General features: G+C 30.7%; 8 protein-coding genes across 12 annotated transcripts; 5 read left to right on the top strand and 3 right to left on the bottom strand.

The window, feature by feature from the left end:
- The first annotated feature begins 29104 nt into the window (after positions 1–29104).
- On the top strand, positions 29105–30170 carry LOC109811956 (transcription factor-like protein). Its single transcript, XM_020375814.3, has 2 exons — positions 29105–29650; positions 29731–30170. The coding sequence occupies exons 1-2, from the start codon at positions 29231–29233 to the stop codon at positions 29998–30000; spliced, it is 690 nt and encodes a 229-aa protein (XP_020231403.1). The 5' UTR covers positions 29105–29230; the 3' UTR covers positions 30001–30170.
- Positions 30171–60929: 30759 nt separating this feature from the next.
- Positions 60930–66053, top strand: TLP7 (tubby like protein 7). The gene is made up of 4 exons (XM_020375768.3): positions 60930–61731; positions 62445–62532; positions 64142–64271; positions 65270–66053. The coding sequence occupies exons 1-4, from the start codon at positions 61411–61413 to the stop codon at positions 65853–65855; spliced, it is 1125 nt and encodes a 374-aa protein (XP_020231357.1). The 5' UTR covers positions 60930–61410; the 3' UTR covers positions 65856–66053.
- A 3886-nt stretch (positions 66054–69939) lies between these two features.
- LOC109811949 (cytochrome C oxidase assembly factor) lies at positions 69940–71795 on the top strand. 3 transcript variants are annotated; one of them, XM_020375802.3, is made up of 4 exons: positions 69940–70085; positions 70458–70553; positions 70663–70767; positions 71465–71795. In XM_020375802.3, the coding sequence occupies exons 2-4, from the start codon at positions 70485–70487 to the stop codon at positions 71504–71506; spliced, it is 216 nt and encodes a 71-aa protein (XP_020231391.1). In that variant the 5' UTR covers positions 69940–70085; positions 70458–70484; the 3' UTR covers positions 71507–71795. The 3 variants fall into 3 exon arrangements, with proteins under 3 accessions (XP_020231391.1, XP_020231392.1, XP_082921376.1); XM_020375803.3 differs by lacking the exon at positions 69940–70085 and adding an exon at positions 70087–70214; XM_083065250.1 differs by lacking the exon at positions 69940–70085 and adding an exon at positions 70092–70353.
- A 5101-nt stretch (positions 71796–76896) lies between these two features.
- LOC109811915 (uncharacterized) lies at positions 76897–81285 on the bottom strand. 2 transcript variants are annotated; one of them, XM_020375761.3, is made up of 7 exons: positions 81073–81285; positions 80577–80654; positions 79336–79935; positions 78834–78911; positions 77407–78036; positions 77277–77321; positions 76897–77168 (listed from the first exon to the last, which is right to left on the bottom strand). In XM_020375761.3, exons 1-7 carry the CDS (start codon positions 81280–81282, stop codon positions 77139–77141), a joined length of 1671 nt encoding a protein of 556 aa, XP_020231350.2. In that variant the 5' UTR covers positions 81283–81285; the 3' UTR covers positions 76897–77138. The 2 variants fall into 2 exon arrangements, with proteins under 2 accessions (XP_020231350.2, XP_082921375.1); XM_083065249.1 differs by lacking the exon at positions 77277–77321.
- Positions 81286–84632: 3347 nt separating this feature from the next.
- HEME1 (Uroporphyrinogen decarboxylase) lies at positions 84633–87957 on the top strand. Its single transcript, XM_020375779.3, has 6 exons — positions 84633–84790; positions 84865–84998; positions 85830–86212; positions 86285–86569; positions 86863–87098; positions 87589–87957. The coding sequence occupies exons 1-6, from the start codon at positions 84771–84773 to the stop codon at positions 87755–87757; spliced, it is 1227 nt and encodes a 408-aa protein (XP_020231368.1). The 5' UTR covers positions 84633–84770; the 3' UTR covers positions 87758–87957.
- A 656-nt stretch (positions 87958–88613) lies between these two features.
- On the bottom strand, positions 88614–92063 carry LOC109811955 (GEM-like protein 2). Its single transcript, XM_020375813.3, has 4 exons — positions 91750–92063; positions 91302–91409; positions 90219–90496; positions 88614–88984 (listed from the first exon to the last, which is right to left on the bottom strand). The coding sequence occupies exons 1-4, from the start codon at positions 91856–91858 to the stop codon at positions 88814–88816; spliced, it is 666 nt and encodes a 221-aa protein (XP_020231402.1). The 5' UTR covers positions 91859–92063; the 3' UTR covers positions 88614–88813.
- Positions 92064–98917: 6854 nt separating this feature from the next.
- LOC109811907 (EP1-like glycoprotein 3) lies at positions 98918–100500 on the bottom strand. The gene has a single exon (XM_020375752.3). The coding sequence runs from the start codon at positions 100386–100388 to the stop codon at positions 99090–99092; it is 1299 nt and encodes a 432-aa protein (XP_020231341.1). The 5' UTR covers positions 100389–100500; the 3' UTR covers positions 98918–99089.
- A 35827-nt stretch (positions 100501–136327) lies between these two features.
- LOC109811936 (protein LIGHT-DEPENDENT SHORT HYPOCOTYLS 10) lies at positions 136328–138861 on the top strand. Of its 2 annotated transcripts, none has more exons than XM_020375783.3 (2): positions 136328–137114; positions 138580–138861. In XM_020375783.3, the coding sequence occupies exon 1, from the start codon at positions 136539–136541 to the stop codon at positions 137067–137069; it is 531 nt and encodes a 176-aa protein (XP_020231372.1). In that variant the 5' UTR covers positions 136328–136538; the 3' UTR covers positions 137070–137114; positions 138580–138861. The 2 variants fall into 2 exon arrangements, with proteins under 2 accessions (XP_020231372.1, XP_020231371.1); XM_020375782.3 differs by having other exon boundaries at positions 136330–137107.
- The last annotated feature ends 4607 nt before the right edge of the window (positions 138862–143468 follow it).

Here is a 143468-nt window from a genome sequence, read left to right on the forward strand (position 1 = left end):
GCTGTATTAAAATAGCATATAATGTATCATTCAATAACTTATATGAATATTTGTAATTCATAAGAAAAATGAAAATATAGAAATTGATATTTTCTTTAGTTTTGGAAGTTGACCAAAGAATTCTCGTTCTATATTATTGTGTATTTTATATGGTTTATATTCCTTTCATCTTCATGTGGTCCTTATTATATACTTCATTATAATTGAATTTGCAAAGTATCATTTTCAGTCAGTATTTTAGTTATAGATTAACAATTGTCGTTTTTTTTTTTATTGATGCTGGACCCTTTATGTTATAATTGGTGTACATTGTTGATGCCCTTTTTGTTACAGTACGATGACTACTAATTTTGAGTAACAAGCCAACAAAGTAGCTAAAACTTGCTGAATCTCCGCTTCATATTTAGTTGATTGCATCAACCATCGTCAAATAGTTTATTTTTTAACAACCCTTAATCTAAATTAAATCAATTAATATAACAAAATATATAATAATTTTCAAATTTTATAAAAAAAATTGTGAGTTTATATCTTTATTAAAAAAATTTAATTTAACAATTAAATCATTTAAATTTAATGTACATAATAAATTATTAAGTTTTGAAGTAAGTAGATTTCTCCTTTTGCAACACCCTTATGATATAATGTCTCAGTGGTTCTGCTCTACAATATTTCACATGGTGAGATATTGCATAACTCGTTGTTGATCAAATGATTTGTGATTGAAATATTTGGTCGCCTTTAAGATCAATGACAGTTCCTACAAACCAATACAAAAAAAAAATTTGGCATGCTCTATCTTTACTTGAACTTTCTGAGAAACTTTTTTGGATATCAGTGTCTCTAAATTACTCTAAGTTAATAAAAAAGTAGATACATCTTATTAATATAGATAATACTAATTAATCACTTCAAATCATTCTTAATTGTATAGTTTTACACTTATAAATCTCTGGATATTTTTTATTTTGGTGTGTCTGACCACTAGTTCTATATATCTAACTTGATAAGTTTGGCATTTATAATGTTAGAAACTTGCTAGAAAATCGCATATTTTGCTAAACGGAGAGTGTTGACCCCTTGAGCATTTTCACATGGAAGTTTTTGTTCCTACCTTGACAGAATGTGGTTGTTATATAAAGAACTTGATTCCATTGAGGGTAACATGACTCTGACTGAAAATAGGAAGACTAGTTAAGATACCATGGCACCAACAAGGAAGCAAGTTTGATGAATGAAGCCTAGAGAGGCAAAAGATCCTGCTATATCTAACCCATATTTACCAAAAGACTCTTATGCTTCAACACATTTCCATACATGTGTCCCATTTTCTTAGGTTGTGTGGCCGAAATTGCAGGGTATACCCTAAGTGCAAGGAGGTGCCGTCTCTGCCACTCATTCTTAATTAAATTTCTAGAGACCATAAAGCATGGTACATTTGTTGTTGGGTCATGAGCACTACCCTAGCTACATCAGTAGCTATATATTATATATATTGTAGCAGGATCTGTCTCAAGTTTCAATAATATTAATAATAATGAATAGTGGTTACCATATTTATGTTTGACAAAAAAGACGAACAATAAAGAGTCCAGGTTGAATGTGTGTATATAACAAGACTATGAGTTGCTACTTGCTAACATAAAAAGTTGATGTGTGCATGCATGCATGCATGCAGTCTTATCATCAGTGCTTTGACTTGGTGTGTTCGTCATAGGGTTGAACTAAATTTGAATGGACAGAGGAAATGAAGCTGGTTCAGTTATAATTAAGTCTGCACTGAGTGAATTCAAAAGCTCTTTTGTAAATAGTGATATGACTCAGACTCACCAAACCTTTCGTTGCTTCATATGTTAACACCCTTTTTTAGCAACATCATTGGATAACCAGTAACGAGTAAGGGATAACGTATATAGGATGTGTTCCAATGCAATCAACTTTTTAAGATTATATAACTGCATTTTTTTCATTCATGTTGTATGATTTTGTGAATTTTATTATCTTATTTTTTAAATGCATATATTGTTATTAATTTTAAAAATTTTACACATTTTATTATTTTGTTAGTTGATTATTTGATATTGTTATTTGATCATTGTCGAAATATATTAACTATGAACATGAAATATTAATTGTTGATATACCATATTGATTATTGACAATATTGACTTGACCTAATTATATGATGATGTGATATAATGTATCACATTAACAGCATGTTATATTAACAATAAATATGTCATGTAATAATGATCAATTAATAACGTCATTAGACAATCGATTAATGAAGTAACAAAATAAGCATAAATTTTAAAATATTGTGGGACTAAATGCATAATTTCAAAAATTAGATGATAAAATTTAGATGACAAAAAATATAATTAATCTTATATTTTAAAATATCAATTAAAATATTGTGCTTACTATTCCAACCATATATATGGACCATACAAGTTATTTGATTTTATTTTATTCTAGTCCATTAAAATTGTAAAAATTTATAATATTTCACACATCATATCCAACTAACTAAACTACACTTGATTAGTAGTTATTTTGGTGTTCCATATTGAAGTAGTAATTAAATTAAAAATTGATGATAATAGGAAATTAGTTATTATGTGTAAATTTTTATTTTTTTTATAAACCAAATTCAATAAATTAAAAGAGTATAGAAATTAGAAACTATAAATCTATATAACTAGAGCAGAAGTTTAAGGAACACCTAATTACACGGTTTAAGACATTCAAGAGGATGAATAAAAAATTGAGTGTACTTTATTTCTATTTTCAAAAGTTGTTTTTAAATTAAAAAAAAATAAACACTCACACTAACCCTACGTCTCATCAAATGCAACATCACTTCAGATAATAGAACATATATAATAAACATATTCTTGAACTAGAACATATAAAATAAGAAGAGAATATTATTTCTTTTTTTAACACTTATTTTAATTAGAAACAATTGTCAAAGCTTAAAAAATTTTAAACGGGTAATTGATTGGTGAGTAATATAAAATTATTTTTTTACACCATTATAAAATTCTTTTAGAACAAAGTTCTAAAATTAATTAAAAAAAGTAAACCAAACATCCCTTAATAGTACTTCTGATCAATTTTGTAACAGCCCATTTTTCGTGGGCCAAAGGCCCAATTCGTGGCCCAGAACGGGCCGTTTCAATTTTGAAACGGGCCGTTCTGGAATAGTGAGTATGGCCAAAATTGTAGAAGCAGAACGGGCCGTTCTGATGGGAGAACGGGCCGTTCTGGTTTGGAGAACGGGTCGTTCTGGTTTGGAGAACGGGCCGATCTGGAATTAGAACGGGCCGTTCTGCTGGGTTTGAGAACGGGCCGTTCTGGTTTGGGAACGGGCCGTTCCAGTTGAAAAATTTACGTAGGTTTGAAGGGCTCAGAACGGGACGTTCCGATTTTGGAACGGGCCGTAGTGGTAGGTAGGCGAAAAATCCTATAAATAGGCCTCAAATCCTCTCATTTCTACACACCTCTCATTCTCACTCTCTCTTCTCTTCTGTTCTCTCTTTCGTTCCTCTTCTTCTCTCTGAAGACCAAGGGGAACTCAAAGGATGAGGTTCTGCTCCAGTTTTAGTTCCGATCCTTATTTAAGGAAAAAGAGGAGGAGGTTCTGTCCGAGTTCCTATTTATCCAGGTACGGGGGAAAATGAGATTATTTATATGTAGAGTTACATGAGGAAATTGGGTAGAGGAAGAGCCCTTAGGGTTATGAATAATTTTATAATTATTTATGTTTGGAGAATTAATTATCTTATGTGATTCTATATATATTTAGGATTACGAATATATGTTTAACTTGTAAAAATGATGCTCTGGGAGAGAGAACGAAATTATAGAAAAGTGCCTGTAAGTTAGGTTGTGAAAAATTGGATGATTTCTGTTTGAGAAATTGAGGATCCCATTAGATTCTGTATGTGTTGAAGATTATAGATATGCTAATAATTTGTAAGAATGATGATCTGAGAGGGAGAACGAAATTGTAGAAAAGTGCCTGTGAGTTAGGTTTTGGAACAATTAGGGATTTTACTATTTACATTAAAATTATATTAAATTGATAATTCTGTTGTTTGTTATATTAGTTTATGAATGTTATTGTTATATTATTTGATGATCTAGATGATGAATTACTTGAGGGGTATGTGAATCACCATTTTGTGTGGATTGTGTATGTATTGTGGAATTAAGATGTGGATGTGGATGTGGATGTGGATGTGGATGTGGATGTGAATGTGAATGTGGATGTGAATGAGATGTGATTGTGGTTCTTCACACCTATGACCAGGGGTGAGCACGGCCCGAGATTGTTACATGAGTATCGTGACCTTGGTTAACATGTCAGGGGTGAGCACGGCCCTAGGTTAGGGATAACGTGACCTTGGCACAATATTATATCAGGGGTGAGCACGACTCTGGATTGTTACATGAGTATCGTGACCTTGGTTAACATGTCAGGGGTGAGCACGGCCCTGGAATAGGGATAATGTGACCTTGGCACAATGTTATATCAGGGGTGAGCATGACTCTGGATTGTTACGTGGGTATCGTGACCTTGGTTAACATGTCAAGGGTGAGCACGGCCCTGGGATAGGGATAACGTGACCTTGGCACAGTGTTATATCAGGGGTGAGTACGGCCTGAGATTGTTAAATGGGTAGCGTGACCTTGGCATAGTGTGAAGTGCAAGATTTGTGATGATTGGTGTGATTGAGAATTATGACGTGATGACGATGTATGATTGATTGAAATACGATATGTTGAAATATTTATGAATATTAAGTTATAATGAGATAATATGTTATGTTTTCTTATGTGCTATATATATAGATGTTTTCTTTTCTCACCGTGCGATTTGTGGATATTTTAGGTGAGGAAGATCCGACTACGAGTGACATCTAGAATGCTAACGGTTGAGTTGTGATTATGCTCTGATATTGTGACATCAGGGCAGAGGATTTTCTTTAGGACATAGATTGTTATATGGAATTAGAATTGTAAATATTATTTTTGAAAATCATTTGTAAACTCTCACGTTTCATTTTTATCGTTGTGGTTATTGAAGAATAATTTTGAAGATTCTCATGTGAACCCTTTTATCGAAATAGAGAAATTGTTTTTGTTAAGTTTTCATTATTACAATATATGTGTTGGGGTAGTAAGGGTGTCACATTTAGTGGTATCAGAGCAGGTCGATCCAATCGGCCGTGAGTTATGAGTCTACTATGCTTGTTTGGTAGATGAGTAATGTGATGATTTGATTGTAACTTATTGATGAGCTAATGTGATGATTGATTTTGTTTGTTTATTTGTGTGCATTGTGTTCTTAGGATTTATTTGGAAGACATGATATAGCTTAGTTGATGATTACTCATTGGTTTTGATACTTCTTACTTATGTAAGAAGTAGTGGTTAAATAGTATCGCTCGTGTTGCGAACACATGTGCCATTAATAGTGAACGAAGCCTTGTGCTAGCCAACTAGAACTTTAGATGTAAGTGATACATTGATTTGTCGAGTGTACTAAGAATTTGCGATTGGTGGAGTTTCTGACATCTATAATTGTAGCGGTTGAATCTAAGGTGATTGTCTCCTTGGTGAGAGATTGAAATGACGGTAATTCCCTTGAGTGTTAGTACTGGCATGTTAACTATTTATGGTTTAGGTAGCATGTGAGTTGTTTTCATTGAGGATAGTAGTGAGAGACTTGAATGAGAAATTGAGGTGTGAGTTTGGTAAGAGTCGAGGTAGTTTGTGGCATACACTATTGTTGTTTGGTGTAGAAGATATTTTCACTACAGTTTTGTTGTGCCAGTATGAGTATCGTATTGACAGATCTAGATGTTGTGGTCTTCATGAAAGTTGTGGCTTTGGATATTATCTTTCCAATGAAACTGGAATAACATAAAACATAGGTCTAGAACTTTAGTTATAATTGCTTTGGTGATCAGAAGTTTAGTTGTAAGAGCGGAATACATTTGTGGTGATTTTTTTTGAACTTTTAGCTAAGAAAATGATCTTTTGGGAATCTTATGTTTTCATAAAAGTTGTAGCTTATTTTTTTTAGCTTTCTTTTGAGATAGGTTTGAAATCATTTGGATGAATATAACTCTATGTGTCAGGTAGATATATGCTGTTATGAATGTTTTTGAGATTTTAGGCATAACAAGGTTAAAAATGGATTTGGTGATGTTTTGAGGTTTGGTCATTGAAAGGTTGATTAAAATGATATGATTGGTTCATGGTGTAAAAGATGATCAATTTATACATGCTTAGGGAGGTATATGTTATCATGATGTTTTTGAGTTACTAGGCAATGCAAGGATAAAAATGATTTTGTTATGATGTTCTTAGGTGTTGTCATGTGGATTGTAAGGTTGTTAAAGTTTGTATGATGCTATGTGGTAAAGTTAAGTTCATGCACATGTTATATGATGTAAAATAGTGATAGATTCATATATATGATTGGGAATGATATATATAAAGGTTTAAATAGGTATTCTAATATGATTTGATATGCATGTATGTTGATATGAGGATAGATGACCTTATGGATCAATTAGCGGGTGTTCAGTAAGGTTGACCTTAAGGTGTGCTATCATCAAATTGGAATTAAGAGTGAGGATTTATCCAAGATAGCTTTAGGCTAAGTTATCTAAGTATGAATTTTGGTTGTATAAGAAGAGTTTTCTAAGCCATGTAATTTCTTGTGGAGGTAAAACGTAGATCTATCTAAGATAGAAGTTGTGCTTAAGTAAGAGATACTTGAGTCTATTAGCGAGGTTATGAGTGTCTTGGATTAGCTCATTATTGTTGGATATTGATTGAGTAACTTTCTAAGATAGCACTACCTTTGAGCAGATTGAGTAAGAAGAGTGTTATTTTTGTGTGAGATAGTAAGTGTGAGAGTAGTTTCCAAATTCTTAAGGAAAGATTGACTAGTGCACTAGTGTGAGCATTGGCCAATCTTAGTAAGCCTTTTGTGGTATGGGTTGATGTTTCTAAGATAGGTTTGGGTGGAGTGTTGATGCAAGAAGGAAAGGTAGTAGCTTGTGATTCTAGGCAATTGAAAACTCATTAGAGGAATTACCTTACCTATGATTTTTTAAGTTAGCAGTTGTAATATTTAGAGATACTGCCTATATGAATCTAAGCTTGAGGTATTTATTGATAATTAGAGCCTTAATTATTGGTTGACTGAAGGAGTTAATTATTAGACAAAAGAGATAGTTTAACTTTCTAGAGGACTAATATTTCAAACTTAGTTGTTATTTGAGTAAAGTCATTGTGGTGACCGATGTTTTGTGTAGGAAACCTTTATATTTATCTTTCCTTATGATTAGAGAGATGAATCCTTTTGGCTCAAATTAGAGATTTAAGTTTGGCTTATAAGGTTACCCTTAGTAGTGTGAGACTAGGTATGACTTGAGTAATGAATGGATTGTTGAAGGAAATTGGAGAGGCATAACTTTGTGGACAAGATATGACGCTATAGGATAAGGTGATGGATAAGAATTTGACTTGGGTGTAGATGGAGTGGTGAAATTAGAGATCTGATATGTATACCTAGTGAACTTACGCTTAGGTGCTTGATCTTTAGAAATGATCATAGAAGTAAAACTAATATTGTGGCAGATGCCTTGATTATGATAACCTCTTATATATAATTCTTGATGATTTAAGGATTAGATTTGATTGAAGAATTTAAAGACTTATGCTTGGTGTGTGAGATTATCCTTAGGAGCATTGAATTGATTATGTTGAAAGTGACTAGTGAATTAATGGATGATCTTAGAAAAAGAACGTAAGAGTACTCTTAGCATTCATTTAAGAGCTACTACGATGTATCAGAGTAGCGCAGCGGAAGTGTAGTGACCTAAGATGAAGAGAGGAGTAAAGCAATTGTATACTTGTGGTTAGCATACTAGAAATATTTAAGAATTTTGTAGCACTTAGACGCTCCATTTTGGAAGTGAGATGGTGAGTGGATAGACCTTAGTGGTAGGTTTGTCTAAGACGCTTAAGAGATTGATTTTATTTGTGTTTCAGTGGATAGACTCGCCAAGTTTATATGTCTTACCCTTAGAAATCCTTTGATAAAATTGATAGAGTTGTATATCAGTAACGTAGTGAGGTTGCATAAGGAATAGAAAGTAAGAAGAGAGAAGTCTACCATTACAAAAATTTCGGGGACGAAATTTCTTAAAGGAGGGGAGTATTGTAACAGCCCATTTTTCGTGGGCCAAAGGCCCAATTCGTGGCCCAGAACGGGCCGTTTCAATTTTGAAACGGGCCGTTCTGGAATAGTGAGTATGGCCAAAATTGTAGAAGCAGAACGGGCCGTTCTGATGGGAGAACGGGCCGTTCTGGTTTGGAGAACGGGCCGTTCTGGAATTAGAATGGGCCGTTCTGCTGGGTTTGAGAACGGGCCGTTCTGGTTTGGGAACGGGCCGTTCCAGTTGAAAAATTTACGTAGGTTTGAAGGGCTCAGAACGGGCCGTTCCGATTTTGGAACGGGTCGTAGTGGTAGGTGGGCGAAAAATCCTATAAATAGGCCTCAAATCCTCTCATTTCTACACACCTCTCATTCTCACTCTCTCTTCTCTTCTGTTCTCTCTTTCGTTCCTCTTCTTCTCTCTAAAGACCAAGGGGAACTCAGAGGATGAGGTTCTGCTCCAGTTTTAGTTCCGATCCTTATTTAAGGAAAAAGAGGAGGAGGTTCTGCCCGAGTTCCTATTTATCCAGGTACGGGGAAAAAGGAGATTATTTATATGTAGAGTTACATGAGGAAATTGGGTAGAGGAAGAGCCCTTAGGGTTATGAATAATTTTATAATTATTTATGTTTGGAGAATTAATTATCTTATGTGATTCTATATATATTTAGGATTACGAATATATGTTTAACTTGTAAAAATGATGCTCTGGGAGAGAGAACGAAATTATAGAAAAGTGCCTGTAAGTTAGGTTGTGAAAAATTGGATGATTTTTGTTTGAGAAATTGAGGATCCCATTAGATTCTGTATGTGTTGAGGATTATAGATATGCTAATAATTTGTAAGAATGATGATCTGAGAGGGAGAACGAAATTGTAGAAAAGTGCCTGTGAGTTAGGTTTTGGAACAATTGGGGATTTTACTATTTACGTTAAAATTATATTAAATTGATAATTATGTTGTTTGTTATATTAGTTTATGAATGTTATTGTTATATTATTTGATGATCTAGATGATGAATTACTTGAGGGGTATGTGAATCACCATTTTGTGTGGATTGTGTATGTATTGTGGAATTAAGATGTGGATGTGGATGTGGATGTGGATGTGGATGTGGATGTGAATGTGAATGTGGATGTGAATGAGATGTGATTGTGGTTCTTCACACCTATGACCAGGGGTGAGCACGACCCGAGATTGTTACATGAGTATCGTGACCTTGGTTAACATGTCAGGGGTGAGCACGGCCCTAGGTTAGGGATAACGTGACCTTGGCACAATGTTATATCAGGGGTGAGCACGGCTCTGGATTGTTACATGAGTATCGTGACCTTGGTTAACATGTCAGGGGTGAGCACGGCCCTGGAATAGGGATAATGTGACCTTGGCACAGTGTTATATCAGGGGTGAGCACGGCTCTGGATTGTTACGTGGGTATCGTGACCTTGGTTAACATGTCAAGGGTGAGTACGACCCTGAGATAGGGATAACGTGACCTTGGCACAGTGTTATATCAGGGGTGAGCACGGCCTGAGATTGTTAAATGGGTAGCGTGACCTTGGCATAGTGTGAAGTGCAAGATTTGTGATGATTGGTGTGATTGAGAATTATGACGTGATGACGATGTATGATTGATTGAAATACGATATGTTGAAATATTTATGAATATTAAGTTATAATGAGATAATATGTTGTGTTTTCTTATGTGCTATATATATAGATGTTTTTTTTCTCACCGTGCGATTTGTGGATATTTTAGGTGAGGAAGATCTGACTACGAGTGACATCTAGAATGCTAATGGTTGAGTTGTGGTTATGCTCTGATATTGTGACATCGGGGCAGAGAATTTTCTTTAGGACATAGATTGTTATATGAAATTAGAATTGTAAATATTATTTTTAAAAATCATTTGTAAACTCTCACGTTTCATTTTTATCGTTGTGGTTATTGAAGAATAATTTTGAAGATTCTCATGTGAACCCTTTTACCGAAATAGAGAAATTATTTTTGTTAAGTTTTCATTATTACAATATATGTGTTGGGGTAGTAAGGGTGTCACAAATTTAGTTTGAATTATGTATGATTTTAAATGGTTTTGGCAAGTTTTTTTTTTCTTCCTTAAATCTCTCTATTTTTTAAAAATCAAGAAAATTTAATTTGCTTATATATCAAATTCTCATTTTCATTCAAAAATTTCACAAACCGAACCAATCAAATTACTTTTAAACTTTCTTCAGCTCGAAGCCCACTAAAATACATAAATTTCATCCAAAAATAAATAAATCAAATGTCAACTCATCAAATTTCAAATTTTGATATAAAAAAATTACTAAATTTCTGGATTTTAAATTTTTTACATCATTTCATTTCCTGAAAAAAAAAATTCATTAAAATCCAAATACTTGAATGTAAAATAATGATTGGAGGGTTTAAGTTAATTATAAAACAAAATAATGATAAAGCATATTTACTTAATTTTAAAAATAGAATCACTCAATTGACTGAAAAAGAAAATGAGAAACTACAAAAACAACTACAAGTACAATTAAATGTAAAAAGAAAAAAAGTTGTCCGCAAATAACATTATTGTTTAATACATATTTTTATTTTGACAGCATCCAGTAACAATGTGTTAACTAACTTGATATTAAAATTTAGAATTTGGGTTTTAGTTTATTTTTAAGATAGTTAATATAATAGTTACTTTTTTATTATATTATTAATACGAAGTATTTATTTATCAGATAATTAATTTTTCTCATAAAACATGATTGACTGCTTTTTTTAGAAGGAGTCTCCACTCTCAACTATGATATAGTTAAACTTGATACCTTATTTAAGAACACTAAACTTAGTATTACTTAGAACATGACTTGTCTGCATAATTAACTTTATTTAATGATTTGACAATGAATAATTTTGGATGATAATATAAACAAATTTACATCAACAACTTGAGAAACTTGGGTCATCCGAAAGCCCATCATGTGTTTGCCCATACTTATTTCATTTGGGTCAACATCATAATAGCCCTAGCAAAGTGAAACTCTTCAAATGTAGTAAGTTTGGTATGTGTTATAACCTTTCCAAAGGAAAACGACACATGACCTATTCACTATGCTTTTGCACATAAAAATAGGCACAATTCTAATCATTTTCCATAATCATCACTGCATTTGGTAATCTCCAACACATTATGGGATCAACAATAAACACACTAAGTGACCTTCTCTCTCCATTAAATTCAATATAACTCCATTACCCTAATAATTTCAATTTTAATCTCATATCATTAGATTCATTATTTTTAAGGAACATTAACAAATTAACAAATATTTCACAAATTAGAACAAAGTGAGACAGATTCATTATTAAAGAAATTGAACCTAAAAATACGAGTAAAAAATGTTATTTTTATTTTTATTATATGAATGGTTAAGTAAAATTATGTTGATCTTAAAAAAAAGTAAAAAAAACAATGAAAGCAACTTTTCTTCCCTGATTAACTATGATAAATAATCTTTAACTTGAATGGTTATTAAACGATCAAGATTAAACGTCGAAAAGTTACACTTCAAATAAATGGTAAAAAAAAAATTATATTAAGTATATATTAAAAAGAAATTGCAAAAAGGAACTATAATACTAGCCCACATATAAAGCAAACTCTATTTTTTGGTCCAACGACAGATATATTATAGCGAACAAAATTAATCTTATTGTTGTAGTAGGTTGAGAGATACTTATGACAACTAGTAAAAAAAAAAAACATTGTTTTGCAATCAAAAAAGAGAAGATTCACATGAAGTTAAATCAGCGCTGATATAGTTAACAAAATTAAATGCATCCATTCCATTGAAATTAGGTTTTATAAAATAACTAATAAGGTTTTATATAATATAAATAAATAAATAAAAACCTTTTATTTAAAGTGAGTCGAGTAGCTGTGTATATCATAAATAATCACAATAAGTAGCCATAATTATAGTTTTTTCACATCTATTTATCTAATATCTATCAAATTCTTTTATTTATGTGTTGATTAATTTTTTTTTCGGCCTAAAATATCAACACCTCTAAGACTTCATCAAGATCATCAGTCTTCTTTCACTTTTCGGTTCTTGCCCTTTTATCATTTCAGATAAATTTCTCTTGTGTTGAATATTAGGATTTCAAATTAATTGTGTTTGGATGAAAAATTTTAGAAATTTAAAATTTTTAAATTTCACATTATTTTAATTGTAACTTTTATCATTTTTTAAAAGTACTTTTAACTAATTTAATTGAAAATTAGTTAAAATTATTTAGTACCATTTTTTCCATATGGAAATGTGGTCTTATTTTTTGTTTTATTTCATGTTTCCAAATATTTATTAAAAAATAATAACACAATATTTTTCCATTATCTTGAATAAATCTTAAAAACAAAGAATAAAGTAAAAAAAAATTAAAACATCACTTTTGGTATTATTTTTTTATTATACTTTTTTTTTAAATATAGAAATTTGTGATGAATTTAAAACCTATTGACAGTTAGCAAGGGACACATTCTATCACAAATTAGAGAGAACGGAAATGTTTTTATATTAACGAGTGAAAGAGTATTTTGTGAGTCACTTTATAATGTCAAATAAGAGGAAGAGGGGAACATAGGCTTAGATAATAGTAGATTTTAAATGATAATTTATTCATATTATTTAAAAATATTTTATATTATATTTAAGGTTTGAATTTTTTCGTGTATGCAAATATTTCATTTTTTTTCCTTTGAATCAATGTATTTTTTTTTTTCATTTTCCGCCCTTGCAATTTTCTTTTCCATTTTTAGTTCTATTAAATTCTTTTCCTTTTTTCAATTCCTCTACATAATAATGATATGATGTTGCAAGTTACATCAACTTTCTTTTTGTTATTAATATTACACTTTCTTGTTAACATTCTGGTGATGAATTGATACATAATATAACATTATTTTTAATTTATTGACTTGACAAATAATGACATATTATGTAAGCAATTTTTACATTTTTTTAAGAATGTTTAGGGTTTAGGATTTAGGGTTTGACATAAAAATTATAAATTTAAGCGTGAGTTAGAAAGGAGCTCTCTAACTTGGTCACGTCAAGTGTAGAATGAGAGGTGCCAAGTGTGATTACTCAATGAGGTCTCTAACTTGATGATGTTGAGTGTAAGATGAATGGTGTTGGGCATATGCAAGTCAATAACTCTTTAACATGATGACACTGATCATTAATTGTGTAGCATTAGTCATAGGTCAAGCAAAAACTCTCTGCCTAGAGACGTTGAGCGTGGGAGGATCCACATTGGGCATGAGCAATCTAGAGACTCTCTACATCATTGATGCCAAGTGTGGGAAGATGATATCGGGCGTGGGTGCTGGGCATGGGTAGGCCATAGCAGGTGTGATTATGTTGAATGTATATGAGTTTTATATTGTTGTATGTTGTGTTATTGATGCATGAAAAGGATATTGATGAAGATAAATGTATGAAGATGTGTAGAAAGCATGTTGTAGATTGATAAATATATGAATTATGTGGTTGAGTAATGTTGTGTTGAGATATGCAATTAGCATGTTGTTGAGTGAAGATGTGTTGTAAATGCATTATGCATTGAGTTGTGTTGCGCTATTAGCTTAGGACTAAAGGAGGGGTGTAGTTTTAAAAGCTGAAATATCCCATTGTGCATATATATGTTGTGGTACTCTATGAGCTTTGTTGTTGGAAAACTTTCCTTGAGCATTGTTGTCTTTTAGAATAGAGTGTTAAGTCTCATCCAAGTATTTAGTTATTTTGAGTAAGATATGAATAGTTGAGAGGTAAAATCCATAATTGATTACTAAAAAGGTATGTGGCATTGTAAAGATAGTTGGGGGTTGTACCCATATATGACTTGGTTAATGCATGTCAATCTCATGGTAGACCCGTATCCAAGTTATACTATTCCTGATGATGGTCACTAGACTTTCCTATTTTAAGTGGCAAAATATGAGAAATCACATTTTATTGTGAATTGATATCCAAATTTGGCATTGACCTAGCAAACCAAAAAGGTAAAGTTATTAAAGTTTGGTTCGATATGGTCAAGTCACTTAAATTGTTCACCTGTGTTGTAAAAGATCTCTTAGTTAAAATGTGTGACGATGCATTGTGTTGTTGTGTTGTCATATTCCAGTGTTGTTTAAGTTGTTGTGTTGTTGTGTATTTTATATGTTGAGATGAAAAATTGGGATGATGATATGTTATGTAGTGAATGATAAGTTGTATAATTGTATTGATATGTTAGAAGTTGCTAAGTTGACATATTGAGTAGTTGAAATGGTCATGTTGATTTGTCAAGTTAAGGTTGGCCTATTGTTGAAATTTGTATATAAGTTTTTAATATATTTAGTATCTTACTGTTATATTATATATGTTGTTTTGTTGTCTATAAGCTTATTCTTATTTTTTTGTTATTGTTGGACTCTAATGATCATATTATATGAGAGTAGGATAGGATTAGTCCGAAGGACAAATTGGACCTTTTAACTATCATGCTAGAGGTGGTGGTGTTGTATTGTGGATATTCTGACTAAACATGTTTAGATGTTGCTTGATTGACAACTTAGGATTTATATTTTTAGTTTGGATTATTTGCATGTATATCTAGAAACTTTTTGCATGATAATTCTAGGTAATTGGATTCATGTTTTTGCTACCTAGATATTAAGTTGTAAAGCGTAGAGATTTGTCGAGTCGTTATATTTGTGATGTGAGTGATTCTTGCACTACTAGGAAAATTAATATTTGTGACGGAAAAAATATTGTCACTAATAGTGACGAATTTTGTGAGGAAATTTTAATTTTTGTGACGGACTACCATTTATTGAAGTTTGTGACGGATTTTGTGACAGATTAAATTTTGTCTCTAAAAAATTCGTCACAAAATCCGTCGCTGAATAAAAAAATAAAATTAGTGACGGATTTTGTGACGGATGTTTTAGAGACAAAATTTAATCCATCACAAAATCCGTCACTAAATAAAAAAATAAAATTTGTGACGGATTTTTTAGAGACAAAATTTAATCCGTCACAAAATTTGCTCTCTTAAGCTATAGCACCTTCAATCCTTGAAAAACCATAAAACTGCTACCGCTTGACCCTGCTTGACCCAGATTGCCCTAATAAAGACCTTGTGATAAGTGTCTGCATTTGTTTTACCACTAGTTTCATTTGGAAACGAAGAACAAAGTTGAATTATGTGGCGTAAGTAGTAGACTAGAGAGAAACACTCACCCTGATACACTAGTGTGCATAGAGAGAAACATTTTCCTAGTGAGGATGCTTACACAGATAGTCATTACTCTTCTCAACTCTTTGATCTCTTTTGAAACCTTTGTTTGCACCTTGTCATGTTCTATTGCAATAATTGTGATTGGAAAATCATCTGAGGTTCATGCTTGCGAAAAGAAGATACAAGTAAACTAGGATGTAGAAATTGACTCACTTGCATTGCTTGTTATCTGCTAGATTAATTACCTTTTGCTTGAGGACAAGCAAGGTTCTAAGTTTGGGGGAGTTGTTAAGTCTCAATTTTACCTCTTTTTGGATGAGACTTATTGAACAAATTCCACTCATCCTTTGAACCATTGCAATATAATTGTTCTCTTTTTGGTTCATTTTGTGTGCAGATATAACTAACCCAAATTCATCTAACAATACCTTAATCCACCTCATTTTTTGTGCAGGTATTGAGGAAGAGTGGAAAGTTGAAGACTCTTAGGATTGGAAACCTAAGAAGCTAAGGAGCAGAGAAGAGGTTCTGCGCCGGGCTCAATATAACCTGCGCTGGGCGTGACAAAAACAGAGTATTTCATCTCTGCCAGTTATATTACGCCGGGCGCAAAAGGAATTAAGCCGGGCGCAAAAGGAATTAAGCCGGGCGCAAAAGGAATTAAGCCGGGCGCAAAAGGAATTGCGCCGGGCTTGTGTTGAGACAGAGAGTGCTTGACTTCTCTGGAAGAACTTGCGCCGGGCGCGAAGAATTGTGCGCCGGGCGCGGAACCCTAATCTGATCTCCCAGGCTCGTATTTGAAGCCATTTTCGGGGATCTTTCTCTCCATTCTCACATTGGGCGCCTCCAGGAGCTGCGGAAGGGATTCCCAGGGCTTGGGATCGTCCGTGTGCGGATCTTTCCTTCGGTTCTTCACTTCCTCTTCCATCTCTATTTTGTATTTGCCCTCATTGTTGTGAGTGGTTTCACCCATTTTGTGGGGTTAGATGTAACCAACGTACTCTATTGTAATCTTTACGGTTTTAATGATATATATACATGTTGTTTTATTCTTTGTTGTGTTTGTTTCTATTCGTAATGCTTGCTTTGGATTGATCACCCTTTGCATGATTTAAGGTTCCATGGGTATTGGAAAATAACCTTTGAAACTAGTTCTGAAACATATGCCTAGTGGTGATTGTATCTAGGGATAGAGCTTGACCCATTAGTAGTCTTAAACCTAGCCCGTAATGCGGGTGTAGATATTGGGTACTCAAGGAATTGATATTCAATATCCGCACCTAGGCTCTTTCTCTAAGGGATTAGGTTTGAGTAAACTTATGGGTTGACTAAGCAATGAATTCAACAAGAGATTAAGGATACATTAGTGTTACGTTTGGTGAAATCTGACCCCCACAACCTCACAATACCACAATACCATTCCTGACCTTTTCCACTCACAAAACAATATTTATTTACAGCTTTCATTCCAATAGTCACAACTTTGCATTCACTGCACAAACTATGAAATTGGAATTATTCTTTAGCCACGAATAGTCAATAAATGCTTATATTACCTTCTAATCCCTGTGGATACGATATTTTTACTACTTGAACGGCCGGTATACTTGCCGTGTTTGAGACCGTTGATAGAATTAAACGAATTTACAAATTAATATTAACAAAAGTGTTTCAACGGAAATCTCAACAATAATCCGGGGTCGAGCACGAACCTCGGGACTCTCAGCATAAGGTCGAATTCGAACCTTAATTATGTTGTTCATTTTAAAGCGAGGTCGAACACGAAAATCCGGGGTCGAGCACGAACCTTGGGACTCTAAGCATAAGGTCGAATTCGAACCTTAATTATGTTGTTCATTTTAAAGCGAGGTCGAACACGAACCTCGAACATGATAATCCGGGGTCGAGTACGAACCTCGGGACTCTCAGCATAAGGTCGAATTCGAACCTTAATTATGTTGTTCATTTTAAAGCGAGGTCGAACACGAACCTCGAACACGATAATCCGGGGTCGAGCACGAACCTCGGGACTCTCAGCAAAAGATCGAATTCGAACCTTAATTATGTTGTTCATTTTAAAGCGAGGTCGAACACGAACCTCGAACATGATAATCCGAGGTCGAGTACGAACCTCGGGACTCTCAGCATAAGGTCGAATTCGAACCTTAATTATGTTGTTCATTTTAAAGCGAGGTCGAACACGAACCTCGAACATGATAATCCGGGGTCGAGCACGAACCTCGGGACTCTAAGCATAAGGTCGAATTCGAACCTTAATTGTGTTGTTCATTTTAAAGCGAGGTCGAACACGAACCTCGAACACGATAATCCGGGGTCGAGTCCAAACCGCTAACCTAAGGACGACTTTGAACCCTGGTAAAGCACACCCCACTCTCAGTACCGGGGTCGAATTCAAACCCCGGCACGACCAACTTAAGGTCGAATTCGGACTTTGACTCCAGTCTAGGGTCATTTATGAACTTTCACAACAATTAGTCAAAATTCGAGGTCGAATACGAATCTTAACACATTCATTTACGACCGGGTTCGAACTCCCACGAAATGTCCTACTAAACAAAAACTAAGGCCGACCTCGAATCTCGACTTCACCAACTCAAGGTACAAGTATCACCATATATAGAAGCATATAGCAGACACCAAACATGTGCCTCAAACAGCGCGAACAGCCAAAATTGAACGCAAATACGGACAAGATAGAACAAAATATATATATACAAACAAAGTTCTCAAAATTCGGTACATCAATTCAAGCCAAAGCAAAATAAATCCAGCTATTACAAAGGCGGCCCAAGCTGAAGCATCCCCGCCAGAACTGTCGTCGGCATCGTCCTCCTTGACTAGCCTCCCAAAGCGGACGACTTTCTTCACATGCATGGAAGAAAAGTCGAATCCGGGAGCAAGAAGCCGAGCTTGACGAGCAGCCTTTTGGAAGCCCCTCTTGTCTTCAACCACAACAGAGTGTTCGACCTCCGCGAGCTTCTTGTCCGTGGCCGCCCTCCCCGTCACCAGCTCCGCGAGCTCCGCCTTCAAGGTGGCAATTTCGTCCTCACGGCCACCAAGAATGACCTCGTTACGGAGGCGCTTCTCAGTCTCCGTCGCCAACTCGCCCTTAAGAGAGGTCACAATGTCCTCCAGAGCCTGTACTTGGCCACGACTAGAGGTCACCTCATCCTCCAAGGAGCGAGCGCGGCCTCGAGAAAAGGCGACGAGCTCCTGCAGCTCCCCCACTTGAGAGGCATAAGCCTCATTGGATCGCAACGCAATCTCAAGAGACTTTTGCACCCGGGCCAGGTCGCCACGCGCAGAACGGAGCTCAGCCTCGTGCCGCTTCGCCTCACCAAGGGCTGCGCTAAGAGCTTTATTCTCTTCCCTCAGGATCTTATTTGCCTCCTTCCAAGGTTGAAGTCGACCCCTCAACTTAGCCAGGTCCTCTTGCTGCTTAGCCAAATCCTCCCGCTGTTGGCCCCACTTAGGCTTCCAGTGGCTCACTATACCCATCACTCTCTGCAGCATGACCTGGGCAGCATCAAGGTTGTCCTCGGGACCGACCCTGTCTATCAATCCCCGGTCCTCGGAGCTCAGCGAACCCTGAGGGAAGAACCCCTCCACAGTCACCCCTGCGCTCCACAATGAATCCATGTCGGCGGAGGCGCTCACGTGATCCAGCCGCACCTTATCTATACCCTTCCCAAAGCGATGGGATAGGTATTGAGTCCGGGCAGGCCTCTGCGACGAGCCCGCCTGCGGCGCTGAATCCGTGGCAGAGGACGGTGCTCCCTGCTCAGCACCCCGAAAGTCCACTTTAGGGACCCCCGGCCCCGCCTGCAAAAAACCAGTCCCACGTCAAAAACAAACAATGTGACGTACGAGAAACCACGGAAAGAAGGAGACAAAACACCACCAACCTCAGCAGCTTGGGCGACCAGCTCAGCGGCCTGTACCTCAGGCTCGGCGGCATTTCCCGCCTGCACCTCAGGTTCAGCGGTATTTTCTGCCTGCAAAAATCTCCCAGATTGGACAGCCGGACAACACAACAAAAGGCAAAGGTAAAGTCCAAGAAAGACGACACTCACCACCTTGGCAACTCGGGCAGCCTGCCCGGCAGTCCGGGCCTCCACCGCGACGGCCTGCCCAGTAGGCTCAACAACCTGAGCCACCTCCTCAGAAGCCACCTGGGGTGGTGGACTCTCAGTGAGATCCACCACATCAGCATCAGCGGCCTTGGAGGCCACCTCCTCGGCACCTGGAGGGACTGAGGTTCCCTCGGCCTCTTTCCCCCCCTCTTTCTCTTCCGACTAGCCTTTAGGGGGGCAACATCCTCCTCCGGAGGCTCAGGAACCTCGAGCTCGGTAACGTTGTAGCGGTGCTTAAGCTCGCACCACAAGTTTTTCCCCATAATGCCTACAGAAAAGAAACAGAAGCACATCAGTAAAAGGCAACTACACAAGCCTGGCAATCTATTGAAGCGTACAATACTCACTCTCTAGGCCCCTCTCCCTATAAGGCGAATTTGCAAGCGACAGAACGAGCTTGCAATCCAGCAGACGAGGGAGCGCGGCAAGATTCTTAATGGCGGCCGCCTCTGCGGCCGTCACCTTCTGATCTCCCAAGCCGTGAAACCTAGACGGTTTGGGACACCAATAGAACGGAAACCTCGACAAATCGCCGAAGTAAAACACCTCATTTTCCAAAGGATCAACACCCACGAGGGCGACCCGGAAAAACTCCTGCTTGAAATTTTTATACGATTGGGAGTAGGGAGTAAACAAACCCCCATCCCTACTCCCGCTCAGGGACAAAATGCCATAAGGCGGAACGCCCATCTTCAACTGATAAAAATGAAGAAAGACGCGAAGAGACACCTCTATACCTAGAACTGTACACAGAACCTGAAAAGCCCTCAAAAAACCCCAACTATTGGGATGCAACTGGCAAGGAGCCGCGTTGATGAAATTCAAAAAATCGCACTCAAACTGAGTGAAGGGAAGATAGATACCCAAATCCCTAAAAAAGCATTGATATACATAGAAATGGGGGGGATCAGTAGACCTCCTCATGTACACGCCCTCATCGGCCTGACAGGGCTCAGGCCGAATCATGTGGGAGATGGAGGAATCACAAACCCTATGCGCTCTCCGAAACACATTCACTTCGAGGAAAGAGCGAAAAATGCTCTGAGCCTCAGCCACCTCGCGTTTAACCCAGTCGTAACCAGGAACGCCTGGCTCCGGGCCCCCAGACAGCGGCGGGTCTTTCTTCTCAACAACGACCCTTCCGGCGGCCACCGCCTTGCCACGCGCCTTGCCCCTGGCAGATGCAGAGGATCCGGCACCACTTCCACCAGCCATGAAAAGAGAGAAGAAGCAAATAAAAAAGAAGTACCTGGTACTCCTCCTCAGAAATCAACCCTAACAAAGAAAGGGTTACCAGAAACGGCGACGGAAGCGCAAAGGCAAGAAAGCAAGAAAAGCTCTCGTACTCGAGAAGTCAGAAGAAAGACAAAGAGTAAAAACGAAGAGGCGCGAGTGGAAGAAAAGGAAAAAAACTCTCCCCCAAAATTCAAAACCGACGCGACACGTGTCGACCGAGGGGCACGCCTGATGACACATTAATTGCAACCCATCATTGCATAACCGTCATTTCCCTTAATACGCCACTTGCACGTTTTCGGGAAATAAACAGTCGCGACACATGGCGGACCCTCAGGTGGCGCACGTGGAAAGCTACTTCCCACTGGCGAGCCCGGTCTCAGCTCCTCGACCTACGGTCTTCAGAGCTCGGGGGGCTAGTGTACTAACCGTACTTCGCACCCGGGCTCCGAGCCTGGATTAGCAATACAAAATAGCCCCGGGCACGTGCTGCGCGACGTCAGCTCGGTATTTGAGCAACACTACTAGAAAAATGAAAATTAGAGACGGAAAAAATCCGTCACAAAATTAAAGAAAATCCGTCACAAAATTATTAGTGACGGAATTTGTGACAGATTTTGGGTCGTCACAAAAAATGGCATCACAAAATATTTAGTGACGGAAAATTCAGTCCGTCACAATTAGTGACGGAAATATGTCGTCACTAACTAATAAATTTTCCGTCGCAATTTGTGAGGGAATGCATTCGTCACAAACTGGGTTCAAAATCCGTTACAAATTGTGAGGGATTCAAAATCCGTCACAAAAGCCTAATTTTTTATTTTTACGAATTTTTAAATAAAAAATAATTAAATTATTCCAAATTTATTAATTATATAATATATATTATTTTCACTTTTTTTTTCTAATCTACAAGTATTAATTATTAATTTTCAGATAATTGGCAGTGGTAAGATTCGAACCCCTTACCTTGTACTCATTCTAACCTTAACACTCCTTCTCCAGCCATCTGAGCTAACTTATCAGTTCAGTACTTATTTAACAATATATATATAAATATGAAAGAATATCAATTTTTATCACAATAATATCAAACATTATTAAACATCAAACTAATAAATTTAAAATAGATTCATAATTAAAATCATAATATAATTTATTTTAGAATTTTTATTTTATTAAATTAATTGAAAATTAATTATATTTTATCATTTTTTAATCAAGTGAATGAATGATAATGAATTAACAAAATTTTTAAAATATTTTAATTGAAAGTATATTTTTAGTAAATATTTGAATATAAAAGTATTTTTATAAATAATTAAATGAAAAATATATTTTAAAATTTATTTCTCTCATAACACTACTTAAGTAAAAATTTTCAAAAAAATTAAACTTATATTTGTTTGCGTTATTTTTCCAAAAAAAATAAAATAAAATAAAAAGATCAAACCTTTTGATAATTAAATCATCCAAAAATTAAGACAAAAAAATAATGTTGATTGGACCAAACTACCGAATACGTACGGGCTGAGTTCAGTGTGATATACTCCACCAAAAAGAAAAGGACAATAGACTCCGAAACTGTAATGCATAAATATAATTTGAAAATTAAAACAATTTATTCGAAACGGTTACACGAGGAAAAACGAAAAGAATAAATAGTTGTTTAGATTGTGAAACTTGTAATCAATTACTAAAACCTTATATTCGATTACTAGATGATTTTATAAATTTAACTTTAATTCTAATACTTATAATCCTTTAACTAATTTTTTAATTAATAAAAAATATTATAAATAATGATTTTTTTATAATATTTATTAAAATTATACATGTAACACTTAAATCCAAAATAATAATCAAGTGCCATATATATATTATTTTACATTACTTGCATTCACAGATATTGATCTGCTATATTAGAGTCACATCTTTATTAATTTATTAACGAGTGTTTTTACTTTCATATATTATTTTATAAATTATATATTATAAATTATCATAAATATTTTTTAAACTAATTATAAAAATTAAAAGAAGTTTAAATAAATGCAAATGACAAAATTCTAATTTTTTATTTTTACGAATTTTTAAATAAAAAATAATTAAATTATTCCAAATTTATAATCATAAAATATATATTATTTTCACCTTTTTTTTTTCTAATATACAAGTATTAATTATAAAGTGCATTATATATAATATATATAATACATTTTATAATTAATTATATATATATATATTTTCTAATATATATATATTTTTTCACCTTTTATTAATTATATAATATATATTAAATTATTCCGTTTAGGTGTATTATAAAGTATGATGACAATATTTTTATATATTTATTGATAGACTTAATTGTATTTTTTATTAAATGATCAAGCATAATGAATTTTCTAGCGTCAACCAATATATATATATATATATATATATATATATATATATATATATATATATATATAGATATATATAAATATATATCATTTATAAATACACTTTTATATATTTATTTTTAGTTTTTTAGTTAAAATGGAAATTAATATTGTATTTTTATAATTTCATAAGTACTTTTAAATTAAAAGTTTTTTCCTAATTCATATTTTAATTTTTTATACTTCAAAATGACAACTTATTATTTAAAATAATTCATTTCTTATGTTTTAATTTTTAATCTTTTGATGAAAAAAATATTTTAGTTTCATAATTTTTTAATTATTTTTTTAGCTAAATATGATTTATTTATACATAATTCTTAAATATAATAATTGTGCAGTAAAATTTTCTATTTTGAGAGGGATACGTAATCCCTCACAGATTGTGACAGAATTTGTGACGGAATACAACTTTTAAAAGTATTCCGTCACAGAATCCGTCACAAATTGTGAGGGATTCAAAATCCGTCACAAAATCCTAATTTTTTATTTTTATGAATTTTTAAATAAAAAATAATTAAATTATTCCAGATTTATTAATTATATAATATATATTATTTTCACCTTTTTTTCTAATATACAAGTGAAAATTATAAAGTGTATTATATAATATGTACAATACACTTTATAATTAATTATATATATATATATTTACCTTTTATTAATTATATAATATATATTAAATTATTCCATTTAAGTGTAGTATGATGATAATATTTTTATATATTTATTGATAGACTTAATTGTACTTTTTATTAAATAATTAAGTACAATGAATTTTCTAGCATCAACCATTATATATATATATATATATATATATATATATAGTTATATATAATTATATATAATTTATAAATATACTTTTATATATATTTATTTTTAGCTTTTTAGTCAAAATGAAAATTAATATTGTCTTTTTATAATTTCATAAGTATTTTTAAATTAAAATTTTTTTCCTAATTCATATTTTAATTTCTTATACTTCAAAATGACAACTTATTATTTAAATTAATTCATTTCTTATGTTTTAATTTTTAATCTTTTGATGAAAAAAAATATTTTAGTTTCATAATTTTTTAATTATTTTTTTTAGCAAAATATTTTTTATTTATACATAATTATTAAATATAATAATTGTGCAATAAAATTTTCTATTTTGAGAGGGATACGTAATCCCTCACAAATTGTGACGAAATACAATTTTTAAAAATTTTTCGTCACAGAATCCGTCACAAATTGTGAGGGATTCAAAATCCGTCACAAAATCCTAATTTTTTATTTTCATGAATTTTTAAATAAAAAATAATTAAATTATTCCAGATTTATTAATTATATAATATATATTATTTTTACCTTTTTTTTCTAATATACAAGTATTAATTATAAAGTGTATTACATAATATATATAATACACTTTATAATTAATTATATATATATATATATATATTTCCCCTTTTATTAATTATATAATATATATTAAATTATTCCATTTAAGTGTATTATAAAGTATGATGATAATTTTTTTATATATTTATTGATAGACTTAAGTGTACTTTTTATTAAATGATCAAGAAAAATGAATTTTCTAGCGTCAACCATTGTATATATATATATATAGTTATATATATAGTTATATATAATTATGTATAACTTATAAATATACTTTTATATATTTATTTTTAGCTTTTATAGTTAAAATGTAAAATAATATTGTCTTTTTATAATTTCATAAGTATTTTTAAATTAAAAGTTTTTTTCTAATTCATATTTTAATTTCTTATACTTCAAAATGACAACTTATTATTTAAATTAATTCCTTTTTTATGTTTTAATTTTTAATCTTTTGATGAAAAAAATATTTTAGTTTCATAATTTTTTAATTATTTTTTTAGAAAATATTTTTTATTTATACATAATTCTTAAATATAATAATTGTATAATAAAATTTTCTATTTTGAGAGGGATACATAATCCCTCACAGATTGTGACAGAATTTGTGACGAAATATTTAGAGAGGAATAAAATCCGTCACGAAATCCGCCGCAAATTTTTTTTTTTTTATTAGTGACCCCGTTTGTGACGGAATTGTTAGAGACAGAAATTTTTCCGTCACAAAATCCGTCACAAACTCTAAAAATAAGTAGTCCGTCACAAAAATAAAATTTTCGTCACAAAAGTCGTCACTATTAGTGACGACATTTTATCCGTCACAAATTTTTGTCACAAATTTTAATTTTTTTAGTAGTGCAAATCATACCTGATTCCAAGGATCTCGTCCCAAACCAGATCCGCCCTTCAATCATATCATACCATATCATGATATATCTTATCTCAAGCCCAAAAAAGCCCAAGGCAAACCTAATTCACTCCAAGGTACGTGCATTACTTATACGAGACTATTACACATACAAACCCCTAACTTTGGCATCGGAGTCTCTTTTGCAGGTACCTCCCCCATCTTGGAGCACCAATACATCAGGCAAAGGAGGCTCACCGATCTTATTGGACGGATCACCTCTACGACCAAATTCCGGTAAGAACACTTAGTAAAAATTACACCGATATTAGTATAATCATCCTCTCTCTTTAAGAGAGAGAGATAGAGAGAGAGAGTGGAGGAATCAAATAATTTACGAAATAACTCTTGGTAAAGTAATTTCACTCAATAACTCATGGTGTGTGTTAAATTTCATCGATCCAATTGTTAAATTAAAAGTTGTTAAATTTTACTAATAATTAATATAGAAAAAATTAATTAGCTTTGGAATTAATTATTTTCTAATTAAAAATATAATTGAAACAATAATTATTTTAAATTATTTAACTAAAATCTTATTGACAATTTACTGTATGATCTTAATATTTTTGTATAACTAATATCTGGTTTTAAATTTGATGTGAAAATATTATGATATAATTAGATAAAATTTTAAGTTTGTATTTTATTAATGGTTGATAATTAGTAAATAAAACAAGGATAAATAAATTTTTTGAATTTTATATCATTGATTTAAGATAAATAAATATATTAAATTATTTAATAATTTATTTAAAATGTTAAATTTTAATTTATAAGTATGTAATAAATAAATACTTATAATTTTATAAATTATATTATGATTATAAATTATAAAAATAAATAATTTAAATTATAATTTTAAATAGAAATAAGTAGATTGTTAATTATAAAAGTAAGTATATATAAATAAAGATTAATTAAATATATTATTATTATTATTATTATTATTATTCGTAATATAAAATTATTATATATTATTATTATAGTACAAGTATGAGATTGTATAGTTGAGGATGACTTAAATGAATTAATTTGTATAGGGATGGGTGACCTTCTGGGAAGTCTCCCAGAAATTGTGCAAGCAAGGATAAAATACGATAAAAAAAAGTGAAATGTCGTAAAATAGACCCCTCTTGAGAGGCCAACATCCCTATCAACGTGTAGCCTTAATAAGAGGCACAAATTTCGTCACAAAATAAGAGGCACAAATTTCGTCACAAATTTGTGACAGAGTTAATCTGTCACAAATTCCGTCACAAATTTGTGATGAAATAAATCCGTCACAAATTTGAGATGGAAAAAATTCCCTCACTAATTTCGTCACAATTTGTGACGAAAATTTATTAATTTATGAACATTTAATATTATAAATTAGTGACAGAATTTGTGATGCCTTAATTCCGTCACTGATTGTGACGGACTAAAATTATCCGTCACTAAATATTTTGTGAAGCCAACTTTTTGTGACGAAATCAGTTTCGTCACAAATTCCGTCACTAATTTATTTTGTGACGGATTTTAACATATTTAGCGACGGATTTTGTTCCCTCTCTAATTTTAATTTTTCTAGTAGTGTTGTGCTAAAAAGACAATTGAAATTATTACTCTCTTTGCTCTTTTTAAAAATCAAATTAGAAATTTGTCTAAATTCTTTTGATAAATCTATATTATCTCTTGTGTTATTTCTTTTTATAATAATATATCTAATATAGAGTCTTTTTTTTCCTTTGCACAATAAAAGTCACTAGAAATGACATCTGTCTAATATGTGAAAAGTCTCACATTACTTAAAAGTTGAGACTAAATGTATTTTATAAATACTTTCCTCTTAACTCATATTGAAACATTTTTTAAAGAACAAAATATATATATATATATATATATATATATATATATATATATATATATAATGGTTCAAATGGGATAATACCTTGAATGTAGTGACATCAATAAGTTGGCGAATATAAACACTAAAATGAGAGTTTATGTCACTTTTGTTCTTTAGCCCCCACTAAGGGCTTATTTTGGCATGTCAAAAAATTACACATAACCTAGAAGTTGAAGCCAATATATATGTAGTTTATAAGCATTTTTCTCCTTTAATCTGAAGTGACTTTTCAAGATAAGAACAAAAATAATAATGACACCACGAATCTGATCAGTAATAATTTCTTGTTGCACGTTGTCATTTATCCACAATATCAATCATAAACCACCAATCTAATTATAAACGATACTCTCTCCGTTTTTTTTATAGTCGTTTAAGGTTTTGCACGGGATTTAAGGAAATCATTGATATTTTAGTTTTCAAAAATATTTATTATTTACTTTCCTATTTTACCCTTTATTATTTTTTTTTGTTGCATTTTTGAGACTGTTGAACTGCAATCTACTTCATTAATTATTAATGCATTGATTACACGTGAACTGTATACTGTATTTAATTATACTTGTTCATGAATTAATGGTTATAGTTAAAGAGTCTTGTAAATAGTTGTTCCTTTTTTTGTTTTTTTATAGTATTTTGTTAGGAACATATTGCTCTTATAAATGCACATTAACTTTATATGGGTAGTTGGAGAAAAAATAGGTAGACATTAAAAATAAATACACACATTGTTCAATAAACATATATTAATTATTAAGGGTAAAAATGAAGGAAAAAAAATTAATAAGTCATTGATTTTAGTAAAATGACAATGAAAAAAAATAACAAATTCTGACAAAACGACTATAAAAAAAAATGGAAGGAATAATAATTTAAAACGCGTGATAACATTATCCTTTAAGATATGGGTGAATTTGCATGTATGATAATTTTTATGCATTTATTTATATATATTTGATAAAAAGAACAACTTACCCCATAAAAAAAAATTGACCCCTTAAAAATATAAATATATATGTATATATAATAAATGAATTTCAAAAGTTATATAAAAATTAAAGAAAAAATATAGTATAAAAGCTTATAAAAAATTTAAATAACAGTTCTTATAGATATTTTAGATTTCTTTTACTTTGAAATTATGTATTTTTATAGAAGTTTGTTATATTCTTCGTATGTGGAAATATTAAAGTTTTTTTTTTTGTTGTTGGCCAGACTAAACTGAAAATGTACAAGATTTTTATGGTGTGTTGGAGGTGAATATGATTAGAGGTGAGAAAACGGTATTAGTGTAAGTTAATCATGAGAATAAGAAGAAGTAAGAGTATCTGTGGTGGAAGTTGCTTATAAGTAATTTTTTGTATCACATTATGTCACATCAGTTTTTTTTAGTGTTTATGAGTTACTTAAATTTTAACAAAATTACTTGTAGAAGTTTAGGGTTTAGGGTTTGGGTACTTATGAAAAAAAATACTGATGTAGTATGACGTAAATACTGATGTAGTAAGACGTGGCACAAGAAGTTGATTATAAGCGACCCACGCTCTTAAGAGTTTGAGCGGAGAGTGACACACGTAGGGTGCGCAGTGTGTGTGCAGGCGCCACCAACCTGTCCTCTCTCTTTAACCATATATTAACAAAGACAGAGAGAGAGAGAGAGAGCAATAACAACCATGAACCCTTCTTCTTCTTCTTCTTCTTCTTCTTCTTCTTCTTGTGTGGGGTTCGCTGAGTTCTACGAGACATGGTTCTCGGAGCTGCAGAGGGTGGTGCAGGAGCTGAGGGGTTCGCGGAGGGTGGAGGCCATGGAGAAGGTGATGCGCCACCACCACAAGTACTACGCAGAGAAGTCCCTGGCGGCGGAGAAGGACCCTCTGGCCGTCTTCCTCTCGCCCTGGGCCACCGCCCTGGAACGGTCCCTCCACTGGATCTCCGGCTGGCGCCCCACCACCGCCTTCCACCTCGTCTACACCGAGTCCTCCCTCCTCTTCGAGTCCCACATCATCGACATCCTCCAAGGCCACCGCACCGGCGACCTCGGCGACCTCTCTCCCGCCCAGCTCCGGCGCTTCAGCGACCTCCAATGCCTCACCGTATCACCTTCTCACCTTACTCCTTTCACTTTTTTTCTCATGCAAATATATCACAATTACTCGTGATTTTGTTTTGGAAGGTGAAGGAAGAGAATGCATTAACGGAGGAGCTATCGGAGTGGCAGGACAGTGTGAGCGAGATCATGGGCCCAGGCGCCGCCTTCAGCGAGAAGATCGGACGCCTCGTACGCATTATAAAGAGGGCGGACAATCTACGGCTTAGAACGTTGCGGAGCGTGGTGGGGCTGCTGTCGCCGCAGCAGGCTATCGAGTTCTTGATCGCTTCGGCTGAGTTGCTTCTTGGGATACGCGGTTGGGGATTGAATCACGACCGTCCCTACCGCAAATGAGCCTTCGCCTTCAAATTATTATTATTATTATTATTATTATTATTATTATTATTATTTATTACTTGTTACTTTTATAAACCACTCCTTTGCTATGAAGCCAAAATCAAAAGGGTTTTAGTTTCATTCTATTTTGTATACATGACACAAGTTTAAACTTTTTCTAGTATTCATATTTTGGCTTGAATTAATTGATCTTTTTACCACCAACGAAAGAAAGGTTGTTTAGGGAAAACTAGGGAAGGGGCGGTGAAGGAGGTAATTGGATTTTAGGTGATTAAAGCACGAGATTGTAACACGTACGTGTCTTTACGACAAAGCTCATGCAACATGCAAGGTGACACTTAGCACAATGATGTGGCTTCATGAATGGAACTCTTGTCTCTTGCCTATGTCATAAATATATATATATATATATATATATATATATATATATATATATATATATATATCATCATCTATCCCACGTAATTTTTATTTTTTTTACCTCTAAATTTATTCAAATTGTAATTTTCTTTTGTAAATTATGTATCTTATTTAGCAAACTTCTCTCTTAATTTATAATTATTAAATTTAAAAGTTTAATTGATAATTAATAAAATATTAGTAAGAGATTTAAAAAGTATATCACACACATTTCTTAAATTATAATGTCTTATTTTTCTTTAAGTTTATTTTTCTAAATAAAATTTAAAGTTACTATTGTTATAGTTTATAACAATTATTTTAACATAAATATTTATATAAAAAAATTAGAGCATACGTTAGTATAATATTTTTTTGTTTCGTCCTTGAAGTATCTATCGCCGATAGTAGTGATTAATCTCTTATTTTAGAGATACTTTAAAGGGTAGGATAATTGGTTACAAAATTTAACGCGGCTGCATACACAAGATATAATTATATTTAATTAATTAGGTGAAAAGTGATTAAATAAAAAGAGAAAAAGTTAATTTAAGAGATATTAAGAGAAATTTTGAAAAAATAATTAAATTATTGACAGATTTAATATTATTAAATAAATTAAATAATTTTTCTAAAAGGATGTAATTTAGTTGAAAAGATTTTATAATTAGAGATGAACATAATATTAGAATAGTGAGCTGATTGTTTTTAAAAAAAAATATTAAAACGAATACAAGTAAATGTAGTATTTTCAATGAAATTAATTTGATGCCTTTAACTATTTTGTTTTCATAAATATCATATATATATATATATATATATATATATATATATATATATATATATATATAATATGAATCATATGAGAATAGTTTTCATAGATTTTTAGGTGTTGAGTGAGAATGAGATTATTCAATTTCAACCTTAAATTAAAACAGACAGCTTAGATTAAAATAATATAAATAAAATTACACATATTATTATTGTTGTAGTTTAATTTATTATTGTTGTCATCATTATTGTTACTGTCACCATTACTAATGATTGAGTTTGATTAATCATTTTGAGGGAGTTAAATGGTCTATTTGGGTAAACTTCTTTCTAAGTAATTTAAGAAGAAGAATTAAGATAATTTTTTCAAAAGGTAAAATTAAGGTAAGTACAAGTTACAAATACGATTTTGAAGAAGTTAATACAATAGTTTCTACATAATCTAATTTTAATTTATGGATAAACTTATTCCTTATTTTCCTTATTTTTCTCTCCAATAAATACTTGTGAAAAAATTTTCTCAAATAAAACCAAAATAATAAGTGATACCAAAAGATTTAAAATAAAATTAAAAATAATTACTATAATATCTTTTTTAAATACCATTCCTTATCATTCTTTATTCTTAACGAGTAATAAGTAATTAGATCCAAATTTAAATGAGTTTTTAAAGTTTATCAAAGTCAATGAAATTAAATAAGTTTTTTTTTTAGAAATCCATCTTAGTCCAAGAATAAATATAGTGCATATAAATAAAATAATGATAATAGATCAAATTTTTCTAAATACAATAGAACAAGTTTTACATAATGTAAATAATTTGCATGTATTGGTTTTTTTTAAGTTGTTTGCTGATTATCACTTCCTAATTATATAGCTAACTACATATTGTCATTGAAGGTGTAGATAAATTTATTCAAACTCACTTAGGACAACAAAAAAATATATTTTATATTAACATATGTTAAAAATATATTAATGAGTGGTTAAATATTTAAAATGCATATAAATATACTTATTATGGAAAAAATAATTAGGGGAAAGACATGGTTCTCTTCCACCTATAACTATCACAATTATTATTATTGTTGTCACTATTGTTTGTAAAGATGATAGTAATAACAACATTAATAATAATAGTATTGATGATGGGAACATTCGTATTGGGGGTAGTGGTGCATCACAAGTTTAAATTTTGAATAACTTATAAGTTTACATGGGTTTTTTTTTTCTTTCTATTAGCTAAGGTTAAAACCAAGAACTTTAAAAAAATAAAGTAGAAATTGTTTGTTAAATTTCATTTTTATTACAAGTTATTTGGCATTTTTCATTAAAGTATATATATATAATTAGTTATCTCATTCAATAAAAAAAAAGTATATTTATAAAACACAATTATTATGTAAAATTATTTTATAATAAAAATACTAAAGAAATAAATATTAAAAGTTTATTTTTTAAAATGAAAAAAAATACATAATTAATAGAATTTTATTTTAATGGTGATTTTCAAGTAATATATATAATACACAATATCAATTAAAATTAAACTTTTAAATATTTAAGTCATTACATATTGTTCAATAGTATTTTTAACAAAATAAAACTTATTTAGGCAAATATTGATATTATAAAATTATATTAAAAATATCCGTAAAAAAGTGTATATATATATATATATATATATATATATATTACTCAAAAAAAATATAATTAACAATATAAAAAAGTAGGAAAAAAATTGTTTTTAAGAGAAAATTTTCTAATGGAAGTTTTTAGATAACAAGAGTTTTAACAACATAAAATCAAGAATAATTAAGGGAAAAAGGATTCTAGTTCTTTTTAATGAATAAATAAATTTATATGCATTAAATACGAACTGTTATTAAGAGTGTTTTTAGATATTTTTTTAATTTTTTATCTAATTAAATTTTTAATTATCATAATTATTCATGAATTAAATATTAATATTTGTAAAAATATAATTTATTGTAAATTTATATAATTTATTGTAAATTTTAATTATATATAATTAACACGCATATACAGTACACAAACTAAAATACTAGTTTTAATTAGGCTAAAAACCTAATTTGGTCCCTTATAATAATTTATTGTTTCAATTTAGTCTCATTTTTATTTTTGGTTTCAATTTGGTCCCAAATTAATTAATTAGTTTCAATTAGTCCCAAATTAATTAATTGGTTTCAATGTGGGACTTTCGTCCAAATTATTTAAATGGAGTTAACTTTTGGCCACGTGGATGCCACGTAGATGCATACGTGGATGCCACGTGGATGAGAATTTTTTTGCAATCACCTGGACCCAGAATGGCCCGTTCTGAAACCGGAATTTTGCCGTCTGAAATACCGAATTTTCTTGTAGTGTATATAAATTATTAATAATTTTATAAAATATATATTATTAATTATATTTTCATTATGTTATTATATCTAATAAAATAAATATATTAATATTTTTTATATTTTATTTTATTATGTTTATCTTATTAATTTTTATTATTTTATTATTCTAATCTTAAATAAGTTGCAAAAAATTATAAAGTAATATTTAAATATTTTTTCAAACAGAAAGAGAAAAAGAAAAAATTATTACTCTATTTATAAGACAATTATATTTTATAAAAATAAGTAATTTTAAAATTTTTACCATAAAAAAATATTTTTCAAAATTATTATATTTTTTAATAAAATTAATAAAGAATATTGGTTTAATTGCATTTTTTATCCCTCAAGTATTACAATTGTGCAGTTTTGATCTGCAAGATTTTAATTGGGTAATTTTAGTCCTTAAAGAATTGCAATTGCGCGATTTTGGTCCTTCAATTTTTAATTGAGCAATTTTAGTCCCTCGAATATCATAACTGTATAATTTTAGTTTCTCTCATTAAAAATTAATAATTTTAATATATATATATATAATGTTTTAAAATTAAATAATTATTTATCTATTCAAATTAACGTATATTATAATTTTCGATATTATATCAATAATATTATTAATATATTTATAGATAAACTAATAATTTGATAAATATAACTTGTTATATATTAATATACTTTTACAAAAATATAAGTATATTAATTAGAAATATATATCTGATCTTATATATTTATATTTTTATAAAAGTATATTAATATATATTAAGTTATATTTATCAAATTATTAGTTTATTTATAAATATAGTAAAAATATTATTGATAATAATTTATCAGTAATATTAAAATATTAAAAATATATAAATTTTATTTATTTAGTAATAATAAATATATATCATTTAATACATTAAAAAAAATATACGTTAATTTAAATAAGCAAACAATTATATAGTTTTAAAACATTATATATATATATGAAAATTTTAAAATTATTAAATTTTTAATGAGAAAAACTAAAATTGCACAATTATGATATTTGAGAGATTAAAATTGTTAAATTAAAAATTGTGAGGCTAAAATTACACAACTATAATCTTTTAAGGACTGAAATTACTCAATTAAAACCTTAGGGATCAAAATTGCATAATTATAATACTTGAGCGATCAAAAACACAATTAAGCATAGAATATTTTATTCACAGTTTTGGAACGGGTCGTTCTGAATCCAGAACGGCCCGTTCCGATTTCAGAACGGGTCGTTCTGGTTCCAGGTGTTTTCAAAAAAATTCTCATCCACGTGGATGCCATGTATGCATCTACGTGGCATCCACGTGGCCAAAAGTTAACTCCGTTTAAATAATTTGGACGGAAGTCCCACATTGAAACTAATTAATTAATTTGGGACTAAATTGAAACCAATTAATTAGTTTGGGACCAAATTGAAATCAAAAATAAAAATGGGACTAAATTGAAATAAAAAATTATTATAAGGGACCAAATTAGGTTGTTAGCCTTTTAATTAACAATCAAAAGAAGTATAAAAAAATAATATAAGAAAAATAATTTTGCAAAAATAAAAATATCTAATTAGACTTTTTTAATAGCAAGAGTTAAAAAAAATAGAGAGAAAGGGTAACTCACATCTAAACAAAATAAAATGCAAATAACAATTTAAATTGCGCTTAAACTCAATTAATTTAAACTCTGAGTCAACTTTTGAAAGAGTTCATTTTTTTTTTCACAAATTATACATTACTTATTTTTTTTGGGATTTTATACAAATGTGATTGCCCACCATTGATGACACCCATCTACCCTCAAGGGAGACACCAATTAAAGATACAAATAACTTCCAAATTCTCATTTCATCCTCATCAAAATTATAAATAAAGTAAACCTGTTCATCTGAAAAATAATTAACGAAGTAATTGCAATCAAACTACAACCTGAAAGTTTTGAACTAAACAAAAAAGATAACATGATTTCCTAACCACTCTATAAGAAATGGGTCACAATCCTCGACATCTCATCCCTTCACGATAAAATAATATAATAACAACAATTAATACTTCGAAATATAATAATAATAATATATATTTCAATTATAATACAACATTAACCATTTTATTCACAAGCAAATATACAGAAATGTAATGCGATGTGCACCTACATTTAAATGCATGGGGTACCCCGCCATCATCATCGAGAATATACAATTGGTATCTAAGTCCCGAGTTAACCTTAGGCTATCAACACAGAAGTGCTCCCACCAGAACACCAACAGGTTCCCACTAGAACCATAGAACATGCAAGTATGATGTATGTCACAATCATATAAATGTTTCTACATAATTTCATCGTGATCATCATATCATTTATCATTCATCAACATCTATATTCATTCACATCAATTATCATCCATCCAGTTAAGAATCATCATTCGCCAGGCATATATATAGATATACATATTCATCATCATATAATCAATCGCCAATGGCATGATAACATCTTTTAAAGTGTCAAAGAGGACCTCCTAGCAATCCACACCAGGCTTGAAAACCCACGCTTGGCTTTAAGCCAAGGCAGAGAGCACCCACTCTCTCTTGCGCCCGGCTTCCCCAAGCCACACTCAGCTTTAAACCAAGATAGGGAGCAACCAAAACCTCTTGTGCTCGGTGTCACACCTCACGCCTGACTTGAAGCCATGATAAAGAAGGCCACAATCCTCTTTAAACATGATAGCTAGCATGTTTGGGCAGTGTCTTCATACACATGAAGGCACACCCAACGTCAAGCACTTGAGCTCGACGTTGTGTGCGATCCAACACCCAAACACATCCACATCATAACAAAATCTTGAAGCAAACATCACCCAAATCAATCATACAAATTATAATCACTCAGAACATGTTTTACATTCAGAAAATTCACCAATTTCAATGTCTACAACTTTTCCCTCTAAAATTCATCAAATTCTTCTCCTTTAGGGTTTTGACCTCTTTCTACAAAGCACTTAATTAATTACTCTAAAAAATATGATCATAAAAAAAATACATATTTGGAATCTACTCGACAAATTGCATCAAATGCACAAACATTTCATCAAACAATAAACTTATGGGATTAGGTTCAATTCCTCTACCCTTCATGCATATACTCAATCCCCAAAAATGAGTATTATCACTCCCCCTTATCTGGAGTGATGCAAAGTATCAGATCTACACTTGTGACACCTCTCCAATGATTCCTTCTCCTTGTTCTTCATATATGCATCCTCTTTAGAGCACATGACATCAGAAAATGCAAAAAATGAAAAATGAATAACAATCTTCCCCTTTCTCACCTCTCTTTTAATATATAACTTTTATATATTTCTCTAAACCCCCTCGTATCATAATTATTTCTAATACTTCCCTGACTGATTGAATTTATTAAAATGTATAAAATGAAAATTATTAGTCACAAAATAAAATAAAATCATTACTATCTCCCTAAATAATTATTATTATTAGAAAAATCGCAAGGAGTTACAATTTACTTATGAGTAAAATGATATACTTTAATTTCAAAAATTTTACAATAATTTTTTTATTAAATTAGTCTCCTATAAATAAAACAAGTTAAAACTATATTTTGTTTATACTCTTAGAATGACCGGCCATACACACGTATTTGTTTTTAGTAAATAAGGACCAAGTTTAATGAGTTTTACTTTTAGATAGACTAATCTATCACAAATATAAAAAAATTAAAGAATTAAAAATAAATTTTAATAATTTTAGAAGATTAAATGTAATTTTTGTACTAAGTAAAAAATAAGTTGTAATAAATAAGTTAGACCAAACGTACTCCTGAGTATTGAGGTTTGGACATAAATTTATATATTTTTATAGGTTAGTATAATTTTCAACAAATTTTATAGTTTAACTTTTTAATGATATTATTATATTTCTAAACAATTATGAATAGATTATATTTAACTATTTATAAGACATGTGTAGCTTTAATATATATTTCAATAACCTATTTTAAGTGATATCATCCTAATTAAAAATTTAGAGAAGTTATGTGAATAACTAATTTTTTAGGATAAGACTTATTAACCTTTTTAAAATTAAAGATGCAACGTAGTTAGTAGACTGGAACGGGGCGTTCTCAAATTGGAATAGGTCGTTCTAAATTACTAAAATAAGGGTTATTTAGTAGTCCAGAACGGGTCATTCCCAAACTGGAACAGGCCGTTCCAAACTACTAAATAGGCCTATAAATCTTAGTTGAGAATGGGCCGTTCTGGTTTGAGAACGGGTCGTTCTGGATGTAAATTTTTTTGCAATCACCTGGATCCAGAACGGCCCGTTCTGAAACCGGATTTTTGCCGTCTGAAATACCGAATTTTCTTGTAGTGTATATAAATTATTAATAATTTTATAAAATATATATTATTAATTATATTTTAATTATGTTATTATATCTAATAAAATAAATATATTAATATTTTTTATATTTTATTTTATTATGTTTATCTTATTAATTTTTATTATTTTATTATACTAATCTTAAATAAGTTGCAAAAAATTATAAAGTAATATTTAAATATTTTTTCAAACAGAGAGAGAAAAAGAAAAAATTATTACTCTATTTATAAGACAATTATATTTTATAAAAATAAGTAATTTTAAAATTTTTACCATAAAAAAATATTTTTCAAAATTATTATATTTTTTAATAAAATTAATAAAGAATATTGGTTTAATTGCATTTTTTATCCCTCAAGTATTACAATTGTGCAGTTTTGATCTGCAAGATTTTAATTGGGTAATTTTAGTCCTTAAAGAATTGCAATTGCGCGATTTTGGTCCTTCAATTTTTAATTGAGCAATTTTAGTCCCTCGAATATCATAACTGTATAATTTTAGTTTCTCTCATTAAAAATTAATAATTTTAATATATATATATATAATGTTTTAAAATTAAATAATTATTTATCTATTCAAATTAACGTATATTATAATTTTCGATATTATATCAATAATATTATTAATATATTTATAGATAAACTAATAATTTGATAAATATAACTTGTTATATATTAATATACTTTTACAAAAATATAAGTATATTAATTAGAAATATATATCTGATTTTATATATTTATATTTTTATAAAAGGATATTAATATATATTAAGTTATATTTATCAAATTATTAGTTTATTTATAAATATAGTAAAAATATTATTGATAATAATTTATCAGTAATATTAAAATATTAATAATATATAAATTTTATTTATTTAGTAATAATAAATATATATCATTTAATACATTAAAAAAAAATATACGTTAATTTAAATAAGCAAACAATTATATAGTTTTAAAACATTATATATATATATAAAAAATTTTAAAATTATTAAATTTTTAATGAGAAAAACTAAAATTGCACAATTATGATATTTGAGAGATTAAAATTGTTAAATTAAAAATTGTGAGGCTAAAATTACACAACTATAATCTTTTAAGGACTGAAATTACTCAATTAAAACCTTAGGGATCAAAATTGCATAATTATAATACTTGAGCGATCAAAAACACAATTAAGCATAGAATATTTTATTCACAGTTTTGGAACGGGTCGTTCTGAATCCAGAACGGCCCGTTCCGATTTCAGAACGGGCCGTTCTGGTTCCAGGTGTTTTCAAAAAAATTCTCATCCACGTGGATGCCATGTATGCATCTACGTGGCATCCACGTGGCCAAAAGTTAACTCCGTTTAAATAATTTGGACGGAAGTCCCACATTGAAACTAATTAATTAATTTGGGACTAAATTGAAACCAATTAATTAGTTTGGGACCAAATTGAAATCAAAAATAAAAATGGGACTAAATTGAAATAAAAAATTATTATAAGGGACCAAATTAGGTTGTTAGCCTTTTAATTAACAATCAAAAGAAGTATAAAAAAATAATATAAGAAAAATAATTTTGCAAAAATAAAAATATGTAATTAGACTTTTTTAATAGCAAGAGTTAAAAAAAATAGAGAGAAAGGGTAACTCACATCTAAACAAAATAAAATGCAAATAACAATTTAAATTGCGCTTAAACTCAATTAATTTAAACTCTGAGTCAACTTTTGAAAGAGTTCATTTTTTTTTTCACAAATTATACATTACTTATTTTTTTTGGGATTTTATACAAATGTGATTGCCCACCATTGATGACACCCATCTACCCTCAAGGGAGACACCAATTAAAGATACAAATAACTTCCAAATTCTCATTTCATCCTCATCAAAATTATAAATAAAGTAAACCTGTTCATCTGAAAAATAATTAACGAAGTAATTGCAATCAAACTACAACCTGAAAGTTTTGAACTAAACAAAAAAGATAACATGATTTCCTAACCACTCTATAAGAAATGGGTCACAATCCTCGACATCTCATCCCTTCACGATAAAATAATATAATAACAACAATTAATACTTCGAAATATAATAATAATAATATATATTTCAATTATAATACAACATTAACCATTTTATTCACAAGCAAATATACAGAAATGTAATGCGATGTGCACCTACATTTAAATGCATGGGGTACCCCGCCATCATCATCGAGAATATACAATTGGTATCTAAGTCCCGAGTTAACCTTAGGCTATCAACACAGAAGTGCTCCCACCAGAACACCAACAGGTTCCCACTAGAACCATAGAACATGCAAGTATGATGTATGTCACAATCATATAAATGTTTCTACATAATTTCATCGTGATCATCATATCATTTATCATTCATCAACATCTATATTCATTCACATCAATTATCATCCATCCAGTTAAGAATCATCATTCGCCAGGCATATATATAGATATACATATTCATCATCATATAATCAATCGCCAATGGCATGATAACATCTTTTAAAGTGTCAAAGAGGACCTCCTAGCAATCCACACCAGGCTTGAAAACCCACGCTTGGCTTTAAGCCAAGGCAGAGAGCACCCACTCTCTCTTGCGCCCGGCTTCCCCAAGCCACACTCAGCTTTAAACCAAGATAGGGAGCAACCAAAACCTCTTGTGCCCGGTGTCACACCTCACGCCTGACTTGAAGCCATGATAAAGAAGACCACAATCCTCTTTAAACATGATAGCTAGCATGTTTGGGCAGTGTCTTCATACACATGAAGGCACACCCAACGTCAAGCACTTGAGCTCGACGTTGTGTGCGATCCAACACCCAAACACATCCACATCATAACAAAATCTTGAAGCAAACATCACCCAAATCAATCATACAAATTATAATCACTCAGAACATGTTTTACATTCAGAAAATTCACCAATTTCAATGTCTACAACTTTTCCCTCTAAAATTCATCAAATTCTTCTCCTTTAGGGTTTTGACCTCTTTCTACAAAGCACTTAATTAATTACTCTAAAAAATATGATCATAAAAAAAATACATATTTGGAATCTACTCGACAAATTGCATCAAATGCACAAACATTTCATCAAACAATAAACTTATGGGATTAGGTTCAATTCCTCTACCCTTCATGCATATACTCAATCCCCAAAAATGAGTATTATCACTCCCCCTTATCTGGAGTGATGCAAAGTATCAGATCTACACTTGTGACACCTCTCCAATGATTCCTTCTCCTTGTTCTTCATATATGCATCCTCTTTAGAGCACATGACATCAGAAAATGCAAAAAATGAAAAATGAATAACAATCTTCCCCTTTCTCCCCTCTCTTTTAATATATAACTTTTATATATTTCTCTAAACCCCCTCGTATCATAATTATTTCTAATACTTCCCTGACTGATTGAATTTATTAAAATGTATAAAATGAAAATTATTAGTCACAAAATAAAATAAAATCATTACTATCTCCCTAAATAATTATTATTATTAGAAAAATCGCAAGGAGTTACAATTTACTTATGAGTAAAATGATATACTTTAATTTCAAAAATTTTACAATAATTTTTTTATTAAATTAGTCTCCTATAAATAAAACAAGTTAAAACTATATTTTGTTTATACTCTTAGAATGACCGGCCATACACACGTATTTGTTTTTAGTAAATAAGGACCAAGTTTAATGAGTTTTACTTTTAGATAGACTAATCTATCACAAATATAAAAAAATTAAAGAATTAAAAATAAATTTTAATAATTTTAGAAGATTAAATGTAATTTTTGTACTAAGTAAAAAATAAGTTGTAATAAATAAGTTAGACCAAACGTACTCCTGAGTATTGAGGTTTGGACATAAATTTATATATTTTTATAGGTTAGTATAATTTTCAACAAATTTTATAGTTTAACTTTTTAATGATATTATTATATTTCTAAACAATTATGAATAGATTATATTTAACTATTTATAAGACATGTGTAGCTTTAATATATATTTCAATAACCTATTTTAAGTGATATCATCCTAATTAAAAATTTAGAGAAGTTATGTGAATAACTAATTTTTTAGGATAAGACTTATTAACCTTTTTAAAATTAAAGATGCAACGTAGTTAGTAGACTGGAATGGGGCGTTCTCAAATTGGAATAGGTCGTTCTAAATTACTAAAATAAGGGTTATTTAGTAGTCCAGAACAGGTCATTCCCAAACTGGAACGGGCCGTTCCAAACTACTAAATAGGCCTATAAATCTTAGTTGAGAATGGGCCGTTCTGGTTTGAGAACGGGTCGTTGTGGATGTAAATTTTTTTGCAATCACCTGGATCTAGAACGGCCCGTTCTGAAACCGGATTTTTGCCGTCTGAAATACCGAATTTTCTTGTAGTGTATATAAATTATTAATAATTTTATAAAATATATATTATTAATTATATTTTAATTATGTTATTATATCTAATAAAATAAATATATTAATATTTTTTATATTTTATTTTATTATGTTTATCTTATTAATTTTTATTATTTTATTATTCTAATCTTAAATAAGTTACAAAAAATTATAAAGTAATATTTAAATATTTTTTCAAACAGAGAGAGAAAAAGAAAAAATTATTACTCTATTTATAAGACAATTATATTTTATAAAAATAAGTAATTTTAAAATTTTTACCATAAAAAAATATTTTTCAAAATTATTATATTTTTTAATAAAATTAATAAAGAATATTGGTTTAATTGCATTTTTTATCCCTCAAGTATTACAATTGTGCAGTTTTGATCTGCAAGATTTTAATTGGGTAATTTTAGTCCTTAAAGAATTGCAATTGCGCGATTTTGGTCCTTCAATTTTTAATTGAGCAATTTTAGTCCCTCGAATATCATAATTGTATAATTTTAGTTTCTCTCATTAAAAATTAATAATTTTAATATATATATATATATATATATAATGTTTTAAAATTAAATAATTATTTATCTATTCAAATTAACGTATATTATAATTTTCGATATTATATCAATAATATTATTAATATATTTATAGATAAACTAATAATTTGATAAATATAACTTGTTATATATTAATATACTTTTACAAAAATATAAGTATATTAATTAGAAATATATATCTGATCTTATATATTTATATTTTTATAAAAGTATATTAATATATATTAAGTTATATTTATCAAATTATTAGTTTATTTATAAATATAGTAAAAATATTATTGATATTAATTTATCAGTAATATTAAAATACTAATAATATATAAATTTTATTTATTTAGTAATAATAAATATATATCATTTAATACATTAAAAAAATTATAATATACGTTAATTTAAATAAGCAAACAATTATATAGTTTTAAAACATTATATATATATATATATGAAAATTTTAAAATTATTAAATTTTTAATGAGAAAAACTAAAATTGCACAATTATGATATTTGAGAGATTAAAATTGTTAAATTAAAAATTGTGAGGCTAAAATTACACAACTATAATCTTTTAAGGACTGAAATTACTCAATTAAAACCTTAGGGATCAAAATTGCATAATTATAATACTTGAACGATCAAAAACACAATTAAGCATAGAATATTTTATTCACAGTTTTGGAACGGGTCGTTCTGAATCCAGAACGGCCCGTTCCGATTTCAGAACGGCCCGTTCCAATTTCAGAACGGGTCGTTCTGGTTCCAGGTGTTTTCAAAAAAACTCTCATCCACGTGGATGCCACGTATGCATCTACGTGGCATCCACGTGGCCAAAAGTTAACTCCATTTAAATAATTTGGACGGAAGTCCCACATTGAAACTAATTAATTAATTTGGGACTAAATTGAAACCAATTAATTAGTTTGGGACCAAATTGAAATCAAAAATAAAAATGGGACTAAATTGAAATAAAAAATTATTATAAGGGACCAAATTAGGTTGTTAGCCTTTTAATTAACAATCAAAAGAAGTATAAAAAAATAATATAAGAAAAATAATTTTGCAAAAATAAAAATATCTAATTAGACTTTTTTAATAGCAAGAGTTAAAAAAAATAGAGAGAAAGGGTAACTCACATCTAAACAAAATAAAATGCAAATAACAATTTAAATTGCGCTTAAACTCAATTAATTTAAACTCTGAGTCAACTTTTGAAAGAGTTCATTTTTTTTTTCACAAATTATACATTACTTATTTTTTTTGGGATTTTATACAAATGTGATTGCCCACCATTGATGACACCCATCTACCCTCAAGGGAGACACCAATTAAAGATACAAATAACTTCCAAATTCTAATTTCATCCTCATCAAAATTATAAATAAAGTAAACCTGTTCATCTGAAAAATAATTAACGAAGTAATTGCAATCAAACTACAACCTGAAAGTTTTGAACTAAACAAAAGAGATAACATGATTTCCTAACCACTCTATAAGAAATGGGTCACAATCCTCGACATCTCATCCCTTCACGATAAAATAATATAATAACAACAATTAATACTTCGAAATATAATAATAATAATATATATTTCAATTATAATACAACATTAACCATTTTATTCACAAGCAAATATACAGAAATGTAATGCGATGTGCACCTACATTTAAATGCATGGGGTACCCCGCCATCATCATCGAGAATATACAATTGGTATCTAAGTCCTGAGTTAACCTTAGGCTATCAACACAGAAGTGCTCCCACCAGAACACCAACAGGTTCCCACTAGAACCATAGAACATGCAAGTATGATGTATGTCACAATCATATAAATGTTTCTACATAATTTCATCGTGATCATCATATCATTTATCATTCATCAACATCTATATTCATTCACATCAATTATCATCCATCCAGTTAAGAATCATCATTCGCCAGGCATATATATAGATATACATATTCATCATCATATAATCAATCGCCAATGGCATGATAACATCTTTTAAAGTGTCAAAGAGGACCTCCTAGCAATCCACACCAGGCTTGAAAACCCACGCTTGGCTTTAAGCCAAGGCAGAGAGCACCCACTCTCTCTTGCGCCCGGCTTCCCCAAGCCACACTCAGCTTTAAACCAAGATAGGGAGCAACCAAAACCTCTTGTGCCCGGTGTCACACCTCACGCCTGACTTGAAGCCATGATAAAGAAGACCACAATCCTCTTTAAACATGATAGCTAGCATGTTTGGGCAGTGTCTTCATACACATGAAGGCACACCCAACGTCAAGCACTTGAGCTCGACGTTGTGTGCGATCCAACACCCAAACACATCCACATCATAACAAAATCTTGAAGCAAACATCACCCAAATCAATCATACAAATTATAATCACTCAGAACATGTTTTACATTCAGAAAATTCACCAATTTCAATGTCTACAACTTTTCCCTCTAAAATTCATCAAATTCTTCTCCTTTAGGGTTTTGACCTCTTTCTACAAAGCACTTAATTAATTACTCTAAAAAATATGATCATAAAAAAAATACATATTTGGAATCTACTCGACAAATTGCATCAAATGCACAAACATTTCATCAAACAATAAACTTATGGGATTAGGTTCAATTCCTCTACCCTTCATGCATATACTCAATCCCCAAAAATGAGTATTATCACTCCCCCTTATCTGGAGTGATGCAAAGTATCAGATCTACACTTGTGACACCTCTCCAATGATTCCTTCTCCTTGTTCTTCATATATGCATCCTCTTTAGAGCACACGACATCAGAAAACGCGAAAAATGAAAAATGAATAACAATCTTCCCCTTTCTCCCCTCTCTTTTAATATATAACTTTTATATATTTCTCTAAACCCCCTCGTATCATAATTATTTCTAATACTTCCCTGACTGATTGAATTTATTAAAATGAATAAAATGAAAATTATTAGTCACAAAATAAAATAAAATCATTACTATCTCCCTAAATAATTATTATTATTAGAAAAATCGCAAGGAGTTACAATTTACTTATGAGTAAAATGATATATTTTAATTTCAAAAATTTTACAATAATTTTTTTATTAAATTAGTCTCCTATAAATAAAACAAGTTAAAACTATATTTTGTTTATACTCTTAGAATGACTGGCCATACACACGTATTTGTTTTTAGTAAATAAGGACCAAGTTTAATGAGTTTTACTTTTAGATAGACTAATCTATCACAAATATAAAAAAATTAAAGAATTAAAAATAAATTTTAATAATTTTAGAAGATTAAATGTAATTTTTGTACTAAGTAAAAAATAAGTTGTAATAAATAAGTTAGACCAAACGTACTCCTGAGTATTAAGGTTTGGACATAAATTTATATATTTTTATAGGTTAGTATAATTTTCAACAAATTTTATAGTTTAACTTTTTAACGATATTATTATATTTCTAAACAATTATGAATAGATTATATTTAACTATTTATAAGACATGTGTAGCTTTAATATATATTTCAATAACCTATTTTAAGTGATATCATCCTAATTAAAAATTTAGAGAAGTTATGTGAATAACTAATTTTTTAGGATAAGACTTATTAACCTTTTTAAAATTAAAGATGCAACGTAGTTAGTAGACTGGAACGGGGCGTTCTCAAATTGGAATAGGTCGTTCTAAATTACTAAAATAAGGGTTATTTAGTAGTCCAGAACGGGTCATTCCCAAACTGGAACGGGCCGTTCCAAACTACTAAATAGGCCTATAAATCTTAGTTGAGAATGGGCCGTTCTGGTTTGAGAACGGGTCGTTCTAGATGTAAATTTTACACATGACGTTTGAGTCTAAAACGGACCATTCCAGATTCGAAACGGGCCGTTCTGGCCACTCCTAACTTCTATAAATAGGCCATGCATGCAGTTGAGGAGAAGAGAAAAAACGAACTTAGAGAGAGGTTTTAGAGAGAAGTTTCAGAGAGAAGGACTCTAGGTCTGTGAGCTCCTTTCTCTCCCAAATTTCTCTGTATGATTCTTCTTCTCCTCTAGATTGCTAATCTTTTCTGTCTTCTCTTGGAATTTAGGCTAGGAATCTTGCTTTTGGAGGATTGAAGTTTTGAGTTAAGCTTCGGAAGGGAATTTTACTTCTTCTCAGTTCTTGGCCATTTTGAGCCAATTTTCAGGTGAGGAAAGCTAGAATGTTTGTTGTTTGGGTTGCATATGTGAGTTTAGAAACTCAATCGATGCATGAATGTTGAGAATCCATGGCTGGATTGGAGAATTAGCTCATTTTTTTGGGGTTTTGGGAAAAATTGGGTTTTTGGTGATTTTGATGCATCGGATGGGTGCATGTTGATTTTGAGTTTGTTTTTGTGTTGTATGGAGCCTATGCATTGCATTTTTGTGTTTGCATGTGGCTGGATATGCTGGGTTGGATGTTAAGCTGGGCATGATTTGATGCGTCGAGCGCGGAGACCTTTGAAGGTCTTTGTGTGGACGATGCCAGGTGCAGGTGAACGCGCCGGGCGTGGAGAGACTCTTGATGGTCTCTGTTTGGAGCACGCCGGGCACAGGGTGGGTGCGCCATGCGTGGAGACTCTTAGAAGTCTTTGTCTCAAGGACGTTGGGCGCGAGTTGAACGCGCCGGGCGTGGATGAGTTTTAGGACTCTCGAGTTAGGATTAGGCTAGGCGCGCTCAGGCTGCGCCGGACGTGAACATGTTTATGAATGAAATGATGCTAATGCATGTTAAGTTGAAGTTTTGGATCATGTATGTATGATATATGATGTATGGCGAGGTGTGATTCATATGTATGCTTGGTAATGATATATATGAATGTTTAAATATGATATGGCATGAGTATATGTTCATATGAGTATGATTATTGATCATGATGGTGGGTAGACCATGTATGATGTATGATGCATTATTGCATGTGATGCCTTATAGCATTTGTATGATTATTGATCATGATGGTGGGTAGACCATGTATGATGTATGATGCATTATTGCATGTGATGTCTTATGGCATGTGTATGATTTTTAATCATGATGGTGGGTAGACTATGTATGATGTGTGATGCATAATTGCATGTGATGCCTTATGGAATGAGTTTAGCCTAGGACTTGAGGAGGGAAAATATTTTTGAATTGGAAGAGCTCACATAAAGTCTCTTGAGAGTGGTGCTTGGATAGGCCACTGATATATGAGAGTGGTGCTCAGGTAGGCCACTGGATTTGGGTGAGAGTGGTGCTCAGGTAGGCCACTGGGTTGGGTGAGTCTCCTCTAATTCCTTAGCTAGTGTTGGAGCGGAGTATGAGGTTGGGGGTTATTTCCTTAACCAAGTACTGGGGAAGGTACGTGGAACATTGCTGATAGTTGGTGGGCGAACTTCACAAGTGACTTGGTAATGCATGCCAAGGTTGTGGTAAGCCTGTACCCAGCTATGCTATACCTGAAGATAGATCCGGAATTCCAATTGTGTAAGTGACATCATCCGAGTAAACCCGAGTGAGGATTTTTATCCTGTTTAGCTGTGACTGAGCAAGCGCATTGGGCGTGAAAATGGTTAGGGTGGTTTCGGTAGGATTGGGATGTCACTTACACTGCTCTTTGTTAGAGAAATCTTCTAGGTGTATGTGTGAGGACGCATTAGATGATTGATATGCATTGATATCTGTCATGAGTTGCATGTTATTGCATGATTGATGTTATGATGAAGTGTGTGGCGTGACTTCATGTTTGATGAATTGATGATTGATTGAGATGGGAATTCCTTTGGGACTTGATTGGATGAATGTGTAGTATAGATTTTGTTCTATACTTGTATGATTGATTTTTGAACTCTAGCTTACCCTTCTATTTTCATGTGGATGGACTGCGATGATCATACTTGTATGGGAGCAGGTCAGGGCTAGCTTGGAGTTGAGGTCTGCTGCCAGACGAAAAATTTTGTCCTAGTGTTAGAGTTACCTATTGGGGTAACTATTGTTATGCTTGACCGGCAGTAGAGAATATTATTTTGGATGACTGTACATATATATAGTGTTATAATTTATTTTTAGAAAACTTAGTTATTATTATATTTTATATACCATGTATGTATGAGTTGTCACATTTAATATTCCTTTTAGTCTACTTGTAGTAGTGCGATTCCACTAAGTGTAGGGATCATGGCGGGTCGTTACAAAAGATTTCATTAAAAACTCTTAAATATATATATATATATATAATAGTGTAATTTGTATTTTTCTTTTTGTATATTATATATAAAATTTAATGGTCATGCACAGTCAATTTAAAATTTTTTATATGGTCAATCAATAAAAGTTATTTTTAGTATAATGAATCACCTTTGACAATATAATAATATTATTTGCAGTCTCATGCTTGGAGCAAATCTATTTTAAAAAGGTTTATTAAATGATTCAAAATGACCTCAAACGTTTAACAAACACCTTAGAAATAATTTTAAAGATTGTTATATAGAGTGATAGGTCTAAACTCTTTGTAAAGTAGTAGGGCCATCAACTTTTGTTATCAACATAATGAGACTTTCTGTTATTTGAAGATCAAAGGTGCAAGTTTGGAAAACATCCTAACTATCGTCCACACTCCTCCATGTAATGCTCTACGTTTTTTTTTAATATTTAATAATATATATTTTTTATAAAATTTAAAGGGTTGATATTAGAGAATATTTTAAGGATAAAATTATATTTTATATATTTGTTTTGATTAAATTATATGAGAATTATAATTTAGTATAAAGTTTTATTATTATTAAGTGAGGCACATGAATAGGTAACTAGAGTTATGGATAAGTAATCGAGGATGGGTTAGAGAGAGGATGAGTTAGGTTTAAATTTAAAAAGAGAGACGCGTTAGTTTCTGCTCAGGTTCTCACTTTTCTTTTATGCTATGAAGAAATATGAGGAAAGGAGATAGGAAGAGATCATCTTGGGGACCCACATTCTTCGTTGTTTGCTGATATAGGTAAGGGGAGAGTGAGTAATCTCGCTCTAGGTTAGGTTGACTCCCAACCTTTTATTTATTGTATGCGTTGTATGAAGGGAATTTCAATTCGTATATGTTTATGATTCGTTGTATCCTATATGATTCTTCTATTCTTGTATTGTGATGGAATCATACTTGGGAATGCAAGAGGTGACACACTCAAAGATCCAAGAGGAGTGGGCTAGACATGGAAGATTGGACCAGTCAAGGCCCAATGGGCCTATGGGCTTGAAAGGCCCAAACCAAGTTTCAATATGGGCCTATCTTGATTTGAACACTCTTATTATATTTTGTTAGTATAGCTTGAATATATTTTGGTCTTGTATTTTTGGACCACATAGAGTAGCATTTTAGATTTTAGGCTTGTTGGGCCTAGTTTTGGACTTCATGGGCCTTTGGGCTTTTGGTACCCAATATTAGGCTCATTCTTCTTCTTGTAATTTTTCCTATTCATTGTATTTCTTAGGCCAATGTATTTCGGTCAATAGATTAGGTTTATATGAAGTATACATTAATAGGTGCATTAGGGTTCATTCATATGACATTTAGAAGTAATTTGAATTGAATTTGAGTCACATGGAATGCATGGAGAGGTTCCGGCCATGTGAACTTCAAATTCAATCCAAATCACTCCCAAATGACATTAGAATGAGGTACCTATCCGGATTTGTCTCTTGGTTAAGCCTAAGTTTGAATTTCAAATTCAAATTTGAAATTCAAACTTGGCGCCAACTAAGCTACACGGATTGGCGCCAATTTTGACCTAGTTTTCACCTATAAATGTATCTCTCCCACCTTGTACAAACACTTTTGAACATATAATGAATTTCTGATTTCATATTCAGCAATTCTTCAAGAGTCACCGAAGTTGAGAGAAAACTAGAGAGAGTGCCTTCAAACACCATAGGAAACCTTCATTTCCTTCCCTTTGAAGTGAGCAATCTCTTGATTGTTAAGCTCGGATACTTCTTTCTAGGCTTAAGCCTCTTCAATCCACGAGTTCTCATCATTTTAAAGTGTGCAACACTTTGGACCTTTCTCCTTTGAAGAAGATCCGTGCTTAGGAGGAGCTAAGGAGGAGTCCATTCTTCACTTCTTCTACTTCTTTCTATCAATTTTGGTATCAAGAGCAAGGTCTTCAAGGAGATAAGTTGTTTCACTTTTTGAGTCCGTTTCTTCTTGTGTTCTAGTGTGTTCTTTGTGTTCTAATTGTCTTGATTGAGTTTCTTTTCGGATCTATATGTTTTGAATCACATTTTGTTCTATAGATCCATTGGTTGATTGTTTTTTAATTTTCTTCCACAATCAACATGTTTAGGACCTATTAGCTTGTGCTTATTTTGAATTTCTTTGAGTCTCTCCATTCTAGTATGTGTCCGTGATTGGACTCCATGCATTGCATTAGATTTTGGTTTTGAATCCATGTTTTGTCTTAGAATGTTTGTTTAGTCCTTATATGTTTAAGAATTCCTTGAATAGCATGTTGACCTAATTTTGTTTTTGAGTGCATTGTTCATCATTTGTTGCTCTCGGTTTGTGTTCTATTGTGCCTACCTATATGTGCTTTTTCTTTTGCCTTATTGTGTTCATAATTTGCTACTAGTTCTAGCAAATTTCTTTAGAGTTAGGTTTCCATTATGTACTTAAGTTTTCAAATTACATTCCATTAAAAAAAAAATCTTAAAAAAATTTGTGTTACCTAAAATCTCAAGTGCTTAATCCTACTTCTAGTGCACTAACTTTGTGGATTCAAATTTTATAATAAAAAAAAAGAAGTAAGAGGCTGAAAACAGAGACATAAACAGAGCCTAAGTTTCAAAAGTTCAAAAGAAAAGAGTACAAAAGGAATCCAAACACAAAACCTAAAGACTAGTGCACTAGTTTCATCATTTTCACTTGAATTTTTGGTTAACTTGTAGTCTCGGTTTCTATAGCTTGGAATCATAAAAAAATTTGAAACAAAAGGCAAATACCTTCTCTGGAATCTTAATTTGAATATAGAAAAATAAAGAATTAAAAAAAATAGATAAAGCAATTTAAATTGAAAAAGCCGAGAGGTGTACATTGACAAAAAAAATACTTGATTCCTTGGCTTGTTTTGACTACTATTTGTTCTATACTTATCCAATTGCTTTCAAATTTTTTTTGTATTGTTCATCTACTCTAGTACCTATCTAGGAACCTTCCTAACTGAGTGCTAGCTTTATTTGGAGTCTTATTTTTCAGTTTTACTTGTTGAACCTCTTTGAGTCTTGTCATATATACATATTACTCTTCATTTTTGGTATAAGCTTTTCAAATTGTGCTTTTATTGCTTGTCTTGTTTTCTTTCATTAAATTCCCTGTGCTGGAAGTGGCCTCAAATCTTTGCTTAAGGATCAAGCATTGCTCAACAAAGATTAGGAAAAGTTTGGACACTAAGACTACAAAATTTTGACCTAATTTAGTGACCTAGCTTTTCCTAAATTTCCTTCACTTGAGTGACCATTCCTTTCACCTTGTGAGGAGCCTCCATTAACCTCTTTTGTTGTGTTTATTGTGCAGGTCCAGGAGCTTCTTTATTGGAGAGTTGGTGACGGATTAAAACACTTAAACAAGTGTTAGAAAATTGGACAACAAATCCGTCACTAGCTTGGTCACTAAAGCCGCCATTTATTGCTTTCTAGGCTAGTTTAAATTTTTGCAAAATCTCTTGTATTTTAAACCAATTTGTAAAGCTTGGAGGGAGTATTAAGAAGCTGGTCAGGTATATCTAACTCCTTGATAGCCTTCTCACGTGTAGTACTAGTGGAAGTGGCTTGAAAATTTCATATGTTTCAAGCTTCCACTTAGGGTTATACGACTAGCTACTTAATCTTGTTTTTTTTTTAAGTTTCTTGTTCATAATTGTGTTTACTTTGCTGCCCTAATTCGTCTAGAATTGTGTAGTTTTATTTGCTCACGTTTAGTTTAGTCTCAAAAACAAACAAATTGTGAAAAGCATACAAAATTTTTGTGAAAATTTTTGGGGAATTGGAAGTACCACAAAGGAGTTTAGTGATTTCAACTTGAAAAGGCTTGGTTATTAAGTGGCTCTTTGTAGCTCACCTCCCTTGATAGTGCAACTTGTACACTTAGACTTCCAAGTGCTATTTTCATTCCTAGAAAATTACAAAAACATTTTATAACTTTTTGCATAGCATATAAATTCTTATTGCTTAATCATGAGTCATCATTCTCAAAGTAGTAGTGATTTTGAAACTCCTAAAAGTTTTAAAAGAATTATCAAGGAGGTTGAAGCACTAAAACTTTGGAAGCATGAAGAGGTACTTCAAAAACAAAAAGAAAAGGTTCAAAGAGAAGTACAACTTATTGCTTTAGAGAAAGAGATACAAAAGATTAAGCAACGAGAAGAAAAACTTTTGAAAAAATAAATAAAAATAAAAGTCAAAAAAGTTCCTCAAGGAGCTCAACCAAGAGTTCCAATGACTCTCAAAGCCAAGAAAATGATGGTAGTTTGAATATGGATGCATACTACCAACCTACACCTAGGAGAGTCATTAAAGAACCCAAAGTGAGGGAATCAAGGGTTGATCTCCCTTACTTTCATGGAAAAGATAATGTTGATGCCTACTTAGATTGGGAAATGAAAGTGGAGCAAATCTTCACTTGTCATAAAGTAGGTGAGGAAAGAAAGGTTCCCTTGACCACCCTAGCTTTCCAAGGACAAGCCATGTATTGGTGGACATCCTTGGAAAGAGAGAGAAGACTTCACAATGACCCTCCAATCACTTATTGGAATGAGTTGAGGAGTGCTATGAGAAGAAGGCACATACCTTCTTATTATAGTAGGGAGCTTATGGATAAGCTCCAAATTAAGACTCCAACAAAAGAACATGAGTGTGGAGGAGTATAGACAGAAAATGGAGTTGTATCTTATGAGGGTTGGGATTAGGGAAGAAGAAAGGTTGACCATTGCTAGATTTTTGAGTGGTCTAAATTTTTATATTAGAGATAGAGTTGAGTTAATTAATTGTATTGTCATTAATTGTATATATTTATGGTTAATTTTGTGCATTGACGTTTGTTTGATGTATGTGTGATATAAAGGGGGTTTTCCCAAATATTTTCTGATATTGAATTTTAGTCTTCCCTATGATTTTGTTACCCTTATAATTATTGTAGTTATCATTATCTATGATTAATTCCGTGTATTGATGTTTGTTGATATGATTTAAGTTGTTTGTGGAACCCTAAGGGAATGCATTTGAGTAAATTATATGAGAAGATATTATGAGTATGTAATTATGTGAAATTGAGATTGAAGTTGTGTAATTGATGATATAATAAACTAATATTGGGTTTTAATCTATGTTTTTATCGATTGGATTTGGAGAAGAGAGTTTGGGTGTGAGTTGTGCTTGATTCTAAATTTTTTGATGTGAATATACCTTGGTATTTATGTAATTTCTCTGTATGTGATTAATGAAATTGAGTTCTGATTTTTGGGTTAGAAAGTATACATTTGCAACTATAGTTTAAACACAAGAATTACATAAAAATGATAAGAAACAAGTGACTTTCGGTAGTCAAAAGATGAGTATCATATTTTGTGCATAGAGATATAACATCTAACACTTATAAGCATTACGAGAGCCCTTATATGGCTGAATTAGGTTTTGTGTTATTTAAAAGAGTTGTAGGCTTAGATATTAGCTTTCCAATGACATTAAAATCACCCAAAAAAGAGGTCTAGAACTCAAGTTATGACCAAATTAGTGAGCAAAAGTCAAGCTGTCAAGTGTAGGTTGAAATGTTGCGGATTTATAATTTTTAAAAATAGTAAATGGCAGAATTAACTCTTAATGTCAACATATAAGTGGTAGATAATTATTTTAACTTTCTAATAAAATTAATATCAGCTTGATATCATATATATATATATATATATATATAGATCTAGATAAGGTGCCTAGGCCTGTACCACACGATGTCTTAGAATATTAAGTTATGGAAATGTAGTTGTAAATGATGATGACGAATAACTTTGTCCTTTAAGTGTTTTATCTTATGAATGGTTTAAGGTACCTATATTAATGTTTAAGAAACACAAATCATGAGAGAAAACATTTGTCAATAAGTTAAAATGTGATTGTTAAATAAATAATCTTGTATTTAAGACAATAGACAATTCCTTAAGTTTTAATATTGACAAATAAAAGATTTTCTTTAAACAAAAGTAGTATTCTTTGAAGAGAAAACAAATCAAATGAAAGGTGAAGATTATACATATCATCGGTAAGATGAAAGAATTCAAACGAAGCACACAGTCTGTCTGAATGACATTAAATGAACATTGTTATAAATGACTGACATTACATTTCATTTAATGTGATGTTTTTCAGCAGATTGAACAAAAAGAGCTTCTGAAAGTCTCAAAGAGCATTAATGAGCAAAAAGACAAAATCCCCATGAAAAGTCAAAAAGCACAATCACATAAAGGAAAATTATTCAGCCTCCGACCGTTTATGCCGAAATCCTTTCCGAATAAATAAAATAATAATTTAAATTATAAAATATTAAATTAAATAATTATTTTATAATAAATTTATTAAAAAATATTATTATTTTAACTATTCAGAACATGGTTCGGACAATTTTTCGGAGGGTGTAGCATAACTCATCATAGAAAAGAGATTGTAAATGACTGTTCTGCTCCAGCCCCAGTTGCTTTGCTCTGACACTTCTTTGCTACACTCAAAATGGAAGGAAATGATGATAAGTAGTTGTTTGGATCAGATAAGAGGTACACGTATCTTGGTAAGCATTTAATGCTCACATTAAATGCATCAATAATACTCTCTAAGATCAGGCAAGAAGACAGACGAAGCAACTTAAAGAGAAATATGAACATTTAAATTTGAACGTTGTTACAATGGCCATCTTCATTGAAGCTACCATATAAGGATCAAACCTTCAAACTACAGAGGGGATTCTTCATATAGATAGTATATACATATATGAAGAAAAGCACTATAAATAAATAAAAACAAACAAAAACATTCATTGAGCAATTCATATTGATCAAATACTCTGAGAACATGCTAAAGCACTACAAAAAAGATCTCATTTATAAATCTTGTATCTAGTTCTTTTTAGTCTTTTTGTGTTGTATTTTCTCATAGCATCATGTCTAGAAGAGACAAAGCTATATTTGCAACTCTTATCAATTATATTTGTAAAGGTTGAGCCTAAAGAGACTTGTTCAAAAGAATACTTAGTCTTGAGTTTGGAGAGGTTTGTTCAGAAGAATACTTAGTGGTTGAGCCTGGAGAGACTTGGTTGTTGCTATTGAGATCGCAACGAGACGACGAATATAAAATTTAAAACAATGAAATCGCCACTAATGTTTATTTTTATGGAGAAACATTAGAAAAAAAACCCTGAAATAGAAAATGGCCTACAAAAATCATATTTTTGAGTTCGGGAGTCAATTACGTGTAAGGAATGTATTAGCACTTCACAATGTTCGTCCTAAGACGATTACCTTTAATTAATTAAACAAATTATTTATAACTTATAAAATATTTATCTCACCCTAAATTAATTAACTATAATGATCAAACGTATTTTAACTAATTTAACTAATGCATTTTAAAAAAGAATTAAAATTATTATTGTTATATAAAAAGGAAGATAATATTTTTTTTTGCTCGATAAGATTTATTTCTTGCTCCTACGTATCTCCATGTGTAATGAAGAATGAGAGTCATGTAGTTTTTTTATAGAAAATATTTGTGTGTTGATATTTTTAATTAAATTTTATTTTTATTAAATTTTGGATTCTTGAACTGTCTCGGCTCATTCACCCTAAAGTATAAAATTGACTGAGGTGTACACCAAAGTCTACTCGATAAAATATTTAATTTCAATTATAATTATTGTTATAGGTATTATTATTACTATGATATATACTTAAAAGATTTTTGGTTGGATATTTTTATTTTGGAGAAGTAATTTAAAGATATCAAGTTGTCACAACTTGTATCTTATATTCAAAGGTTAAAAAGATGTCACATTTAATTAACCATTCATCCAATAAAACCTTCAATATAATAACTTAAAATATTTATATTGAATATTGTGATAATAATTTTTTGATGTTTAATTATATTTTGAATTCAAATAAAGATTTTAAGGTAACAAATTGTTACAACTTGTACTTTTAAGCTCTAGAATCAAAACAATGTTACATTTAAATAATTTTTTTAAAAAAAATGATAGATATTATTAATATAAATATTGATGAAAAAATCTCATAGTTATTATTTGTATTATTGTTATTATAGTAACTATTACTATTATCACTATTACTATGATTATAATTATAAGTATTATATTTATTATTATTATTAATATCATCATCATTATTATTATTATTATTATTTTTCTTATTATTATATATTTATTATTATTATTATCTACTTTTACGTGATCCTAATTTCCTTTTCATAAGATCTGACTCTTTTTATATGACTACTCACTTTTGTAAATTAGTGATTTGGTTAACAAATGAGGGATAACAATATTTAAATGCCAAGAGAAAAAAGAGAAAAAGAAAAAAAGAAATGAACACACGAAAAGGAAAATAGAAAAATGATGCAACATTGAAGGAGAAAAGGAGGGGTCTCATCCGCGACAACATACAAAGGGAAAAAATAAAAGAAGTGAAGCAGTAACGTGCAAAGGGAAAAAAATAATTAAAAAAGTGAAGCAGCAACGTACAAAGAAAAAAATAATAATAAAAAGAAGTGAAGCAACAGAGAAGAAGAAAAGGAGGGGTCTCATTGTAGCAGTGTGCGAAAGGAAAAAATAATAAAAAGGAAGTGATGTAGCAAAGAATAAAGGGGGAAAAGATGGATCTCGTACGAAAAGAAAAAAAATGATGCAGTAGAGGATAAAGGAGAAAAAGGAGATCATGCACGAAACTTCTAGGATGCTTCGTGGGAAAGAGAAAATGCAGAATATAAAGGAAGAAAAGAAAGATCAAACGTGAGGTTTACCGGAGAAGCTCTACGGGAGAGAAAAATGTGTTAGGTTCCTTTTCTATGCTCTCATCCGGGTGAACTTGAAGAATGTTGGAGTGAGATGGCAAAACAAACAAGTAGCTCCAATGTCAGTTCAATATTGCACCGTTGGGCTCATAGAGAATTCAGTATACTCACTATTCTTCACTCAAGAAGTGGTAAGAAGAAAGAACTGAGGTGGTGTTTCCTTCTTTTTTTTTCTTCCTTTCTTCCCTTTATAGAAGAAACGTATACAAGGCCAAAGCATGATGCCAAAAAATGACAGCTTGCTTAGTTTGTAGTTCCAATAATTACTTTACGCATGGCACCAAAGCCAGATTTTTACACTAACATAGAAACTGTAAAAGATAAGGAAAAAAAAGTCATACTGGCTATAAAACATATTTGTTGATACAGAGAAAGATTTGGCTTCCCTATTTTTTTTGTCTTTTTGATTCTTTCTTGTATATATGATTAGAATTTAAATCTGGTTTGTAAAATATTTTTATTATTGAATCATTGACTTAAAAACTTTGAGAAAGAAATTAGTGGAAAGATTAATGGAACAAAATTGGTGTTTAAAGTTGGTGAAAGAATACTTGAATTTGAGCTTGGAGAAGCTTAGTGAAAGAATACTTGGGCTTGAGCCCGGAGATGATTGATGAAAGAATACTTGAGTTTGAGTCTGGAGAGGCTTGGTGAAAGAATATTGGAAATTGAGCATGAAGAGGCTTAGTGAAAGAATACTTGGTTGAGTCAAAAGTGGCTTGTGAAATAAAACTTGTATCTTGTTGAAGATAGTAGAACTCAATCTGGTTGGATTGAGAACTGGACGTAGTCTTTAGGTTGGAGACAAACCAATATAAAAATACTTGTGTCATTTTGTCTGTTTTTAGTACTTCGTCTGATTACCTTTCAATGCTTCATTTGTTTGCATTTTTCACCGCCTCACTACAAAAGCGCGATTTTTTGATATATATTATTTAACTCTCCATTTCTAGTGTGTATCTTTTTCTCTAACAATTGGTATCAGAGCTCAACCTTTGATGGAGTTGAGCATTTGATAGTGTCAAAGGAAAAAGATCCAAAATGGAAAGTAGTGAAGGACAGTACTTGTCGGAAGGAGCTTCTCTCGCAAGGCATCCAACCTTTAATAGAAATGACTATCCCTATTGGAAGGACAGGATGGAAATGTTTATCAAGTCTGCCCAACATCAACTCTAGAGAATCATCATCCAAGGTGAAATTGAAGTAACTAAGCCTAAGAGCCAATACACTTAGGAAGATTGTAACATTTTGCAGCAGAACACCAATGCAATATACATACTTGCATGCTCTCTATCCATAACTGAGTACAACAAGTTCTATAATTGTTTTACTACAAAAGAAATGTAGGGTGAAATCAGGGTAACTCATGAGGGCACTGAGGATGTCAAACTCAAATGAGTTGCCACTCTTTAGAGGCACTATGAGTTGTTCTCTATGAAAGAGAATGAGACCATTAACAAAATGTTTGGAAGGTTTCAAACAATTCAAAATGGGTTAAAATCCCTGGGAACTGAGTTCACCAAAGCTTAGAACAAGCTCAAAATCCTAGATAATCTTCCTAAAGTTTGGGAACCCAAAGCCACTACCATTTCTAAAGCATGAGATTTAAAATTTCTTACTCTTGATGAACTTCTTGAAGCACTTCGTGTTCACAAGGTTCATTTGAATAACAGAGATCAACCCAAGGCAAAAAAAAACAATATTGCCTTGAAAAGTAGTGAGATGAGTGCAAGAAAATAAAGAGGAAAAGCGCTAAAAGCTGAAATTGAGTCAGACCAATCAAACGATTCCTCAAAAGACTCAACAAATGATGAGATCTCCCTAATGTCCAACAAATTCAAAAATATGCTAATAAAGGAGAGATTAAGGAGCCTACATAGGGAGTAGAAAAAAGAAAGAAGAGCCAACAAATTAGAGGACAAAGATATCGTCTGCTTCGAATGTAGGAAGCTAGGACACCTAAAATCAGATTTTCCATTACTTAGGAAAAGATGGTCAAGCAAAAAGAAGATTAAAAGGAGTCTGAAGGCCATCCGCGAGGATCTTAATAGTGAAAACAACGACTCAGATGAAGAGGTTGCTAATATTTGTCTCATGGCAGATGCTAAATCAAATGCAACTAATATAGAGGTAAACTCTGACTCTGATTCTTATTCATCTGATTTTGACTGCGATGAAATGTCTTTTGAGACCCTCTTAGCAAACTCTCACGTGATTTTCCTTGAGTACAAGAAATTGAAAGAAAAGTATAAAGTTCTAGAAAAAGAAAATCTTTAACTCAAGAGAATGATGAGAAAATATGCTAAATATATCTTATGTCTCAAAAACAAGATCACAAGTTTTATTCTTCTTGATATAGAAATCTTAAAAAATGAAAGTTTACAACTCAAGAAGGACCTAACCAAGTTTGTAGATGGATCCACCAAACTCAATCTTTTATTAAAACATAAAAGGATTCCATCTAACAATAACTGGTATTGATTTTGACTCAATTCTTAAGACTCCTCAGACCAAATCTAAAGTCTTCTCTTACAGAACCGGTGGATATGAATATAAAGAATCGGGCAAGAGAAAGACTAACGAAAATGAAACTAACCAGAAAGGACCGAAAAAGATATGGATACCAGATTCTCAAATAATTTATGTTTAAAATATCCTTGGTGGGAAAGTCAAAACTATGAAAAAAAAAAAGAAAAAAGAAAAACACACAAATTCGAACCAAACCTAAATTGATTGTGCCAACCCAAAATAATGAGTGTATATCATAATTATTATTAAAAATAGCTATCAAAATTTGTATAAAAAAAAACTATAAAAAATGACAAAACTTGTATTTAATATTACATGTGCATGTAGTATTAGTATTGTAATGTTTTCCAATTTTCGAAAAACTTGAGCTAGAATTTTGCCTAGAGATTCAATAGGACTTATTTAGTATTGAAAAACATCTTCATAATTAATAGGATGGAAGTAACAGATGAATAAGTTATAGTATTGTCGATGGGATGAAAAAGGGGTTTAACAGAGATGAAAGAGGAGAAGGAGAAGACACGTGTTGGATGATAAAAAAGAAGTTAAAACAGAAAAGAGAAAAGAGAGTAATTGGCAATTACAGAGAGACGACAAGTCAATAAGAGAGGGGAAAGAGAAAAAAAGGGTTAAATAGAGGGAAGACCCAGTCAAATGACAATCACTTTTCAACCCACTCTCCCTAACCTCACCCGCCTGTCATTCGCCGCACCCCTCACCCGCACACCTTAACTTTCTCTCTGTGACACACAAACACCATTCTCTCTTTCTCTCTCTCATTCTTTCTTCGTCTTCTTATGTGCCCTACCACGCCCTCCCATCGCTAGCCATGTCGCTCAGGAAGGTCTTCCGCTCCCGCAAGTTCTCCAGATCCTTCAAGGACCTGCCGCCGGTCGAGGTCGCCGGCGCCGGCGAGAGGAGGGACGGCGGAGGCGAGGAGGCCGACATCGGGAACGAGTGGTCCGCCATGCTGCCCGAGATTCTCGGCGAGATCGTGCGGCGGGTCGACGCCGCCGAGGAGCAGTGGCCTAACCGTCAAAACGTCGTCGCTTGCGCCTGCGTCTGCAAGCGGTGGCGCCACATCACGCGCGAGATCGTGCGTCAGCCCTCGAACACCGGCAGAATCACTTTCCCGTCGTGCCTTAAACAGGTTTTTTCCTTCGAAGATTGCTTCTTTTTTGCTTTTTAAATTATGGGTAGGAAGGAAGCAGTTTTTTTTTTTTTTTTTAATTTATTTTTATTGGAGGACTTGTTAATCTCTTAAATTTGATGTTTTTTCTTCTAGAACTTGTGGGGTTGGAATTTAGGTTGTTTATGTGGTGATTGGGTTGTGAATACTTTATTGGTGATTGGTGAATGTTCAAGTTGTTAAGGGGATCGGGATCAGTAGTAATTTGTTATATGGAAGCAATTGGGTAGTGCCTGGAATCGGGATTGGTGCCCTATTGTAGTTTGATAAATGTTTTCGGGTGAGTGTGTATTATTAGTTTGTTGCAGTTTTATCTCTGAAATTGGGAAAGATGGAAGAATTGGGAATTGGGGTCCATTTGTGAGGGAAATTTTCATTTTTCGTTTTTCATTTTTCATACACGTAATGGGTGGAATGGAGGAAGTTTCATCTATGTTTTAGCTGATAAGGATTATTCGTATTGCAGCACCTTTTTCACCTCCTAACACTGGCTGAAGTATGTGATCTTAGTGATTTATTGTGATGATATATTTTTTTATTATTGTAACGACTGAATTGTAATTTTGGTGAGCGTATTGTGCTATTTATGGCTATTAATTGTTTACTTTGTATTGAATAATGGAATTTGGGAGGTTTGGAATTTGACAATCTTGTTATGTATTGATGACGTGCAGCCAGGACCACGCGACGTTCCCCACCAGTGTCTCATAAAGCGTAACAAGAAGACCTCAACGTTTTATCTATATCTTGCTCTAACACCATGTAAGTAAGTATTGTTTTTCTGTTCTGGAGATGGATGAAAATGAATTAAGGCTGGAGTTGAATGATCTCCTGTGCTCTTTGGCTCTTCCTATGGGGTAGAGCGTTGATAATACAAAGTCTAATGATGTGTTTGTATAGACTAGATCTGGGAACGGGGCACCTTCTAATAATTGGTCAAGCATAAAACCAAGCCTTTCTTGTTTGACTAGGCATGCTTTACTTTTGTGCTTTAAAGCCCCACAGCTTTAAATGGCTGTGTAGTTTGTCAACATGTTAAACAACTTCTTTTAATATATATAAATGCACAGAAAATATTTGTCAAACTGCATGACTCTAGCCACTTGGTTGACCAAACTGAAGGTCTGTTTGGATAAAGTTTTCCATAAACACTTCTAGGAGAAGGAAATAAGAGAAAAATTTAGTGCATAAGCAAATTTATAGACGCTCTCTTATATTAGTTTCTCCAAATATGTTTTTTTAACTTATTATAAGTTAGTTTTAGCTTATAAAGAAACTTATTCTTTTATTCTTCTTCTAGAACAGTTTCTGGAAAAGTTTCTCCAAATTGACCCTGAGTAGTCGAGTCCAAGATGATTTTCTTCAGACAATTTATAGAACCTTACTTGTGCAATTTATTCATATGTTGTAGTTTGATTACCCACAATAAGAAATGAGAAAAGCAATAAGGAGTTGACTTATTTCAATAGTGTGTTGTGTTTTATGAACAATAATCAGAGGTTTTTTTCAGAGATAGAAGTGGAAGGATCTATGACTTGTGGTGTGCTTGTGGGAGTACAAGGGGAATGTACATTTATATAAGGCAGCTTGGGGGAAGGTTCATTTATCAGGAAGGGACCTGTAGTAATAAAAGAGGAGTTATTTACCGCAGCTTGAATACAGATTCAAATATGTTGGGAGATATATACATATACTAAATTCTTTCACCTTAGGTCTTGCAACATCTTAGATTTCTTAAGAGAGATTATATAGTGTGTTGGTTTTTGTTATGAAAAGGAACTTAAAATGATTTTTATTTTATTAATCCTATATATAATATGCTGGTCTTGAAGTGCTACATTGCTTCAGTAGACCTATGGTGATTGGTGAGAGGTCTATAGGACATGGACACATGGTTGATTGAGATATAGGATAGCAATTGGTTAGCTTTATTCTCTGCTTTTTTCCTTTGACTTCACATGTAATATAATGGACATACATTTGTCAGAGCAGCTCTGGGATTGTCACATAAGAAAATATAGTTTATTTTATTGACCAATTTAGTGGCAACATTATTTACTATAAAAATTTAATTGGTTGAGGTGAAATGTGGAATATTCCTTTGGTTGAAATACCTGCGACTTTTATAACTTTAGTAAAATAAGAATATTATGATTTTTGAGGTGCGGTAATAAATCAATGGAATGTAGAGTAGTTGTTTATAGCAATGAGTGAACTTTCAAATGATGATTGTCGGAGGATTATTTTTATGAATACTATAATAAATATAATCTTGATACAAAAATGCGCTGCTTTTGGTTTCTCTCAAGTTTTCTTTGATGTGCTGGAAATTTATGCCTCTTTTTGTTCCCTCTTCCCCATCCATTGCCAGCATTCACAGATAAAGGGAAGTTTCTGCTAGCAGCTAGAAGATATAGGTGTGGTACCCATACTGAGTATATAATTTCACTTGATGCTGATGACTTATCCCAAGGAAGCAAGGCTTATGTTGGAAAGTTAAGGTAAAGTTTTTCTTTCCAAAGAATTACTTCCTCTGGTTCTTTTGTTAAGACCTAATTACCACTTAATTCACTAGAAAGTTCGTTAATTTAGTTGATAGCATTAAATTTGTCTTAAATTTGTATATATTTTTTTCCAGAACTACCCCTAACATTAATGTGAAATGACTTTAATTAAAGGTATTTTTTGTAAAAAGATAATTAATACAATAAATGTTTTAGATTGATTCTTATAAAGAAAGACGAAGCAACACTTTTGATTGAGCTGGTGAAAACTAGAACTTTGTATCTGCTCAATCACAAAACTGTCAAATGAGTTACACTTTGTGTTTTCCTTTCATCAAGCTGTGCCAAGAAGTATAAAAAAAATTATACTATGAATTTTTATTCATTTCTTGCCTTCAGTTTATATGATTGAACATCTCTGAATGACCTGTATGAAATGTATCCTCCCATCTCCTGCTAAACCCCCTCTTCAACTAAAAAAGAAAAAGAAAATAACCAAAAATATTTGAAGGGAATAAAAATATTTGAATACTGCTCCAAATCACTCCCTCGCTTGTGTCAGAAAGGGAAAACAGTTCCATTTGCTTATGTTTAACAGTTATTCAAAACCATTTATGGGAAAGCAGGGTTGTAGGTTGTTTTAGTACTGTTTTAAGATCAAAACTGCACTAGAAAAGATCTAATTCTAGGTGCAACTGGTAGTTTGGTATTAATAATTTGTAACTATTGTAATTGATCTTGGTTTACAGTTTGTTTCTTTGCCTTTATTTATATCCTTATCTGAATTAAATGATTGATATACTAATTCTTAAACCCTTAGTCTTGTATAAACAAACAAAAAAATTTAATGATGTTAATGTTGGTCAATTCTTTTGTTACTTGCATTAACACCTATGTTGAAAAACTATGCTTGCGAATACATAGTCAATCTTTTTGTCTTCTCTCGAGTAACTACCAATACCAATGTTGGCTTTTTTGTTGAATTCTCTTCACAGCTCGGATTTTCTCGGCACCAACTTCACAATTTATGACAGCCAGCCACCCCATAGTGGTGCAAAACCATCTAGTGGCAGGGCCAGCCGTCGGTTCACCAGCAAGCAGATAAGCCCGCAAGTTCCTGCCGGTAACTTTGAGGTGGGGCAGGTCTCCTACAAGTTCAACCTTTTGAAATCAAGAGGACCAAGGAGAATGGTTTCCTCATTGAAGTGTCCCGTGACTCCTGTCCCGCCAATGGGTGAAAATTCAGATAGCACGTCTCCCGATGGCCATAAGGATAAAGATCATGTTGCTTCTGGCTACACAATCTTGAAGAATAAAGCTCCAAGGTGGCATGAACATTTGCAATGTTGGTGCTTGAATTTCCATGGTCGTGTGACAGTTGCCTCGGTGAAGAACTTTCAGCTGGTTGCAACAGTGGACCAAAGCCAACCAGGAGGTAAAGGAGATGAGGAAACAGTTCTTCTCCAGTTTGGTAAAGTGGGGGATGATACATTTACCATGGATTATAGACAGCCCTTATCTGCTTTCCAGGCTTTTGCCATTTGCTTAACTAGCTTTGGCACCAAACTTGCTTGTGAGTAATAATATAATTTTGGTGTCTCACTGTGCTTATTTATTCTGTGGATGTTTTAAGTGAATAGCTATTTTTTTTTTATAATTTTTTACTCGGCTTTGAGTCTACAATTTGATTGCAGGAAGCTTGTTGTAAATGTTATATCATCAATAGGACATGACATCTTCCATAATCAAATATATTGTACTGTTCCCGCGGTTGGTCCATCCGTTTGATTTTAGTTCACGTTAGTGTATGCCTGTTATGGCAGTTTTCTAAGCTCAGTTTCTTGTTATCAGCTAAATACCACGTATTTAGTTTGTGATTCTATTTTTCTGGTAAAACTGATTAGACTAAAGAGGGTGGCATAACAATATTTAATTTCTGTTGATGACATAAACGTCACACTAATGGAATGAAATAAACGTCATAATTTTTCTTGTTGGTATCCGGTACCTTGTGCTTTGGTGTGGATTGTTCTGGACCAGAAAAGATTTTATTTATTCAAGCATATAATTAATAATTCTACACTAGTAAAGAATATATTATTAATTGAGGAAACAGTTGCATCAATTAATAATGTCATCAATTCTAATTTAGATAAATTGTGGAGATATTCTTCAAAAGAATTCTTAAGTTGGTAAAAAATTATTTTTCGACACATGTTAAATTATAGTGTACAAAACATGGTTAACTGTGCAAAAACTTGCGATGATTGAAGCTGAAGCTAAATCAAATGCTTCATGAATGACAATGGATAATGGGTTAGTTGTGGCATGAATGATGTGTGAATCGTCCGTGTCCCGTTTATTCTCTTCTTTCTGATAACCTTTTTTTGTTCGATTGGGGCCATTTCCCTGCTTGCTTAAATGAAAAGTAATTGAAACTTTAGGTCCCACCATTTAATTTTGAAGGTGATTTCGATTAATGAAGCAAAACCATTTAGCAAAATATCTTTCAAACGAGAGGTAAAGAGGGACAATTACACACAGACATTTTGTCGGATTCAATTTCTTAGCTAGCTACTCAGTACTCACAGATTTCATGTCTTCTGATTTGATTGCAAGGTGATTCCATTGTACTGCCACGGTTGGTGACCAATGTTTATTAGGTAGTTCATCTTTTGTCATTAATAATTGTTTATCATCACATAATGTTCCATCATTTCGAATGATTCTCTCTGTATACGCGTATTTCTATATATGCCAGTTAATAAAAATATCATTTATGGATTTATATAATATTTTAATAATCAGATACAAGGAATAAAAGATTATCGACAATAAAGAAAAAAATCTTACGTTTCTTTTTGTGTTAGACTAACAAACATATATGGTTAACATGTTATTTTAGTATGCAAATAATTTTAAGTCCTAACTTTAATATTATCATTGTAATTTTTTTTTTGACAATTTGCTTTTTTGCAAATTTGGTAAATTAAATCTTACGTTTATCACCTTATTACTTTAAAACTTAAGGTTGCATGATGGTCATGGTTTCATAGTTCAAATTTGTGTCAAATCATAATTAAAATGATTACCCTTAATTTGAACGTATGCATATATTTTCTGGGGATATTAATAGTGAATTATTTTCTAAATCAATTGAACCAATCCAATCTTGAATGGATAGCTTCATTGGTTAATGGCTAATCTACCTTTCAAAATATTAATAGTAATTGAAGCTTTCAAACAGATAAGTCCAGTTTAGTCCCATGATTCAATAATTTTGTTCAAGCTTTCTTTCTGTTATCATCACCATATATTTAGAGTCCAAATAAAATGGTACCAGAAATTCGCTCAAAAAGCAAGGAATAGGGTGCTGCAGAAAGATTCATGGAGCACATGCTACCTGAGATGCTCTTAAATATTCTTCACTTGAAGTATATGTGTAATTACAAACAACAAATACGCATATTAACTAAACGGAGTGAATATATTTCTATGGATAAAGAAAAATGAAGTGAAATTATAAGTCATAACTTAAGGTTTGCATGCAAATAATTGCATGTATGCCAACAATGTCCCACTGATAGGAAGATATTAGTATGCATTCTTCTTTGATTTTTACATTTCGTTTCGTGCACTTACAACAAAGTAGTTGAATTAGTTAAGAACTTTGTGGTTAATGTCTTGTACCAACTGCACACTAAGACAAAGCTTGGCCCAATTATTTTTAGACTTTTTCCTTTTTGATTCTTGGTTTGGTTTACCAAAGCAAGGGAGGGAGAAAAGGGAAAAAGAATACAAAGTGAGAAGATTTTTAGATTATTTTATAGAAAAGTGAAAAAAGAAGTTAAAATAAAGCATAAATATGTGAATAAAATGACATAAATATACTTTTGATAAAAATATACAAATTTTGCGATGCATTTTGATATTACACTATACCTGTTCTCCTTTGTTTTCTCTTCAAAAGTGTTTGAATAAAAAAAAATGGATCTCACAATATTTTTTACTCTTTCTTTCCTTCTTTAAATTGTATCGATCAAAGAAAATAATAAATTTATTATCCTTTCTTTTATTGTATCATGTATTACTCATTTCAAATTATGCATAAAAGAATTAGATGCAATAAACATATTTTGAAAATCTACTTCTTTCAAATGATGCATAATTCTATATAATAACATATTTTAAAAATCTTTTATGATGTGTTTGAATGATGAATTTTAAGAAGACAAATCATTTTTTTCTAAAAAATTTCAAATACTTTAAGATAAAATATTTTGTTGAGATAAAAAAATTTATAAAGAATTTAAAATTTAAATATTTATAAAATTCGTTAAATCAGTAGAATTTAAAATTCTAAACACATGTAAGAATTTTAAATTTTGGATATTTTTTATTTCTTATTTACCCTATACATCTTTTATCTTTATATAATTTTTCTCTTACTCTCCTATTTCATATCTTTCCTTTTGCCTCTCTCTCTTTTTTTTTTTCTTTCTCTATTATGGTTCTCTCTCTCTCTTTCTTTTCTCACTATCTCATTTTTTTTATTCTCAATCTAACTTTTATCTCTTTAATTTTTTTTTCCTCTTTCTTTTCTCTCTTCTCTCTAGGCATTGTAATAGGACGAGTCAGGTATAAGTTTCATGATAAATTATTTTTTCATTTTTGCAAAAAATACACACAATATTTTTAATTTATTTTTTTGTTATATTACAATTGTAATTGAATTGTTTGTCTATCTCATATTTTAATCAAGATGCTTCTTAATAATTAAAAAACCATAAATATTTCACATCATAATAAATAATTACACATAATTAAATATTAAAATTCTTTAAAACAATCAAATTGAGAATGAGTATTAAACTAGAACGGGAACGGAGACGAGTATTAAACCAAGGATGAGGACGAGGCGGGTAAGTATATACCCATCCTCCTCCCCGTCCTCGGTTTAATATTTTGAGTTTTACTTGTACTCGTATCCGGTTAAACTGGGTATTCTCCATCAAAGTCAGGACGGATTTGGGTATTATCCACGAATACGGATTTATTTGTCATCCTTACTTCTCTTTCATCTTTCATTCAATGTTTTAAAAATTGGACTAATCATCAAATTGATCAAAATACTGGATTAGTGAGTTATAAGTCAAATCAATGAATTACTAATTTAATCATGTGACTCGATCTATATTAATTTTTTGTTTAAAATATTCATATATATTTTAGAGTTAATCACTTATACATTGTCAATGTAAAATTTTTTTATATTGACAATCAATTATATCTCTTAACTGTACCATGTCACTATTAAAAGTAAATGTGTTTATAGTGATATGACACAATTAAGAAATATAATTGGTTACTAGTAAAAAAACTTTACACTAACAGTATATAGGTGATTAACTCTATATTTTATACCAATAAAATTCATATCATATTTCAAAAAATTCTCAAAATGATTCTAGTCAATATAATATTAACATAGTTATAAAATTATAAATTGATGAAACCGTATGTTATGATTTACAAATTACGTCTAATCTTCAACACATATAACTTTTATTCATGTGTTGATGTTTAATATATTATAGAAAAAATCCGCATCCTTCCGACTCAATCGTCCGAATCGTATTCCGAATGATTAAAAAATTAATTTAAAGCACAATCTGGGCCGGGTTGAAATTTACAAAGAGCCCTAAACCCTAGACCCAAAAAAACCCCTAAAAAATTCATCTGGGTCTTTCTGCATTAGAAATGAAGATGAAGGAAAGTTGGTTCCTTTAAGTGAAAAAAAGGTGGTGCAAGGTAAAACCTAATGAGAATAAAAATTATTACTTTTTAGTGCCTTCTTCCACGATGCCTAACGAATTAAAGAACGCCTCTCGTTGCCACGGTGGTCAGTCTTTTGGTTGCGGCGGCGGAGAACCCATCACAGTGGCGATTGCTTTCCCCCCCCTCTTTTTTTCCTTTTTAATTTTAATTGATTTTGATTTAAGATGATTTTTTTTTTCTTCCTCTTCATAGACGGAAAACTATTTTTAAAATTTAATTTTTAATTTTTAATGGTACATGGGTGAGGGACACACTTGGCTACTTCATCCCTTTAAATCCTCAAAATTCAAACTTTTTTATTTGTTTTCTGTTAATTGATGTCAATTTTTTTTTTTTGTCTTGCAGAGGTGAAGGAGAAGTGGGTGAGGGACGATGTCCAAGTCTTGCAAAGGGTTGGCCATGGAGTTAGTCAAGTGTCTCAGTGAATCTGATTGTGTTAAGGTTCGGTTTGGATCATTTGTATAACATTGTTGGATTTGAAAAAGAATGATTTTTTCTGTGTGATTCGTGCTGTTTTTAATCTTGAATTTGTGTGTGTATTGGAAAATAGGTTGAGAAGAGATCATATAGGGAATGTGTTGGAGAGAAGAGTCCATGCATACCCAGTGAATGTGTGGGACTCAGGGAAACCTATTTCAATTGCAAGAGAGGCCAGGCAAGTGTTCAACTTTTCACCTGATCATGCTACCTTTTGTGTGATTTCAAATGCATAAAGCTGCCATTTTTTATTTTTTTTGGGATATCCATTTTCTATGCAATTGATTTTCTTCTAGACTCTAGTGCTAGCATTACTTTAGTTTAGAGTTTAATTATAATGCACTGTGTAAAGATTGTTACATTGATAACCGATTAAAATCACTTTGCATTCACTTTTAAAAGTAATTATTATAAAACTGGGCAATTTTCAATTGAATGGCAAGTGTGACTGAATGTTTTATGATTGAAACTATTGCTGCTAGTTGACAAATGTTGAATGTTTCATGATTGGGTATTGCTATTTTTCTCTCCTAGAATTGTTTTTGGATAAGATTACTCGGCCCTTATTCTCGTTTAGGAATGAATTCAACAAATTTGTTCTCAGGAGCAATTGTATCTGTTTTTAGTACTGCTCAAATGCTTTAGGCTCATTTTGTATTATTAAGGCTTTCATGACCTGTACTTCTAATTAAATTGGTTTGCAATCAGTCCTAACAACCGACTTAGATTTATTTAACATCTGACCATCATCATTGCAAATGTTATAAATGTATATAGTTGATGAATAAGATGATGAATAAATTTATGTTCATGTTTAAGCTTCAGTGTTATATTAAAAGTTGAACAGCTATTTTTTCTTTTGCCATTCTGATCAGGTTGACATGAGAGCTAGGATTCGTGGAAACAAGGGTTATTAATGTTCCCATCATACATTGGAAAACTCTGTAGTTGTTCTGTCCCGTTCAGGTTCTTTCAATATTTAGCTCAAGGATCAAGATGAAGTCAACACAAGTAAAAGATGAGGGTGAATCACAGAAATCGGAGGCCTAATTAATTGTTTGATTTGATGTCATTATAAGCTACGAATGCACATGACAGCTAGAATTTTGCTTTTATAGAGTTCATTCATATACTATCTAGTATTAGCAACCATAGTAGTGCATGTACCTTCGCCTATACTCTTGAATGACAGTTTCTTCTTTCTCATATACTAGTTCCTTTAAGGGTGTGTTTTGTGCACATTTTTTTTTTTTAGTTTTATAGGAATCTGAAGATAGGATGTTAGTTTTTTATGTTTAATTTATTACTTTAAAAAATGACATTCTCAGTAAACAATATTTCCAGGTAATGTTTTTTTACACAATTATTCTATGGAATCCTAAACCCTAAACGTGTTACTATAGCAAAAATATCACGTTTTTTTTATTTGTTAATTTAATACGGTAAAAATCTATGATTTTCTAGTAATATATATAAATATTTTTAATAATATTTATGATAAAGCAAGCAGAATTTCTGGGTTTTATGAGTTTTATAAATCAATATTTTTGAGCATTTTGTGTACCAAACAATCCTTGAGGCTTGTAGATGCTCATATGATAGTTTCAAGGTTTGTTTGTCATAATTCATGCATCCCATTTTTTATACAGGATTTGGCCCTTCTACTTATCTCTCCATGATTCCTGAAAACCTGAGATATAGAGAGGAAGATTGATTTAGCTGTGAGGAAAAGGAAAAGGAAAAGATGGGGCTGTGGAGTATTGCCACTTCAATTTGTCACTCCAAACTCTTTAATTTTGGTTCTTGTTTAACTTTTCAATTTTGTTCTAAATCTTTTTAAAACAAAATTCATGATTATTTAAGTTTACTTGCTTTATATGCTATATGCAGTAGTACCGAACAAAAAATAAGATGAAATGAAATAAATGTATTTAATTATTTTATAATAAATAAAAACATTTTAATTGTGGTGCCATTATTATTAATCTTTTTAATAACACATCTAACAAATAAATTAAAATATAAAAATTTTAACTTAATAGAAAAAAGTATATTTTAGCAATGAAAATACTGAATTTACTTGAAACTTTATTGTTTTCTTTTGTGTTAAGTAGCCTCATTCAAGGTAGTGTTGAACTCTATTATTGAATTTCTTTGATAATTAAAAGGAGAAGTCATATTAGAATAATTTAAATAACTCATGAAAATAACTATTTTTGTGATAAATAAAACTTAAAAAGTAGAACTTTCATTAAAATTTAATTAGAAGATATTTTAAAAGAAAAAGAAACCCAAAAAATGGTAAAAGGTTATCTAAATTTAGGTTATCGAAAATTCGAAACCCTAAACATTACCTAAAGCTTATAAATGCTATTGCTTATGCCTATTTATATAGTGTTTTTGTTTTAAGCTCTCTAAGACCTTTAATCACAATATTAACCAACGCTTAAAGACGCCTTTAGACACAATTAGGCCAAATCTTAGGAAGTCATCATCTATTATTAAAAATTATATCACACCAAAATGAGTTTTTTCAATATTATTTTGAAGTATTGACTTTGTTATCTCATTTCACCTTTTTAAATTACTTGAAGATGTGGGTGTAGTTGCATGTTTTATATAGTAATTTTTGTTATTAAAATACAAGTATCCTTCATTAATAACAATTTTATTTGAGATGAATAGGATTAGTGTGAATGACGAAATTCTCCTTCAGTATTTAAAACAACTATATGCTCAGGATTCAAACTCAAACAACTGGTTAAATTGGAACAATTTATTACTAATTAATCTATATACTCGTCGATATTTCATATTATAATTAGTCCTGAATGGATAAATTTCATAAATACTTATTAAAAAACAAGAAAAAATTAAATTATATATATAAGTCAACAAATATATTTTAGAAAACCTATTATGAAAAAACTTTTAAAAACTAGTTTATGTAAGTATTTTTTTTTTAATTTTTTTTCTATAAATGTTTATGAAGAAATTTATTAAAAGAAATAAATATGCAATGCCAAAGAAAATAATGATATTAAGCTTTTCTTTTAAACTAGCTCATCAAATTATTCACTCATTTTTTGCTCTATAAATTATAAGCTTTGTTTAAATAACAAACTTAAAATGCAATACAAAAGAAAACAATGATTAAAACAAAAAAAAAATCATTTAAAAAAATTCTCAAATGTTTTTAAATTGTTTGGATTTATGATTCTAAAAAATAATCAGAATCTATAAATAAATAAAAAATCTGCTTTCAGATTTTCTTAAAAGGTGATAAAAATAACTTCAAAATAATCATTTGTCTAGATGAGAGAGAAAATAATGGGCAAAATAGGGAACAATATTTCAGAAAAAAAATATCCTTAATTTTAAAAATCACAAGTATTTCATTATTCTTTCTTCAAAGATAAAAGTGAATTTTAATGCCCTTTATGATTATTTTCCAAAATAAAAAAGCATTTTCAAACAACCTAAAATTATTTTCAAAATTAAAGCAAGTTTATAATTTTAACCGCATTTAAATGTTTGGTAAGCGTAGTAGTGGGCTAGTAAGCATGAGAACATTGGTTAACTGAAACTGAAAGTTACAGGGTAAAAATCTTTAAGTCCATTTATTACATTAAAAATGTTGAATTAAATTAATTGTTAAAATAATTAATAAATATAAAATGGCAAAAGAAAATCTATATAATCTTTTACATAACTTTTATTTTGGCTTTGTAAACATAAGTTTGTTTCTAAGTAATTACAATGTTCATTATATTTTTAAGTAATAATAGTTTTATTTTTTTATTGATCTTAAATTATTAGCATTTTAAGATCAAATATTTTATTAAAAAATAAAATAAGTATATTAAAAAATTTAAAGAATGAAACGTAAAAATCTTTATGCAAAAGATAATAAAAAAAAGTGTAATAAAATGTAAAGATAAAAATAGAAGAAAAATAAGCTACAAAATTGAATTAACTTGTAAGATAACATAATAAATTTATTATGAATAAAACATTATTTTAGTCTTTATAATTTAAAATAATTTTTTTAGTCCTTATATTAATTTCTTTAAATTCTTTTTAATCCATATAATTTAAAATAAATATTTTTAGTTCATACATTTGTATTTTTTTTTTGTCATTTTAGGAGTTTTTTACTCAAATAATACTATTTTAAATTTTTTTTTACCCAAATAGCAACTTTGCAAATTTATTTCCCCAACTACCACCATTTACTGTTCACGTTTCGGAATGGGCCGTTTTGAAATCAAAATGGACCATTCCGGATTAAAAAATAACACATGGAAAACAAATCAGAAAGGGCCGTTCCAAAATCAAAATTAGCACATAAAAAGTGGAACTAGAACGGCCCGTTCTGCTTTCAGAATGGGTCGTTCTGACCTACAAATAAATTTTTTTTTTTATTTTCATTTATCAAATACCAAAACTCAGAAACTAACATTAAATAATTAAATTTATTGAATATTAACATTATAAATATATCTAAATAAATTTATTAAAATTCAATACAACAATAAAGATCAATGGTGGCAGAAACTGATTATGTTGTTCTCTAATGTCCATCTCTGTTTTAATCCTGCTAGACTTTGGCCGACCCTTGAAAGTTCGCTTGAGTTTTGGATTTGGCCACAAAGTTGGACTAGTGTAAGTAGGCCAATAATCTTCATGTCGAAGCTCTCCAAACTGTCCTTCGTATACCTTTTTGGAACTTGTCACAATCATACCACATTTCATTTAGTCTTACTGTAAATCTCCCAGCGGGTCAAACTTTTCTCGGATGTAATCTTCATGTCGAAGCTCTCCAAACTGTCCTTCGTATACCTTTCTGGAACTTGCCGCAATCATACCACATTTCATTTAGCCTTACTGTAAATCTCCCAGCGGGTCAAACTTTTCTCGGATGTAATCTTCATGTCGGAGCTCTCCAAACTGTCCTTCGTATACCTTTCTGGAACTTGCCGCAATCATATCACATTTCATTTAGTTTTACTGTAAATCTCCCAGCGGGTCAAACTTTTCTCGGATGTAATCTTCATGTCAGGACTCTCCAAACTGTCTTTCGTATACCTTTCTAGAACTTGTCGCAATCATACCACATTTTATTTAGCCTTACTGTAAATCTCCTAGTGGGTCAAACATTTCATTTGGAGAGCTCCGACATGAAGATTATTGGCCTACTTACACTGGTCCAACTTTGTGGCCAAATCCAGAACTCAAGCGAACTTTCAAGGGCCGGCCAAAGTCCAGCAAGATTAAAGCAGAAATAAACATTAGAGAACAACATAATCAGTTTCTGCCACAATTGATCTTTATTGTTGTATTGAACTTTAATAAATTTATTTAGATATATTTATAATGTTAATATTCAATAAATTTAATTATTTGATATTAGTTTCTGAGTTTTAGTATTTGATAAGTGAAAATCGAAAAAAAAAAATTATTTGTAGGTCAGAACGGCCTGCAGAATGAGCCGTTATAGTTTCACTTTTTATGTGTTAATTCTGATTTTAGAACGACCCGTTCTGATTCATTTTCCATGTGTTATTTTTTAATTCGGAACGGCCCGTTCTAATTTCAAAACGGCCCGTTCCGAAACGTGAACAGTGATTGATGCTAGTTGAGGAAATAAATTTGCACAGTTACTATTTAGGTAAATTTTTTTGAAATAGTATTATTTGAGTAAAAAACCCTCATTTTAGTGCCTAATATTATCTTTTTTGTAACTTTATCCATTTTGTATTGATATGAAAAAATCCTTCAATCTTGTGAGTTGAAGGCATAAAATGTCAATAGATTTAATTTAAAATAACTCAAATAAAACAAATTTAATATCAAATTAATACATCCATTACATCAATACAAAAGAAAAGAAACGTTACAAAAAAAAAATTAATAGGGACTAAAAAAAATTAAAAATTACAAGTTTAAAGATTAAAAAAAATCTATAAGGACTAAATTTTTTAAAAAAAGTAAGTATAAGAACTAAAAATCCATTATAAATAATAAAAATCAAGATAAAATAAATGAAACTATAAAGACTAAAAAAGATATTTTAACCTTTATTTATCAAATATCTTAATTTGATTAAATAAGCTTTTAAGCCAATTAAATAATACACTAATTTATTTGACACGTGCAAGAAAATCAAATATGGTATCTACTTTACCTAAAAATCACCTTTTGATACAAACCTTTTTCATGTTTAAACAAATATGCTCGTAATTTATAACTGATTTTCATAATTCTCAACTAATTAGTTTCGACACAAGACTCTTGCAATTCTCCATATTCAACGAAACTTTTGTATACAAATCACTTTTTAAAGGAACACGCCCAAAAGTGAATCAACTACTTGCAAGTTAGCCATCATATTTTGAGTGATATTTGCAGTTGAAGGATTTACAAAACTATCCCCTAGTGCAGGGGAAATTCACAAGTCATTATGAACAAGGCTTCACATTATAGGCCTCTCAACAAACCACATTACAAAGTGCCATTCACTTTACCTGCACTTTCCTGAAGAACATCCTAAGCATCAGTAGAATTATCAGGTTCACCCTGTGAAAACAACTTAACCTAGTAAGTATACATTCAAAGAAAATATATTATGAAACCAAATTAAATGGGGCATATAGACATATTGCTTATGAATTATGATACAATTACATTTGAATCTTCAATACAACCCATAGTAGGATTTTTGGGTTCAACCTGTGAAAATAAACTCAGCCAAGTAAGCATTAATAATGTATTAAACAATTAAAAAAAAAATAGTATGCCAAATAGGATTGCTCACCAAAAGCTTCCTTGAACCTGCCAAGGAAGAATCCAAATCCTTTAACACAATAGCTGGCAATTGATCAATGTCCCAACCAACAACTTTGCAGATGACCTGTGCATAGGCCCTGTGAGCTCGCTTCCTTTTTGTCCTTAGTATGGTAGTAGAGTGCTGAATTAGTGCAACACAATCCTTAAATCTCTTCCACACCTTCTTCCCTATACCTCCACAAACCAAACAATAAAAATCTCCTTCCCTATAATTGTCCTCGTAATATCTCCTCAAGTCACCATCTTCTGCAAACACTTTTTCAAAGAACTTATACTCCTCACATTCTTTAGAATCATAGTTATCTACCAACTCATCTTCATTGTCATTTTCATCACCATCATAACCAGCATCATCATTGTCATCTTTGTCACTGTCAGAACCAGCATCACCAACTAAGAACTTCTGGCAAGCTTCCAATGCTTTGTGTTGCAATTGCAGCACTGCCACAGTTAATTTCTCTTCTGCTGATAGAGAATAAATGAGAGAAGATGATTTGATGTCATCAAAGGAAGGCCATCCTGAAGCTGTAGAAGAGACACCAGCCTTGGGGTTTTCACATACCCATTCAGCATCCGAAACCATAGATTCATGAGATTCCTACATTCAATTTTCATTAGTAACAACTAACAAGAAGTTAAAATATGCGGGAGTTGGGATTTGCTAGTAGCCAATACTAATTGCAATTTATTAGAAATCACAAATTTTAGTGACTCTTCTAAATAATGAGACTTATTAGATGAAAAGTGAGACATACTAAAATTTGTGATTTCTAATAAATGTTGGCCAATAACAGTGTTAGAAAGAGAGAATTCAAAAGTGTTGCTAGCATTTCTCATATAGGCATTCTTTTGCTATCTCGATTTTCACAAAATTGAAGAAAGTGCAGCCTATCACAGGCAGAATGGTAGCCAATAAATACAAATAAATTTAATCTTTTTAAAATAAGATGCTATCCCTTAAAAGCTAGGTCATTGAATTTAATCTAGTAATGTATTTTTTGTGCATGCTCTAGAGTCTCTAGACAATTCACACAACTTTTATTGTAGTCAGTGGTGAAATAAACCTCGTAGCTTTTGAAGGAACACCTTGCTTTGCCACAGGTTACCAATCCACTCCTGTGAATCTGGCAACTATTTCTCTACCATTAGATAAATGCTTGCTTGTATAATTTCATCGAGAAGAAAACCTTAGGTTTTACATAGATTATCATATAACAAAAATTTATTCTCAAAATACATAAATTAGTTGGCATTAAAGCAGCAAATTTTCCCCAAATAGCATTACAACCCTGAACATATAACCTAGAAAGATACACAAAGGATAAAAACAAAAAGAGTAAAGGTGCACACTTCTATTCAGCATTCACCATTTGAGATAGAATGCAGTTGTCTCACCTTAACTATTTCTCCTCCATTTTCTGAGCTCAGTTCCAAGACCTTTCCATCTAGATTCTCATCTTCCTTAACAGAACTCTGCAGAAAAAGAGTTAGCATCAGAACCATGCCAAAGTCTTTTAACCAATTCACATCACTATGTACCCATAATTTCTTTCAAGCTTCTTTTTCTCTTCCTTAAAAAGGTGGAACTGATACATTAAAATAATTAACCTTGTTAACACTTTGACAAAACCATTTTACATACTCCCCAGGCTCAACAAGTTTAGAAACAATTAAGCATCTTTCGTACCATCAGCATTATCATTAAAAGTTAAAACCACACAAAACCAACTAATGCAATCACAAAAATATGTACAAAAATATACTTTAATTGAACTCAAAAACATTAAGGATGATTTTTAGGTTCAACATGTAAAAATAGCCTCAGCCTAGTAAACATTAACTATGTATTTAAAGACTCAAAATAAAGAATATAGATACATCAATTAGAATAGCTCACCAAAAGCTTCCTTGAACCAGCCAAGGGGGAATCCAAATCCTTTAACACAATAGCTGGCAATTGATCAATGTCCCAACCAACAACTTTGCAGATGACCTGTGCATATGCCCTGTGAGCTCGCCTCCTTTTTGTCCTAAGTATTGCAGTAGAGTGATGAATTAGTGCAATACAATCCTTAAACCTCTTCCACACCTTCTTCCCTATACCTCCACAAACCAAACAATAAAAATCTCCTTCCCTATGATTGTTCTCATAATATCTCCTCAAGTTAGCATCTTCTGCAAACACTTTTTCAAAGAACTTATACTCCTCACATTCTTTAGAATCATAATTATCTTCCAACTCACTTTCATCCTCATCGTCTTCGTCGTCTTCGTCACCATCAGAACTAGCATCACCAACAAAGAACTTTTGGCAAGCTTCTAATGCTTTGTGCTGCAATTGCAGAACTGCCACAGTTGCCTGTTCTTCTGCCGATAGAGAATATGCCAGAGAAGACGATTTGATGTCATCAAAGGACGGCCATCCTGAAGCTGTAGAAGAGACACCAGCATTGGGCCTTTCACATACCCATTCAGATGCCAGAGATTCATTAGATGCCTACATTTGATTTTCATTAGTAACAACCACCAATAAGTAAGCATACCTGGGAGTTGAGATTTGCTAGCACAATCCATTGTTATTCCAATTTTCACAAAATTTGTAGAAAGTGCAGCCTATCACAGGTGGTGATGGTAGCCACAAAATAGGAATAGCTTCATCATTTTAAACTTTAAGAAATTATTCCTTAAAAGCTAGCTCTTTGTATTTGATCTAGTAATAGTCAAGAAAATTCCACACTTTGTATAGTAGTAAATGGTGAAATAAACCCCAGATTTTGAAGGAACATCAAGTTACATTACTTGTAGGTCAGCAGGTATCAACCCACTAATGTGAATCTTGTAACTATTTCTCCACTATGACATAAATGCTTTTATAATTTCAACCAGAAGAATAAATACCTTAGATTTTAAATAGATTATCATAAAACAAAAAAGTATTCTTAAAATGCATTAATTAGCTGACGGCGTTAATTGTTGAAGCAGCAATTTTCCCTTAAATCACATTATAAGTTATAACCATGAATATATAATGTAGAACGATACAAACAGGACAAATTCAAAATGGAGAAAAACAAAAAGAAGTAAAGGAGTATGCACTATTCAGCATCCATAGTTTGATATAGATCGAAGTGGTCTCACCTTAACTATTTCTCCTCCATTTTCTAAACTCATTTCCAAGACCTTTTCATCTAGATTTTCACTTTCCTTCACAAAACTCTGCAGAAAGTGAGTAAGCATCAGAACCATGCTAAAAAACAAATTAACCTATTCACGTCACTATGTGCACATAGTTCCTTTCTAGCTTATTTTTCTCTCCCTTTAATAAGATGAAATATATAAAAATTGCGACAGCGTTTCCAGCCACAACATCAAGGTTTTTGGAGTCTTTGCAACTGCAATTGTGTTTTCATTTCTCAGCACTTTTCCGCAATTGAAACCAGGACTTAGGTTGCAATTTAAAACCTCTTTGGAAATAATTAACCTAGCTAGCTAACATTCTGATGAAACCCTTTTGCATGACAAGTTTACAAACATGTTGTTGCATCATCAGCATTGGATTAAAAGTTAAAATACAGCATGCAATGACAAAAACATGCAACGAATATGGTTTAATTGAACTTAAAAGCAGCATTACCTCTGACCCAATTGGCTCCATCTCCCACAGAGACAGTGTTAGGGTACTGTCAAAGTAAAACGCTTCAATGGTGAGAGTGAGAGTATCTACAAATACAATATACAATCTTTCTTCTGTCTCCAGCTTTTGGGCCTTCCCGAGGCCCACCTGGTCCTTCCAACTTCCATGTTCCGCTTCTCTTTTACATTTTAGTTTCATTAAATACTTCATCAAATGATTAAATTAGTGCTAAAATATAATTAGTTAAAATATTTTTTTAATCTTCATAATTTTACTTACTGTATTTTTTTTAGTTTTTATTTATAGTTTAAAATATATTTTTTTAGTTTGCTCATCATTTTCAATTTTTTTAGTTCATATAGCTTAAGATAAATTTTTTTAATCTCAACACTTCCAATTCTTTTGTTGACATGATAAAAACCTTCAATTTTGTGAAGGTAAAACAAAAGTGTCTTAATAATGGACGTCACATGTGAGAGAGTACAAAAGTGATACGAAGTGTTGAGAGACCTAATTTAGAGTAACTCTATCTAAATAAATTTGACATCAAAATGCAACATAGTAAGTTTTAATGATTATCTTTTAGCAATTAATTATCTATATGGAGCTTAAGGTGTGTGGTGGGGCTTTAAGAGTTGAGGAACTCTCAAGAGTCTGATTAGTTTTGGGAGTCTATGGCCAGAGGTCCAATTGTCCCTAAGGGAGGAAAATATATAAGGTTTCTATGTAAGATTTAGTCTCATAAGTTTATATACTTTACAACCTTAAAGAGATGGACTCAAGTTCCTGATTTCCTTATTTTCTCTTCTTGCTCCTAAAATTTTGAAGCTCATAGTTGAGGGTTCAAGGCATTATGGTGCATAACTCTTAGGATTCAAAAGCTCGAAGTTAGTTCTTCCTTCCTTCTCTTCTCCTTTCTTGGTTTAGCTCATAGTTGAGATAAGAGAATTTAAAACTCAGATTTTGATGGATTGACTAATCACATGTGTTCTAGATTTACTACATACATGATTGTATGGATGATTTTGAGTAGAAAATCTCTCATTGGATGAACTCGAATATTTGAGTTGGTGAGAGTGAAATTGGGTGATCTTGTTCAATTCTTGATGCATGTTGAAGTTTCCTCCCATTCTGGATTGTATGTGGATAGTGGGTGATATATGGTGGATTGCATGTTGAATTTTGAATCTTGGATGCAAGATTTTTTTTTTGTAAGTTGTCTTCTTCGAGGTGATGAAGTGTGTCTTGAGACTCATGCAAGTTTTTGGGCAAACTTGCTCATAGTGAGAATTTACTCTATCCAAGCGAGCTCGTGCAACCATGCCTAGTGTGCTCTTTGACTTAGTTTGCTCAGAGTAAATTTTGATTGCTCAAAGTGAGGAGATGTGGAGGTTTAGGGGTGGTCCCTGACTTCACTCACTTAGAGCAAATTTTTGAGCACTTTGAGTGAATTCCATTGCTTAGAGAGAGGATGCCATCGCTTGAAACGACTAGATCGATACTCTTAGGATGCTTTCTATCTAGGCTTTCTCCAAGCAAGTTTCTTAACGCCATCATCGCTCAGAGCGAGATCCTAAACACTTGAAACATCGATTTCCTCCTTTATTGTTTAAGTTGGGTGCTTGTATGAAGTAAGAATGAAGGTTTAATGTAATACCTTGTATGTTGATTGTATGATGATATGGGATAATGTATGGTGATGATAATTCAAATGTTGTATGATGAACATGGATAAAATGTTTGAGTCTATTGCATGCTGTATGATGTAAAAGAATGATATAATAAGCCTTGATATGCTATATTTATGTGGTTGAAATGGTGATGAACATTGATATGTTATGTATGATGGATATTTCATAGTTACATGATTGGAGAGTTGATTTAGCATTGGTGTGCTATTTGTGGATGAGCTATTTAACATTGGTATGTTATGTATGATGGTGTGGTTTGATCTCTATATGCATTGACTTATTTGACTTAGGACTAAAGAAAAAAACGTTATTTTGAAAGTTTCAGATCTCATATAGGAAATCTTGTTATGGCGTTGAGAGGTTAGTTGTTGAAAAACTCTCCTTAAGTAGGTATAAAACTTTTGGAACGGATTTTTGTTGAGTCTCCTATAGATCCTTAATCAATGTGAAGTAAAGTATGAAATCATAGGCTACAACCCTTAATTGATAATTGGAAAGGTTGTGTGGTTACTTGAAGATAATTAGTAGGCTAATTCCATGAGTGACTTGGAATGCATGTTAAGGTCGTAATATGCTTATATCTAATTATGCTAGTTCTAATAGTGGAATCGAATTTTCCTAGTGTGAGTGGTGAGACAGGAGGGATTGATATCTCATTTTAGCTGTCGATTTAGCAGATGCATTGGGTGTGAAAATAATCAAGTTGATTCGGTAAGATCAAGTCACTTAAATTATTCAAGTGTATTACGAGATCTCCGTAGATGAATGTGTAACAACGCATTAGTGAGGTATGTATGCATATAATATGTTGTTGATTGGTGTATTCATATGCATTGGGTGAATATCTTATTGTATGATATGACTTGGTGAATGTTTGATTTGCTTTGGTGCTTAGCTTTTTGACATGTTGAGGCTTGTATGTTATGAACCATGTGGTGTGTGATTAGTTTACATGTGAAGAGCAGTATAGATGTTTTCTTTCTAAACTTGTATTTTTTTTAAAATATCTAACTTACTCTTACTTGTTTTCATGTGATCGAACTATAATGATCATATTTAATATGAAAGCATGACAAGAATATGTCTACAAAGGTGCATAGTTGAGATCATTTGACAGATGATAGCTTTGGATGTTCTTTTGATGCTACTTGAGAGTAGTCTGTATAAATGTGTGTGTATATACATACACACACAATAATTTGATAGAGTGAAACTAACATAAATGTATGAGGAGGGTTCAAATGACACCGGTGTAACTTTTATTAAGTGTTACACCGCTTAATAACTTTATATTAAATATGAATTTTGAAAATCCAACCGTTAGATTGAAAGTTCATATCTCTTAGATCATATATGTCAAATTTTGTTAAAATTGAACAACAACTTGAAGGTAATCAAAGTGTTCATATTTTAGTATATTTTGAAATGTATATATTACGCCAATTTTGTTTTATGAGAATGAAGTATCAAATTATCTTAAATTAATATAAAATTTGACATATATGATCTAAGAGATATGAACTTTCAATCTAACGGTTGAATTTTCAAAATTCACATTTAATATAAAGTTATTGAGCGGTGTAACACTTAGTAAAAGTTACACCGGTGTCTTTTGAACCCTCCTCTAAATGTATATATAGAATAAAGAAGGATTACTAATAATAAATTATCTTTATTAGTTGAAACTTATTAAAAATTGTAAAATTTTAAAAAAAATATTAAATATAATAAAATATTTGTCAAATTATATATTTTTTAATAAATTAACTAAACAAATTTTATGTTGTTTTTAATAAATTTTAACTTATTAGAGATAATATTTAAAAGAGTGCTATGTTGATGGCATCTGTGATAGAACACGTGTGAAATGGCGCGTGGTTCTCAGTCCTCACCCTGGTGTGTGTGCATGTCCCCACTGGAGAGGGGTCAAGGAAGGAGAAGCTCGAAGATAAGGAAACAAAACCAAACATAACGAAACAAAGGAACCACTTTCTTTCCTCTCTCCCAATGGCTACTTCCATTAACAGGTTTTCCCCATTTCTCTCTCTCTAACTCTCGCTCTTATGAAATTCAATTTGACTTGTGAATTTCTCGTTTGAAGCACTTCTCTGGGGTGGAAATATTCCTCCTTGTTCGTACAATCCAATGGCTTCAACGTTGCTTCGCCTCCTTTCAAGCCGAAACCGCCACTCTCCAAGTTTTCTCTCACTTGCTCTGCTGACTCATCTTCTTCTGGTAACCTCCATTTCTTCCTTCCCTCTGCTTTTTCAGCTCAAATCAGGAATTGGGTTTCTCTCTTCTTTCTTAATTGTGCTCAATTTCACTTGGGTTTTTATGGTATGTTGTTTAGTAGTATAAATGTAGTTGCTTTATCTGTATGGAATGCACTGCAAAATTCCATTAATTTAGAGACTGATTGTTGGCGCTGTTCGTTGTGTGATGCTAGAAAAGGGCAATTTGGATGTCAAATGACTTTTTTATAGGTGGTTGTTGAGTTTGATCGAGTTGATTTTGAACAAATGAATGAAAGGTACAGGAAAAGAATGTTTTTTATTTTTCGAAGAGTGAATTTAATTATCATTTGAGCCCGGAACACTGGAGTTGGCCCAGTGGGAGTTCAGAGCAGTATGTACAAAGTGCTGGATTCGAACTTTGTTGTTGTCATGTAATTTTTATTGATAAAAGAAAAAAACTATCATTATTCGAACTTTGTTGTTGTCATGTAATTTTTATTGATAAAAAAAAACTATAATTTGTGCCCAAGGGCAAAGTCAGTAGAAGCCTTAACAATGCAAATAGAAACCTTGACAATGCGGTCATAATTGCATTTACATACTTTTTTTTAAAACCTTGTTTGTTCCTAGAAGTTGTTTAACTTGGTTTCACACATTTGCTAATTCTTTAAAGGGAGGTGGGACTTGTATCTTTCAGACACTCCCATTGGCGAGAGTGTTATGAGCATTTTTCTCCTGCCTTTTTTTTATGTCTCACATGTAGACATGTCTGTGGAAATGTGCAGAAGTTGACTTGAATGCTGTCTTTGGTTTTTATTTTGATTTTGTTCAGATCCACTCTTGGTTAAGGCTGCTAGGGGAGATCCTGTTAGTCGGCCTCCAGCATGGATGATGCGCCAGGCAGGAAGGTACATGGCTGTTTACAGAAAGCTTGCTGAGAAACATCCATCCTTCCGAGAGAGGTCAGAGACAACTGATCTCATTGTGGAAATTTCTTTGCAGCCTTGGAAAGCTTTCAGGCCTGATGGAGTAATTATTTTCTCGGATATCCTTACGCCCCTTCCTGCATTTGGAGTTGATTTTGACATAGAAGAAGTAAGGGGACCAGTTATACATTCACCCATTCGATCTGAGGAGGGATTAAAGACTTTGCATCCGATTGACCTAGATAGGCTTAAATTTGTTGGAGAATCACTTAAGATACTGCGCCAAGAGGTAAAATTTAGTTGTGTCACCTTGTTTATGTCATGGCCATCCTTCTAAGCATGTTTCCCTTCTAATTCTTAGGTTGGTGGTAACGCTGCTGTTTTGGGTTTTGTGGGAGCACCTTGGACAATAGCAACATACATTGTGGAAGGGGGTACAACACGCACATATACAACCATTAAAAGCATGTGCCACACTGCTCCACATGTATTGAGGACTTTGCTTTCTCATTTGACGCAGGCAATAGCTGATTACGTTGTTTTTCAAGTGGAGTCTGGGGCTCACTGCATACAAATATTTGATTCATGGGGTGGACAACTACCACCTGATATGTGGGAACGCTGGTCAAAGCCTTATATCAAAGAGGTAACTTAGAAAAAAATCCCCATTTCATTTTTGCCTGATGAATTTTTATTTTAAATTTTAACTTTTAAACTTTTCATTTTGGGATTCTTGTTATATTAAACCTTCACTTGACTTTAACTAAGTTGGGGGAGAAAAATCGAAATCAAAGGCTACATCTTTAGTTTCTTAATATTTTATTGAGATTAGAATTGCTTTTAGTATCTTTTCACAATACATAAACTCAAGGTTGGATACTATATTCCCTTTCTCCTTGTCTTTTCCTTTTTGTCATATACTGCTTTCTGAATTTCCAGATTGTAAATTTGGTCAAGAAAAAATGTCCGGAGGTACCAATTGTTCTTTATATAAATGGAAATGGTGGCCTTCTCGAGCGTATGAAAGACACTGGAGTTGACGTTATAGGGCTAGACTGGACAGTAGATATGGCTGATGGAAGAAGAAGATTGGGTAGTGGGATAGGTGTGCAGGGAAATGTGGACCCAGCCTGCTTATTCTCCCCCCTTTCTGCCCTGACTGAAGAAATTCAGAGGTTGGTGTCATAGTATCCCTGTGCTTTGGTATTCATGAAGTCATTCCATATGGTTTTTGGCATATGGAACTTGACATAACCATCTACATTTCCATATAAGCACCATTCACTTTAGTCCTTAAATTTACAAAACGTCATTCATTTTAGTCCTTTTTTTTTGCAAACAAATGTCTAGGCAGCATATTTTTTGTTCATGATCCAGTGTCTAGGCTGTGGAGTTGAACCATATTTGCTTAATTAACTGCAGAACTAAAAATAATTAAAATGGCAAGGGAAACTAACACAGAAGTATAAAAACATTCTTTACGGATTTGTAGTTATGTTACTAATCTTTTTGTTTCAAAATTATAACACGGTGACTGAAACTGATATCTCTGCATGTTATGCTACTAGTGTTGTGTCCAACTGATCCCTCACAGTCTTAAATGGGAATGGAATGAGTGGTACCAGTGAATTATCTTGACTTCTGAATATGATAATTATTTGTCAGGGTTGTGAGGTGTGCGGGACCTAGACGGCACATCCTTAATCTGGGACATGGTGTTCTTGTTGGCACACCTGAAGAAGCTGTTGCACATTTCTTTGAAGTAGCTAGGAGCTTGCAGTTTGACACATTTTTTCAAAACAATACTGCAAAAGACCCTAATCTAGTAGCATAAGGACACACGCCATTAGTTCAAGCCCTTCTCCAAAGGAAGAGTGTAGGTTTAGTCCTTCCTTGTTATTATGCTGCTATGAGATGATCAAAGGTCTGAGGATTTGCACATTGCTGTACCGGCTAAGTAGATGAAGTTGTGATTTTTACATTCTGCTGTATTTATAATTGATTATGATAAATTAATTAGAGTATTCCTTCCAATTGTTTGATTCTGGTAAAATAATATTTTATTTCAAAAAATTAATTAATTTGTAATTTGTTATGGCTTTTCTGTTCAAATTGTACATTACATGACCTATGCGTTTCACGTGTTTGTATTAACTTACTTTAGAACTAAAAGGTTTTTAATCCAGAGCTTCATAATAATTTTTTGTAAGAAAAAATGATCAGTTTTTAAATTAGCTATTTTCTAATGTGCACACTTGTGCCCTGGAAATTTGTGTAGTTTGGTTGATTTATATAGAGTTTAGAGTAATGAGACGTGTATAACAAATTATAACATCATTTCTCATGTCTATTTCTCCCCACCTATCATTTATTATATTTCAAACTTCTCAGTGTTTACTTTTTTTTTTTTTTTTCTTTTCTCTTACACAAATATCATTTCATTAAAATTCTTAGGCTTATGGTATGTTTGTTTTCAACTTCTCTAAGAAAGATTTGTTTTTTTTTTGTTTTGTTTTTTTTTTTTAAATTTGATGATTAAAAAGTTATATGATATTATATAAGTTCATTTATTTACATAAAGGTAATAATCTTTAAAAAAAATTAAATTTAAAATACCATAAAAAATTATTTTCTAAAGAAATTCCCAAGCACAGCCTTAAAGTCCTTGATTTTCAAAGACTAAGTCCAAGTAAAATAATTCAACATGCACTGTTTTATTTTACTTCTATATTTTTTTTTTTTTTGTTTAACTTGGTGTAGGTACATTGAAGAGGTAGCTGATTAAGGTTACTTTCGAGCCTTCTCTTAAATATAAAAAGAACATTGAAGAGTAAGTCTAAGACTAAGCACACAGGTGATATGTTACTGCTTGAACTCTGGAATGGTTGCCTTATTGCTTTAGAGCCTCGTTTACAGTCTGTAGGGTCTTGTCATATGACAAAAACCCCAAAAATATGAACTCATAGCCATCCGTTGTTTTAACCTTCATGCATTTTTCTGTGGGATTCAATCCATTTGTAGCAGAACTCACTTTGCTCAACTGGTCCAGCTGCACTACCACCTACATGCTCCACACAAAAAATCAGTACTCCATCCAAGGTTTTATGGTCTCAAATAATAAAACTCAAATCAGCATTTTTCTCATTGGGGGTCTATTTTCCTATAACTTTATAAACATTGTGTGGATATCATTCCTCTACTAAGATATATGCATAACGTACGAAAAAAATATCAGCAAAGATGTATTAATTTCCCTGGAGGAAATTATTCAATCAATAGTCACTTTATTAGATAAGTACACAACCTGAGTACTGGGAGATCTAGTGCTGGTGTATGTATCTCTTTGGTGTGTACTACTCTTGAACCCTATTTAACTAGAAAAAGAATCATGAACGGAACATTGATATATATATATATATATAAGGAGCATATTAAGTGAGAGAAAATTTATTATGAGAGATGAGAGGGTTAAAATATAACCCTTAGATTAATTTCCTCTTACTTGATTAAACCTCAAATTTTCTCTCACTTGATTAATTTAAGGATTATATTTTAACCTTCTCATCTCTCATAATAAATTCTCTCTCACTTGATATGCTCCCTATATATATATATATATATATATATATATAAAGATTTATCACGAGTGAAAGGCAATCCAACTTTATTCATGGCATGTTTATCCGGAACTTCCTGTACTGGAAGCCAAACCAAATCATAATTCACAAACACAGATTCTCCATTACACTATTCTGTTCCTTTTTCTTTGTTGTCATTGAATTGAATACTATATGCTTAAACCCACCAAAAAGAATCTGTTCTTTTTTTGGGTACATACGTTACCATCCACATTCTCCTCGAATATTACTTCATGTTCATGTGCATGAAATGGGCATCTTGGGAAAGATGTTCATAAACATCCCTCATAAGTCATCTGAACAAACCAAATATATTTGGTGGAAATAATCTATCTAATTCTATGCATGCACTCAGGTTTTTTACATTATCATCCGATTAAAGATTAATATGTATGATAATTTTGTTTACTTTTATGATAATTAAACTCTTCTATATAATATAATAACTTTAACAAGAGCTGACAAGTAAGAAAAGTGAGATTCCTTGATCATTCTATAAGTTTTCTTCTATCTGAAAATTTCAAGTCTTCTAAATTTTTTTTTTTTATCTTTCTCAGTCTCAGATTTACTTACCGTAACTACCGAGTAAAAAACAGAAAAAGAAAAATTTAGTTACATTGCTTGAAATTACAAGAAGCCAATAAGGTAAACAAGTACCTTGTAATAAATGCACTGATGCTTCTGCAGGGAGAATGGATGATGGCACAGTGGATTGTCACTGCAAAATGCTAATCTCTTGGTAGATACATAAAGTGTTCCAATTACAGGTCCAGAGTTTGTTGATACGTAGCAAGCATATGGCTGTAAGAGCTTCTCTCCTGGAAAAACCCCAAATGTTTGTTGAAATAGATTATCAGGCCCTCCTGATGCAAGCACCTTTGTTCCTTGAATAAGTTTTGCCATTGCAGCATCAGCTGGCCTAGCACTAACTTTTACTGGACACACAACATAGATTCCCATTAGAATTAAGTTTGGATGTCAAACACTTAAATGAAATAATGGATCCCATCATAAGTAAATAATTTAAGCCTAGTTTGGATTAACTTCTACGTTATGTGAAGATTCTTAGAACTATAAGAAAAAGCTTATAAGTTTATAAATGTTTGTGGGAAAATTAGACAAGAGATCTTTTAAAAATGTTGAGGTGCATTAGCCCTAAGGTAATTTCAACATATTTAAGAAGCTTAATTCATTTTGTTTTCTTTCCTTCAAGTTTATCCACACTAGTGTTAATATCAAGAGTTATTCAAGATCTATACCATCTTCTCCAAGATTGCTACTTCATTATAATAATTTAGTTAAGGTGTTTGTAAGAGTTACATCAGCAGCACTATGACCTATTTAGATTAGTTTCTCCAAAAGTACTTATAATCTTATAATAGAAAAAGTAAGAAGAATAAATGTATCGAACTTAGCTTATGAAATAAGCACAATTTATTTTTCTTATTTTCTTTTTCTGTAAGCACTTAGTATCCAATCATAACTATGACTACTTGAGAGGGTGAATTAAATTGATTAGCCTAGTATATATGCAAAAAATGGAAGAAGCCTTTATTGTTTAGTTTTTGGGTGTATGATTGGTGAAAGAAAAAAAAATCATGTATTCAACTTCCAAGTGAAGATGGAGAGCTTATGAACATTTGATTAATTTCCATAAGCACTTGCAAGAAACAGATATTACCAAAGAAAAAGAAACCTTTCCACCATATATTGAAAAAGAAAAGGCAGAATAGAACTCACAATGATTCCGTATTTTGTCAACCATGATCTCAGCTTGTTTGGTTGCTTCTTCAACCTTCTTGCCATAATGATTCAGTGCACCATATATTGTATTCATTGGATTGGGACCTAAAACCATAGCGGGAACATGAGTGAAACAAGAATAAATTTAGTTACAGAAACACAATCTCATGCAAATCACAAATAAGCATGCAATTGAGGTATGGAACATGATTTTTTTTGTGTGACTGAAACGTGATTAATGAATGCATAACACTATATTCATTTCTGATTTTGGACAACAAACATAGAGCAAATGTTTTTTTTCTGACAAACTTTAACTGCGTGTGGCTAGTTTGCTGAACAAAATGCTGCGTTTTAAGAGCCAAAAGGTGGCATAACACTCTATTCCGTTTGGCTGGTGCAGAGGGAAGGGGAGCAAAAATAAAAAATAAAAAAAAAGACTCACGTTTGGCTGGTGCAGCGGGAAGGGGAGTAGGGGAAATGTAAACATAAGGGTTGTTGCTGTTGATGTTACTTGTGCTATCAATAACATCAATGTCTATGTTCTTGCTCATTACGTTGTTTAGAGAACCAAGAGAAGAAAGAGAGAGAAAGGAGAGGAACAAAAACAAGAAGAGAGTGATAGAAAGGTTAGAAATAACAAGAATAGAGGAGAGGAGTGATGCAGGGAGAATAGTTAGAGAAGAATGAAGGGTCAATATGCTTATGTGAATTTGAATACAAGTTTGGAGAAAAATAGGAAAAAGGAAAGAATGACATGACATAAGATGAATGATGTAATTGATCTTCACAATGTAGAGATATTATTTCCTTTTGAACATAAATTTTTATGATTTTATTTTGGTTATTTTTCAAAAAGGTCTTTTATTAACGGAGACTTTGTATGTGTTTATAAACCTATGTCTATTCTTTTGTTTTATCGACATGAGACTTTGATTGTATCCTAATAATACTTTTATCAAATAAAGAATCATAGTTTAACCACTCATTGCTATAAAAGTTAGTCCACGAGTGTATGCATCATTGACTCATAGAACTCGGTTATACTCTAAGAATTTATATTGCCACTCCATCTGAGTCGATCATTTGGTCGAAATCATCGACTCTGATTCTACTTGTGTATCGGAGGATTTTCACACACATGTCTTCTGATAGATAAGATATTATCTACCTTAATTCTAAATTCTTATAATCTTGCTTTTAGTCCTCTCCTAAAAAGTCTCTCACTTCTATTGATGTGGAACTTTAATTGTACTCAATAGACAAAATTAAAACAATTCTTAGATTCATTTCTTTTTAATGTCTTCATATTGTTTTTCAATCAAAATTATCGTTCTAAATTAACATAATAAAAATTTTAATTTAAATGTAACATAAATTAATATAGATAGTTGAGTTTCTTAAATATGTTGATCAGGTTTAATTCACTAACCATTTTTATAGAAAAGATTTTCTTCAAAGAGAGAAAACTCATTTTGATGATCTTTATATTTCGAAATGAATTAATTTTTAATTATCGTTTTAACGAAATATAGTCAGCTGTTCCTGGGCTTTTTCCAAAAATTAATTGCAAGAAAATTCAAGAGTTGGAAATATGTTGAAAGAATATAATGACATAAGTGACTTCTTGTACTCATCTGCATGTCACTACATTAATAAGAATATTTGAATTTAATAAGAAGCCATTTCAATTATACCTGTTTTAGATAGTAGTGACCTATTCTATAGTTGCACATATGTATAGTGAATCAATTGGAATGAAAAAGAATGGTCATCCAAGAATAAAATTTATTTCTTTCTTTTGTCTAACAAGATAAGGTAGAGGATGTTGAATAATAGTTCAAATCATCATGTTTATTCGGTGTTGAGGTTGTTGGGTGTTAATTAAAGAGCTAAGTTCAAACTTGATATCAAAGGTGTAGAAAAATGGCTTCATATGCTTCTGGTTTGCAGTGTCTGTGAGAATAATGCAAAAGTTTGAAAGAATTTATGTGAAAGTTTCTGTTATAAAGGCTGAACTATGTGAAATCTAAAAAAGCAAATATTCTCAAATGTTTTGAAATGGTACGTGGGTGGTTCCTTATTCAGGAACTGGGAAATAATCTAAAGTACTGCTACAAAGGTAACGACGAATATATTCAAGATAAAGGAACACAATGAGGAAAAGAGATTCTGCTTCTGCAGAATACGATGCTAAAAAGCCTAGTGTGAAAGCAAAATAATAAAATACAGCACATATTTTAACAATATATTCAGAATAAATAATTCAGATATTCCAACGGGTTAGTCCAGCAATACAAGTTGCATATTCCAACCCTCAAGTATTGTAATTATGCAATTTTGATCTCCAAAATTTTAATTGAGTAATTTTAGTCTTTAAAAAATTATAATTGTGTAATTTTGGTCCTTTAATTTTTAATTGAATAATTTTAGTCTCTCAAATATTATAATTATGCAATTTTAGTCTCTTTTATTAAAAATTTAATAATTTTAATATATATATATATACAATATTTTAAAATTATACAATTATTTATCTATTTAAGTTAACGAATATTATAATTTTTTTCAATGTATCAAATGATATATATTTATTTTTAATAAATAAATAAAATTTATATATTATTATTTTTATAATATTACTAATAAATTAATATTAATAATATTATTAGTATATTTATAGATAAACTAATAATTTGATAAATAAAATTTATTATATATTAATATATTTTTATAAAAATATAAGTATATTAATTAGAAATATACATATCTTTTCTTATATATTTATATTTTTGTAAAAATATATTAATATATACTAAGTCATATTTATCAAATTATTAGTTTATCTATAAATATACTAAAAATATTATTGATATTAATTTATCAATAATATTAAAATACTAATAATATATAAATTTTATTTATTTAGTAATAATAAATATATATCATTTGATATATTAACAAAAATTATAATATATGTTAACTTAAATAAGCAAACAATTGTATAATTTTAAAACATTATATATATATATATATATATATATATATTCTAAAATTACTAAATTTTTTAGTGAAAAAGACTAAAATCGCACAATTATAATAGTTGAGAGACTAAAACTGTTCAATTAAAAATTAAGGGACTAAAATCACACAATTACAATCTTTTAAGGACTAAAATTACTCAATTAAAATCTCGATGATCAAAATTGCACAATTACAATACTTGAGGGATCAAAAACACAATTAAACCTAAATATAAGTATCTGTAAAAGCATTTTTTTTTTATGTACAACACTCTTTAGTCTTCTAAGATTTTTTGAAATTCGATTATTTTTTTAAAAAATTATTTGATTTAGATCTTTCTAATTTGAAAGTGCACCAAGTAGTTTAAATAGCGTTTAGAAATAGTTATAAAGTACTGTATAAACTACTTCAATGGTCAAAAGTGATGTATTTTTAAATTAAAAAAATTAATAGAGCTTGAGAAATTTTAGAGAGTTAAAAACATATTTTATCCAAAAATGAATAATTATACATGTTTGAGTGTCTTCTAATAACAAGTAACTCAAAAGTCATAAAAATAACAATATCAGATTCGTTGATAATCTTTTACATCGACCGTGCATGCCTACTAAATTCTCATATTCATTGCCATTCACTTTATATATCATAAGATATATATATATATATATATATATATATATATATATATATATATATATATATATATATATATATATATATATATAATAAGAGAGTTCAAATGATATCGGTATAATTTTTACTAAGTGTTACACTGCCAATAACTTTATATTGATTGTGAATTTTGTAAATCTAACCGTTAGATTGAATGTTCATATCTCTTATATCATATATACAAAATTTTATATTAATCCAAAATGATTTGATACTTCGTTCTTATAAAACAAAATTGACGTAATATATTTATTTCAAAATATACTAAAATATGAACATTTTGATTACCCTCAAGTTGTTGTTCAATTTTAATAAAATTTGACATACACATATAAATTGATATGAACTTTCAATCTAACAGTTGGATTTATAAAATTCACATTTAATATAAACTTATTAAGCGGTGTAACACTTAGTAAAAGTTACACTGGTTATCGTTTGAACTCTCCTCTATATATATATATATATATATATATTTTTTTTTTTTTTTTAAATTCCTTTAATTTATTAATTATTATTATCTGATGCCGATTGGAATTTAAACCTATGAGAATATAGAAGGCAAATTCTTGATATGACTGTATTATTGCTGCTGTTATTAATTAAATTGTTAAAGTCAAGCAAAACTTGAAATTTTAGAGATTCTTATCTGTTTTGCTTGATGAATAAATCATGGTGATGGAAAATAGAAAGTATATAGGGACTGTACCAATGAATTATTTTTGCAATTGGGTAAGTATAAATTCGAATATCATATTTGTTTGAAATGAAGTTTTACAGGATTAAAATAATTAAATTGAATACTGATAAATAAAAAAAAATTAAGTTGAATGTGTGGCTATTCAAATGAGCAACGTCAAATATTCGACTAGTGTGGTGACACTCATTTCATTATTTGTGGGGGATGACATATTACATGTATAATTCGTTGTAGCTGCTTGTTCTGATTTAAGTGCTCATATATTTTATGTAACTTATATCATTTTTCAACTTCTACATTACTTGAATTCAAGATGAATTATTCTTAAATTAACTAATTATTATTTTTAATATTAGATCATTCCTATTGTTATTATATTTTTTTCACTGAAAGCTGCCAATGATATTAGTTAAAATTATATTATAAATAATACATTAAAAAACATATGCCACTTTGACACACGTATGTTTATTATATTAGTTACCCATACAATTATTAGCATGCTTAGTTTTATATATAGAATAAAGAATTATAATTTAGGCTAAAATAGTATTTTAGTTCCTTATAATAATTGTTTGTTTCAATTTAGTCGCACTTTTATTTTTGATCTCAATTTGATCCCTAATAAATTAATTGGTTGCAATGTCGGACTTCTGTCCAAATTATTTAAACGGAGTTAACTGTTAGCCACGTGGATGCCACGTAGATGCATAGGTGGATGCCAAATTTTTTGAAAACACCTGGAACTAGAACAGTCCGTTCTGAAACCAGAACGGGCCGTTCTAGGTGCACTTTTGGTGTGTTAATTTTGCATCCGAAACGACCCGTTCCAGGTGCAAAATTAACACACTAAAAGCGCAACTAGAACAGGCCATTCTGGTTTCAGAACGGGTCATTCTGATTCCAGAATGCCAAATACAAACTATCAATGATTATAGTTCACGGTTGTGAATCGTGGAAGGAAAAAGACCTAAGGTACAAAACATTTCAAACACTAGATTTGGTAATATTGTCAATGGAAATTGATAACTTCAATTGCTAAACAGTTAGACTATACAGTGTATCATTAAGGACAATGTAGTTGGGCTATACAGTGTATCATTAAGGACAATGCAGTGTATCACTAAAGACAATAGTAACAGATTTTATTTCATTGTTAGTCAAACTGGAGTGAACCACTTACTACCAAATTGATACTATATAGTAAAGGATGAAATGACATGGTATTTTTCCTTGAAATCATTAACGATGTACCCCAACAAAAATAACCTGTTTTTGAAGAGGTAGAACCTGAAATAAAGGAAGAGGATACACAGGACTAACATTTCACCATACAACCACATGCAGGGACGGATCTAAGTTAATCATAGTGGGGACACTTGCTCCCACTAAATTTTTTTTTATTCTTTTTTTATATATATAATATTAATAATTTTATAAAATATATATTATTAATTATATTTTAATTATTTTGTTATATCTAATATAATAAATACATTAATATTTTTTTATATTTTATTTTATTGTTTAATTATTTTTTATTTTGTGGTAAAATTATCTTCATTTTTAATGAAGAAAAAATTTACTTACTTCAAGAGTAAGTCTTGATAGATTTATTCTACTTAATAATTAATGTTCTATATCAAATTTTTAAAAATTTAATTGTTAAATTAAAAAAAAATTCATGTATATATCAAATTTATAAAATTTTTTAAAAAATTAAAAATCATATGATACTTCGTTAAATTAATTCAAAATAACATATAAAATATTTTTGTTTTAAATGAGTGTAAAAATTTAGAGGACACTAAAAGAAAACAAATTAATAATTTTATTATGTTTATCTTATTAATTTTTATCATTTTATTCCTCTAATTTTAAATAAGTTGCAAAAAATTATTAAGTGACACTTAAATATTTCTTCAGACAGAAAGAGAAAAAGGAAAAGTTATCACTCTATTTATAAGACAAATGTATTTTATAAAATAAGTAATTTTAAAATTTTTACCATAAAAAAATATTTTTCAAAATTATTATAGTTTTGGAACGGGCCGTTCTAAATCCAGAACGGTCTGTTCTGAAACAAGAACGGGACGTTCTGGTTTCAGAACGGGCTGTTCTTTTGTACTCGTGATGTGTTAATTTTGCATCTGAAACGGTCCATTTCAGATGCAAAATTAACATACCAAGAGTGCACCTAGAATGACCCGTTCTGGTTTCAGAATGGGTCGTTCTGGTTCTAGGTGTTTTCAAGAAATTTGGCATCCATTTATGCATCTACGTGGCATCCACGTGACCAATAGTTAACTCTGTTTAAATACTTTAGACGGAAATCTGACATTGCAACCAATTAATTTATTAAGGACCAAATTGAGACCAAAAATAAAAGTGGGACTAAATTGAACCAAACAATTATTATAAGGGATAAAATAGGTTTTTAGCCTATAATTTATGTAGTATTTGAGCCAACTTAATTCAGTGTCTTCCTCATTTTTATCCCCTATCCTCCTTTTACGAGTCTTTTCTTAGGAATAAAAACAACAACTAATTTATGGTACCTTTATAAAAGGCTTTTATTTGGTTAAAATATATAACTTTTATAGGTTTTCCAAACAGAAAAATAAACATGCATGCACTCGCGCACTCACAAAAGTTAAAACAAATTGTAGTTTTGAGTAGTAAAGTAAAATAGAGCAATGTTAATGATTAACATTGATCTGAAGTTATCTTCAAATGTATTATTTAACCTTATTAATCTACAATAAAAACAAAAGTGTACTTCTTACATGTTAACATTCTACGCGAATTAGTAAAATATTGCGATTGTAAATTTTTTATATTAAATTAAATATGCATATTGATATCAACATAGTATGACAAGGACAGAATCAGAGGACCCCTCTAAGCTGTAAAAGAAATTGTCATTTCCTTTTTCTTTTCTCTACTTATGGTATTTGCTCCAGAAATTGAAATTCTATGCTCTGATCTTAATCATTTCTGCCCCTAGGGTGATCTGCTTATGTGTACGTAGTTTTTCCTCACCAGCATTACAAGTTTACAACCACAGATAATAAAGTTCAAACCATGAAATAATATTTAAACAGAATTCATTAGTCCTACTTGAAACAAATCAATTGCAAAGAAATAGTTTCAAGCTATCCCTTACCAACTTAATCAATTTGCTAAGGAAACTGGAAGAGAAAAACAAGAATTGTACTTTAGCCCAAACCAATCATAAATTTATTGCAAACTTGGTTTATTTTACATCCATGTCCTCTACACACAGGACAGGACAGAAATAACCATCACTTTATTTCAATCTTAAACCACTATTTAGAATTAATTGAAGTAACTGCATATAATCTGCAATACCAAGCCTTTTCTATATACTAATTAGGCACCTTAATATACCCCACATGTGAGGAATTAGCCACTCTAGTAAGTGTTTGCAGATCATAAGCTATCCAACACCTTGAGTTCTCTCTATGGTAGAAGTACCCCACACACTTGCAATCCTTGGTACATTTGTTTCCACAATTACTCTCACTCACTCTATCCCCTGTGGTGTATTTGCTCATGTAATGGTCAACACCTTCAACTTTGTAGTAGTGGAACTCACTAGCCTTGCATGATGTCACAGCCTTGGAAGTGCAATTGTTGCTCCACCCAAATAGTCCATTTTCCAAAGGACAAGCCACACATTGGTTATCCTCACACAACCCAAATTTCCCACACCTCTCAGGCAATTGGCACTCACTCTCATCAGAGTCTCTATCAAATAAAGTGTAGGTCACTTGCCACACACCATCACGCACATCAAGAAAATAAGTGTGCATCCTAATGTTGCCATCAATGCCAAGCCTAAGGTATGTTATGGTGCTGTTGTTCACTGGCCTGCCAATGATTCTATTCCCACTAGAGATGGAAGAGTTGGCCACATGGTAATCAAATCCAATTTCAAAAGTCTCTGAGTCAGATGTGAGGGTCACATTTTCCAACGAGCCTTGTGGAATGGAGAACCAATCAGATGAAAACCAATAGAGAATTGGCCTAGGAGAGTTCTTGCTCTTGTAGTACAAAGCCAACCCTTTAGGCTCCAAAACCAAACTATAAGGGCCATCTAGATTTTCTTCAGAAAGCCTACTAACCAACTTGTTAGGCCCTTTTGCTCTAAGATACTGACCAACCAAAAGGGTATCCGTTGGATGGTCAAAACTCTGCCAAACGAACTTACCTTGTGCATCAAGTAGGACCATGTTGCCATTTGGAAGCAACCTGAAGGCCACAACACCCTTGTTGGAAGTGTTGGTTTGCCATGCAATTCTACCATCTGCATCAGCCAAGACAAGGTTGCCATCAGTGCCAAGTGAAAAAGTGGCATTTTCTCCAACTGGGGTGCCTCTATTGGCCTCCCAAACCCAACGAAATAGCTGCTCCGAGCGTTGGAGTCCTACACGCAAAGCCAAAGTGAAGGCATTTGGGGTGGTGTTGTAGAAACCTACTTGGAAAGGTGAGTTGAAGATGCTTATCATGCGGTAATCAGCACCATACTCAACAATGAAGGGTCCAAGTTCACCCGAGTTCACAAATTTGAAGGTCTCGTTCTGAGGAACAATAGCGTGAGCTATGATGGTGAAGAACGAGAATGAGAATAAGAATAAGGTGAAAAGGGAACTAGAAGAAGCCATTGTTGCTGTAATTGATGGACATGTTCTGCTATATGCTATATATAGTAAGAATTTAGAACTTGGTCAAAGTTTTCAGCTCAAAAATGTGAAGAATGAATGATCTAGATTTCGATCAAGATCAAACTAGTACAACAGTAAAGGAAAACATATTTTTAATGAGTGCATGAGTGGATCATCATCTTTATATATAAAAAAATAAATACCTTGTGACAAGAAAGATGTCACAGGTCATGAATTTCCGTGTTGTCGAGTGCAACTCGGCGCATTTTTTTTTGCGAAAATGGTCCTCCGTTACCTAATTGATTAGAACGTCGACGCATCTATTTTTATTTTCGGATAAGATCTTTAGAAAAATGTTCATTAAAATAAGATTGCTTTTACAAAACACTAAGTGGTGAGATTATTAACAATGGTTTTCTGTCTTTGATGTCCCATTTCATTCGGAGAGATATTTTTTTTTTAACATATTAAGTGATGAGATTATTTAAAAAAAAATAGAAAATATATATTTAATATATTGTAAACTAAGTGAAAATTAAATCTAATATGGTAGACCCATTTTTTCTTCTTCTTGAAAATAAGTTCGAGATTTAATATGAGGTGTTCCATACTATAACATTATGTTTGGTTTAAAAATCAATATATGAGCTGGCTTGTTAAGTCAACGAGATTTAAGATGGTCAAAGATTTGAGCTGCCAGTTGTTTTCATAATTGTGTTCAAGGATTGTCTTTTCTTGACAGAATCATATATGGCCTGTCGCATTGCCACGTTACAAGTTTTTTTTTTTAATTTCATTTTTATTTTTCTCAATTAAGTTTTAATTTTTAAAATTAAATAATTTAATTATTTATTTTCTTTTAAATATATAGAATTTTATGATGAATGCAGTGCAGGTTCTTTCTGAGTAAAAATGAGAATTTAAATATTTTAGGTAAAAATAAGGAATGGGTAAACTTATTCAGTTTCAAAATAGAAACGAAAAAATTTACAAAATTGATTTGTTTTTCTTCTTCTTATTTTCACCGAGGTGCATTTTACTTCAATAATAAGAAACAAATTGATTAAAAAAAACAGCACCTGTCATTAGACCAGGTGCAGTGTTTGAAGCATAGAAAAGCTTAAATAATTTAATTTGATATATCCTCATATATAAATAATAGCTAGCATAAGGTAAGTTTAACGGTGGGATTAGAGTTGATAACATTGTTACTATTGTAAATAAAAATGTGTAAACTACTTTGGTGGTGGCTGGTAGTGAGATTATTGATTCAGACAGTGGATTTGCTCAAAATGAAACCAATGACCCAATGTCGACTTTAAATGTCCATATCCACCTTTTTTACTTACAGGGGTTAGTAGTACGTAATCGAATATGTTATGAGTTAAATACCTATACACGTTCGGTATAAATTTTTTTTACACTAACAACTAATCATATCTTTTAATAGTATCTTGCTTATTTAATAAAATAATAATAAAATAAGTAACTTTAAAATATATGATTGATTTTTAGTGTAAAAATCTTTACACTACCGGTGTATAGATGATTAACTTATATGTTATTTACATTCGTGAATATATTTTTAGTTTCTAGAAAATGAATAAGTTGTTATTTTGATTTTTATAAAAGAATGTTTTCATTCTTTTAAATTTAAAATTATTATTTTTAATTTATGTTATTATGTGATTATTTTAACCACTTTTTTGTTTATTAAATGTTAAGTTTATTATTTTAAGTATTATCCACAATTGTTAGTTGTATCATGTATTAGTGTGTCATATTTTTTATTTTTTTTTATAAATTTTTAAAATAAATGTTATTATCTATTTTAGAATCATTGTTAAGGATAAAAATTGTAATTGTAAATTTTAGAGAGGGAAAAATTAAAGAAAAATAATATACAGTGACAAAAATTAATGTTACCTCATTTTACAAGGACTAAAAATAATCTTAATAAAATTTAGAAGGATAAAAAGTAAAGAAAATAATTATAAGAACAAAATTAAAATCAAAACTTATTCATTTTATAATAATTAAAAATATATTTAAGTCTTAATTTAGTTATGTTGGTTTTTCAAATTTAATTCAATATAAGAAATTTTAAATTAGATAAGTTTTAGGTTTTAGGTTTTAATTTTTTTAATATCTTTTCTTAAAAATAAAAAGATATACCATAGATATAATATAAAATAATTAAGAGTATATATATATATATATATATATATATGAAGTTTATTCAATGAGAACATGTTGCGAGACCTAATTCCTCTAAAGTGATGAGGAAATTGCATCTTAGAAAATAAAGTGTAATAATAATAATTTTTAAAAAATCAACGGTTGATATAATTAATTTTAAATTTTATCTTGCAAGAATTTGTTTAATCACAAATCTTATTCATTAATTTTATTATCGTGAGTGCACTTTGTCCTCTACATTGCTTCCCTCACTTTAAAATAGTCAAATCCTTTGTTACAATATAGAGAGAGTAAATCATAATCTTTAAATTATATATAAAAATAATTAATAATTAAGATTAAAATCCAATTACAAACATTCTTTTACAACTATTTTGTCACTACAATTGTTATCTCCACAACTATTTTTGACACCATCACCCATTTTCGCAACTATCATTATTGTCACCATAACTATCATTGTTGTCATTATCGTTGTTACCACCACCATTGATACCACAAAGTGATAGCAATACTAGTGATGACGACAATGACAAGAGCATTAGTGGTGTATGCTATTATCTGGCCACTACTATTATTGTTACTATGTTGTCGTTAGGGGTGGGTATACGGACCGGTCTGGCCTGTTTAAGGACTGGTCCGTAAAACTCGCATTTTATATGGATCGGATAAGTCCGGTTCGTATCTAACCCGTCCAAATCCGTGGATAACGGACAGGTCTGTGGATCTAAATAATGTTTCAAAAAAATAAATTAAAAAAAAACATAAAATTAGAAGAAAAAAATATTTTTTTTATTTATAAACTAAATTTCATCACACTAAAATTTATCAACAGTTAAAATAGTTTAAAATATTAAATATTAAAATAAAAATAATTACAAATACTTATATAATAATACCAAACTTTCAATAATAAAAACATCAAAATGTCATAAAAATAATTCAAATGACAAATACATACCAACTAAACATAGTTTTAATGTCATAATAATTTAAAATATTTAATATATAACTTAATATTAAAGTCTTAATATCTACAAATATTAAATAGTGAAGTCCGTGGACTAGCCCGCGGATTAAATTTGCCAAGTCCGCAAACTTCACAGATTGGACTCAAAAATCAAACATAATCATCCGAATTTAAAAAAATGGGTCCGTTATCCGAGAAATCCGCGGGCTTACGAACCGGTCCACGGACCCAGATCCATATAACCACCCCTAGTTGTCGACATCATGTGATAGTGACAATAATAGTGACATCGTTGTCAACATCACAATTGTCATTGTTGCCATTATTGTTATTATTACAGTTGCCATTGTTATAACTACCATTAAAATCGCCACAAAATGCCACCATGTAGTAATGATGACAGTAGTTACATCATTGCTAATACCACCATTTGTCATTGTCATTAATGTCGTTATCACTACTATTATTATAGTCGTTACTATCATCATCATTGTCACCATGATAATGACAGTGATGGTAACAAAAACAACAATAATAGCGACGATGAGTAGTAATAATAGTGATAGTTGTAAATGAATAATTTTATGAAAAATGTTTATAGTTAAATTTTAATCTTAATTATTAATTTTATTTATCTATAATTCAAAGGTTATGATTTACCTCTCATCTTTTATAATAAAACATGTTTTCATAAGATTTCCTTTTATAATAAAACATGTTTTCATAAGATTTCCTGTTAACAAAATATTACTGAATAATCTTGAACTATATAATTTTTCAATAGTCTTTATATGATATGCTATCAAATGTTATTAAATTTTTCTCATAAATTAAAAAATTTAAATATATATCATATAATAATTCACTAGAATCATGATGAATTAATAATCTTAAACCACCTGATAATTTCTCTCTTAGGCCCTCTGATGGAATCATGCTTTGGAGTGCAAGAGGTGACATACTCAAAGATCCAAGAGGAGTTGGCTAGACATGAAGGTTTGGGCCTGTCAGGGCCCATCGAGCCCATTGGGCCTAGGAAGGCCCAAGTTGAACTTTTCATGGGCCATATTTTGTTATAGTTATTTTCATATGTTTTGTATACATCATGTTAGTATAGGTATCATATATTTTGGTCTTGTATTTTGGACCACATAGAGTAGCATTTTAGGTTTTAGGCTTGTTGGGCCTAGTTTTGGGCTTCATGGGCCTTTGGGCTTTTGGTACCCAATATTGGGCTCATTTTCATTCTTGTAATTTTTCCTTTCCATTGTATTTGTTTGACCATTGTATTTAGGTCATTAGATTAGGAAAATACAAGAAATACTAAAGTAGGTTAACTAGGTTAAATTAGGTTTAATTTGGAAGCCATTTAAGTTACATTTGAGTCACATGTTTTGCACCAATTGGTGGCTGAACATGTGACACTCAAATTAACCCTAAATGACTCTCAAATCAGACCTAGATGCACATTAGATACCTAAACTCACGGCCACACCCATGTGCACCAAAATTTGAATTCAAATTTCCAATTTGAATTCAAATTTTAGGCGCCAACTTGTGTAGTTTAGTCTAGGTGCCAAAACCGTCCCTACTTAAAGTGTTTCTCCTACACATTGTAATCACTTTTGAATATATGAATTTTCTGAACTTGTATTCAGCCAAATTCCCTCAAGAGTCACCGAAACCATCCAAGAGAGAAAACCTTAAGAGAGTGCCTTCAATCCCCTTAGGAAACCTAGCTTCCTACTCTTTGAAGTGTGCAATCCCTTGAGAATTGTGCTTGGATGCTTCCGTCAATGGATTAGAGCTTCTAATCCTCACGAATTCCTCTTCTAAAGGTGTTCAAGTTCTCGGTCCTAACTCCTTGATTGAAGATCCGTGCATAAGGAGAGCTAAGGAGAAGCTACATCTTCCACTTCTCCTAATCTCTTCCATCAATTTTGGTATCAAGAGCAAGGTTCTTCAAGGAGATAAGTTCTTCTTCTTGTGTCCGTCTTCTTCTTGTGATTTTGTGTTGTTCTTGCTGTTCTTATTGTTTTGTTAGAGTTTCAATTCGGATCTATATGCTTTGTCTCACATTTTGTTCCATAGATCCATTGGTTGATTGTTTTTGAATTTCTTCCTCAATCAACTTGTTTAGGAACTATTTGCTTGTGCTATTTTGATTTTATTTTGAGTCTCTCCATTCTTGTATGTGTCCGTGATTGGACCTCATGCATTGCATTTAGATTTTGGTTTTGAATCTATGTTTTGTCTTAGAAGTTTGTGTTTAATCCTTACATGTTGCCAATTCCTTGAATAGCATGTTTAACCTAGTTTTATTTTGATTTTTGTGTCTACATTTTGGTATCCGGTCATTGCTCATTTGTGCCTACCTATATGTGCTTTTTCTTTACCTTATTGTGTTCATAATTTGCTATTAGTCCTAGCAAGTTTCTTTAGAGTTAGGTTTCTATTATGTTCTTAAGTTTTCAAATCACATTCCATTGTAAATCTTATAAAAAATTTTGTGACTCAAAATTTCAAGTGTAAACCTACTTCTAGTGCACTCTTCTTGTGGATTCAAATTTAAAAAAATTAGAGGCTGAAAACAGAGATAAAACAGAGCCTAAAGTGTTCAAAAGATCAAAAAGAAAAGAGTTCAAAAGGAATCCAAACCAAAAAAACCTAAAGACTAGTGCACTAGTTACTCAAGTTACTTGAAATTTGACCTAATTTTTGGCTGTTTTGTTTTCTCATTTTTCTATAGCTTGGAATCATATAAAAATTTGAAACAAAAGGCAAATATACTCTCTGGACTCTTAACTTGAAGATAGAAAAAGAAATAATTAAAAAAAAAATAGAGAAAGAAAATTAAAAGGAAAAAGCCGAGAGGTATACAAGTTGAAAAACCTACTTGATTCCTTGTAATTGTTTTGGCTACTACTTTTGTTATACTTGTCCAATTGTCTTCAAATTTTTTTTGTTTTGTTCATCTATTCTAGTACCTATCTAGGAACTCTTCTCTCTGAGTGCTAGCTTTTATTTGGAGTCTTAATTTTCAGTTTTACTTGTTGAACCTCTTTGAGTCTTGTCATATACATCTATTACTCTTAATTTTGGTATAAGCTTTTCAAATTGTGCTTTTATTGCTTGTCTAGTTTTCTTTCAATAAATTCCTGTGCTGGAAGTGGCCTCAAATCCTTGCTCAAGGATCAAGCATTGCTCAACAAAGATTAGGAAAAGTTTGGACACTAAGACCTAAAAATTTGACCTAATTTAGTGGCCAAAACTTATCCTAAACTTCCTTCACTTGAGTGACCTTTTCCTTCACCTTGTGAGGCAGCCACCCTTAACCTCTTGTTGTGTATCTTTTGCAGGTCCAGTAGCATCCATTTGAAGGATTAGTGGCGGATTAAGACACTTAAACAAGTGTTAGAAAAGTTGAACACAAAACCGCCACTAATTGGTCACCAAAGCCGCCACTTTATTGTTTTCCTAGGCTAGTTTACATTTTTGCCAAATCTTTTGTATTTTAAACCAATTTGTAAAGCTTGGAGGGAGTATTAAGAAGCTGGTCAGGTATATCTAACCCTTGATAGCCTTCTCACGTGTAGTACTAGTGGAAGTGGCTTGGAAATTTCATATGTTTCAAGCTTCCACTTAGGGTTATCCGACTAGCTACTTGTTTTTGCTTCCTTTAAAGTTTCTTGTCTACAATTGTGTTTACTTAGTTGCTTAATTTCGTCTAGACTTGTGTAGATTTGATTGTTCAAGTTTAGTTTAGTCTTAAATACAAACAAATTGTGAAAAAAAAAGCATTCAAAATTTTTGTGAAAATTTTTGGGGAATTGAAAGTACCACAAAGGAGTTTAGTGATTTCCACTTGAAAAGGCTTGGTTATTAAGTGGCTCTTTGTAGCTCACCTCCCTTGATAGTGCAACTTGTACACTTAGACTTCCAAGTGCTATTTTCATTCCTAGAAAATCTCAAAAATATTTTATAACTTTTTGCATAGCATATAAAATCTTATTGCTTAATCATGAGTCAACATTCTCAAAGTAGTAGTGACTTTGAATCTCCTAAAAGTTTTAAAAGAATTGTCAAGGAGGTTGAGGCACTAAAACTTTGGAAGCATGATGAAATACTTCAAAAACAAAAAGAAAAACTTGAAAAGGAAGTACAAATCATGGCTTTAGAACAAGAGATTCAAAATATTAAGCAACGAGAAGAAAAACTTTTGAAAAGATTGAATAAAAATAAAAGTCCAAAAGGTTCTTCTAGGAGCTCAACCAAGAGCTCCCATGATTCTCAAAGTCAAGAAAATGATGGTAGTTTGAATTTGGATGCATACTATCAACCAACACCTAAGAGAGTCATTAAAGAACACAAAGTGAGGGAATCAAGGGTTGATCTCCCTTACTTTTATGGAAAGGAGGATGTGGATGCCTACTTGGACTGGGAGATGAAAGTGGAGCAAATCTTCACTTGTCATCAAGTAGGTGAGGAAAGAAAAGTTCCTCTAGCCACCCTAGCTTTTCAAGGACAAGCCATGTATTGGTGGACATCCTTGGAAAGAGAGAGAAGACTTCACAATGATCCTCCCATCACTTATTGGAATGAGTTGAGGAGTGCTATGAGAAGAAGGCACATACCTTCTTATTATAGTAGGGAGCTTATGGATAAGCTCCAAAGACTCCAACAAAAGAGTATGTGTAACAGCCCAAGCAACCCGCATGAGGATATTGTCCGCTTTGGCCCACGGCCGCACGGTTTTGCTCTTGGCGATGACACGCATGCCACCCCAAAAGGCCTCCTCACAAGGAAGGTATCCACACCCATATATATGGCATGCTTCGTTCGCCTTCCTAACCGATGTGGGACTATATCCACCCCCCCTCAAGGGAGTCCAGCGCCCTCGCTGGCACACCGATCCGGGCCCCGGCTCTGATACCAATGTAACAGCCCAAGCAACCCGCATGAGGATATTGTCCGCTTTGGCCCACGGCCGCACGGTTTTGCTCTTGGCGATGACACGCATGCCACCCCAAAAGGCCTCCTCACAAGGAAGGTATCCACACCCATATATATGGCATGCTTCGTTCGCCTTCCTAACCGATGTGGGACTATATCATCAGAGCATTTTCCCAAATAAAACTGCTGACATACTATATACCAATTGCAGCTGAATTCTCTCCTTGTTTCAATTCAAGAAATTCCACCTGTTTCTTATGACTTATATCTCGAGGAAAATATTTCTCCAAGAAGAGTCGCTTGAAAATATCCCAGCTTACTTGGGTTCCTAGAGCCATTATTCTTTGCCAAGTACTTTGCCACCAGATGCCAGCTTCTCCAGAGAGCATAAAGGTAGCCAAAGTCACCTTCTGTGTCGTAGGACATCCCATAACTTGGAATATCTTTTCAACTTCAAATATCCAGTCAGTAGCTCCGTCAGGATTATAGCCTCCACGAAAACTTGGTGGATTATTTCGTTGGAATCTTTCTAGACAACTTAAAACCCATGAGCAAAACTATCCTACCCATGATCTTGAGTTAGCTGCAATAGTATTTGTGCTTAAGTTGTGGAGACACTACTTGTTTGGATCTAGATTTGAGGTGTTTAGTGATCATAAAAGCCTTAAGTACTTGTTTGACCAAAAAGAATTAAATATGAGACAGAGAAGATGGTTAGAGTTTCTTAAGGATTATGACTTTCAGTTGAACTATCACCCAGGCAAAGCTAATGTGGTAGCTGACGCTTTGAGTAGGAAATCCTTGAGAATTTCTTCTTTAATGATGAGGGAATTGCACATGATTGAGGAATTTAGGGATATGAGTTTAGGGTGTGAACTAACCTCTAAGAGTATTAGGTTGGGAACCTTGAAGGTGACTAATAACTTGATAGATGAAATTAGAAAAGGTCAGAAGGTAGATCCTTTCTTATTGAGTCAAGTTGAGAAGTTAAATCAAGGTGTGGAAAGTGAATTTAAAATTGGAATAGATGGAGTATTGAGGTTTAGAGATAGGTTGTGTATTCCTAGTGTGCCTGAACTTAAGAAAACAATACTTGAAGAAGGACATAGGAGTAGCCTTAGTATTCATCCAGGAGCCACTAAGATGTACCAAGACCTTAAGAAAATGTTCTGGTGGCCTAAGATGAAAAAGGAAGTGGAGGAATTTGTGTATGCCTGCCTGGTATGTCAGAAAGCTAAGGTAGAACACCAAAAACCTTCAGGTTTCCTGCAACCTTTGGATGTGCCTGTGTGGAAATGGGATAGTATCTCTATGGATTTCGTAGTGGGGTTACCTAAAGCTGCGAAAAACTTAGATGCTATATGGGTCATTGTAGATAGATTGACTAAGTCTGCCCATTTTATTCCCATTAACATTAGATACTCTTTGGAGAGACTAACCAAGTTGTACATAAGTGAAATTGTGAGATTACATGGGGTTCCTACTAGTATAGTTTCTGACAGAGATCCTAGGTTTACTTCTAGATTTTGGGACAGTTTACATGAGGCTCTAGGCACTAAGCTTAGATTGAGTTCAGCCTACCATCCCCAAACAGATGGCCAAACCAAAAGAACTATTCAATCTTTGGAAGACTTGTTGAGAGCTTGCATCTTAGAGCATGGGGGTAGTTGGGATAGTTTCCTACCTTTGATAGAGTTTACCTACAACAATAGCTACCATTCCAGTATTGGGATGGCACCTTATGAAGCTCTATATGGTAGGAGATGTAGAACACCTTTGTGTTGGGTAGAACCTGGAGAGAATGCTATCTTAGGACCTGAGATAGTTCAACAAACTACTGAACAAGTTAAGATGATCCAGGAGAGAATGAGAGCAGCTCAGAGTAGGCAGAAGAGTTACAGTGATAAGAGGAGAAGGGACCTTGAGTTTAATGAAGGTGATCATGTATTCCTTAAAGTTACTCCTTGGACAGGAGTGGGCAGAGCACTGAAGTCCCGTAAACTTACTCCACGTTTTATTGGTCCTTATCAAATCCTTAAAAGAATTGGTGAAGTAGCCTATCAAATTGCCTTACCCCCATCTCTTTCAAATCTTCATAATGTCTTTCATGTTTCCCAACTCAGAAAGTATGTCCATGATCCTTCCCATATCATTGAGTCTGACAACATTCAGTTGAAAGATAATCTTACCTATGAAACAGTTCCTTTAAGAATTGATGATACGAGGGTGAAACAACTAAGAGGAAAGGAAATTCCTTTGGTTAAGGTCGTTTGGGGAGGACATTTTGAAGAAAGTGCTACTTGGGAGTTAGAAAGCAAGATGCGTGAAGATTATCCTTTTCTATTTCAGGAAAATTTCGGGGACGAAATTTCTTAAAGGAGGGGAGAAATGTAACATCCCAAATTTTATTTAATGAAAAGAAATATTTTTTTATGTATTTATTATGTGAATAAGTATTTTATTTATGTATTTTACTATTTACGTATACGTATTTTACTATTTATGTATACATATTTTTACTATTTATGTATACGTATTTTACTATTTGCGAATACGTATGTATGAATAGTATTTCACTATGCAATTGCACAGTGAAGGTGCACGAGGGACGCGGGTTCAAATTTTATAATAAATTTGAATATAATAATGAATAGTGCATAGTAACTTATAATATTATTTTAATGAATAGTGCATAGTGCATAGTAACTTATAATATTATTTTAATGAATAGTGCATAGTGCATAGTAACTTCAAAATTTCTATAAATAGGGACCTAAGGATTTTGAAAATTCATAACTAGAGAGAAGAAAAGTTTAGAGAGAAGGAATTCTAGAGAGATAGAAAGAGAAAATAAGAGAGAAGGTTCTGCCTAGGTTGTGAAAAGAGGAGGAGAATAGAGAAGGTTCTGCTCTAGTTCCGATTCCGGTTTAAGGAGAAAGAGAGGAGATTCTGCCCAAATTCCTATTTATCCAGGTAAGGGGGGGAGTGGGAAACCTCGCTTGGGGGTGTTGGAGTAATCGTTAAATAGTTGTTTGTTAGATTGGCTCCCGATCTTATGCCTGTTGTTTGTTTGTATGAAATATTATTATTAATGTGCTTTGCTTTTTGCATCACTTGATTTCTTGTCCGTAGTAAATAATAACTATACTATTTTTATAAAAGAAAAAAAAATGAATAAATTGTTTATTAATAAAGATATGGAAGGCTAAGCCTCCTATTAATTTATAAATATGTAATTGATGTTAAAAAAAAAAAAAATAAGTTTTAGAATAAAAATACCTATGCGAACTTATGAAGATCTTATTATGACTTGAGTATATGAAGTATATATGAGACCTATGCGGACCTATGAGGATATGACTGTATGAAATATGTACTCATGACTTGTGACCTACGATCCATGAATGGACCGTTGAACTGTTGAACTATTGGACCATTGGACTATTGGACTGATTGGACTATTGGACTGATTGGACTATTAAAGTTGGATTAATAAAATAAATCATAATTATGAAATATGAATCTTATATGTGTAATATGCTAAAAGTTGAGTCTATGAATGTATGACATGCATCATATGCATATATTATTCCAGGTGTGCCGCTGAGGCCGCATACCAGTGATGCTAACAAGGTGTATGATCACCAGTGATAGGTGTGCCTTCGGGACACCAGTGATGTAACATGCTAACGAGGTGTATGAACACCAGTGATAGGTGTACCTTTGGGTCACCAGTGATAAATTCTGAAACTTCCGTATGGCGCCACATGCATACATTAGTGAGTCAAGTCAAGAAAATCATTATACATAAGCATATATGTGAGATTGATTATATATGTGAATTATATTGCGTGTGTGTGTGCTATTTAACTTTTATTTCTATACCTGCAACTAAGTGAGAAGTTTCTCACTCCTCTTGTTATTCTTGTATATGTTTAAATTTATGTTGCAGGTAATCTTAATCATGAGGATGTTGGTAATGAAGTCTAGAGGCTTAAGTGGGCATGCTCTGATAGGATGTGACATCGGGCTTAGCTAGGCTTCTTTCTGGGATAATAATGTTTTATTTTCTTTCTTTTGAAATTTAAATATATTTGTATGATACAAAAAATTATAAATTGATTCCTAACTAGGAGGCACTGCCACCTTTACTGGGATTAATTTATAATCTTTGTTTTATTATGACTTCTTGAGTTTGGTATAAATGTTAATTACGAATGTGCATCTTCTATCTTATGATATTTATTATTTTATATCACTCTAATATACTTTTTAAATATAGTTAATGCTTATTAAGTAATTATGTTGGGGTAGAGGGTGTCACATTTAGTGCCCTCCACCCCCTAAGCTCCTTCCATCAACAGCAGGAAGTAGAGAGAGAAAGAAAAGAGAGAAGGGAGAGAAGATGAGAGGTGTGAGGATTTGAGAGGGAGGAGGGAAGGTTCTGCCCGAATTTTGACTATTGTTTAAGGAAAAAAGAAGAGGAGGTTCTGCTCAAGTTACTATTCATCCAGGTACGGGGGAAAAGGGGATTATTTATATGTAGAGTACATGAGGGAATTGGGTAGAGAAAGAATTTCTTAGGATTATGATTAATTTTATAATTATATTAGTTCTATTGAAATTATATTTGAGGTTTTGTAGGAATTATGATCTGGGAAGAAAGAAGAAATTATAAATGTTGTGAACTAGATTTTGGAATAATTATGAGTTTCATTGTTATATTAAATTGATTATTTTATTGATTATTATAATTTATGAATATTATTGCTATATTACTCGTTAAGAATGGATGATCTTGATGTGAATTGCTTGAGGGGTGTGTAAATCCTCATTTTGTTGGGCTTATCTGTTGTGTATGTGATGTGGAATTGTGTACGTGATGTGAATTTAAGTTATGAGAAGTGTGGAATGTGAATGAGATGTGAATGAGATATGATTGTGGTACTGATGACCAGGGGTGAGCACGGCCCTAAGCTGATGGGTAGCGTGACCTTGGCACAGTGTTATGTCAGGGGTGAGCACGGCCCTAGGCTACTAAAAAGGGTAGCATGACCTTGGCACAGTGTTATGTCAGGGGTGAGCACGACCCTAAGCTGATGGGTAGCGTGACCTTGGCACAGTGTTATGTCAGGGGTGAGCACGACCCTAGGCTACTAAAAAGGGTAGCGTGACCTTGGCACAATGTTATGTCAGGGGTGAGCACGACCCTAGGTTGGAAAAAGGGTAGCGTGACCTTGACATAGTGAAATTTGTGTGGATTATGAATGAATTGTAATGTTCAAGTGGATTATGATGGATTGATGTAATTGTGAATTGAGATGTGAAGATGATGAATGGTTGATAAATTATGATACATATATATATATAAATGCTTATGAATATTTTATTAAATAATGAGTTAGGATGAGATTATATTATGATGTGTTTGTATGTACTTTGCATATAGATATTTTCTTTTCTCACCGTATAAACTGTGGATATTTTAGGTGAAGAAGATCCAGCTACGATTGGCATCTAGGATGCCAACAGTTAAAATTCTGGGAACGCTCTGATAGTGTGACATCGGGGCAGATGATTTCTAGGATGAAATATTTGTGTATTTGGTACTGTAATATTATTTTGAAAACAATTTGCAAAACTCTTGTGTTTTATGTTTTATATCTCTATTAAAGTGATTGTCGAATTTTTATGTGAACCCTTTTACCAACTTAGAAAATTTAACCTTCTTAAATGTATTATAAATTTTTTATATATGTGTTGGGGTAGTAAGGGTGTCACAGTATGAGTGTTGAGGAGTATAGACAAAAAATGGAGTTATATCTCATGAGGGTTGGGATAAGAGAGGAAGAAAGATTGACCATTGCTAGATTTCTAAGTGGTCTTAATTTTGATATAAGAGATAGAGTTGAGTTACTCCCTTATAGGGACCTTGATGATTTGGTCCAACTTTGTATAAGGGTGGAACAACAAAATTTGAGAAAAGGAAAAATTCAAACTAACTCTTATATCAAGAAAGACTACAAGAGGGAGGGGCAAGATAACTCTTCCACAAATTCTAGTAAGGGTCAAGAAAAAGAAAAAAAAATTGATAAAAATAAAAATGTTGTCACTTCTAGAAGTAAAACTAGTGACATCAAATGCTTTAAATGTCTTGGGAGAGGCCATATAGCTTCTCAATGTCCAACTAAAAAGGTCATGATTTTGAGAGGACAAGACATTTATAGTAGCCTTGATGAATCTAGTTCTACCACTTCAAGTGATAGTGAGACTAGTAAGGAAGATCCTCAAATTGAAAAGCTATATCCTGTTGATGGTGATCTTCTTATGGTCAAAAGGCTTCTTGGAAGTCAACCTTGTCCAACTTCACTATCACAAAGAGAGAACATCTTTCACACAAGATGTTTAGTTTCCAAAAGAACTTGTTCTCTCATTGTTGATAGTGGATCATGTTCAAATTGTTGTAGTACAAGGTTGGTTAACAAGTTAGCCCTTACCACCATTCCTCACCCTCACCCTTATAAACTTCATTGGCTCAATGAAGGTGAGGAATTGGAGGTGAATCAACAAGTGAAGGTCAAGTTTTCTATAGGGGATTATAAAGACAAAGTTGTATGTGATGTGATCCCTATGGAAGCTTGTCATATTTTGCTTGGTAGGCCATGGCAATTTGATAAACAAACTATACATGATGGCCTTACTAACAAAATAACCTTCACTCATAAAAATAAGGAAATTGTTTTTAATCCTTTAACACCACCCCAAGTGTTTGAGGATCAAAAGCAAATGAAAAGAAAAAGAAATAAAGAAAGAAAAGAAGGAAAGAGTGTGGAAGAAGGGGATTCCACTAAAACCTTTGTGACCAAGGAGAGTTATTTTATGACCAAGCAAGATTTGAAAAGAACTCTCTTTATTCATAAAAGTCTTGACTCTTATCCTAATGCTGCCACTTATCTTAAAGTTGAGAATGAAGAACAAAATGAATTTCAAGTAAAGAATTCTTCTCAACTTCGAGATATAGTGAAGAAGGAGTGGATTATACCTAGTGTTACTCCTTATACTACTTCCTTGAAGGTGCACAAGGAAGGAAGTATTTCTTTGGATTTCATAAAGCACCCAATTTTTGGTTTACATTGTTTAGTAGATATAACTTGTAATAATATATATTCTATGCTTGATCTTATGGGAAGTTCTTATTTTTTTTAACTTAATATGTTTCCTTCCCTACAAGACAAAAATAGAATATATGACTATGAGTATCTAATAAACAATCAAATCCAAAATTGTTTAGGACGTTTTTTAGTAGTATTTTCTTTATATTTTAGGAAAAGCCTAGGATACCATTTAAGGTACTTTAGGCAAGATATTGTAGTGTTTAAAAATCAGTCTTTTCATTGTCTTAGTCATAGTGTTCTTACATTTTTAGGTTTTACTTCTAGGTTATGCTTAGAAGAGGAGCCTATTTTTAGAGAGTCTAATATTTTATCTTTCTTTGTTAGGTTAGATACTAGGACTCCTCTTAGGATCCATGATCTTTTCTCTTACCATGTTACTTCTTATTCCTTGCATGTTTTATATGTAGGTGTTAATTTTTCTTCTTCCATTCATCCTCGAGATTTGAGGACAAATCCTTTTCAAGAGGGAGGGGATGATGGAATCATGCTTTGGAGTGCAAGAGGTGACATACTCAAAGATCCAAGAGGAGTTGGCTAGACATGAAGGTTTGGGCCTGTCAGGGCCCATCGGGCCCATCGGGCCTAGGAAGGCCCAAGTTGAACTTTTCATGGGCCATATTTTGTTATAGCTATTTTCATATGTTTTGTATACATCATGTTAGTATAGGTATCATATATTTTGGTCTTGTATTTTGGACCACATAGAGTAGCATTTTAGGTTTTAGGCTTGTTGGGCCTAGTTTTGGGCTTCATGGGCCTTTGGGCTTTTGGTACCCAATATTGGGCTCATTTTCATTCTTGTAATTTTTCCTTTCCATTGTATTTGTTTGACCATTGTATTTAGGTCATTAGATTAGGAAAATACAAGAAATACTAAAGTAGGTTAACTAGGTTAAATTAGGTTTAATTTGGAAGCCATTTAAGTTACATTTGAGTCACATGTTTTGCACCAATTGGTGGCTGAACATGTGACACTCAAATTAACCCTAAATGACTCTCAAATCAGACCTAGATGCACATTAGATACCTAAACTCACGGCCACACCCATGTGCACCAAAATTTGAATTCAAATTTCCAATTTGAATTCAAATTTTAGGCGCCAACTTGTGTAGTTTAGTCTAGGTGCCAAAACCGTCCCTACTTAAAGTGTTTCTCCTACACATTGTAATCACTTTTGAATATATGAATTTTCTGAACTTGTATTCAGCCAAATTCCCTCAAGAGTCACCGAAACCATCCAAGAGAGAGAAAACCTTAAGAGAGTGCCTTCAATCCCCTCAGGAAACCTTGCTTCCTACTCTTTGAAGTGTGCAATCCCTTGAGAATTGTGCTTGGATGCTTCCGTCAATGGATTAGAGCTTCTAATCCTCACGAATTCCTCTTCTAAAGGTGTTCAAGTTCTCGGTCCTAACTCCTTGATTGAAGATCCGTGCATAAGGAGAGCTAAGAAGAAGCTACATCTTCCACTTCTCCTAATCTCTTCCATCACCCTCCCAAGTTCCAATCCCCCTTTTCCCTTCTTTTTCATATATAATTGTCTTTCTCCTTTTATCTTTATGCATGCACAAATTCGCGAGCCACACTGCAACAACGATCATTTATTCACTCCAGTTAGATTACTTCTTTTTCCTTTCAAAATGGCAGCACAACACTTCTATTTCAAATTAAAAGTGGGGGGTGTAAGAATTAACAGAAAAGAATTAAACACAAACTCACAATATATAAGGGAAATAGATCGATCAATCCACACAAGAATCATACCAGATAGCAACATATATATACTTTTTCACCACAAGAACTCACAGACTTCATAAAAATTTATTGCAAACTTCTTAATTTATTATACGCCGTACAGGAGGACATAAACAAGCCATAACTTCATTTCAATCCAGAACCACTACTAGGAATTAGTACATTATAGAAACTTCAATAACAAGGCTTTTCTATTAATTACTACTAATTAGGCTTTTCTATGAATTTGTAAGTAGATAAAGGAAATGAAATAAATAACCCTTGTAATATTGTTGTTATAAATACTTTTGTTTAGTAAAACTTTCTGCTTTTGATTTCTTATGAAATAAAAATTTATATTCTTGTTAATATTAACCCTTAGAGGGGGGGGGGGGGGGGGGGGGGAGGGGATAGGGAACTAACTAAACTTGTAGCAAAACTGAATAAATAAATGTCAAAGGATTTACCTTAGTTGGAGAATAGTTACTACAATTAGTTTAGGGCAGTGGGGAATGATGATTTACATAAATAGACTGGTGAATCCAGAGAGGGGATAGCTTGTAATTTTTGGGTATACAGAGAGGACAGTACCAAGTCTCTGGAATATAAATTTTGTTTGGTTGAGAAGTGAGAGGGTAACTCTTTTTTTATTTAATTTAAAAGGGGTGGAGAGTGATTTTAAAAATATTTTTATTTTTATAATTATAAATTTAAAATATAAATAAAATTTTTTAAATTACAAATTTTTTCAAAATCTTTTTCATCTCTTCCAAAATCTTTCAACTCTAATATTAAAATTAGTCCAAAAAAATTATATTTTTTTTCGAACAACACAAATTTAATAAAATATCTTACTCTTCTTTTTTCTCTTTGAACCAAATGCTATAAGTGTAAGCATAAAGAAATATATATTTATCAAGTGGTAAATATCGAGAAAAAATATAAGTGCTAAACTGAGTATTTATAAATTAAAGGTGCTCACTTCTCTCAAATATATATTATAAAAAAAATGATCCAGATTTGGATCAAATCACCACGTAATGAGATTTATAAAACTAGTAAGAAAAAATAGAGAAAATAATAATTTTTTTATGGCAATATGTTGTGACAGTTTTTTTTTTATTTTATTATTATCGGTTTTACTTATTAAAGCTAAAATGGATAGTGAAATTATGTACACAAAATGAGATAAATTTGATATTTTGAATAAGCTACCTTGTCTCCGAAGTCCGAACTGAAATGAAATTTAATATTTTGACTAACGGGTTATAATGGTTTACGACCAAAAATTTAGGAGATTATTTTTTCTTCTTCTTAGTTTCCCTGAGAGGTAACTTTTCTTTCAATAACAACAAATAAATAAATTTAGAGAAAAGAATATCTATTGAAAACTAAACAATTAATATAAAGTTTTTTGGCATGGTTCAAAATGAATAATGAAAGCAATAGGTGTCTATCTACTTTAATGGCCATATCCACCTTCACTACTGGAGCCAACCAGTAATAATACCACTCTACTATAATAACTGTCACCCAAGTTGCTTCTGACATGTGTTCAAGATATTTTTTCTATTTTCACTTTAAACATATTTTCAAAGTTAAAAATATAATTATTTTTAATTCTATTAAAACTATTTTTACTTTTATGTAATTCTAGCTATTATCTTTTATGTAATTTTAACTATTATATTTTATATAATTTTAATTATTAATTTTAAAGCTGATGGACAAGATCCATATATGGATAACGTAGAAAGATTGAAATGTTTGATGCTATGATAGACATAGGACTTCTGAATGCATATATAAGCAGGGACGGAGCCAGGATTTCAATACTGGGAGGCCGAGAATTGGAATGATCAAATGAGGCGCTACATTTTTTTAAAAAAAAAAAAATTCCAAAGTGATACCACATAGCAGGCCGTACCAGAAATCCAAAAGTTGAATAAAAAAATAAATTTAGGTTATTCATTTAATTATACATATGAGTTTATATTAAAAATAGGGGGTGCCATATAGTAATATATATGTATATAAAAAAAAATTAAAATTGTTGGGGGGGCCGTGGCACCCGTAGGTCCCCCCTTGGCTCCGTCCTTGTATATAAGCCAACAAGTATTGACTCTTAGCACAAGTTGACACTTTGTGGCATTTACTTATTTGAATTTGTAATGTTTTTCATACTTTAAGTACACTGAAACGAGAAGATAAAGAAGAGGAAATGTATCACCTGGGCCTGTACCAGGCCCAATGGCTCAGACACGAGTCAGCCCAACTAATGAGAAATAAACATCGTCCCAAATGGACTGAATGGCCCAAAATTATGAAGCTACCACTTGAGTGGACAATTATGAAGCATCAAGAGGAAAAGATAGCATCGTATATGATAAATTCATGAGTACTTGAAACAAGGCCATACCAATTTCTCACACTTCATAATATATGGCATATCTACTATCTAGTCCATTAACGTATAATTTTTTTGTCACATTAATTACATTATGCATCTTTCTATGGCTCTATAATTTTGGGGGCTAAATGTTTAAGTAAACGTTGTTCTTTGATTGCTGCCACTGGGATGGTGACGATCTCCACAGAAAAATTTAGACAATTTTGATCTTCCTGACCTGTTAGCAAGTAATATGATAATGTAATATTATAATGAAAGAAAATGATCAAAAAATATTATAGGGAAAGAAAATGACAAATAAATTAATGAAACATATATGGATAGTGATGTATATCCTACTGTAATTGTTTCTTTTGTACTCTTTTTCATAATAAGACAAAAAATAACATGGGGAGATCTTTGTCCCACGCAAACACTTTTTTCCTTTCTTGACACCATTAACTACAATAATTGATTTACATAAGAATTTTCTTATGGTATTATTAAATATTTATTAATTGTGTGAAAGGTTCGTGTAAATATATTTTGGTTTTTCTCAAATAAAGTCTAGGATTCGACATTCTTTTAGGAGAACAAGTTTTACCTAAAGCTAACAAAATATGTTACTCAGTTCATTATAGACCAGTTCAATGCGGGTCACGGATTATAATGGACTAGATAAAAAGGTTTGCATTGAATTTGATTTTCTAAATTGATGTCTAAGTTTGGCTCTATAAATTTATGTGGGTTGACCTTTTTTTTTCTCTAAAATTCAAAGTTTGTAATTATTATGATAATTATTTTCATTCACATGTTTTTATCGTGGAAAATGATTATATATTATAAAGAAATCTTATATATTATTTTATAAAATCATGTAACTAATTAAAATATTGTGTGTTCTTCTTAAAGTCATGTTACTACTTTATTATTTCAAAAAGTGTTGAATTTTTAATTGCTACTATTCAATTTTCCTTTTAGTGTCTCTCTTTTCTCTACAAGTAATTATTAAGTTAATTCAACAACTAACAAAAATATTTTAATCCTGATTCCTTGTATGATAAATTTTAGGTTGTTTAAGAAAAATCTCAATGTCTTGGTAAAGTTTGTTAAGCAACTTACATTAAGATGGAGCTATAAAACATTGACTAATAAGACTTATCATATTCCTGGTGATAAGTATTAATAATGTTATTCTCTATATCATAATTGTAAAAGGGTTTTCTAACCTCAATTACATCTATAAGATCGTGCATTGGGTGGTTATGTCAAACACAAGCATTAAGAATAAAATAAAATAATTAATTAAATAAAAACATTTATTAAATAAGAACATGAAGAATTACACGGAATAGTGTCAGCTACGCCAATCTTCAATGACAACTCCCTTTATTCTCTCAAAAATATATAATATGTGGAGTGATTTTTCATTCTCTCAAAACCTTACTTTTATAAGATTTTAAATAAGTTTTTTTTTTCCAATTAGACTTATGATGTCCCCTCTTAGTTCCTTAGGCATTAGTTCCTTTCTCTCTTGATCTCAAAACTAACAAAAAAAACATCCAAACATGTAAAACTAAGAGAACTTAATTAATTGACAAGACAAAATTAAAATAATAATTTTTTACAAAAAGGAAAGACTCTAAAGCATATAAGATATGCTAAATAATTGACAAAATTTGATAAAAGATATTGACATATTTGACAATTATTAACGAGTTAGACCAAAAAGGATTAGATTGAATCTGATATTCTAAATTGAAATGTCTAAGCTTGACTCTATATATTTACAAGTTGGCTCATTTTTTTTAATATTTTTCTCAAAAATTCGAAGTTCATAATATAACTATTATGATAATTACTTTTATTAACATGTTTTTATCATGAAAAATTGTTATATATTATAAAGCAAACATATATGCTATTTTATAATATCATGTAAGTAATTACATTGCACAAGAGAGTTTGAATTTTTTTATCTTGAAAAAACTTTTATATTAGTTCAAATTTTGAGAGCCATTACTAAAAGTGTATTATAATACCACAATAATTATTAAAATACTCAGTACATCATAAACGATCTTTATAAGATCAACACATTTATATGACAATTTTTTTTCTTTCTAGAAAGCTAAGATATTAAAATCATATAATAATAGAACCTTTGACTCCTCTACATATAATATTAAGGTCATATTTTCTGATATTGATAGTTGTGCTCTCAAATTCTTTAAATTCTTATAAAATGAATAACCAACTTAGCTCATTAATATAAATATATATAAATTAATAATAATAATACTGAATTTAACTGTAAAAAAAATATAAATTAATGTAATTTTAGAGATTTTAATTGTTAACAATTAACTTATTTGTATAAGTTAAATAGTGTCGTTGTATTTTCTTTTTTTCCTCCTTATGAACATGAATCCTGTTATTGTTGTAATTGACTCACAATTGAATGAACATCATTTTTAACATAATTATCACTCTTAAACCTTTATTTTTCTCATTTACTTTTCAACAAGTAAAATGTAAAGTATTAAAATTTAAATATAAAAAAAAAAAAAAAACGAGTAGTCCATAATCCGACCGGACTAACTCGACCCGAACTTGTGTTTTAAATATGTTTCATCGGACTGAACTAAAAAAAGCACTTATGTTTAATTTAAATTTAAATTAAATCTAGAGTCGAAATCCTATAAATCTGACTTCTATAAAGAACATTTGTGGTCTCGAGCATAAATATTCACTAATTGTTAATTTTATTATAAATATTTAACTGTTAAATATAAACATTTCTGATAAATGATTGATATACTAATGCCCTTATAGAAAAGACAGGTACAAGAGCAATCTTTTTAAAATAAACTTTGCATATTATTAACAAGTAATTACCAATTCAAACGTAAACGTTACGTAAAAATATATTTTTAGTCGGGTGAAATTTGGTTTTTAATCCCACAAATTGTTTTGTTAATTTTAATCGAAATATATTTAATTTTTTTAAAATGATTTTTATCTCTATATATTGATGAAATGACCTATATCTATAATTTTTTATGTTACATATATATCTCATCAAACACTACAAGAAATGTTATATACAATAACATACAAAAAGTGTCATTGTAGATATAATATTTATAAATATAATCTATTTGATGTATTATTATACATAATTTTAGTGTTAATTTTGAATAAGATTTAATAATATATTTTGTGTGTCATTATATCTTATTCATATTTTTTAACAATATATCAACATATATTATATTTATTATGTAAATAAAAATATTTTTTAATGACAATTTTTATGTCACTATAAGGTATATATCACTATACAACACTTTTTTTATAGTGAGAATATTATCTACAAATATATATCACATTATTACTAAACGTTTGAATATTTTTTTCAAAAAGTTTATAAGAAACAAATCCAATATGTATGTTAGAGAATTAAAAGTAATTTTAGTGGCATATATTATAGATAAAAGCATATTTAAGTTGCTGAAACTTTTTGTCAATTTAAAAAACACTCCCTAATAATAATATTCTTTTTGTAATATTGACTTCTCATTAATGAAATTAAAATTTCGTAAAAACACCTTCTTAAAGTTTTCTGATTTACTTTCCAGAATGATAGTTTAATGGTCTCCTTGGTGTGAACTAGGGATGGTAAAGTGGGCCGTGACTCACGGGCCGGCTTGTTTGACGGATCAGACCCATTATTTTAACCTGCCAACCTGTCAAGTTCGCTAATCCGCCGGGTCAAATAGCGGGCTGACTCGCCACAACCCGCTAGCCTGCATATATATTTTTTTAATTTAATTATTTTTATGTTTATTTTATTTTGATATAGAAGATGAGGATGAAGATGATCAAGAAAAAAAGTAGAGACAACTTCTTCCAAAAGAACTTCTAATATTCTTAAAATAAAAATTCAAAGTTAATTAATTGTATTTATACTTGTTTTGTGGACTATCAAAAAATTTAGTTTATAAGTAATTTGTAAGTTTATAATTTGTTTTTTATTTTGGTGTAAGTGGACTAATTTCTATTTGATTTTGTTCTAAGTTTGTAATTTGCTTTTGTTGAACATATATTATGTACAATATGTATGTATTTTTAATTTCATATAGTCATATTTATTTATTTGTAAAAAAAAATTATTTGAACATAAAATATTTTTTTTCTATTTTTTTTATTTTTATTTTTGTATGCGGGTTGGCAGCTAACCCGCCAACCTATCAGCCCGTCCTTAGACGGGACGGGTCAGCATCTCCAACCTGTTTTACATTGACGAGCCAATAGCAGGCCGGACTAAAACGGGCCACGCTGACCCGTTTTGCCATCGTGAACTACCGAGCTTACGTACACGCAATATTTATAGCACAAAAATAATCGAACCTACCAATGAATTATTATAAGAACCGAAAAAGAAACATTTCCTAGGTAACATATTAATGCTGTCCATGCAGAACACAAGCAACAAAATCATCATCACTGCTTTACACAAACCCACTTCATCTAAACCGACACAGAAGACAAAAACATGACACATAAACCAGCAAATCATATTCATAGCATATCCCCAAACACAAACAAACAAATCAAACTTCCATATATGAAGAAGGTTGTGCTTGTGGATATCCTCTATTGCATCTTTTTCAGTAACATTTCAACCCTATAAACTCAAAAGACTGTAAGTTGAAGTTAACATACAGAAAGAAATCTTATTTGAATTTTAGGAATGGAAATACACTTCTGATTTATATATAAGATTATTTTGAGGAATTAAAACAACTAGAATATTTTAGCATAGGCTAAGCATTTATTATAATAAATTATATATAAATAAATACTATATTTAAATATATAAATTATATTAAAAACTTGTATAAATAGATATTTTGAAACATAAAAATTATATTTTAGATTTAAATAAATAATTTATATTATGGTATAAAATTATTTATAATTGTTGATAATTTATTTTAAAATTCCTAAAATTTAATTATAGACAAATATGATAAATAAAATTGACTTAAATAAAAAATTTTAAAAAAATAAATTTTTTGTCAAATTTACTTAAAAAAATATTAGTATTTAATTAAGAATAAATGAAAATTAAATAATATAATTTTTTTCAAAAAAAAATATAAAATCACTTTCACATAATATAAAAGTTCGTATATATTAATATATAAAAGTTGATGTATACATCATCCATCTAAATTGATTTCAACTCTTCTAAAATGAATGAAAAAAAAAATGTTTGTATTTAAGAATTAGGTGTGTATCATCCACTACTGATTTGACTTAAAATAATTTATAAAATTGATTTATTTAAATTATATATTTATGTAAATATTAATTATCTTATGCTTTCTCGTTTTACACACCTCTTCAGTTTGTTTGCTTTCTCAATTTATTTGCAAAATATAGTTTCATAGGCATAGCTTTTTAACAGGATTTCATAGGCATAGCTTAGTTTGCTTCTTTTCTGTTTGATATTCATTTATATAGAATATTTTACTAAATTTGTAGTAAAAGAAGGAAACGTAATTTATAAGGACTGAACCGATTAATGGGTACTACAAACAAATCTTAAGATTATAAATACTCAATGTCCTTAATTAGTCATCAGCTCATTATAAGTGTCCAAGCATACAATTTTTAATTTTGTATATTTTTACTTTTTAGTTAGAAGAAAATAAAATAAAATAAAATCTAAGTTGGTATTGAGCATTTAAAATAATATGGCGATGTATAATATATTATACTTGATATGTTTAATTAAGTCTCTTAATTTAGTAGTTATAAAGTCTGTTCAACATAAGGATCGACCTGGTAATTTCAGGTTCGATTCTTGTCCATGTTAAAATAATGTTTGATTAGCGAAAATTATGTTCAACTCTTATAATAAGTGTTATATTTAAAAAAAATAATTTATGAAATAATTGTTATACTAATTATTTAATTTAATATTAATTACTTCTTTTTCATTCATACCCCTCATATAGTATTTTTGGAAAATAATATTGTGTTATATCATTTCTAATAAAAAAAATTTAATAATAAAATTAATTTTATAATTAATTATAAGGTTAATTTCATAAAATTATTACTCTTTTTATTTATTTATTAATTTTTTAATTTATGTAAAATAACTAAAGAAAACTCTTATTATAGTATATATATATATATATATATATATATATATATATATATATATATATCATATTTGAAAATCTTACTACGAATTTGGAAAATGGGATAGGCATAATTTTATTTTTATCGAACAACATGATAGATAATTAAGACAGCCAATAAGAGTCGCCTTAATTAATTATTTAATAAGATCAAACAGCATTAATGAAAAGATTCTAAGTTCGAAATATTGTCTTGATTGGTCATTTGTGAATAGTAATTTGTTGAAACTTTGTTGAATTGCTTTGACAAAAGGTACGACATCTTCTCCCCTAAATTTTTTATTATTAAAAAAAAGATAGATCATCATGAAAACTTTTGTCCTTTGGATAAATATTTCATTGATATGATGATTGGCATAAATAGTTCTTCATAATCTTTCGCGGAAAGCATTCAATTAAGACAAATGGCATAAGAGAAGCATCATTTGAAACAACTTATTCCAAGGTAAAATAAAGAAGATAAATAACCTTGATTCTTGTAGGCCTAAAGGGAAAAAAAATAACGTAAAACACAAAAGGAAAAGAGTGCCCTTTCCTTATCAAAGTATAATTAATTGATTCTTAATGGCCCAAAATCAAAAAGATAGTGATGTTGATGCATGATCTTGCATCATTATAACAAAGCAAAAAGTACGAGAATAAAAAAGTTGATAATGTAAATAAAATAAAGGAATAAAACATGGGTACATTTACGAGTTGGAAGCCATTTAAGATTGTCTCTCCCATTACATGTTAAAGATGATAATTGTCCTAGTTTGCAAATCCCAATTATCTTCTTGTTTCAAACTTTTGGTACATTTATTATTATTTTGGCCCGTTACACAATCTCTCCAAGATATGGGTGATAGGGGTAAACCTTGATTACCCTCCCTGGCTGGGAGCATATGTGAAAACAAAGCTTTCACCATGTTAAATGGAATAATTTAAAACCATTAAGTCTATTGGATCATGATATGATGTTGATATGTCTTTGTTCATTTATTCTAAAATATTTTTCGACACTTGCCCCTACATTAATCAAATAGCCAAAAAGACCAATAAGTTGAGAGGTGTCATCATTTTTTTTCTCAATTATTGGCATAGCTATATAGCTAGTATCTCCTAAAAAAGGCCGCAATAGCAGGGCAAAAGTATATATTAATTGAATAATGACAATTAGCCATTAATTCCAAAAATGTTATCTTGAATATAACTCCTATATAGTTTTCAGGTGTTGCTTTTGCCAATCTTACCTAAGTCTATCTGATTCAGTCCGGTGGCGTATAGATATGCTTCGGGTGTTTTTACTTTTCCAAGTTGTAAAAAGTAATTCCATATAAGTGTGATTTGCACGATTTACCTTTATTTTATACTTTTATACCCTATGCAAGTAGGCATGCTACCGAGGTGAGGCGAGGCGGGTTTTACATTTCTTGCTCCCATCCTCGTAGATTTAAATTGTTCTCGTCTCCACTCCTGATATCTATTGAGATAAAATCTGGGTATCCATTTTCGTTTTTAACGGAGTTTGGGTTTTCCCGCTCCTGCTCTTAGCTTTTTTTTTTTTTTTTTTTTTTTATAAATAAATAAATATAAATAAGTTTTAAAATAAATAAAAGAAAAATAAAATAATACAAATTTTTGCATATAAATATTTCTAATTTTAGTTTATATATATATATATATAAACAATTTTTTAATTAATTATTAAGCGGGACGGGGCCAGGGGCGGGGGCGGGGCAGGTATTAACATCCACCTCCCCGCCCGCGCCCCCAATTTTATCAATCGGGAAAAACCCGAAACCGAATTCAAACCCAATAAATACGGGTTTTTTCCCGTCCAAGTCGGGACGGGTTCGGGCGGGTACTCACGGGGGTGGGTTAGATTGTCATGCCTATATGCAAGACATACTTTTTTTTTCTTCTTTGAATTTTCTTTAAAAAATGGGAAGCATATCCAATGAGAAGTATAAAATTAATAAGTATGTCTCGCAATAATAGGTTTTAAATCAAATTAACAATCTAGATTTAATTAAAATATTTTTAATTAATAATATTTTTATGTAACAATCTTCATCACCATGACTGTCATCATGTACTATCATTATTACTAGTGTCACCAATTTTATTATTGTCATGGCCATGTAGTAGTGGTGACGGTGAGAGTGTGACAATTGTGGTGGTGGTAAAAATGACAACTACAAAACCAGTTAATAAGGTAAGAATTGTTATTCACTTATATATTCTTTAATTATTTTATCTTTAGTCGATGTGCTAGTTGGATTTTTCCCAATACACCCTCTTACATTCAGCACCATTGGACTTGATAAGTGGATAAATAGTACCCTTTTTAATGATCTAGGATAGTTCTGATATCATTTTAGAATAATGGATTTGAGTCTAACTCAATCATACAAAATTGACTTGAAATAAGAGGATTGTTCTCCATTTATATACTTTTTAATTGTCTTATCTTTAGTTGATGTAGAACTTGACTCAAGTCCAACACTATTAAGCTTGGTACATAAATAAATGGTGAGTGGTCCTTTTTAATAATCTAGGATAGTTATAATATCATCTTAGAATAGTAGAGTTGAGCCTAACTCAACCCTACAAAACTGACTTATAAGGTAAAGATTGTTATCCACTTATATACTCTTTAATTGTTTTATTTCTAGTCGATATGTAACTTGAATTTTTCCCAATATCATTACCACACCATTGTCCATTGTTGTCATTGTCTTGACGACAACTACCATTAGCATCACACTATCATAGTCATTGTTATCATTACCAATGTCATTGCTTTGATTGTTGTAACAACCATCATTTTTCACTATTGATGTTGTCATGTATATTTCATTTATAACTCTCTCACGTGAAAATCACCATCACTATCGTCGTCACAACTATCATCTCCACTTTACTATCAACATGTCACATGGCAATGAGGATAGTGAAAGTGATAATTGTGATAATTGTAAAAGTGATGATAACGCTGACGGTAATAATGATAATGATGATGATAGTAGGTGATTGTTGTTGCTATTGCAACTACTTCCTCCACTAACATATGGTGAAAGTGACGATGATGATTGTGATTGTGATGGTGGTGATTGTCACATGAGAGAGTTATTAATTAGTTGAAAATATAACTTCAATTGAAAATTAATCAAATCCATTAATTTTAACTCAAAGGTTATTATACTTAACTTTCATCTCTCATAATAAGTCATTGCTCTCATTTGATAAGATGTGTGTCTGAGATTAAATTATATTAATGTAACTTTTATTAATTATTATACATGTTATTAACATTACATTAAAGGTGAATTTTGTTTATCTAATTATTGAATTATAACTTTGTATTACCTTAAATGTTGATGTTAAATTTTGTTAAAATTGAACAATAATAAGAAGGTAATCCAATTATTCATACTTTAATATATTTTGAAATATATATATATATATATATATATATATATATATATATATATATATTGCATCAATTTGGATCCATATGAATGAGGTAGTAAATTTTTTTGTATTTATAGTCTAGGTAAAAGAAACTTTCAATCTAATAGTGAGTTATAAATATCATCTAATTGAAAGTTATTAAACAAAATAATAGTTGATAAAAATTGAGAAGATATTAGTTTATGTATAAGTTAAAAATGTTTTTTGATAAACTAATAATTGTAATAGCTTTTACAAATTAACCTATGTATAAATTAATTTTAACTTATGAAAAAATTAATTTTATTTTATTTTTCTATTTTTTTCTCTCCTATAAGTACTTTTACAAATTAACCTATGTATAAATTAATTTTAACTTATGAAAAAATTAATTTTATTTTATTTTTCTATTTTTTTCTCTCCTATAAGTACTTTTAGAGAAGTTAATTAAACATATTCTTAATTAAAATTGATATTAAAGATTAAAATTGGTATATTTTTAATTTTCAAATTAAATTGATTTTGGTTATAACTTGTTTCGGATATATAACCAGGCCTTTTAAAAATTATAATCAGTTCTACCAAACCAGTTATAGAAAATCAGTTATGATTTGATTATAATATTCACTTATCCTATATAGTTAAATTTTTATAACCATTTTTATACTTATCTAGTTTTTATGCTATTAATAAGTTTCTCTCTCATTTATTTTATTATCTTTTTTTTAATAAAATTATCATTCTCTCAATTATTTATTATTTTACTCTTAATAAGTTTCTCTTTCATTTTTACTCTAAGAATAATTCTATCTAAACTTATTCCGTTTAATAATTTATGTTCTACATCAAATTTTAATGATTCAATCGTTGAATTTAAAATTCTTAATGTATAGATCAAATTTATAAATTTATTATTTTTTATAAAATTAGTATTCTCTCAATTATTTATTACTTTTTCTTGGTACATATAAATCACCTAAAAATGACGGAAGAAGTATATTCACATACCAACACTCATATCCACCAACACACATCCATATAATTGAAATATCTCACATACCCCCCTACACACATCCATATAACTGAAATATCTCATGTATATATTATGTATTCAATTAATAATTGAAATTAATAATCATCACTATCCCTCTCATCATTATCCTTGTCACCATCACTACCTTTAGTTATGTAATGACAATAATAATGATGGTGATGACAACAATAATAATGAATAGTGATAATTGTAGATATAACATTTGTAATAATTACATATTATAATTGGATCTTAATCTCAATCATTAATTGATTTTATCTAAAATTTAAAGGTTATTATTTAGTCCTCTTATATATCATAATAAGATATATTCTTTAGACAATAAAAAAGAATTCGATTTTAGATATTTGAAAATTTTTAACTATTCGTTACACTTATCTTAACACAATTTTTGTCACTTTTTTATTCAAACGCCAATTTCATTTCAATAATTTTTATATAGGTAATAAAGAAGTGTTAAAGATTATATTCCAAAGTTAAAAAAAAAAAAATCAACTTCAAAAGGACCAAATTAACTATTTTTATTTATTAAAAAAGTATTTTTTTTAAAATAAAGAATCAAAATTATAATTTAACAATATTATAACATTAGAATATAATAACAAATTAATAATTTTATATTAGGTCATACGCATGTCAATTATTAATTTTAAAGAAATTTAAAAATGAAAGAAAGAAAATGCAAGGCACTCATAATACATTAATATATAAAAACTATAACGTTAGAATTTGATAATAAATTAATAGTTTTATATAAAGGTCGTACACATGGTAATTATTAATTGTTGAAGTAATTAAAAAAAAAGAAGACAAAGTAGGATAATGGGCTAACCTGTATCTTATAATGAGTTGGATTGACAAATTTTCAGCCCATCACTAATTAACCCAATCTAACACATTTTAATTTTGTTGCCTTTGAGTGAGTAAGTCAATCGGTTATCCTTGCCTAAATTGACAACTTATATATACATAATCAAATAATAAGAATAATTCATTTTTTCATGTAGTTTTGTTTTCTTTTGTGTTTTTGGTTTGCAACTTAGTGGTTGGAAGTCAATTTATTTGACTAATGGGAAATGAATCAAGTCGAATAGATCAACTTATAAGATGGTAAAGAGTTTTTAACGTATATTTTTCATTTACAAAATTCAAAATCGAAAACTTTGTTTATTTTATAGCTATTTTTTTTATTACCTAAATAAGCATTGGTGTTAATCCGCACCATTTATATTGTAGTTGCTTTTTTATTTATCTTAATTATCAAAACAAGGAAAATTTTTGCTTTATGGATAAAATATATTTTGAAACCTCTCTCTCTCTCTCTCTCTCTCTCTCTATATATATATATATATATATATATATATATATATATAGTTTTAGTTTTTATTAATTTAAATTTTTTAAAATAACCACTTTCATCACTTATGTGATATTTATGAATTATTAGAATCAATTTAGTATTGAAAGAGTTGGAGTATTATTTACAAAGCCTTAAGTTCAAATCATGTTATCAATTTACTGTCATTGAAATTTTTATGTATAAAATAAATACTATATATATATAGTCCCAACATAATCACATACACAATTTATCTAAATGCATGTCATTTTATTTCAAAATTTAATTATATCAATCAAGATTATAAAAATATAGTGAAAATTAAGTTAATACGCATAGAATTTTAAGTTTAAATTTTGATTTTGTTATTATAATTATCATATATTAAATTAGCATCGGTATAGCTTCATATAGATAATATGATATATAATACGATTTTTGCTGATTTAATTATTAAATCATATTATATATATATATATATATATATATATATATATATATATCTTTAATTGTTTGTGTCAAATTTTATCAAAATTAAATGATAATAAAAAATAATTAAATGGTACATATTTTTATATATTATATTAATTTTGATATTGAATTGTTATAACTTTTTTGTAATCATGATCAATTATATGAAATAATGTTTTGATCCAACAATAAATTTTGAGATAAAATTATTGAACATGATAGGAGTTGGTATATGTAACTCTCCCCGCGTGTGTCTCAAAATTTGATGTTATTTAATTAGGTGAACTCGTTGAGCACTTCATCACGTTGCACCATCCAAAATTGTTTCACCCTCTTTCTTACCAACCCTATTAAATAAATATATACACAAGTGAAACATAATCTTTCTTCCATTGACATCATTTTTCCAGTCCTAATGAAAACGAATGTTATCTAATAATTAAATTTCATATATATAAAGATGTAAAATGAATAGGAAAAAGGTAGGTACGTACGTTTATTTCTTGACTTATTTGTTTATATATTGATATATACATGTAAGATACATGAAGGTTCGTGATGGACACAGGAAAGGACTCATGTACCATATATAATAGACTCTGGACAACTTGACTTGTTGCTAGAATTATGGAAACAGGTTGAAAAAGTGTATTTCCTAATTTCTATGGTTGGTTTACACGTTTCCATGTAAAGTCCAAGTGTAGGAAAGATGCTGGAAATTAACAACAAAAGCACCATCCAATCTTATAGATATTATTAATTAGAGTGGTGAATTGGGTTATTATATATATATAGTGGCAGTGTGATCGATGAAGTGCGACAAATCATATAGCAATAGAATTCCTCAGTATCGTTGTTAAGACATGAACGGTGCAAAGAGATATGATTTATATTAGATTAGTCTCCAGCAGTTGTTAGTGGGCATTGGAATTCTAAACTTTCACTAAGTTTTTAATTAATCATTACTGGCTAACTTATTATAATCTGATATAGTGAAAAAATGCTTTTTTTAATATTTTTTTTAAGTATTATATATGTATATGTCCACGTCCTCTTTGCTTGGTCAAAATCAAATAATTTTCAGGTGAAAATAATAAATTATGATTTAATATATAAAGATAATTGGAGAATATACGCTCTAATGCACCAAACTTAACTACATGGTTACAAGTTACAACTTTGAAACCATTATTTGGGCAAACTATATATGCAAGGAATGTTTCTTTTTTAATAAATATTTTAATCCCAACACAATATGCCTTGCCTTTATTCAAATTAAAAAAAATGAATTAATTAAAGACTTAAAACTACGCATAAATTAAATGTTAAATTTTGTAAATCTAATCGTTGAATTATAATTTCATATCACTTTATATGTTTATATCAAATTTTGTTAAAATTGAATAATAACTTGAAGGTAATTAAAGTGTTCATATTTTATTATATTTTGAAATATATATATTATGTCAATTTTGTTTTATAAAAATAAAGTATCAAATTACATTGAATTAATATAAAATTTTGTGTATATGATATAAGAGTAAAAAAAATAACTTTCAATTTAACAATTAGATTTATAAAATTAATATTTAATATAGAGTTATTGAACGGCATAATACTTAATAAAAATTACATCGATGTCGTTTGAACCCTCATCTTTCTCTCTCTCAATATATATATAATTACAATTTCAACCACTAACTTTATAATCAATAATTATAATTACACTTTAATAAAAAAATTTATAGACTTAAGATTGAATGATGTAATTAATTGTTGATATATGAAGTATTTTTTTTTTTAAAATTATTTTTTAAACAGCTTAACTGATTCGTTGGATAAATACCAATTATAAATTAAAACATAAAAATACAAGTATTTGAAGTTTTTAATTTAAAAATGGCTAATTAGCTTAACTGGTAAAACATTTTTTTTAATGATAATTTGTAAATATCTTATTACACTTGGAATTCAAGAAGAAATTTGAGTATAGACTGAAATAAATTATAAATTGAAAACTAGAAATTTCCTTAAATTGCATAAATAATTAAGGAGAAAATAAATTATTTGATGATACAAGTCCATAGTGCCATAAAATGAATATGTGTGACTTGAGAAAGAGTATATACAAAGGTTGTCTCATTCTTAAAAATGAAGATTTGTGTTTATAATATAATAATCTATGTATGTGTGAAATATTAATTTGGAAGGGATTCATTCACTTGTCTTTTGATTTTTATGCCACATATAATACAAATTTGATAAATATGACGATTAAATAATGTGATATTATCTCAATTATATATAATTTTTTATTAGGTTTTAATTAAAATAAAAATTTATATGACTGATATTTACTTATATTTTAAAAAGTGTATTACATGTTAATAAGATTGAAGTTAATTGCTAAAATATCAACTATAATTTTATAAATTATATGAAAATTTGAATATCTAATCTATTTAATGATAGCTATCAATATAATGATTAAACTTATTGTATGTGTTATTATGAGAGGGTGTATTTATTTTGAGAGGACTATTTTATGTGAAAGTGAATATATAAATGATTAAAATTAAATATTACTTAAAGTCACACCGTTATAGAAAGTTAATTTTTATATTTAATTTAATCTTAATTATTTATATATAGTTAAATCTGATAATGAATATTTATCTATTTCATTTTCACATAAAAAGAAGATAATATATCTCTTTTAAGTAGAAACTAGAAAGCCTAAATTTAATCTTCATTGCATCATTATAATTTTTTTTATGAATGAAGAAAATATATCTCCATGTGTAAGTGTATGTTAAGATTCTCACCGGTGAATAATATTTTAGTTGTTGAGAAATATAATTTGTTTTATATAAAAAATAATTATTATATAACAGTTGGTTGATTATATTTTTTTAATGCACTTAGTGTCATCATATAAATGTGCGTGTGTAATAAGGGACTATCAAGTAAATTATTATTTTTCCATTTATCTAACTTACGGTCAATAATCATTATTATATTTAAGTAAAAAATTTGTAAGTAAAATACATCTTTTAAAATATTTTCATAAAATTAAAATTATAACTTACTAAAATATTCTTGAAATAGTCTCATTTTCTTGTTAAGACTATTTTAGTAATACAGTTTTGAAAATAGTTCCAAAAATTACACCATTTCATTTTTAGTTAGAAAAACAAGTGAAAAACTACAAATTCTTCTGTGCACCTGCGTACGTATATGCCAGCGCGTGGTTGGAGAATACTATGAACAATTGTGCAAGTTACTACCATTCCTCCACTATAAATGATTGTTTACATTTTTATCCCCCTAAACTACCAGTTAGATAAGCATACAAGTTATACTCTTATAAAGAAACCAACATATATATATAAATAGAATAAAAAACTAATTTATGCTTTAATTTTTCTGATTTTAGTTATTCAAGATCTTTTTTACTTTACAAAAGAATTATTAGATTATTGTGAAGAGAAAAATAATAGGCTAAGTACACCCTATACAGTGTAATTAACTAAAATTCGAATGTTAATTCTTGAAACAATATTATCCTAAAAGACTTGATATTCTTGAGTTCCAACTCTTGAATCAGTTCCATTAATTTCCTTATGTTAGTAAAATGCAAGAGGCAATCTTATTAAAAAGTTATGCTTTGTGAAAGAGATGTAATACCACACTCTCCCTAGCTAGTGAATGTGTTATAGAAAATATAGAATAGGTTACGGAAGCAACCAAGTTTAACTTTTAATCTCCAAAAATTGGTAATACGTGGCAAACAAGGCCCTAATCGCTACTAGCTACATGACCTAGAGGGTCACTAAATGGTCATCACATGACCAAGTTATTAACCGTAGTGCTGCTAATTACGCTAAATTACCCAATAATAATTGATTTGATGATGGGAGCACAATAATAAAAAAAACAAGGGCAAAAAAATAAAGCATGATTATTAATACTAATAGTACCATTAAAGCAAGAAATAATGTAGGCAAGGAAGAAAAAGAAGGGCTAAAGCACTTTCATTGGTCCCATGCCATGTCCCCTCACTAGCCCTTTGATGTGATCTTATATTTTTGAAAAATTTCTTCCACTTCTATTCTATTGTGTCTATTTGTCTTCTCTTCCACCAAAATTTCCCTTTCACACTTGAGAAAAAGAAATACTAAATGATTTAATTTATCATCATCAGTAGCATCAAACATGTCCAACAAGGGAAAGGAGGTAGCAGAAGGATCATCAAGAGGTGATGATCCTCATCACCACCATCATCAGCAGTTACCACTGAGTCGCTATGAGTCTCAGAAGAGAAGGGATTGGAACACTTTTGGACAGTACTTGAGGAATCAGAGGCCTCCTGTGGCACTTTCCCAGTGCAGTTCCAACCATGTTCTTGAGTTTCTTCGTTACTTGGATCAGTTTGGGAAGACCAAAGTGCACTTGCAAGGGTGTTTGTTCTTTGGCCAAAGTGAGCCACCTGGACCCTGCACTTGCCCTCTCAGACAAGCTTGGGGGAGCCTTGATGCACTCATTGGAAGGTTGAGAGCTGCATATGAGGAAAATGGAGGCCTTCCTGAGACCAACCCCTTTGCAAGTGGTGCCATAAGAGTCTACCTTCGTGAGGTTAGGGATTCTCAGGCTAAGGCTAGAGGAATCCCTTATAAGAAGAAAAAGAAGAAGAGGAGTATCATCAAGCCTAACGGGGACACCTCCTCAAACTTGCCTATGCAGTAACCAAATCAAAGTTTTATATATATAATTACCCTTCATGAGTATGTGGTATCTAATTTCTCTTGCTCACTGTTTAATTTGTGGATTTGCTTGCTTCTGTTTTCACATGGAAATGTTGTTTGAAGCATTGGCATGGTTATAATCATAGTAAGGACATAATTGAACAATTAATTGATGTAGTTTAATGACAGTACAGAATCTATTTGGATACAAATTAAGAAGTATTTATGAAAATTTCTCTACTAATAAAAATAAATAACTCTTTTCAATAGAGAAATTCTCAAAATTAAATCCTTTCAAGTTTGTATCTAGACAGAGTTATACTTTGTATTTGAATGTTTGTTGGTTGTGTTTCAGAGAAATGAAAATTCATGATCAATATGCATATACCAACACAGCACACGGTTGTATTAAAAGCATAAGAAGTTCTCATTGACATTTCATTCTATATTAAACCCTAATTTGTGGTCTTGAAAACCCTAATTGTATGTATATTACATGTAGTTATATGTTATAAATTGTGTACTAATTAACAGTGAATACGTACTTTACTTCAGTTTCTTGTTTCTTTTTAACATTGCACTGAATGAGCATACAGTAGAGGGATTGGGTAAATGCACTCTCATCCATTGTCGCTCTCACATGCAAGAAGACAATGTTATCATGGTTTCTACATTTCGTAATTATGTCTTTTGTGCTTATATAATAATAATAATTATATATATTTGCTTATCCGCATATCTTACTTCTTTCGTTGTTGGTTGTGGCTTCCACAAATGATACTGCAATGATATAAAACTTGAGAATTTATAAATTATTTAGTTAACTATATTATAAAAATAACGGGGGTATAAAAGGTTGATGATCCATGGTTGTGGGAAAATTAGATGCTGTTTCTAGAGTCTTGTCTGCTGGTGTCGACAGTTTATAATAAATTTCATTGGTGTACTATAGCTAGAACCCAAAATCTCTTGCTTTCATAAAGTTTTGTCTTATTCTAACAAATTTTGTTTCTTCTTTTCTCATTTAGCATCATATGAATGTCCTTTTCTTTCGTGCTGTTCTATGTATATATGTATCTGACATTCGTACATGTCTTTCCACTGTCTTATAACACTGAAAACTCATTTGACACTCACCATGCATGGCTTGCATTTTTACATTTCTTTTATCTTCAGTGACAATTAAGGAAAATAGAGTTTGTTTGTAGCCTAATAAGGGTTGGCTACAACCACAACCTGTAGTTTATTTGTGGTTTTGTTTAGATGAATTTCTCAATAAATATTTTTAGGAAAGTAAAATAAGAAGAAAAATAGAATAAGTTTCTTCATATATAAAAACTAGTGTATACACAAATTTTGTAAAAGTTCTCACTAGTTATTTTAAAATTTTTTTTTTTAACTCATACATAAAGTAGTTTTAGTTTATGCAGAAGATTAGTTTTTGGCAATGTAGTACATATATCTCCTTAATTTCATTAATTTATCTTATTCCACTTTCTAATTGATTTCAGATCCCTTTCCTGAATCTGCTGCTAGGAGTTGGATAACTTCAGCTACGCAGTCTTGGAATTCAGATTATAATCGATTATCTACACATATCCCAGGGTCAGCTATAACCCTTCCGTACGTGGTCTTTATGTGTCAAGGAGTGTATTTTGTTATTTCGAATGAGAGTTTAGAATGGAGTTGACGAAGAGTTTAACATTGGGGTAAGTCCCTGTATTGTATTCACTTATATATATCTATATATCAAGCATATATAGTCATGAAAATAATCTTGAATTTTCTCCCAAGCAGTGTGTGTATGATATTGCATGCTATTGGTATATATATACCTTTGATTCTCAGGGATGTTTGGCAGATTGCTGTTGGTGTTTAATTAGATATGTATGTATACATAGAAATTATATGCAACTACAAGAAAGACTAAAATGTGAATATACAGTTAGTTATATATCCTTTTTTTCTGACTCATATATATATACATGATCAATCCTTACATATCATATACTTTTACAATATTTATACAAATGGCATGTACAGCATATATTTTATTAAGAAAGTGTTTAATTTAATTTAATTTTATAAAATTGATTTCTCTACTCATATATATTATGATTTTATGATTAATTAGCCGATATAGTTATCTTCCAAATATTTAAATAATGAAGTAGACCTCCAATAGGTTAGCAGTGACACAAACATTGATAGTAAAAGGAAATCAAAGAGATAGAGACTAAACTTTTTCACAATCCATTGAGTGGTATCCCCACAAATATGTAAGATGATGTCACATACATATATTCATGCATAAAATGCAAGAGTCAATTAACTCTTATAAACATTGGATACCTCGAGGGTCCTCTTAGGTTTAATCAATATCTTTGACTTGATCCCTCTCTTTTTTTCCCCTTCGCTTCACTGAATGACTAAGATTATCCTTTCTTTCAATTATATAGATCGATTTATACTAAATAATGTCGTGCTCCTAATATCTATATTAGGGATTTTTTTTAATTTACGAGGAATTTAATATTTCCACTCAGGATCCTCTATCTATAGGTGTGCAACTCTCATTAAAACTAGATTGGGACTAAACTAAAGTATTATATTACCTAGAAAATCTATACATCATAGTATCCTATATAAATGGGATCTAGCATGAAGGATTAAATATACATTATAAATATGTATCATTGATTATTTATCAATTATATATCGTTAGCATTGTCCACTGACATTTTCTTATGATAATATGTAGCTTTAATGGTGGGGATATGAGGCCTTAGACTAGCTCAATCCTTAAGAAAATGATATCTAGATTAATTAGTACGTGACATGCTATGTATTCTGTTGCAATGTGATATGACTGTAATTAAATTTGTTTCGCTTTGCCATTTCTATGGTTTCTAATCTCTCGCTATTTATTTGTAATCTTTGAGTGATGATTCTATTTATAGTAGACATCTTATTGCTATAAGCATGCACCTTATCGATTGTTATGTATTTCAAAAGTTTAAGCTATGAAACAAAGATAGTACATGAATTGTTTTTATATTATATTCTTAAAACTTAAAAGAGTTTTTGGAGTTAATATATGAATAATGAAGAGACTCAGTTACCTTATGGTGAAATTAAACTTTTATTATTATTATATATTATTATTATTTTTACAATCAAACTGTAGATCGTTTGAGTATAAAGACTTTGAGATATTATCCCAAAAACTTTAACCGTTTTGAACATACGTTGATGAATTTGGGAGATATTATATATCGAGAATATAAAATTATGGAAAAATTTTAATTTCTGAGAACCTTTTCATGTGGTTCAGTAAATTAGGAATTTTCTATTTGTTGGGTGAATCGAAAGACTACTAAGAAGCAATTTGTTCATATAATGATAGAAAAAAAAAATTAGGATAATGGATGTTGATGGGACCTTAAGCTTGTGTTTTTGTTGGAAGATCCGATCCATGATTTAATGCATTAATTGCAATTCTATTCTATTAATATTAAAGTAGGTCCATTAGGTGTTGTGCCGTTGTGGTGCGGCAATTTCGAAAAATGCAGTTAGAGTGGGTCCTTAAACCACAATATTTACTTAATTAAAAACATTAGCCTATAGAAGCACAAAAGAAATTAAAAATTATAGAAAGAACGCTCTTGGTTTATTGCAATGTTTTACTTTTAATTTATAGTTCTTTTATAGCACATGCAAGAGACTTTGTTTATGTTTATATTGAAAACAGAAAGAAATGCTAGTTCTAATCACTATATAGGCGTTGATCAAAATGGTGATCTAGCTTTCTCATTCTGTAGTAAATATTGCCAATCAATTTGTCCTAGTTCTAGCTACTACAAATCTGTTTATGGAAGAGGAGAGTTTTAGAGAAATCAGCCTTCACCTAGAGTTTAATTTTGAATTACATTCATATATGTTAATGGAGGCAATTAGCTAGGTTATCATAGGTTTCACCGACCTAATCACAAATGAGGACAAAAATAAATTTAAATAGATTTTGTTTTAATAAGAAAGATATGTATTATATCTTTATATTGACATATAATGTCTTTTTATTAACATGTGTGGTTCTTTTTTACTTTATAAAAATTAGCTAATAGTAAAATATTATTTACTGATAAATCTAAAGTTTAAACTTTAAAACTCTTACTATAATATATATAGTTAATTATCAATATTTATTTTAAATTATATATAATTTTAATAATAATTAAAAATGATTTTTAAATGTGACATGATTAATAAATAATTTTGTCTATTAAACACATGATCGATTAGGGTTAGTCCAGATCGATATACATAAAAATACATTTATTAAAAAAATCAAAATTTTAAATGTATTTCAGTATCTTAGGAGATCAATCTTTAATTTTTGATTAAGGAATACTTTGATTTATCAAAATAGAAAGAAAAAAAAAATTCGGCTTGCTAGAATTCAACATAATTTGTCTTCGTGATGATCAGTTGGTCCTTAGGCACAAGAAGTCACAATTGACGATTTGCATTGCATAAATGCTTGATCATCTAGCTAGGTTCTTGAGAACTTGTGAGTAAATAACTCTAATTTAATTGAGTTTTGAAACAAAATATTTCTTTAGGAGAATGCCCCCATATTACAACACGAGAACTTTAATACAAATCATGCATCAATTGCACATGTTTACGTGGGAGAAAAAAAAATACTAAACATACACCTAATTTATTTTACAATTAGCTTTCATCTTCTTTTTTTCTTTTCATTTTTAATCACATCATTTGTTACGTCTATCTTTTCTCTTACATTTTTTTTTTCTGTCGTTCTCTCTTTTTTCCTCACGTACACTCCAAAATTGGGATGTGCAAAGATCTCACACGTGTTCATCGGGATTTTCTACTTCTATATTACAATTAGTTTTTTGTTGCTTTAGCATATATATATTTGGAAGTAATAATTTTGAGAAACAGAAAAAGGATGACAAAAATCATATTTTTAAGAGTTATAATGTTTATAAAAATAAATAAAGGATTAGTTCATTAAATTCATGTTAATATTATCATTTTATTTTTTTTTATTTTATAAAAAGGCACGAGCATTCTCAGAAACTGTCAATTAATGCTGAAAAATGACAACTACAACCTAAAACCCTGTTAGTGTTTACAACTTTCAAATTCTTCTTTCATAAATGTTGTTTATAAAAAGTCATTTTATTGACCGTGACTAAACAACAGTATATATAAGTTCATCAGAAAGTGAATGCAAATATTGAATGTGAATTGTGATAACCATGATTTCTTGTTGCTCAAGTCGAAACCCTAGCAGTTATGAACATGGTCTTTGCCTCATCGTAGACACGCAGTATTTGAACTTTGAAGTATATATACCCAAGTTGATTGAAGTTTTCGTGCAATTCAGAATTTGGGCTCAAAACATAAAATTATATTTAGTTTAATGCAGAGACCAACCGGGTTGGCCTAGCTCATTAAGAAACAATCACATATGATATAATATATAAAGAATGCATTAGGATATATTTTCTATTTTTGTTTTTATAATCATAAATAATTATAAAAATATCTCCTTCTTTATGTTATATATTTTTTAAAAAAATTTATGCAATATTCATTATTTTCTGTATAAGTATTTAAAATTAAATTTAATATGTCTGAAATTATCTTTTCAAATTAAAGAAGAAAACAAACCTTTAAGTAGTGGATCTTTGTTTACAGGATACATAAAATTTAAAAATAAAAAAAAAACAAAAAAAAAACGGTACCTTGTTTTTTTCATAAGTATTGATCGATATCTTTTAATATTTAGTTATTAATGTTCGGTTATATATGTGTCTTATTAACTTAAAGTAAAATATACAATATACAATATATATATATATATATATATATATATATAGGGAACATATCAAGTGAGAGGAAATTTATTATGAGAGATGAGAGGGTTAAAATATAGCCCTTAGATTAATTTCCTCTCACTTGATTAAACTCTAAATTTTCTCTCACTTGATTAATCTAAGAGTTATATTTTAACCCTCTCATCTCTCATAATAAATTTTATCTCACTTGATATGCTCCCTATATATATATATATATAATTTAAAGGCTTAAATATGTTCAAATTACATTTAATTAGGTTGATTTTCATATTACTACCTAATATTTTTTTTTTAAATATCTCATGAATTTTTTTTTTAATTTAGTATATGATATTAGTCCTCCTCCATTAAGTGATAACATAGTTGACGGACTACCACATCATCACCCAACAATGTCTATCACGTCATCTTAAAGATTGTCACGTAGATATTTAGATGACGTGACAAACATTGTTGGATGATGACATGACGGTCTGTCAACCACGTCATTACTTAATACATGAGGACTA

This window comes from Cajanus cajan, chromosome 10 (assembly GCF_000230855.2).
Source record: "Cajanus cajan strain Asha chromosome 10, NIPB_CcT2T_4, whole genome shotgun sequence".
Taxonomy (NCBI): Eukaryota; Viridiplantae; Streptophyta; class Magnoliopsida; order Fabales; family Fabaceae; genus Cajanus; species Cajanus cajan.

What these genes read in the sequence shown, in the direction of transcription:
- LOC109811956 (XM_020375814.3), top strand. Translation starts at nt 29,231, where the DNA reads ATGAACCCTTCTTCTTCTTCTTCTTCTTCTTCTTCTTCTTCTTGTGTG. An exon ending in GCGACCTCCAATGCCTCACC is followed by an intron (nt 29,651 to 29,730) that starts GTATCACCTTCT and finishes TTGTTTTGGAAG; the next exon opens with GTGAAGGAAGAGAATGCATT.
- TLP7 (XM_020375768.3), top strand. Translation starts at nt 61,411, where the DNA reads ATGTCGCTCAGGAAGGTCTTCCGCTCCCGCAAGTTCTCCAGATCCTTC. An exon ending in ATATCTTGCTCTAACACCAT is followed by an intron (nt 62,533 to 64,141) that starts GTAAGTAAGTAT and finishes ATCCATTGCCAG; the next exon opens with CATTCACAGATAAAGGGAAG. An exon ending in GCTTATGTTGGAAAGTTAAG is followed by an intron (nt 64,272 to 65,269) that starts GTAAAGTTTTTC and finishes TTCTCTTCACAG; the next exon opens with CTCGGATTTTCTCGGCACCA.
- LOC109811949 (XM_020375802.3), top strand. Translation starts at nt 70,485, where the DNA reads ATGTCCAAGTCTTGCAAAGGGTTGGCCATGGAGTTAGTCAAGTGTCTC. An exon ending in GTGAATCTGATTGTGTTAAG is followed by an intron (nt 70,554 to 70,662) that starts GTTCGGTTTGGA and finishes ATTGGAAAATAG; the next exon opens with GTTGAGAAGAGATCATATAG. An exon ending in TCAATTGCAAGAGAGGCCAG is followed by an intron (nt 70,768 to 71,464) that starts GCAAGTGTTCAA and finishes CATTCTGATCAG; the next exon opens with GTTGACATGAGAGCTAGGAT.
- LOC109811915 (XM_020375761.3), bottom strand. Translation starts at nt 81,282, where the DNA reads ATGAAGTATTTAATGAAACTAAAATGTAAAAGAGAAGCGGAACATGGA. An exon ending in ATGGAGGAGAAATAGTTAAG is followed by an intron (nt 79,936 to 80,576) that starts GTGAGACCACTT and finishes AATCAAATGTAG; the next exon opens with GCATCTAATGAATCTCTGGC. An exon ending in CAGGTTCAAGGAAGCTTTTG is followed by an intron (nt 77,322 to 77,406) that starts GTGAGCAATCCT and finishes TTATTTTCACAG; the next exon opens with GTTGAACCCAAAAATCCTAC.
- HEME1 (XM_020375779.3), top strand. Translation starts at nt 84,771, where the DNA reads ATGGCTACTTCCATTAACAG. An exon ending in ATGGCTACTTCCATTAACAG is followed by an intron (nt 84,791 to 84,864) that starts GTTTTCCCCATT and finishes TCTCGTTTGAAG; the next exon opens with CACTTCTCTGGGGTGGAAAT. An exon ending in TTAAGATACTGCGCCAAGAG is followed by an intron (nt 86,213 to 86,284) that starts GTAAAATTTAGT and finishes TCTAATTCTTAG; the next exon opens with GTTGGTGGTAACGCTGCTGT.
- LOC109811955 (XM_020375813.3), bottom strand. Translation starts at nt 91,858, where the DNA reads ATGAGCAAGAACATAGACATTGATGTTATTGATAGCACAAGTAACATC. An exon ending in TCCCGCTGCACCAGCCAAAC is followed by an intron (nt 91,410 to 91,749) that starts GTGAGTCTTTTT and finishes CTATGGTTTTAG; the next exon opens with GTCCCAATCCAATGAATACA. An exon ending in ATCAGTGCATTTATTACAAG is followed by an intron (nt 88,985 to 90,218) that starts GTACTTGTTTAC and finishes TGGAGCATGTAG; the next exon opens with GTGGTAGTGCAGCTGGACCA.
- LOC109811907 (XM_020375752.3), bottom strand. Translation starts at nt 100,388, where the DNA reads ATGGCTTCTTCTAGTTCCCTTTTCACCTTATTCTTATTCTCATTCTCG.
- LOC109811936 (XM_020375783.3), top strand. Translation starts at nt 136,539, where the DNA reads ATGTCCAACAAGGGAAAGGAGGTAGCAGAAGGATCATCAAGAGGTGAT.